General features: G+C 40.4%; 1 protein-coding gene across 4 annotated transcripts; it reads right to left on the minus strand.

Moving 5' to 3' along the window:
* Positions 1 to 237: 237 nt before the first annotated feature.
* LOC122885483 (neuropilin-2-like) lies at positions 238 to 101,444 on the minus strand. Of its 4 annotated transcripts, XM_044216598.1 has the most exons (18): positions 100,304 to 101,434; positions 88,037 to 88,217; positions 75,349 to 75,530; positions 66,942 to 67,169; positions 64,199 to 64,354; positions 63,928 to 64,097; positions 59,253 to 59,408; positions 50,343 to 50,487; positions 42,667 to 42,842; positions 41,860 to 42,033; positions 40,248 to 40,392; positions 27,674 to 27,748; positions 26,597 to 26,761; positions 21,486 to 21,754; positions 21,059 to 21,155; positions 17,875 to 17,907; positions 6,161 to 6,223; positions 238 to 4,706 (listed from the first exon to the last, which is right to left on the minus strand). In XM_044216598.1, the coding sequence occupies exons 1-18, from the start codon at positions 100,377 to 100,379 to the stop codon at positions 4,378 to 4,380; spliced, it is 2,820 nt and encodes a 939-aa protein (XP_044072533.1). In that variant the 5' UTR covers positions 100,380 to 101,434; the 3' UTR covers positions 238 to 4,377. The 4 variants fall into 4 exon arrangements, with proteins under 4 accessions (XP_044072533.1, XP_044072535.1, XP_044072536.1 ...); XM_044216600.1 differs by lacking the exon at positions 17,875 to 17,907 and having other exon boundaries at positions 100,304 to 101,436; XM_044216601.1 differs by lacking the exon at positions 6,161 to 6,223 and having other exon boundaries at positions 100,304 to 101,436.
* Between the last annotated feature and the right edge of the window lie 35,507 nt (positions 101,445 to 136,951).

The following is a 136,951-nucleotide window of genomic DNA, read 5'->3' on the forward strand; positions in this document are numbered from 1 at the left end:
TTGTACTTCACACTTTTTTATACTTATATCCACTTGGTACTTAATTTATCTTACCTGTATTATAGTGTATTATATTTTCTTGCTTAGTACTTCTATTCCTGTGTGCACTGACGTGATAGTGAGCAGCTGTAACGAAAGAGTTTCCACTCGGGGGATCAATAAAGTATTTCTGATTCTGATATACAAATAAACACACACAAGCTTACACACTTAACAATAAAAACACCCAGAACCAAATCAATTGTTATTTAGCCTTTATTAAATAATAATAATAACATTAAAAAAGAAATTTTTCTGTACAAAGTGTACAAACAACGGTTTGAGTTATCTGGCCAGTGCCGTATCTCTGTGTGTCTTAATGGAGTATGCATTTGTCTGTATGAGCATTTGTGTATGTGTGTCAGTGTGTATATGTGTGTATCCATCGAGACAGAAGAGGTAATACTATCTGGACTTCCAGAAGGAACGTGTATGTGTGTGTGTTTCTATATGATTGTGTGTTAATTTGTAGCCATTGGCACACATAGTCTCACAATATACTCACTGATCACTACTTACTGTTACGTGTGTGTGTGTGTTTGTGTGAGAGAGAAAGAAAGAGAGTCAGAGTAAGATAGCAGGAGGTGGAGAGAAAGAGAGAGAGAAAGAAAGAGACATAATAAGAGAGCTCCAAGGCACTTGGAAAACAGTCCAATGAAAATGCAGTTAGATGGACAGAAAACCCTCCATCTCTCTCTCCATTGTTCCCTCCCTCCATCTCTTCTTCTCTGACCATCTTTCAACACCTTTTTATAATTCCCTTATTTTCTTTGTTTATTTCATCTCAATATGCCTCCTGGCTACATCCATGTATGCCCTTGAACGGGGACAGATGAGAGAGAAAGACAAAAAGAGAGACTGGGGGCAAAGATACAACAAGTGTTACATGTTTGAGTCCCCTTTCCTCACACTCTTTTGCTCTTTCACTTTACCCCCCAGAGGACAACAACTCGACCCGGATATTTCACAGATTCAGAAAACATGAAAAGAGAACTTTCTGGGATTGAACTTCATCTGCTGCGGCTGAGCAGAGTGAGAACTTAAAATACAAAGAAGACAGGGAGAGGTCAGCGCCTGGTCTTGCAATTAAAAATTTGCAATTTTTTTAAAATTTCAGTCTGGGCCACTAACTTACCCTCCCGGTCTGTTTTTTGTTTTGTTGTTCTCTCTGTGTTGTGATTGTGTCTCTCTCTCTCACCTTTCACCTGTCCTGCTGACAGTCTCATTTTATGTTTCATTTTGTTCATCTTATTGGCTGTCTGTCCCCTTCTTCTGTCAGCTGGGTATATGGATATGGATATGTTACCATGCAGAGAATCACCTGCCTAGCCCTACTCCAATCGTTTAGATAAAGCTTTCCATATGAATCTTTCATAGACTCTCATCGACTATGTTGACAAGTTAATCAAATGTTCCCGACCACAGCTTGAGCAGTCTGCAAGCCAAAAAGTACCATCTTTAACTGCAGATAGTTTACTTCAAAAGCAAGGAAATTAAATGTTGATGAATGCATTTACTGTCTGCTGCCATGGTTTATGATGCCATTAGAAATGTACCCATAATGCAAAAGTCTCCCATGATTTCCATTCATATGCAGCTTTTTGCAATAGTTATTTATGTTTACTAGTAACATCTGCTTCTAATGTAGGAAGTAGTGTGGCATATTTAAAGCACAGGCAAAAGTAACAGTGTGGAGGTCAGGAGAGACCACCAGACGTACAAAATGCTTGAGTATTACACCAGAGATTCAAGTTTGTGCTTCAAGTCAGTGTTGACTTTTTCATTTTTTAACTATGACTACAACCTTTCCCAAACCTTTACAAATTGGTTTTAGTTGTCTAACCATAACCAGAAAAACGGAAATTATGCTTTAGTTTCCACAATTGTACATTGAAGGAAAAACACATGAAACATGTTGCCGATATGTTTAACATAAGCATTTTGTCGATATGTTAATTAAAACAAAGCATTCTGGGAGGCATTAAAGGTATCCTGTGGCGTTTTCTTGTAAACATACAAAGTTATATTTACATTCAGTGTTTCTCACTAATATCTTAGAGGTCTAACAAACATGTTGAACGTAGTTCCTTCCTCATAAAACATTTGCAAAGCCTTTTTTCCCTAACAATTTTAAATCCTGCATTGTTTACATCTATGTTTGCTAGCAGTCTTCCTTACCTTGAAAATTAGCTTTGTTTCGTGGCATGTTACCATGTTGCTGCATGCTTGTGCGTGCATGAGATACAAACAAAATTGTAAAAACATTGCTCCATAGCTCTACTAGTGGTCAAAAACTCCACAGGGTACCGTTAAGTTTCCACTAAAATGTATTTAGTTGAAGCCAAATAGTGGCATATGAATGTAATTCTTGGGAGAATCAGCTGCATAATGCTGGCCACATGCAACCTGAACATTTTTGTAGGTCCAGTATCCTCACCAGGCTTTTGAGAATAAACTTCACTAGTTTTACTTATGACATTCAGACATCAACAGGTTACTTTGATTGATAATGAGACTTCTCCTGCATGTAAACATAACCACCATATTTTTTTTTACCTTTCTGTCTCTTTCTTCCTGTCTGTCTATCTTTCTGCGTGTGTGTATGTGTGTCCTCCTGTACATTAGTCTCTCCAGCAGCACTGGCCCTCCTCGATGGCTGTCCTCCGATACAGCGTATACTGTAGTTAGCTTAAGGCTCGATTGTGTGTCCAAGAAAGTCGACGGTGCGATTTCCATTCTCCTCCTTTAGTCATTCCTTCTCCTTTTTGAGCGTCCTTCATACAGGGGGTGACGCTAAGAGCGGTGGATAAAAGGCAGGATGATCTATCACTCTCAGTCCGTTCTCCACCTAGCTTCTTTTAACACTTGTTAAGACCCCCTGTGCACATACACAGCTCTTTGGCAATCCATAGGTTGCAATAAAACAATCAATAACATTTTGTTCACACAGTGTCTGTCCATCATTTGGGCATCATACAGTCTGAAAAGCAAAAAAAAATATAGATATATACCAAAGACAAACCCTAGAATACTGAATCTAAAGCACGACTCCATAACAGCATGTTAGATTTAGATAAACCTCTGATTTTCTATCTTTCATCTTCCTTTACCTTTCCTCTACTCTTTGTAAAGACTGATACTCTGTAATGGAACATGTGCCAAAATAGAAAAGGACTGAAGTAACAGTTAAGACCATGGAGTCCAACACAATGCTAAAGAAAGTCTAAAAATGGCTTAAGAGCTCTACAGGGCGGCTACGAACTGAAGCTGGCTTTTCTTTACCTTTTTTTTCTCCAAACAGACACAAGTCTAAAACAAAACAAAAACAGTCACCATTACTCTTCTATGCCACTGGTTTCACAAAGCGCAGACCGAGGGCAGACAAAGGAGCAAGCGAGCACCATATTGCGGGCTAGCGGACGTTTGAATATCACAGAACTCATATCTAAAACTTTCAGAAACAAACAAAAAAAAAGTCCTTTTTCATCCTCTTTTCCTCCTTCGCCTTTAGAAATCTAGATTCATTTGAGTTTTGCGGTTTGATATCTTTTAAACTTCTTTAGGGGGATAGGCATTCGCTTGATATGTGTTGATTTCAGTCAAAAGTACCCACATTAAATGGTCCACTGGTGCTGAAGTCTTCACAAACTGTCAGAAGCTGGAACTTTTTGATTTCTGCATGCCATCTCTATTGACCACATTCTAATCCAAGCTAATGAGGACAAATTTGACATTGCCCTTCTGCAAAGTACCATTCATGGATACGTGTTAATGAAATTCTCTTCTTCATTAAGAATCTCATTACAAACAATTCAACCAAACACCCCAGACTGTGCTGTCATTTGTGGTCCAAATGTCCAAATTGTCATGGGTGCTGTTGTCCATTCTAGCTTCATTCCAGTGGCTTGTGGGATATATTCTATGGTAGTTCTGTCATTCATATTCATGTATTCATTCCTTCATTCATTCCCAGGCTTTTAGAATCGAGCAGGCTCTCTCCTGCAGGCGGAGGAGATATGGTACTGTAGGTAGGGGAGACTGGGGTCAGGTGTTCCCCCAGTTTAGGCCTCATAGCATGTAGGGGAGATCAAGGTCACAAGTTCCCACTGGCACGCAAATAGGTGGGGAAACTCTGGGTTGAATGTTACCCCTTTAGACATCAGAGCAGGATATTAGGTAGGGTACACTGGGGATTGAAATAACAAATAGTGCTTTGTTTTCGTGTTTTCTTTGTCCACACTGAGAACAAAATTACTTTTGCAGGGGATCACAGGACATGTCTTTCCCCATAGTTCTCCAGAGTTCTCCTCCTTGTCCTCCTCCTCGTCCTCCTCCTCTTCACGCCTCTGAGCAGCACCTCTGCTGGTTTATCTTCACTTTATGCTTAATCCCGTCGTACAACTCAAAGTTGTAGTTCTCCAGCGTCGTGGAGGAGCGTGAGGAAAGGCCGCTGTAGGAGCATGTGCAGTAGAGGAGCAGTCCTGCGCAAACCGCACCCATCAGGACGCCTAAAGAGCTCATCACGATGATGGTGAGGAGGATGGGGTCCAGCGTGTACAGCCAGGCGTTGTCCTTGTCTTTCTCTGACACCAGGGTGACAGAGGGGGGGTCCACATCAGAGGAGGAGGGGGTGGAGAAGGATGACGGCCACCCTGGGAAGACATACTCTGGAAAGAAAACAGTAAACTTTAGAAAAAACTTCTATACTTAATTACAAATAGCTTAAGTTAATGAAGCATACAATACCAGTGGTTTTGCATGTGTTAGCCCATTTACTGCAAATCACATGTACTTCACTCTACTTCCACACTGTGCAATTTACATGTATTTTCCCTGTTATTCCAGGCAACCACTGGTTTCCATTGACTTCTTTATCATATGAGAATAATCATGCTGGAGTTGTGAAATCCATTCGCAGTGAACATCAAGTCTGCATATAGTTTTGTTACTTATTATTGTTGTGCGTCACTACAGTTGAGGTGCAGATTGATTTGAAAAGTTTACTGGAAAAGGAGTCTAAAACTTTAAAATATAAATGATTTGAAGCTAATGTGCAAAAACACTCGTATATTCCTCTAAAGTGAGACAGTGTAACTTGCTTAACAGCGCCACTGTGGCCACATGTTAAAATGTAGTGTAATGCTAGCACAAGCTGAGAAGAGTCATAAAGACAGAACTGACTCAGTAATGTCATTTACATAGCAATAAAGGTAGCTATCATTAGCCACCATAAGCTAGTGATCATAGCAGACCTAGTCAGGCTGTAGCAGCAAAACCCTTGAGTGTATTGAACTGAGAAAGGGTGTGTTTTGTTGCTTATGGATTACATTTTTCTTATATAAGAAAAGAAGTGTGGTCTTCCTTCTTTCAAAAGTCACACAGTCTCGCATTAAGGACATTAATTTAACTGTTTCAGAGGCAAATGCCCCACATCATGGCTGATATATGCAAGAACAGTAAATTCTGTTAACCACAACCCCAGTTTTTATTGACTTCAAAAATTTGTTAATATAATGAAATTAATTATTGTAAAGGTGCTCTCTAGAGTGGCTTGTGTGTGTTGAAGTGCGCACAAGCAATCATGCTAATCCACTTAATGAATGTATACACATGAACAAACCAATCCACAATTAATTACTGCATTTAGAGTGTTTTATGAACACACTGATACACAAGCAGACACACACACACACACACACACAGGAAGTAAACCGTGATTTTAACAGACAGATGTTTTCTAGGTGCCCAGGAGGAAGCTGTCTGTCTCACTTTGTCTGCCATGGAACATGAAAGAGGAGGAGAGGAAACACACGCTAACATGCCCACATGCACACACTTTTGAATGAATGCTCTCTCACACTCTGCCCCTCGCGACACACACACACACACACACACACACACACACACATACACACACACACACCAGAGATTGTCTGTCACTGTTGCCACAGGCTTTTTCCTTGTGGAACCACAAGTAAAATGAAGAGCCATGGGCATGCCTCTACTTAAAGAGCTATTTCACTCTTCTTTGGGTGAGACTTGTAAAACAGCCAGTATAGCCTCAGGCTGAGAGGAGAAGAGAAGAGATGAGAAGATAAGAGAAGAAGACTTCAAACCTCACCTCCATCGATGGGGGGCTTGTGGTTGAAAACAGGATCTTTTCCGAAATCCATAGGTCTAGGATCTGTTAAAAAGCCAGAAAGAATAACTATGAATCTCAACCATCCAGTCAAGCCAGAGCTACTCTAGAGTCCACAACATGTTGTGATAACATCACTCCATCTCTTATGTTGTCAGCACACAAGCTACGTTTGTAGATAGAAATCAAACTACACAAACAGCTCAAAGAGTGAGTGATACTCTTTAAACTTTGTGAAGAGATCAGGCCAGAGATCTACTATAAACCGTTTTGTGCTGTGCTCAGTCTGTCAAGGGAAAATAACATCCGGGGTTACTAAACATTTCAGAGAGACTACCTGCATAAAGCCAACAAGTTTCATTATGTGATAAGCATCATTGCTCTTTTTTTATTGGCTTAGAAATGAAAACAGAGTCAAGAGGTTGAGAAAATGAGTAGAAAGATAGCAAGGAGAGAGAGAGAGAGAAAGAGCGAGAGAGAGAAAGGGAGACTTAACTGTGAAAAAAGACACACAAAACTGTTCATAGAAAAATATCACTTTTATTACCTTCACATTCCCCACAATATATTTTCTCTTCTATTCCAAGACCATGAAATTCAACAAGCTAAAATACCACATTATATTTCTGAGGGAGGCCGAAGTGCAAGGCTTTGAAGGGTTTGGAAGCTCAATTCTGCTTCAATTCAGCTCTGTTCAAGGAAATTGATATTACAATCCTCAGAAGAAAATAAAGCAGTATCTGGGCAACTGATAATCATTTATTGCTGGGGCAAAGGAACCAAAAACACATTATAAAGTGAAACCGTAATAGATATTCAAAAGACAAGAGGTGAAAAACTAATTTAGTAGATATGAAAAAAAGATACAGAGCCTCATTTCCTCTGTTAGATAAGGTCATTTTTCTATCAGACAATTTTAACATGTGGCATCCAGATTATGCCTTCTAAAAACAGCCTTTACGAACTTCCATTACTCTTCAGTCTGTAAATAATAGCAAGAGATTAATACTTTTAACTGAGACCTGCTTTCTGTGAAATGAAAATATTTGCTCATGGATTAAATATGAGGTAATTTCCAGATAATTAAAGAAGTGACTCAATCACATCTTTAATTGTTTAAAATTGACCCAAAATTGACTTCCAAACCCAATTACAGAATAAACAAAAGAAACTGACTCAATTCAAATATTACAGCAACCAACAAATCCTATGCTAAATGGAGTGTATTCATTCTCAGATGTTTGGTTGTTGAGTATTTGCTTATTTAATTATTTGATTGTGAGTATGGGTGCCTCTATTGGCTTTATATGTTTCTCTGTAGTTCAATATTTAATTTGCTTGAAGTGCAAGAGAGTGAAATCCAGCGCAAGACAAAAAGACAATCATAAAGTCGAGGTCTTTCCTTCACAGAGGCAGAGAAAGTGCACAGGAGTAAATATAACAGTGATGTGGCTGAAGCCAGGGATGAATATTTAAGCAGTTTACCACTTCAAGGCTGGTTTTATTCAGTCTAAGTGAGTCTAAACTAGCCACAGTGTGAATTAAAACTAATTCAAATTCGTCCCTTGCTGAGGCCACGTGTCAGAAAGATCAGTCTTTGCTGCTTCCAACAGATTTACATCGAGAAAAATCTTTCTGACTAATAAAAACCCCCTCAATTATTAGAACAAGAAATCAAAGAATAACAACATCATCATTTGATAAAAATGACATCATCAAGGTAGATTTTCCAAAAACATACTTTACCCCTCAAATGTGTGATTTCACATCACCGAAAATGAGGGCGAAAAGTGACAAATGACAACAAAGGAAATACAAAAAATATCTGACCAACCGGACAGACATGTCAAAGCATGCAAGTTTGGAAAACTCCAGAATGGTCTGCAGATTATGAACATGACTTCAAATAATGTTGGCAAAAGTCTCAACCATCCTACTAAATAAAATAATGCTGTCATGTTATTCAATGAAAAAAAAAAAAAAAAGCTGCTAATGTGCCGAATAGGCAGTTAGCCCCGAAACAATGGAAACCTGCTGAGCTAAATATGGCTAATCCCAGTAGTCACGCTGTAAATTATAATATTTTATGGAGGTCTTAATGAAATGTACTCTTCATGTAAGACCACGCTTAGTACATGCACATAAAAGTGTCTAATCAGTCTTCCCTTCTGTCTTCTGATTGTGTAAATGTACAGACCCTCCAGGCTCTAAATTCTCCTTTCTCACAGTCAACTGAAATCACTACGGGCCATGACAAAACATTAAATCACTAACTGAGAGATAGTAAAAGAAGAAGGATAAAAAAGAGAGATGCTCGGACACTCTTTGGACGACTGTTGAACACTTTCTAATGATCCTGGCTTAAAGCCCTCAGGCTAGGATCCTGAGAAGAATCATCACACGGATCTGAAAGGAGATTAAAACTCCCTGTAGTCCCATTTTATCTCCACTCTCCAATTAGTAAAGAGAAGAATAAAAAGGGGGCTTCTTTTATTATTCAGGCAAAGACATGGATGGCTCTTTGGCACCATACACTGTTCCAGTGGGGGCTTGAGGACCTGTTAGAGTGCTTTCACTCGTAATATTTCTCCAGGAAACAGAGGAGGAGGAGGCAGAAAGAAAAAAAAAACAGAGATGGCCTGAGGGCTAGAAATGCTTACCACAGGGTTTTATGAATGCAATCAGCTCCATTACCTAATTAGAAATATTAAAGGGCTTCAAAGTAGTTTGTGATGGAGAAGGGAGAGGGGAGTGAGGGAAGGTTGATTTAAAAGCGCTGCATGACAAGATGCCAGCACATTTTCAAAATCTTGCAAAAAGTTTGATAAAGAGAGAGAGAGAGAGAGAGAGAGAGAGAATGAGAGAAAAGTGCATGGGAAGCACAACATAAATATAGTTATATATTATTCCTCTGTTTGAATTTCGGACCCACATTGATTGGGTTACAGCACAGGGCTGCTAGAATGAGTCATATAATGTGTAAATCATATACAAGTCGATTGAAATGGAAAGGAAAGGGGATGGATATGCAAGCATAAAATCACTAAAATACTCGTTGACTAAAACACAAAAACACATTTTATGAGACACAATTTGATGAAATAAGTCAATATGGAGAGCTGCAGGTAGATGCATAAAACAATGATTTAAAGGACTGCATTTGTTGGAAATCTGGATTCTTTGCTAACACAGGTTTTGTGTTTGTTAGATGGTGTGTGCGTGCCGTGCTTATAATGTGTGTCTCCACCACACTGTCTATTCTGCCAAAAGACTTCTTTCATCTGCTTTTGTGTTTGAAACAACCTGCCCTCCTCCTTCAATTCTCTCCCTCCTTCAATCCAAACCCCAACCTGCCTCCCTGTTAGCCATCCTCTTGGAGTAAGAGAAAAATCTATCTTTAGAAAGTATAGAGTGCAGGTTTGTTTTTTGTTTTTTTTTACTTCTTTCATCTTCCTCCATCTCTGGGCGCATTCTTTGGAGGGAAAGGGGGCTCGCTTAATGGGCCCTTCTCCTCTGAGAGATTTTGCTCTCCTCCATTTCTGCCTCTCATTTTGTCTCCTGTGTTTTTTACTGGGAGGATTTGCGATGAAGGGAAGGAGTAGAATAGGAACAAGCGGGTTTTGATAAAAAGGCTGGGCGATTTGAGCATGACCAAAATGATGTAGGGGGGTAGCACACAATACAAGATTTTGAGCTGCTGATAATTCCAGAAAATAAGTACCAAAGTGGTGCGCCCAATTTCACAGACGTGAATCTGAACAGAAGTTGATACTGGGCTTCTCAATCCAAAACCAAACATATCATTTTGTTTTTTTGTTTTTACATCATCTGAACACTTTTCACATAACATATTGATTTGCATCCGTTTCATGTCCCTATCTGATTTAAGCTTGAAGCTGGGTGCCGTAAATAAGGGACACACATTTGCTGTTGCAAAATGGCTTCAACTTGAGGATCTGACATCAAATGAAAGTCAAGAAAAGTTGTTAAGATCATCTCAGTGAACACAATCCACGTAACTGTTACCTTAAAACAATAGTCAGTGAGTACAAGAAATAAACATTGTATAACTATATAATTATACATCAGAAGCACATGTAGGCCTACTGTAACGTGATTACAAAGGGAAAAAAGGTTCTTAATTCACAACCAGTACACTTCTCAACTTATTTTTATATTAAGATATAAATGTAAATAATAATAATAATAAATGTAAGAAATTGTCATAAATCATCAGAGCCATCAATAAATAATTGTTAAGAAGCAGAAAAGTGCTAATGTGTAACCAAACTTCATCATGTCACACTTGTCTGGTTCATTTTTATGCAAACTCTGTACTCTATCAACATGGGAAAATTTAAAAAAGTGAATGCTAGCACACATACAGTTAAGCAGATGATTAAGAAAACATCAAGAAAGGTGTGTGAGGGCTGCGCCAGTAGTGCTGCACTGGAATCAGTCTTTTTTGACAGATTGACTGTGAATGAAATGATCAAAGGAACTGACCAGTGATCCTGGATCAATGGTTTTCTAAAAGGCTTCATAGGTAAGAAGCTCTTTCTCACAGCATACATTTGGTCTCACCTGTAGAATAGAAGCAAAACTAACAATTATGTAGCCAAGTGGACCACATTCTCAGGTTACCAGGCTAATATGCAAAACATTCTGAATTTCACAAATGATTCATTTGTCATCTAGGATAACACACAAAGATTTAACAGATGTTAAGATTTTAACTTGCACAGACTTCAAAGAAAAGTTTAATCGCAGCTTTAGATACTCAATACATATAATTTTGGATTTGTTTCATTCACACAGTCTAATGTGTGCAGGACATACAAAGATGTTTAGTTTGAACATTAACAGACACAGGCATTGGATTACGAGATCCAGGCAAAAAAAAACTGTCTTTTCACACTCTGAGGCACAACCTCGTTCTCGAGGTGAAGAGGTAATAGTTTTAAAGCACATTTAAAAAAAGGCATATCAGTAATGAAAAATGCACTCAGGGTAACACATGAGACTCAGTTATTAGCCAGTGAAAAGTTTTGAAGTGTCCGTGCATATGAGACTTTTGAGCCTTTGTGTGTTTTTATGCCGAGAGTGTTTTTTTCTAAGTCTGCAGGATGCGGTGTAAACTGTCACATCCTATCTTTCCCTCGTGTAAACCAGACAGAGAAGAGCACAACACTGATTCCTTGTTCACAGACCAAAGGAGCCACCCATAGTGGATGTGTAGCTGTCTATCTGTCACGGCTGGATGGGCAGCACTAATTCCTCCTATACCTCTTCCTTCTCTGTTACTTAATCTGTCTCTGTCACTCTCAGTTTCTCAAAAGGCTAGTGGACAAATAAACAGCAGCTTCATTCAGACCCAAAGAAATAGCCTTCTCTCTTTATGCAGCGCACATCGTGACTTCTATCTCCCTGTACCTGTGTGTAAATCCCTTCTCTGTAGGACAGGGTATTTGGAGGCAGACAGTGTCTGATCTGCAGATCAGAGCATGGAAAACAGACATATCCTGCTCTGACATTTATAGAAGAGGAACATTTGCTGTTACAACACTGACATTGCACACTGCATGTACATATGTTTGTCCACACTCTGTTAGGCAGTCTACCTGTGATTTACTTGTCATTCTGATCATACTGCATTTCATTTTCAGGTTGGGGTGCAGCTGTAGAAGCCAGTACGCTCTTCAGTACATCAAAAAAGTTGCACTCTAATGTTATCAGGCCCTCATCAGCCATCAGAATTGTCTATTTAAGTGCTTCCATCTACTCTCCCAAGTGAGGGATATTGGCAAAATGTTATGTCAGGAGTACATTCTGCCAGTTCCAGCAAACAAGGAAGTTTAGCAAAGATGCATCCTGATGAGTGAATTAGATCAGTCATCAGCAACAGGAACTGCAGTGTCTCTTCTGTGTAGATTCTCATCAGTGAAGAGTGGCGATTATGAATACTGTTGTTGATCATTTATTTCAGGGAGTTTTCACACCCTTTGATCGCTTCATTCGAACAAAGCATTCTAATAAAATTATATCATTCACATGTAGTTCAGTTGTTTTCAACACTGGGAATCATGGCTGTCATCTTTCTCCAGTCTGATGGTGAGCATGGGTTCAAGACTCGGCCCAGTACCTGGGTACAGGTGGTTTTGGTTGGGGCTGTGGATCAGATTATAGCAGAGGTTTTGGTTCTGGTAGCAGTTTTGGTGACCTTGCTGATTTGGTTGCTGGCTGTTGTGGTACATCACTGAATGATGATGACTACTGCCGGTCTTCTTGGTCGCCCAGTGGTACCGATGGCAGCACAGTATCACCACCACGGTTACAGTGACCAGCAGCAAGAGGGCACCGCCTCCCGCCAACACATAGTACCAGTAGGCAGGGACATGCTGCACAGCCACTGTGTCTACTGTGGGCTCCATCCCAGACATGGCGCCCCCTGGAGGGCAGGAGGACACATTACTGGTTGGCACTATGGACGAGGGAGGCAGGCATGCAGACCTCATTGGAGAATTAAAAGCTGTTAACTGACCATTCGCTAAACCCCTCCCCCCATACAGTCATTGTCAAATCATAGCTTAGAAACCGTAACTAGGCATGGCAAGTCTGTCAAGCTTTGGATTTCTCCACATGCTGAATCGTGTGTGTGGGGCTGTAGTAAGAGCAATACTAAGCCTTTAAAGAGTTTGGAGGGTAATTGTTGTTTTTTAGCCCAAAAACACAAAAGCAAATGTGTAAGGAATGGATTAAACAAAGTGTTTATCTGCTCTAAACTGCAATGGTTAGCATGTCCAGCAACGAGCATTACTTCCAGGGCCAAGGAGCACATCATTAATTAATTAATACATTTTTCCTTATACTTATAAAATTGTCTTTGACACAGAACTGGTTAGGATGCTGACTTTTTGCCTGAGAAATGCAGCTTTAGCCTACGTTTTTTAGCAAAACATCATGTATGTTGCCATGAGTGCATATTTAAGACCCCCTTTAGGCCTATAGGGTTCTCATTTTAAAATGAGTCAGCTGGAAACATTAAAAGTCAGGGATAACGTTTTCAACCAACTCTAGCTAACATTAGCTTAATATAGCTAACAAGCAACAGCTGATAAAATCTGCCATTTCAGCTGGCAAAATTGATGAGAGCTGGCTAAAAATGAGAAGCCTGCTATTGTCTACCTCTGTCTAAAATCAAGGATCTATTGTGCCAGAAATTACCATGAATTTCAAGTGTTAATTCTGCCACCGTTATCAATGTATATGACATACATGACATACATGCTGCGCGAGAATGGAAAGCTTGACAGGCCTAGTAACAGTAACTAAACAGGGTGGAAGCAAATGGTCATTTACTGTAGTAGTGAGCTGAAATTATTGTGCCTTGCTGGTATTCATAGAAACATAATATGTAAGGTCGACAGCAGACAAAGCTTCCAGATTTAGCACACTTTGCCAATATCCAGTTGCATACTCAAAGTAATTTAAAGTCTTCATTCTTAAAAAAAAAATGCTGATGCATATATCTTTGATGCTGTTTTACTCACAGTATTTTTGGTTGATGCAAATGTCACAAACATAAGCTGCACATTGACACGCAAAGGCTCATGCCATGCGTTCGTTTCGAACAGAGAATGCGAAGCCTTGATTATGCAGTGACTGGCTGATTTGGACAAAGGGTGGGGAGTGTTAAGTGGTTGTATTTGGTAGGATGCAGCTGCTTTTGTCAGGGCAAGATCACATTGAAGGGAGTCGAGTGGAGGGAGAAAGAGATGAAGAGGGAAATCAGAGAGAAATTACAGGGGTAGCGAAAGGATAAGAGAGAAGGCATTATTGGAAGAAAGAATGGAGTGGAATAGAGAGGGGTTGTAGAAAGCGAGGAGAGAGGGTGGGAGGGAGGGGAAGTGAAGGGAGAGAGCTAATCCTGCCATGATATCTTTAATCCTGCATTAGAGGGTTTGTGTGAAACTTCAATACTCTGTCAACTAACTGTGAAAGAAACCCACTGAGAGAAACGTTGTGGAAGAAAGAGAGACAGAGAAAAAGAATGGGAGAGAATGAAAAAAAGGAAAAATCGGAGCAAGAAAGAAAGGAAGAAAGAAAGAGGAAATAGAAGCAGGGCAAGCAAGAACTTGATAGAAATAATGAATGGACAGAGGAAAGAGATGCAGAGAAAGACAGAACCTCAAGGAAACCAGTGAGCTTAATTTTATCTTCTTTTTTTTAAGTTCAGACGTACTCTGTAAGGGTTTAAAATTGGCTTTGATTGTAAAGCTGTGCTCTAAGCAGCCTGCACAGAGAGCCTTCCCACCAGTGGATTAAGACACAGATGATTTCTAGGGCTGCAAAAATTGACCGTCACTTTGCTTTTTGGGGGGGGGATCTAGGGGGGGAAAAGGGGAAAGTTTCTCAAGAGCACCACACCTAAAGTGAGCTAAAAAGTGTGGCTGTCAAGGAACTTTGGTTACTAGAATTTCTGAATCACTGAATTACTATCTTTCTCATTCCAGGTCCTACGCTTCACACATCAACAATCTTGCCTTATCTGAATGAGATACTTTGAAAGTGTCAGTCCAAATTGAAGCCAGAATTATCCTCTTTCTCTCTCTCTCTCTCTCTCTGTGTGTGTGTGTGTGTGTGTGTGTGTGTGTGTGTGTGTGTGTGTGTGTGTGTGTGTGTGTGTGTAACATGATCTCTTTCCAGAAGCCAAATGCTTCCTTGGTTGCCATGGATACAAAAACCCAACATTGTGGCACACTGATTCACGTCACAACACAATGAAGCTGCACTGTTAACTAAGGATCATGTCATTAGGCTATAATTAAGGAGGAACATTTGAAAATTATTTCATTTTATCTCCATTTATCCTGAAGTTTCTCCATAATGTGAGATTTTGGGTCAGTGGATTAATTTGATTTAATATATTTTGATTAGTTTTTCTCCACTGGGCACTTGTCATTTTATAGATAGAAGAAGATTATAAGTAGGATACAATTAAAATTCAAATTGCAAAAGCATCAGTTGAGACATCCTTTGATTGCCCTGATCCCTGATCAGTTACTGAGGATATCTTCACTGTCAGGACCAAGTCAGTCACTGTATTCCTCCTCACACTTCCTTATAGGGATGAAGTCAACTTGACTTTTGACTGATTCAAATGAATTAAATTTAAATTCTCCTCCAACTAATTTCCTGTTTATGCCTCAATCACTAAAAATCCAGTTTCAACCTCCTTTTCACTTGCAGGATGTTGGCAGAAGCCGCAGTTAACTGACCAGTGATGACCAGTTCTTACTGTACTTAATTATCGATCATGGTGGATTTTAAAAGTTTCAAAAAACCCTGCTGTCCACACACTAACTCTTCAATTATCCACATCAAGACACACAAAAATAAATAACAACTGAGGAATTTATAGATGTATATATTCATGATATATGCCGTAAGTCTGGAATAGCGTTCAATTACAGCTGCTCACCCAAAGAGAAACACTTTAGTTCTTATCTCACTTTTCAACAGGAGTCCCAAAGGAGAAATTTCATCTTTCTTTCTGGGGCTAAGTCTCATGAAAACACACGTATGTTAGACCTGACACTTTTGTCATGCTGGGAGTCATATGACATCGCTCAGGGTCCAATAGTCTAAGAAACCAGCAAGCATTGGGTCAAATACTTAGCATATGAGTCAGGTAACTAGAGTTTTCTGAGTTTGCCTCTTGGCTTTTGGCTGGTTTTAGGAATGGTATTTATGTTTTTAATTGAACTGAATTGTGGTGAACAAAACTAAGTGCTCCTCAAGTATCTGACAGTATTCAAAGAATGTTTTTGATCTATTCACACACTAGGAACATGTGTACACACACACACACACACACACACACACACACACACACACACACTGAACAGACTAAATCAAGCACACAGTATCAGTAATACTGATGCAAAACAACTGAATGGTTGGCAATTATTCCTGTTCAAAAACATTCCACACAAACACAGTCCTTACACCTACACTGACTAATAGATGTGTGCTCCAGTTTTAACCTAGCCTCAACCATCCATGATCAATGTGGACACTAATCACCAAATGCAAAAAACATCTACAGTACATATAATAAAAGTCTTGGTGTACTACTCAGAGTGATCAAATACAGTATATTTTTTAATACGAAGTCCAACTTCAGTGTCAATGAGGCCCATGCTCTTCATATTTTGTGGGTCTCTAAACAAAAGCAGTCCTGCAGCCAGCGATTTAGGTCCCAACCCAGACTTTAAAAACAAGAGATCCAGTAGCATAGTAGCATAATCTGTCTAAGCCCTTTTTATCTGCTTTCTGGCTGGCCTATTTGAGGATGAAGCAGAGAAAAAGAAAAAGGAAAAAGAGAAAAGGGAAGTTGGATGGTGATCAGTTCTGCATTTTATTCAGGTGGGAGCAGCAGTTTGCTGGGCAGAGTAATAAAGTGAGAAATGGAGAAAAGGACAGGAGAGGAGAGGAGAAAAAGGCAAGGCAAGGAAGGGAATGAAAAGAATAGCTGAGATGAAAGTAGAGAAGCAGAGAGGAGGGAGGAGCACTATATAGAAAAGGGCAGAAGAGGAGAACAAGAAGAAGTAAAGAGATTGAAGAAGAGATGGTCCTTGTATGGTGTTGAATGCAGAGAGAGAGCGAGAGACAGAGAGAGGGAGAGAGCTTACATGATGACAACAAATCAGGATGGAGGAATGGATGAGAAGTGAGTGTGCTCTTCTTTCCGATTAGAAAGTTTTGAGGGTTGGACTGATAGAGTAAAAGTTAAGGACAGGAGAAGCGAGTTCTGCTTTGTTCTTTTAATTAAATCGATAACCAGACAGAGAAAAAGACCAGATGGAGACTGTTTCACTTTGTCTGAGCGGTTCAACCATGACCTCGTGATATGTCACCTTTGAAATTGTTTACAACACAAGCAATACAAAAATGAACACTGTTTCAGTATATATGTCACTGTGGGACTGTGCACTCTATAGGCACATGCATGCACAGAGACTTAACAACTGTGTTGCATATGTGAATACCAGTGACACCTCACACAACATGGTGCACACCATTAGTCTGTGGAATGTGCAAATACACCCCGATGTTACTCCATTGCAATTGCACATGTTGCTATTGCAGTCTGACAATGTTGCTGTTGTTGGATATAATCATGTGTTGCTATTTATCTACATAGTGGAAAATGTCATTTTCTCACAGCGGAACATACCAAACTACATAACCATGAGTATCAGCCCAGCATGCAGGGAGTCATGCTGGAACAATGCAGTGGATCCATTCCATCAGGCTGCAATGTTATCAAGATAATTTTCTTAAATGTGGATAAAGTCCACATATCAAAATCTATCAATGAAGTATATACCCTGAGAAAGTCTTACACACTGTTTAAAAATTCTGAAATTCATAGTTATGTGGACGTATTACACAAAGTACTACACATGTAAGAAACCATGGTTAGATTTGTTTGGAAATTATGTAATAGCTCAAGGGTAGAATTTTCAGTCAGAATAAGTTTGGTTTATGTCCATTTAGCTGTATGTAACACACGTTGTGCACTAACAAGGTTACTCAGCGCCAGTGCAGTGCTGCAAGCTGAGCTTAGCAACAAGCAGAAAGCACAGACATTTGGCACAGGAAGTACAAATGGAACAGGAAGTAGAACTTACTGGTTATGCCAGGAGTTAAGGCAGGGAAAGGCTCTGGAAAAGAGAGAAAAAAAGAAATGTTATTGATGATGGTTAGTGACTGATATGTTTGATAAAGCAATGAAAGGATAAGAGCCACTCTTATAAGAGCACTGATAGAACTACAGTGATATAAATCTCATTTGGTGATCAAAGTTCAGATGACTCATACTCGGTGTGAGTTCACAAATTTGATCTTCTGTTCACTGGAGCTGCTCCTGAATAGGACTTGGATTTCACCATCAGTTGTAGTTTAAGTTTTCTACTGTCTGCTTTAAGATAGAGTTGTTGTTTTTTTAACATTGTGATTAATATTATGCTATATGGTCAATCACTTTAATCTTAAGAGTTTCAAAATTGGTGCTTACACCATTATACAGTATATGAGAGGATAGTAAGCATCCACTAGCCTCTACAGGCTTCGGTGTCAGCGTCATTCCATAAAGAATGAGTTAAAATATGAGCATGATTAATACATATTTGTCTAGCTGGGAATTTGATTAAATATATTTATTGTATTCTAAAGTAGCCCTTTGCAATATGAAATACAGTTCCAAATATATCATCTTTGGGATTTTCTCAGTCTCAGTGTACTGTGGCATATTTTCATGATTAAATTGTTATGATACAACTATATTTCTGATGATTTTGAACAGAAATGCATTTTAATATAGCTGAATTGCAAAATTGTAGGACGCAGCACTTTTTGCTAAGGCAGTTGTTACTCCTTTTTGAGAAAATCAATAAAGATTTGTCGAGTTCTAAGATGGTGTAGGAGTCTAAAGGCTCATAAATCTTCCTGGATGACAGTCATTTTTACAAAATGGAGAGAAAATAAAGAGAGGAAGACAAAAGAGTGGGCTGACAGGGTTGGAAGAGGGGAAGTGTTCCTCCCCTGTCTCTCTCTTTGTATTTGTCATTTCTTTTTTTGCTTTGTCATTCTCTCTTTCCTGTCATTACTCTCTAACTCTCTTTTCCTAAGGTGAGACGCAAGGTGTTAATAGCAGCAGACATGCTAGGTCGAGAAGAAGAAAGAAGGGAACGGATGGAAGATGGGGGTGAATAGAGTGAGGGAAGGGTGAAGAGAAGGGAAATAGAAGAATGGGAAGGAAGGGTGGAGGTAAGTTAAAGGGTCATGGGAACAGCAACTGAAATTTACTGCTATTTATTATTTGCCAGAGGATATGACATCTGTTATGAAAGTGAGAGGGAGAGAGAAGATGGAAAAAAGAGAGAATGGCAGCACAAGTAAAGAAGTTGCAGCAGTGTGCTGAGAGAAGATGGACGAAAGAAAAAAATCATAAGATAAGGAATGAGGGAGCGGTTGATGGAATAATAAAAAAAATATGAAAAGAGGATGGTGGAAACACATTGGCAAGAAAAGTGAAAGAGGTAAGAGTAAACATGTCGTGCCAGATAAAAGCCCTCTCCGCCAGACAGTAAATAATAGTCGTGTTCTGACCTGCGATTGTAGCATCTCTCCTACTGGATGATCAGTGTAATATGTTACAGGGCTGTATGCAATAGTGAGAAGCTTACAAATCTGGTAAAAAAAAGGCTTCTGAGATATCATACTTGACCCACAGAAAGAGTTACAACAATGAAAATGCAGGAGCGCACAGTTAGTGGTGTGCCAAACATGAAATATTAATACTCTATAAAACAATAATCAGTTATAGCTATTGACACAGAGTCATTCCAAACGTATGCCAAGTTTGAGCGCAAAACACCATATCACTTAAAGATTATTAAAGGGCTACTCCAGATATTTAGTATTGCATTTCCATAAAGTTGTGGGAGAAAATAATCAAAATAATCGAAGTCACAATTGAAGCAGCAGAGGACATGACATGCTGATTTTTAGTTTCTAGAGTGAGTCAGTCAAAAAAAACTTGGATCCTATGATTCCCATAATGCAACCCGATAGCATCTTTCATTAATCCACATCTTTCAAACTCTGAAACCTGATGAAATCATCAGTGTTACTCCTCATGACTAGTATACTGATCTTTACATGTTAAATCGTTAGAATTCCCACTTAACAAATCTGCACAAATTTACTCTGGGTCTCATTAAAACATACCTTCAGCCCATGAGGTGACCAAAAGAACAATTATAGGCATCCCCATGATTTTATTGTGTTGGATACGAATTTAAATGAAAAAGAATTTGGACAGAGATGAGACAGATTAACCCCAGGCTAAATTAAAAAGGGTTGAGAGAGAAGCAGCTTGCAATGTGGGAAGCCAGTTTACAAGAGTGTGAGTGTCTTCATGTGTCATGGATATTAATGTAAAACAACTGTGGTAGTTTTTATATGTCATGATACATTAGTGTGTGTATTTGTGTGTGTGTGTGTGTGTGTGTGTGTGTGTGTGTGTGTGTGTGTATGTATGTGTGGGTGGAAATGATGTTTGTCAAACAAGGAAATGTGAAGAACTTAAAACTTAATCCTGTGTCTAGTCTGTGTGTTTCAAGTAAGTCTGCATTTTTCTGTTACAGTAATAACAAAGCATCCATAATTGAAGCCAATAGTTATTAATAATAATCTCATTGGCCAGCTTGTGTGTGTGTGTGTGTGTGTGTGTGTGTGAGTGAGTGTAAGGAAGAGAGAGAGACAAACAGACAAGCATTTTATTCACAGAATAACTACATGTTGCTCTCTCATGTAATCATGAACAAGCACACACATTTCATTTTGGTGCTCTATGGCCCAGCGACGGTCCAGAAAAAAGGCTAGTGATAGAAAGAGAATGAGGGAGAGATAGAGAGAAAGAATGAGAAGAATCATAAAACGGTGGGGTGGGGTGGTTTAGGAAAAGACTGAAGGAGATCGAGAGAGGGAGATATGAAAGATAGATTAGAATCCATGCCCAAAGGCCGTTTGTGGCCTACTTTCTTTTTTTTTAATATATTTTTTTTTTTTTTTGTGTGTGTGTGTGTGTGTGTGTGTGTGTCTGTCTGTCTATGTGTGTAAATGAGAAACATTCTGAGTTTTTTTCCCCTTCTCTCTCTCTTAACCAGCCAGTGAAAACATAGCATAAACGGTGAAGACGTGAGAGAGTCAGACAGATAGATAGTTAGATAGACAGACTGACTGAATAAAGCCTATACTGACATATTGACAAATGGACAGACAGGTAGACATACAGGTTATGGGACTTACGTGTACACTGCTCCAGCTCGATGCTGTTGCTCATGTGGATGTTGTCTATTCTGATGTGGCCTCTGGTTGGGTGATCAAAAAAACCCTCGAACACCACCTACATGATAGAAAAAGAGAGAGATTTTACAATAGGCTCTTTCTTTATTAAACACAGTGGTTAATGAACAGTTACAAAGTAGTGGTCAGTAAATAAATGGGTAAACCACCAGTAGGTAATTAAGAGATATTACAACTACCAATAGATTCAAATATTTCAATAGGAGTGTTTATCATTTTTGGCATTTAAAGTGTTCCTTAATCATACACCTTGCATCACCTTAACTACAGCCTGTGTATTTCTGTCCCTGGTTATGTGCGGCGAAGATCAGTGATAGCACAGAGCAGTAAATGACTGTTTCCCTGCCGTCAGTCAGGAAAAAACACTTACCTGATACTCCTTGGGGCTTTGGGGCAGGATGGTGCGGCCCTCTCTCCAGTGAGACCCTTGGTCTCCTTTTAGAGCCCATAGCAATGTCTCCTCCTGGTCACTGTCCCTCAGCAGGACCCTCAGGCTCCCCTGTGCCTCTCCCTGGAGCTGGTAGTAGAAGAGGAGGCAGAGCGGGCCTCGCTCCGGCCCCACCTCAGGGCTCAGCAGCCGGGCTCGCTTGCGCTGGGTGTGGGAGCCTGCATCCAGGTGGAGGTAGTTCCCTGAAAAATCTGGAGGAAAGGAAGAGACAGAGAGGTAGCATATGCTGCATTATTATGTACAGTATTGTATTACTGTAAGATCAGTGATGTATTTCAGATTAATGAGTTGTAACAAATGATAAATTAGTGGCCTTTAAATTGATACATCGCCACTCTTTTTAGCATAGGGTTGTAAATATGAAGCCACATATATGGTTTTCTCTGTGGTATTTGCATTTTATTCATTTAATGGATTACATTTTTTCATGGTGTATGACAGTGTTGCTGCAGAAAGCAGATTCACTTTTTGCTGGTCAAACAGGCCAACGTACAGTATGATGTAGTAATGCAGTGGGATGTGGTTGCTTAGAGTTTAAGGCATTACCACTATAATTCTGTGGTACGAGGCTTAACCGCAAATGAGACTGCCATTTCATCATGGCCGCTAATGGCTATAGATACAAATGAACACACACGTATACACACACACACACACACACACACACACACACACACACAGCCCTCAGCCCTAATCATTCTGAATGTTGACAACTCGATCTCTTGCTCTCCTCGTTTTTGCTACTTTGTCAGCACAGCCATCATACCAACACAGTCACAATGTTTGTGCACGAGTAGTGTGTGTGTGTGTGTGTGCATATTCTTGCTCTACACACACTCACTCTATCAACTTTAAAAAAAATCTAATTCACTTCCTTTTGCTCCTCTCAGCTCAAAGAATTGATGGGCAGAGAGCGTAGGAGGTAAAGGGAAAGAGGGGGTGAGTGAGTGAAAGAGTGAGTAAACATGACATGAGAGAGAGAGAGAAAGGCAGAGCTGTAGTGTTTTGCCCACCCAAAACAGGACCATTATCATTAGCCTGCTGCTGTGTTTGGCTGGTTGTCTAGTTTGTCTATTATGGCCGGAGAGTAAAAGCTTCGCTGGAGCTGCAAATAGTCTTTTTATCGACAGACAGACACTGTGTTACACCTTATAAGGATAGAGAGAGAAGAAAGAGGACAGACAAATGAAAAATCTATCAATCAATCAATCAATCTATCTATCTATCTATCTATCTATCTATCTATCTATCTATCTATCTATCTATCTATCTATCTATCTATCTATCTATCTATCTATCTATCTATCTATCTATCTATCTATCTATCTATCTATCTATCTATCTATCTATCTATCTATCTATCTATCTATACCACTGTTCTCCCTCAGCTCAGCTAAGACAAAAAAAAAAAAACCTTTGCCGTATTTTGCAGCACATCACACTTAATGAATAATGGATTTGGGTTGAGGTAACTCTGTTTCTTCACTTGGAGGCAATGAAAAAGGGGGCCTAAATTACCGTTGCTCATTAAGTACAGTTAGAGAAAGTTGCTGTGTTTTTCTGTCTCTCTGTGTTTGATCTTGGCGAACGTACAAAGGGAGGGAATTAATTAACAACTCTCCATGGGAGAGATAGGCAGGGATGTAGAATTGGCTCTGATGGAGGGAGGGAAATGTGTGTATGCGCGTGTGTTTTGGCGTCTGTTTCCATGAGTGTTAGTTTGTTTATGTTTATATCTGTATGTGTGTGTGTGAGTTCATCTGTCAGTCATTGTGTGTGTGTGTGTGTGTGTGTACCTGCAAGTGCCTTGCGTGTGAGTATAAGGTCATTATTTTGCATTCACTTAGATATGTGCAGTATCTATGTGTGTGTATTTTCTCTAAGTTTGAAAGTGGAGATATACTGTACAGGGCTGAGTGCCAAAGGTGAACATGGCCAAAGAAGTAGTGTATGGTGAACTACAGTGCAATGTCAACTTTTTTTCACATAGAAAAGATAAAGCGATGAGATAACTGCACTTAAAGTATGACTATGCCATTTCTTTTAATATGTCACACTGATTCCTAACTTTCCAGTTCTTTCCAAAATCACATATTTACTAAGTTCACATGGAGACAATGAGACGCACCTTTTCAAGAAGTGTCAGCCACACCAGAGTTCAAATGAGCGTTCACACCAGCATTAAGGAAATGAACCACTGGCAAACTGACTGTTTGAACTAGTTAGTGTGAAAGCACCATTAAATTGGGCCAGAATTAATATAGTTTACATAATTAAATATTAACTTCATTATATTGCATTATACTATTATTTCAGCATAAATCTTTGAAAACTGGCAAAAGCTTTGGGTTAGGGTCATTAAGAGAAGCTCACAGAAAAAGCTGTTTGTTTTATAATTTGTATCTCAGTGACACCTTTTGGAAATCAAAACAACTCAAAGTGATATCATCAGGTGTTAGAAACTTATATTATGCTGTCAATTTTTAGATTCTTTTTACCTTCTTTGAACCCTCCCTAATCCTCTCCTTATCAATTACTAAACCACTTCCAACAACGAGTAGTGTGAAGGGTTTCTTTCGATGAAAATCTCCACAGGGTATAGAGTTTCCGTCTTGCCCTATCTGAGATCAAAAGAATAACTTATGAGCTCCGTTCAGGTCGGATTTTCTCTTTTAAAACCCTAAAAGGGTTTTCAATGATAAGGATTGGGGATTTGATTTGCATATCGAGACAGCTTCCAGACAGGGCGCTGCGCTAATGTTGCTGTAGAACAAGACTTAATGTCATGTTGCTGTCTAACATGGAGACAGGGACGCTGCTATATCAATTACACGCACTCATACACGCACAGAAGCACACTCATAACTGCACATACACTTGCGTACGTTTGCAGGCGCACACACATACGCACACACATCGAACACACAGCATGGCGTGATGTAGAGCCTTGCCTTATGTCACGGCCCTGTCTCTTTATGAAGGAGCTGCTCAGTCAACCATAAACTGGATGGCTTCAACAGATACAGAGAAAACCTTGGTGGATGGCAAGGTCGTGTGTGTTTGTGTGTGGGAAACAAACCCACACACCTTGAGTGTTTAATACGTGGACAGTCCCACCTTGAGTGTGTGTGTGTGTGTGTGTGTGTGTGTGTGGAGCCTCCGGGGGAGCTGGAGAGCTAAGGCAGCACTTCTGTCAAAGCCATCATCTGACTTATCTGACCGCTCTGGGCGATGTGTGTGTGCCTTATAGGTGTGGAAGTACAGTATGTGTGTTTGTGTGAGAGAGAGAGAGGTACGTGAAGCAATGAATGTGTGTGTGTGTGAGTGTGTGTGATGGATAAAACAGTCTTGGTTATCCTCATGCTGTCTTATTAAAGGTGGACAGATGTGGAAAAAGGCAAGAACCACTGAGGGAAATGGGGGAGAGGTCAGTGAGGAGAGAAAGAGGTGATCACAGTGAAGGAATGAGAGGGCTGGAAGTGGAAAGCGACATGAAAATACAGAAATGATATACTGTAGTATGAGTTAGAACTGAAAAAGAGATGGATGACTTGTAGAGGAAGGATGGAATGAAAGATGGTAAGGTTAACATGGAGAAATTAGATGCGATTCAAATAAGGAGGCTGACGTAAGGTCATTACACTATACGAAAGGAGAAAGCAAAATATGCTACAAGAGAGAATAAAATCTGGAGATAAAGTGAAAAATAAGAAAATGTAGGGAAGGAGTAAAACTCCAAGAAGAGACAAAGAAAGTTGTGGATTAAAAAGGAGGCTGGAAAAGAGAAAAAGAAGAAAAACTGAGATAAAAACTAGGTTAGGGAAAGTGAAACTGTTAAAACTCCAATTAAGTCGTCGTACACACTGTTAGCAAATCAGAGTGAAATCCTTGCATCACAGTTGCTGTCAGTGGTTCCTCCCAGCACTGAGATCTGTAATATTCCACCACAGGACAACCAACCACTTAGCTCTTAATTAGCTACAGAAGTCTTTGTGCTGAGGAAGGTCAAACATCTCAACATGACAATGCTTTCTTTTCTGTGTTTAAAAAATGAGAAATGTCCAGAAGAATACCCAGAAAAATGAGAATTGAATGTAGTTCTAACGGGAACACAACGTTTTCAGAAAGTTTGAATGTTTAATGAGAGGAGAAAACCTGCCCAGAAATATTCTTACGGGTTCTCACCCTGTGGAGTTTTTAAAAGATCGAAAGAATTGTTGGCGACAGAGTTTGGATTGGGAAGTTTGTACAGTATGTCTGTGTGAGAAAGCTTGATGGTCATTAATCAGATACATGTAAGTATCTGATTAAAGATCAGAATAATTGGAAACTTGTAAGTATTCCTATTTAAGAATAAATACAGCAAGAGAAAAAATAAAGCCAGGTTACTTCGTATAAAAATTAGTAGTTTCCTTCCTTCCTTTCCTCCAAAAACACAATATTATATTTATTAATATTAGTATTTATTTACAATTGCACTAAACAGTAATAAAACAGATCAGACATAACCTACAAGAATTTAATGTAAGCCTTCCTAAATTGCTGCAGCATAATTGAGTGTTGTCAGTGACATATGCCATTACCCATTGCTGTTCTACTGGCACACCATTATGTACCGTTATGTTTTCATAGTTATGTCTTTCTGGTAGTTTTTCTGGAGTGTTCCTTTAAATGTCAGTAAGCTGGCATGTACATGTACATGTCTTTTTGGTAATGTTATTTGGATTTGAGTGCTGGAAACAGCAAAGATTAAAATGCTATATTGCAGTAATCCAGAAAAACATGCTACATTTGTGTTAATGATGACACAATCTGGGGAGTGACTGACCTGAAACTCTAGTAATATGGTGTAAAACAAACAATATATTTTAACAAATAATATATATAATAATAATATATAAACAAACAAGATATTTTAAACTTATACTTACTTTATTACTTAGAAAGGGTCTTGTTATAAAATGTAACTGTATGTGATTGCATGATGTATGTGATTGTAATGTGTTATTGATTACCAACAAATCAGTACTCACTGTCTGATCCCAGCGCCAAATCCTGCCTCGTTCCATGCGTGCCGTGTCCAGTTGAACTGCTGCTGGCTGTGTGCAGGGACCAGCTCACACCTGATTGGGGATCAGCCGACCAGCCACACAAGCTCTGCTCAAAGTCACATACAGCCGACAGGGACGGAGTGGTGGCTGTGGGTCGTGAAAGAGACGCACAGATAGTGAATAAAGACGTTTGATAGTGCATCTGTTTTGTGTAACAGTAAATATAACTGATTATTAAGTCGCCTTTCAGAGGCGTATCAAATTGTATTTTTTTCTCAGTTTCTTATCATCCTATTATGAGACTTAACTGGCTGGCTCCTCCTAGTGCTTTGAGAGAGATTCCCATTGTGTTTAGATGTTTTGGCAATAGTGCTCATGCAATATGACAATAAATCATGCTGAATACAAATATTAGTGTAAAAGAGAGATTAAGTGGAGAGAGAATGGGCTAGTCAGAAGAATCAGTGGGGAGGATAAAAGAAAGCGAGCATAGACAGAAAATGGACAGAAAGAAATCAGTGCAGAAAAGGGGTTGTAGATACAAATCAAAAGGAGAGACCTGAGAGAAAAAGAGCATAAATAAGAAAGCATGGGAAATTATTAACAATGCACTTGGTATTCCTGATGCTGTATTCAGTTTATGTCACTGCATTCAGTTAAGTAGCAACCAAATGGATCAAGACGGACCTTCTTAAACTACATCATACATTTACCCCAGTAAGGCTACTTTCCCGACAGTTGCTGATCTATAGCTGTGAAATCAGATTCCCAATATGTGTGTGTGTATGTGTGTAAGAGGAGGTGAGATCCTCTGGCTGTGAGAGCTTATTTTCACTCAAACAGAGCTTCCTGTGGGACTCTTGAATCTAACAGACTTCAACGCCCAGAGGCCCTGTGGTGCGCAATGACATCATGAGTTTGACCTTAAGAGTGTGAGTGTGTGTGGATGAGCGACAGAGACAAAACTAATGCATGTGTGCTTGCAAGAAATCTGCATGAGTAAGCGTGGAGATACTGTGTGCGAGAGTGCTTGAACTACGTGTGTGTGTGTGTGTTTACCGGGTCTCATTGCAGCAGTCGTCTGTTCCTCTCTGGGCAGGGTGGGGGTCACAGTGTCAGGTACAGTGGTGGTTTCTGTCAACAGGAAAAAACACTAAAGGTTAGAAGAGAATAGAAGAGAATGAGATGACATGACATGACAGAAGATATTAATACATAGTAAAATATGTGTATGTAATGTAAAAAGTTTGGTGAGCATTCCTATGGATGCCCAGCATTCATGTTAATTGATGTTTTGATGTTTCCAGTCATTAGGCCCTGCAGTGGCCCTCCGTAGAAAGATATGTTAACTTTGTCAACAACATCACCAGCTGTCATTATCAGCTAACAGCATGTTAGCTAACAACAACCAGCTAACAATATGTCAAGCTAACTAGCAAGTTGCTATTACTGGCATCAATCCTCCTCAGCTACCACATTAGCATGCTAATTAGGAGTAACACATATATTACATCACACTTTACTGTATATTTAGTGCAGGCATTGGCATGAGTTAATTATGTTTAACTTCCAACACACTCAGACTGTCTTATAAGTGGAGACAATACTGGTCTTACAATAACCAAATCTAAGATCTTCTTTTTAAATATTCACGATTTGTTCTACAGCTGCTTCACCGCACACTGGAAAACAGTAATATTTTAACAGTGCTGCAGTGAAGTCTGAGCAAAGCAAGATTTAGATTTTAAACAGTAGCTAATGATGTTTGCGCACACTTCACTGTTGTTTTTAAGGCTGAAGTTTGTCATGATCCAGGCAGTGACAGAGTGAGCTGAGGCAGCGAGCTGGCACTCAGCTTAAGACACAGCCACAACTCTCATTTTACCCACTGCAGGTTGGCGTGCACACACATACACCTGCAACGCTATGATGATAGATGCCGCACTCAAACTGACCTTGGTGCACAGCAGCATGCGACCAGTGTATGATAGATCAAACAGAGGCACACACACACACACATATACACACACACACACACACACACACACACAAACACAGACACACATGCACACATCAGCAGTGAGGTATGTCAGTGTAACCCCAAGACCTTCTGGTCTTAATAAGCAGTGTTCTACTGTTGGTTAAGATTCCTTAAACAGCCCTGAATGCTTTACCAGCTCTCTCTCTCCTGCCCACACACACACACACACTGGCGTAAGTACTGTAAGTCTATACGTTGACGTAAGGGAACAGAAGATTGTCTGGCTTGTGTGGCACAAGGCTGACACCACAAACCTCTCACCAAATTATTCTTAGAAATTACTCTTTGTTTTTTCATTCTTTCCTTCCATCTATCATTCTGCTCTGCAAATCCCTTCCTTCTTTCTGTCTTCTCTCTGTCATTTGTCACAATAAATCTGACCACTTTCAGTTCTGCTTTGCAATACCACCATCAACACCACAAAAGCTCTTTCTATACACACACACACAGACACACACACACACACACACACAACAAAGTCAATCTCTCTTTTCCTCTGCCTCTCCGGCATAGATGTGAAACCCTATCTACTGTTGTTTCTGTTTTACCACAACTGCAATTTTCTTCTCCATAGCTCTTTCTCTCGCTCCCTTTCTGTCATCTCTCCCTGAGGCATATTTTGATTTCCACTTGTCCTTTGCTTGTGTCTGCCCGCAGATTTTCTCTCTCTTTATTAAGATTGTGTCTCTTTCTTTTGCCCTTTCCCTACGATCTCTTACTCTCCTATCAACCTTCTTCTCTATGTGCTGTTGTTATTTTATGTTGGTTCTAACCACCAGCTCAGTAAATCTGAGACCACTGTTGATTTACTGCTTGTTTGGTTGTTCTAGATGTTTCCATGACTCACTTGGTGATCTGTATGTGTGTGTGTGTGTCTTCTCTAGTGTGAACTCTTAACCTAGCATTTGCTAATAGCTTTGAGTTCACTGCAGCATCCATTCCTCTAATGTGTACTGTGTGTGTGCATAACTTTATTGAATTGTTAACACAGTCTGCTCACAGTGAAAGTATGCAGGAGTATTATGTCAACCCAAACATAGTGGCCTCATATTGCCGCCCAACACACACATATAGCAAGCGCATGCACACACGTACACACATAGAATTAGATATTAACATTGGATAAGTAGCTCCCAGCTGCTGACATTAAACTGTTTTAATTTGGTGCCCTTTACCACTGTAATTAGCCCCCCATATGGAGGAGAGAGACGGAGGGATAGAGATGAGAGAGGGAGAGTGAGACACAGAGATAGATAGATAGATAGATAGATAGATAGATAGATAGATAGATAGATAGATAGATAGATAGATAGATAGATAGATAGATAGATAGATAGATAGATAGATAGATAGATAGATAGATAGATAGATAGAGCGAGAGAGAGAGAGAGAGAGAGAGAGAGAGAGAGATGGAGAAGAGAACATAACCCTCTCCACCTCTCACCACCATTTTCCTAATTAGTGACCACACACAGCTCCTGTCAGCTTCCCATTTCTAACTCCAGCTCCTCCCTACCCGCCTAATCCAATTATGCTCTCTGTCTGTCGTCTCCTCTCCTGGCATTCCTCCCTTTCCTCATCCTCTTCATCATCTTCCTTTCCCCTCTTATTTCTATCCATCAGGGGCCACTCTGTAGCTACTGTAAAGGTCAGTAAAATAATTGAAATTAATTACATTATCATTAAATTCATTTTGAATTGTAGTTATTATGTAAGAAAAGCTGTAATTTTAAACTTGCTTTTGCAGGAAGTTTTTCTTTTATCTGCTGAACTAAAATATTTGCAAGGCAGAAGTATGTTTAGTCACTTGTTTGGGGAAAGTGAGGATGATAACACAGTCAGTCATGTTTTAAACATAAGGATTTAAACTGGAATGTAAAAGAAACACCAATCTTTACATCTGTATTCTGCAGATGGGTCATCCCGAACACCACTGAGTTACAGCAACCTGCCATGACTCTTTCTCACACACGCACCTCAAACTGAGAAACTGAAAAGGTGTTCGGTTCGGTTAACCACACACACACACACACACACACACAGTCATAGGCCCCAGGGCTCATTGTAAAGCTGCTGACTGAGCAGGGCGAGGCGGAAACAGAGAGTCGAAAACTGTTCAATTATGGAAAGAGCTCTGGGTATAAATCTACCTCTGTCAGCCTAAATAATGACTACTGACACAGTATGTGTGTGTGTATGTGTATGTGTATGTGTATGTGTATGTGTCTGTGTGTGTGTGTGTGTGTGTGTGTCTGTCTGAGGAAGAGAAAAAATGTTGTCCCTACTCAAATTATTGTTGACATGGTGTGTGTGTGTGTGTGTGGGGTCCCTTTACTTAATGACTATGTGATTGACTAAATGATTGGCAGACACTATGTGTGTGTGTAGCTGGAAACATGTCTTCTTTATAACTGGGACCTACACTGATAGTTAACTACTATTAGCTGCTACCCTTGGCTAACCTGTCTGTGCTGTAGATATTTGTTCACTGTAAGTAGAATTTCCTTTGAAAAAGGCATTTTTCTATCCACCATATTCTGTTCACTTAGTGCAAAAGCTCCTTAACAACTGTATCCAGCAGCTTTGTACAGTACAGCGATGTGTATAACAAGAACTGCCAGAAACATTATTGCTACAAACAATTTCCATCAAAATTTGAGAAATATATGCAATGCTAAAACTGTATGCTACACTTGGAAGGAGTAGAAAATGAGTTCTTAGTGAAAGGAAACTAGCACTAGCAGTTATGGCACTACCAAGAATGGGGATGTTAAATGTTAAGGTATGACATCAAATGAGAAGTGATGGTGGAAAACATGAGTGCTTTTGGATGAAAATCATTGCCAGTAATCTGAATGGCAAATCAGACAACTGTACTTAAAAACCAAAAGTGCAGATATGTAGCTTAAAGTGCTGGACTAATTATGCTGCCTCTTCTGTTGAACGAGTGGGTGGGAAAATGAGTTCTTTACAGCAGGAAACTCTTTTGAGACTAAATGCCTAATTAGCCCATTGTACAGCAAGCTACCAATAATATCTTGTTTTATGGTAAGTACTGCACTGGACCACAAGCTTTAATGCCTGGTAGACGAGAAGGAGAATCTCTGTAACCCAGTCAAATGTATTAGTGGTACAAGATCAAGCACATGACTGTAGTCCACCAATAATAGAGCTTAAAGTGAAGCTAAAAAAGCACAGCCATGCACTACACAGCTGACACACTAAAAGCAGTATGTCAGGAAACTACAGATAGTGAATTGCTCATTAGCCGATTGTGCAACAAAGCACCACAAGGTATGTGACTGTAATTGTAGCCTTAAGTGTGAAGCTAAGTACGACAACAACTGAGATGATAAAAAGAAGCTGCTGGCAATGAATGGCTAACTACATCAGTGAACAGTAGTCCGCTACAAAGGAAATGAGTTTAAGTGTGGCAAAAAGCATTAAGCTAAGTATGCCATTAACTGCTTTGGAGAAAAGAAAGACAGCTTTCTAGATCACCAAGCAGCAATATGTTAACAAGGATATGGTTTAAACAATTTCCAAGGCCCACTAGTTTTGGCCATACTAAATTACAGGTCGACTGACAGGCTGTATGTAAATTTTGGGTCATGGATAAAAAAATTGCATATTGTGTGTTTCTCTGAATATCACTGAAAATATAAGCCTATTTTATCTCTGTAGTTTCACAAAACTTCAACATCACAGAAGCTAATCAACATCAGAAAATATTAAATACATAGTTAGTCATTGTCTTCTGCTAGGCTGTGTATTACAGTAAAAGACTCAACTTGAGAGTAATTGCAGGTTCTTATTCTGTGTTTTGAATTTTGGCTGGTGGACTGCCCACTAAGCTTTAAATCACAGATGAATTTTTAACACTTAAAGATCAGAGAGAGGAGGAAACAACAGTGGATATATGACCAGTTACAGTTGAATTTTTGCATAAGCTCTAACAAGGGATGGATGGATAAATAGATAGATAAGGAAGCACAGAAAAAAAGAGGCAGGCATATCTGGGAAATACCGCAAAGAGGTGGCCAGCCAAACCTAAATATTTATAATAGAAAAACACAAGCTTCTTTTGCACCCGCAATGAACCAGTGCCCAATCCTAAGTGTTGCCATGTGTGATATCTCAAGGAGAAGGAGAAGGAAGACTTCACTGTCCTCCTGAAGTGAACAGAGCATGGTTGTATATGGTTTAAAATAACTTTAGAACTTCTTTGGGTGTGTGTTTAACTTTCAGGCACTTTGTAACAAGTCCTACTGCAAACAAGGCCTATTGTGTTTGTCTTGTGTATTATGGATGCTCTTGACTACTTATCAACTAGAGGTTGACTGATTGCACTTATAATACATTATTACTACCTATACTCATCTATACACACCTCAACAATCAAATGTAGTAAGGACTCATAGTATGCTATAATAGTCCATGCAATATCATAAGTTATCTTTGTAGGTGTTAAGTAAAGTGAGCTATGCTTTGTGTAGGAAGTGCTGTATCGCTCCTGATGAGCAGTTGGCACCTTGCATGGCAGCTTCTGCCATCAGTGTATGAATGTGTGTGTGAATGGGTGAATGTGACAAGTGTTGTAAAGTGCTTTGAGTGGTCGATAGACCAGAAAAGCGCTGTCTCAATACAAGTCCAATCCAAGTAGCTACATATTGATGCGTCTATAATAATGCATGCTTCATCATAATGTTTTGTTGTTAGTGGAAAGTAAAGTGTAATTCATTTTCATGCATTTTAAAAAAATCAATGCTGCATCATAAGTCATTATTATGTAAGACGCCAGAATACAGAGAATTACAAGTAAACTTTGTCTGCTTTAGGAATGGAATATGATATATTCAAAGTAAGAAATAGACAAAATACATTTTGTCAAGCTTTATTTTCACTATGGGATGAAAGCAATGAGTTGGGGTGTTCTAACAAATGATCAACAACTGTATACCCACATGTTATACCCATTACAACCCCCCTTCACACATACACACACACACACAAAATAAAGAATCATGTATGTTTATGAGTGCGGTCATAAAGCATTATGAATACATTATAATTCAATATGAATGCCCCTATAACTATAGATGTGATCTTCATAGAAAATGTTACCAAAAACTCCAAACAGTTATCCCTTCAGGAACTAAGATTTTAAAAACAGTGTCAGTTTTCCTTTTTACAACGCTGTGTTTGGAAATTGTACAATATCTGATCTGTGGCTTGGCTTGGCTGTGGAGTCATGAAACATTTACTGCTTGTGGGAGATAATATTGGCTTTCAAAAACTATAAAGTAAAGGTAGCACTTGCAACAGGTTTGTTTTGCCTTGAATTCTACAGGTTGACAGGTGAGGGATAAAATTAAAATAAAGATGGGTCTGTAGAAACAATGTGAGAAGAGTGGGAGCAAGAAGAAGAGAGGGAAATAAATCCATGAGGGGAATGAGGTCAGGGGAAAAGGGAAGGTTAGGACGTAGGATAGATGTAGTATGTGTGTGTGTGTGTGTGTGTGTGTGTGTGTGTGTGTGTGTGTGTGTGTGTGTGTGTGTGTGTGTGTGTGTGTGTAATGGTGGGGTTGTTACAGGAGCCCTTGACAGGAGAAAGGAGTGATTAAATTCTTCTAATGGGGAGAGAGTCAAAGGGGCGGGGACGGAGTGGGTACTGCAGAAGCCACAAACATTGGCACCTCTACTTCCCTCTCTAACATTATTTTACATTCATTCTAATGTGTTTATACCTGTTGGTATAAAAGAGTAGGATTAGGTCTGTAACTTTATGAATTGAAATAATGGAATCAGCTGCAGGCCTCTTGTTGTATGCTGTAAAGTCTTATCGTTTTATTATTAAAGCAAGCTGTTGTTACCCAGCAATAAATTATGGTTTATTTCAGTTAATTTTAAATAACTTTGGCTACAACATTAATTTAAAAAAGAAAGAATAATTAATAATAATGATTTAATAATATATCTACCCATTGCTTGCTTTTTGAATACTATTAGAACTAGGCTACCTATTACCAGTATAAAATTATTTGCTTGGATATATAATCACAAAAATAAAATCCCATTTACAGCATACTTCGGTGCAAAGTAATACATGCATTCATTACTTTTTAAGATTTTTTTGCAATCTGATTGTTGTCATTATTAGTAAATGTAGAGTTTTTATAATGACATTACTGTAATCTCTGCGGTGAGAGGAGGAGTGAGAAAAGACAGGAGGAGGAGGAGGAGCAGAGGAGGAAGATGAGTGGGTGTATGTAAAGACACATCCCACCAATCACATGAAAGTATCTGGACTGGAGCCACAGCTCACATGTGAAAGTGATCAGCAATCTTGGACCTGGAAAACACACACAAACACACACACACACACTTGGCTAAACCTGAACGACTGGCTGGAAACCTGGAACAGCGGAACACCTCTACAATGTTCTAGAACAAGAACTCTAAACAACATTCCCTCCAGGGTGCCACTGTAACTATGGATGTGTGTGTGTGTTTTCCAGGTCCAACATCAACAAAATGTGAAAGACACTGTGGTGGTTCTTGGCTATTAGTCGCCCCGCATATTAAAACGGTAGTTACAAGCTCACTTTTATTGTAACCTTTATTTAGGCTTCCTACATGGAAATTTGACCCAGTAACATCTCTTTTCTAGGACTGGCCACTGTCTGTTTTGCTCAAAGACTCCTTGAGAGTAGTTATTCCCAGGTCATCCAGAGATTCAAACTGCTACACTGCCAGTCACAGGGCCAACCTCTTTGCTGTAACTGGCCCAACTTCACATGCCAAATCTTTTAGTGAAAGGCAACTGAAACCAGCCATCAGCCATGAATGATGTAGACTACCAAATGTAGCGCCCCAATTGGGCTAAACACTGTGGTTTTGTTGGAACACAGAGGTAAGAAGCATAATTTGTGTCAGAATCTGGTAGGCAGGTGTCTAAGGTTTTGTGACAAGTGAAGATCAACAATCCAAAGAACAGCAACAACAGCAGATGAAAAAGAAAGAAAGAAAAAGCAGCTATTAACCACTCTGAGACAACGGACACAAAGCGGCTTTCTCTCTCTGTGTTTTTCAGTGTCTCGCTGTTATTTTCCCTAGTACCCCACCCATAACCCTGCAGTTTTCAATGGAGATGAGAACCTAAGCATGTATTTACACAACTAAGAACAAACCTTTGTCTTCATGCCAAACAGGTGGTGTGTGTGTGTATGTGTACATATGTGCCTGCCTGCCTGCCAACAACTAGGTGTGGAGTGAAAGAGATGAGAGCATAGCAGATGTTCTGATAGCTCAGTCATTTAAAACATGAACAAAACTGGCAGCATGGCAGCTTTCAGTTCACATCCAATAGTAAGGGTTACAAGACCTAAATTACATGTTGCCTCCATAGCTAGTGAGCTAGCGTGAATGATCAGAATGAGTTCTGCAATAATATTTTGGCTTTTGTTTCTGTTTTCCCACCAAGGGTTTGGCGCAATAATGAGATGCTAAACTACATTATTGTGTGCCCCCTAAGAACCCTGTATCCGTAATTTCGGATTTCTTCTTTGTAATTGGGTGCTGAGATTGTCTCTCTCATGTGAGGAAATTGTTTTACAGCCCTGAAGCTAGGTCAGTGCACTTCATTGTAAAATATGAAAACAATAAAGGGGCAGTAATGGAAAAGCAATTTCTTTGTGAGTTTGTTAAAGCTGATGTTTAGATGATATGAGGTTTGGGATTGACATGGCATCATATTGCCTTTGCTTCTACTTTTGAACAATGAATAAACTAGTCTTAAAGCAAAACAACATGCTGCCTACCCACATACAGAACATGTAGTACTTTTGTGAACTGTCAATGAGTTGATGAGGATGCTTTTGTTCTTATTTTCAGTAAATTATGTATGAAAGAAGATCAGTAATTTGCAATGCTAAATATGGATGTTAATTATATTATATAAATCATTTCATGACGTGAAACATTTTAAACAGGTCCAGGTTTGTTATTTATGTCGACAGGGAACAGAGGTCTGAAACCAACAACTGAATAATAGAAAGGCCACTCTGATTGCTGCATCCACTGCAGGCTGGCCTTTGTGTGTATGTTTGTGAGTGCGTCAGTGAACATGTGATTGCCTTACACTGCTGATGTCTCCTTTTATTTATTCATCACTTCATTAATTCACTCCTTTACTTCCTTAGCAGTGCTGAGACAGGCGGGGCTGTCGCTCAACTGTGTGCTGAAGCTGTGGGAAAATAAAAGAATTCTTACACTTTTAAAGGGTCATTTTAATGTGGGGTAACCTCATGGATATCATGCTTGCTGAAAAGAAAAATCAGGGCTTGAACCATTTTGAATGCTGCCTGTTTAGAGAAATGGAAAGTATTAGATGGAGGAAGGAAGACGACCTCATAGGATTTAATCTGAACGGAGATGGAAAGGTGCTGTTAGGCCTTTTCCTGTATGACTTTATATCTTCCATACTATCTGTAGCCCTGTGTGTGTATCTGTGTGTGTGTGTGTGTGTCTGAATTTATAGGAGAGGTCCACTAGAGTTGAATGTGTGTGCGTTTTTGTGACTTATGTGTAAACAGCTGTGTTCAGTGGACTGAAGCTGATGCACTCTGTTGAATATTTTATCTCCCGTTACAACTCAACACTTTTAAGCCCACACACGCACACACACACACACACACACACACACAAGCCTGAAGAGAAACAAAGCCTATTTTGTCTTCAGTCAGATGTGCTTTTCTGTTTTATTGTTTTCATTTATAGCACTAGCAAAATGATTGTGACTGCATGACTGGTGAGATCATGTGTTTTTCAGTGTTACTATCCGAATGTCACTTAGCGTGGTGACAATTAAAAGCTAGACAAAGTGAAATTCAACAAAATCAACTTACTCTAAGCTACTAAGATGTGGAATTATCTTAGTGTGTGATTGTGTGTTGTATTTAGGATGGTAGCAGGAGCAGTTGCTGTGGTGTTCATGTAAAGTGGGAATGGTCCGTTATCATGTCTACTGCACGAATTGCATCTAGAAGGCAAACATCTGGCATGCAGACATAGACAGCCAGACCAGCAGACAATCTCTGAAACTGCAATAGCCAAGAGGTTGATCTGTACTGTGATCATGGAGATGATGGCTGCAGATATGATGCATGATGTCATTAGGCGCAATAACAAGCAATGTGTATAGCTAGGATAAAACACTGCCGGTGCAATCACATAGGTTGCAGTCAGCATGATTGGACATCTTAGGTCACATTTATCTCCATTAGAAAGAAATCATTCGCTGCCATTCATGATATACATTTTGTGCAAGTTAGATTATCAGTCCAGTACAAAGATCAAATTTTTTACTTACTTTGTTGTGTTTGAGGGTTTTTATATCAGTGTGTCACCTGAAACTCAAAATGAAAACCGGGAAGTTTCCACCAGGAATAAACTTCCAAACACACCACCTCTTGTGTCCTCTCATTAAGGACGCTGTTAACTGCGGGAGGAGTTAAATTACAACTACGTTTGAAACCACACAAGTTTAATTGGTCAAACTGTAAAATAGATTTAAACAGAAGTAAATGGGCTACAATTGCATATAATACAGTAGGCCTGTTTTCTTTTCAATCAAGTAAAGTCATAATTTCACACTAAATGATAATGGATGAAATATGTTGCTAAAAGTTTCACTACATTTTTCCACTGAGTGGTATATTTTTCTATTAGATGCATCATAATAGATACTCCTCCATGTTATCGCAATGGTAATCACAGTACTCACTTGTCCTACAAAGTAAAATCGTTCCCTGAGGTTGATGTTATAGCTGTGTTATGCCTGAATTTTATTTTTAATATAGTCACAGTAACCTGTTCAAACCTGCGTTAACAGTAGAGGCTGTCCCTTCTCTTCCCATCATCACCAACCTCTTGGTTAGTCCTGACACATCTAGGATGTATTGTTCCCTTTGGGCTCTCTCTCTCTCTCTCTCTCTCTCTCACACACACACACACACACACACACACACACACACACACACACACAAGTTCAGAAATACAGAATTCTAGCAGCAGGCCATCGGTTGAAGCCAACAGCCCACTTCATGTCCACTGGGAACAGATACGTGACATGTCCTGTTCTTGTCTTGCCCTCTTACATGTCACAACCTGACTCAAGCAGTAAGATCTGATGGCCCATGAGGGAAGAGAGGAGAGGAGAGGAGAGGAGAGGAGAGGAGAGGAGAGGAGAGGAGAGGAGAGGAGAGGAGAGGAGAGGAGACCATTTGCAATTAAGTAGAGAGGTTTCGTTAAGAAAACATTTGAGTACATCGTAGAAAAGGTTTCAGTCATAGTCATCTGGACACTGTTTTCAGAATCAAGACGTTGTCCGGAAGTCACAATTGAGAATGACTTCAGGATGGGAGCCGACGAATGAGGGACTACAGTGTCTCATTTGAGTACAGTTACTGTTTTTAGGTGTGTCATTATTGGGACTCTATCTGGGCTCTGAGTTCTTCATAACATAAGATAGGACATTAAGAAAAATATCCCAACTTCAGAGACAAACTCTATATTGCTGCCAAATGTATGCAGCACATCATTATTGCTCAAGTTAAGTAATAAATGTGGGGAGATTTGTACAATGGCCTGCTTTATTACTGAAGTTATTGTGCAGCTGAGAATAATTTGCTTGCCACAGCTAACAAGCTCCATACAACAGTAATATATTGTAATAAATTGTACTCACACAGCCCAGTAAAGTAACATATAGACTAACGGTCTGCATTCATCAACTTTTACACAAAATCATCACTCTTTCTAAACAACTGTTTATACCAATCCTTGAGTAGAGAAATATATCAAATGGAACATTGAAAAAGCAAAGCTGTTTTTTTAACAGAATAGATTATGCATCGATCATGAATACCACAATTCAGCAGACCATGTACTGCACCTAATCCTTCACTACACACTAGCTACATGTTATTTACATAATAGACTGTGAACACAATACAGTACAACTACACAACTGGCCACTATTAGTAAAAGTCCCATGACCTAGACATGTTAATCCCTGTCCAGACATGATGCAATACCTCCTATAAAGCAAGATGATTAACGTCAACCACTATGCGGAATGCACGCAAGTATATGCCCACACGCACTCAAGTGCACATATACTATAATATACATACAGAAACAGGGATACACAAAGCCACACATACAAAAGAAAGAAAACACACATCCAACCCTGCACACAAATACACACTAATTACAGATGTCAGAGATATTAATGGTGTGATTTACACAGCACATTTCAGTCACTAATGTGTTGTTTGTAATTATGTTAATGGATCATGTAATATACATATATGCATAAGTATCATAATAATTATGATGATATATGTATGATTTGGAAAATTTTGCTCAGCTAATTTGTCTTAATAGTACTTTTTCAAGGCTTTGTGGTATTTTATGTATGGGCTATAAACAAAGGAGAGTACTGACGCTGTGAAAATGACAGTGTGTGTGTTGCATGTGCATGTGTGTGTAGCCTTCTGTTATTTTACATATGCACGTGTGTGTTCTTACCAGGCAGGTCACAGCCGAGGACCTCCATCCTCATGCCGATCCCAGCAGGCGACCACCTCTCCGGAAAGACTCTGATGTACTGGGCCACTATCTCATCAAACCTCCGCACCTCTGGAGTATCGTAGTGGCCGTTCCCCTCGAAAATCTAAGAGGAGGGAGGCAAAGACATGTTGATACTGATGTTATTAGTGTTTAGAGAGTTGTTAGAGAGTGCTTTCCTATTTTCATTTTACAACAAGGAATATTTAAGGATAAAACATATCCCCTCCAGTGTAAACGTTTTGTTTTGCTGCCAATTTTGACATTCCTAAGTTCAATTTGTGCACTCAACAGGAAAATATGACAAAGTTCTATAGCCTGCTCCACTGATGGCAGCTGCTTTTTTGACTTTAGCTCAGTACAGTATGATCCTTCTGTGTCTGCACAGTGCTGATTTAAAGGAAAATGTGTTACAAGTATCATTGCTTGTCATAGAGTTTTTCTTTAAGCCAAAGCTGTCTGAGCTGTGTCTAAGATACAAAATGATGAGTGATAAGCTTTACTCCATGTTTGTTTGATATATGTGGCATCTGTCAGAGTGGGTGTGCTGATACATTGTTCTGTGGTGAAGACAGCATTGAGGATGAGTATCCTGAAACAATAGAGAAAGATGTAAATGCTGCAGAGGTAGTTCAATTTGTCATTTCACCACTCCACCATTCACGTCTCATTGAAAAACAACAGCAAAATGGTAAGCCTGTCTCTCCAAAGTCATATAACACTTCTAATCAGCATTGTTTCCAAGCACAGTATGACATGTGTCATAAAAATAACAACAGAGACTGTGTTTCTTTGATTTTCTACTAATTTTTTGAGGCGGCTTGCAGCAGCCTCTGGCAAAAAAAAGATTTATTACAAGCTGAAAACTGAATAGACTGCACCAATCCTCTCAAAATGTGAGCTGTGAAAGTTGTAATATTGGTTTCATTAATTGAATTGTATCTGCTGTCATCCCCATTTCTGGAACTTAAAAAAATGTATGATGAATTTCCCAGGACGCTCATTTAAAAAGACAGGCAGATGAGAGAGAACAGGATTTTAGCATCAGGAGAAAAGCCAGGCACTCAGTAGTGCTATTAAAACATTTTAAGACAGAGTCTCTGAAAGGAGAACAAAGTTTAAAGTGCCCTGTCTCACAATGCGTTGCAGTGCCAGCAGTGTTGAGTGGTGATGCAGGAAAGACATTTTTAATTAACACCCATGAGAGACAAATAGAGGATGAGTGAAAGAGAGGATGAGACACAGAGAAAAGCAGAGAGAGAGTACAGAGGACTTAGAGAGAGGCAAAGACAGTAGCAGGGAGAATGAGAAGTGAGGTGATTAAATTGAATTATTATCAGAGCTGAGGCTGTAATAAAATGGGTTTTTTTCCCCTGAAAATGACAAAGCTGAGAGAGAAAGAAAGATAGAGAGACAGTGAGAGCGAAGAGAGATTGAGTTGAAAGACAGCTATAAATAAACTACAAATGAGGGAGAACTGACATTAACAATCAGAGAGAGGAGAGTACAAATGTATGTGTCAGACAGACAGAGATTATGTGTGTGTGTGTGTGTGTGTGTTCCCCTCCTTTACCTTAGCAAACCCAGTCTTGCTGTCAGTGATGTAAGTCCAGTCTTTCCCGGTCAAGCTGTGGGCCAGTTTGTACTTCCTGACAAACGCTCTGTTCTCTGCGCTGGTGCTGCCCTCCAGCCCTCTTGCACCCTGGGTAATAATGCCACGCACCATCTTGGGCACACCAAGGTCCGCCTACAACACAGACAAACATATATATTCTTATTAGCTGACTCTCTGCAGCACAGAAGCCAGTCACTTTCCAGATCCCCTGCCCATTGTGGCAACTGTGACTTTCCTTATAGCCTACATCGATCAACGCTGGTTTTCCATTACAGACATTTAACAAGTTGCCAGGCTTAAGAACTAGGTTTTTCGTTGCATTTAGAAATTCTCCCCAAAAGGGCTTCATTAGTGACTCCAGTGATTTTGTTCAACAGTTGTTGCCATTGCAGATGCTGTAGTAAATGATGGTTATTGCTTTGGGTTTGTTCTATTAGTCTTTGTTTTGATGGGATGATGCATTTCTGACACAATTTAGTTCCAGGAACTTCTCCCCAAAGAAAATAATCAAAATTAAAGCAGAACCAGTGACTTTGACTACATGTTACATTACATTTTGTTCCTGTAGTGAGAAGGGGCAAAAAGATGCTAAGTGAGATATGAAGAGGCTCCAACTAGCAATGTTTACTTTCTGATGCAGTAAAATGAAAAACCTGTGGTCCCTCATCTCCAGCTCCAGTCTCTTTTGTACTGGGAAACCAGTTCTGTAGGACATATACTGTAATGTAAAAAAACAAGATTACTCATAAGGATAAGGTGATGTACCTGTAGCCACTCTTCTCCAGCTATGGGCTGTGTCGGGTTGGGAAACCAGCCTGATCGACTGGCCACCAGTCGGGCTGCCCCCATGGAGCCGTGGATGTCTCTCATGGACGATGCAGAGATCTGGGAGTCGGGTAGCAGCCCTGACAACATGCCTTGCAGCTCTGAACAGGGCGCATCTGAACAGGAGACAGAGCCAGTATGGAATAAGAATACTTTATGTTACTGCTGGGCATTTTCTAAAGCATAAAATAAACATTTTGATTGTTTTCTTAAGTTACAGGTGGGAAAGGTTATTTCTGCTAATTTTTCTATTAAAATCAGCTCGCAACAGGAATGTTAATGCCTATAGTTTTTTTTTTTTCACAGAGCATGGTAATGCAGTTGAAAGCAGAGTTTGGAAAACTTTCCTCTGCTGTTTCTTAGTGTTTCACAGATCAGTACAGCATCCAAGATTTGACAGATAGCTGCCAAAAAACATTTTATTCATGAGTTGTCTGAAAACCAAACCTACAGGACAAACAACAAGAAAACTAAATTGATGTGAAATCATTAGATCATATGAATTGGTCATTTCTCACGTAAAAAGGTTGATGTTGGAGGTTTGTTGAATGAACAGATTTTTTTTGTCAAAATGGTCTCTGCATGCAATTGCATAACAGCACAGTAATAAAAATAAAACTGAGAGAAAAGTGTTTAATGTGATGGATTTTATTTCTCAAGTTTGTGAAATGAAAATGTGAAATGAAATTAAGTGGGTGCCAGGAAGGTAGATATTCCATTGGAAAAGTATTTGGAAATGGTCAGGAAATTTAAAGTAATTTGAAGTTAACGGGCATATACATGGTATTATTATTATCCTTTAAAGGCTATTGGATTTTCGCTAAATGTGAGGAAAATGTTTTTTCTCTGTTCTGTAAATCCAGTCTGGCAAAATAAGGTTGGTGCATTGCTAAACATCTTATAAATCAATATCTCTTTATGAATGAATGTGACTTTAAGGTCAGGAATAATTTGGTGTCACTGTTTGATCTCCTCTTGGAGCAAAACTCTTGTGTGATTGTAACATGAATTGTTAAAACAACGACTGCTGTGTTGCACTCCGCTGCTTTCCATCAACCCATTTCATTATCTTTCCTTCCTGCAGCTGCAAAGTTGATGCATAACTTTAACCAAGATACCAAAGGGGATTCTTCATGGGGAATTGAGCCAGAGAACTCCCAAATGGAAGATCTAAATGAAAGCATGTTGCAGATCAAAGGGATACTGTTTATTACACTGACAAATGTGTTTTAGTCTAACAGGCATCAGAATATGTTATTGCCATGAATAATGACAAAAAGCAAAGGGAACAAAACAAAGTGACCATTTCTATTTGAAAATTAAGCAGGTGAAAAAATTATGGGATAAAAGAGGAGATGAAAACAGAAGATGTGAGGGAGGAAAAGAGGAAGAGGAATGAAGGGAAGAAGAAGAAGCAGGATAAAAGGTGAGGAAGAGGAGTTAAAGGACAAGGAGGAGATAAAGAGATACACAAAAGGTCAAACAGAAAGATGGACTGTAGAGAGAGCAAGTAAATAGAAAGGGTGAGAAAGACAGAGAGAGATGCTAATGAAAAGTAAGCGAGAAAGAGAGAGAGAGAGAGAAGATTGACAGAGAAGGGTGACGGTGATTGATGGTGACATTCTTCGCGTCTACATGGAGATGAATGTTTAATGCTGTGACGTTTGCAACTGTGCCTCATTATGGTAAATAATGAATCAACAATAAACAACAACAGCTAAGTCATTCTAGATGAGCTCCCTCAAACTCTATAACAGAGGGGAAAACTGATTAGCAAGAAGAACATTCTATTATTGTTTTGTTTATTCTATGTTTCTTATTTTTGCATCTATCTATTTAAGCAGCTGCAGGCTTTTTTAACACAGGAGTGCAGTGGGAGTGGATGAGAATATCATCTCTGGAGATCACTGTAGCAGAAATAGCTAAATATCACACACGAGCATGAAAGCTCACACACACACACACACACACAAGGTCTCTCACACAGGTTGAGACATACTTCCACTCATACATACTCTGATGTTTAGCCAACACATGGGCGCGCACACACTCCCATTGTGCTTTTCCTGATAACAGGGTTGTACAAAAGCTGTAAAGTACATCATTCACTCTGATGAACAGTTAACCGTGTGACACAAACTTCCACTGTACCTGTTAATTATATTTTATCATTGTTTAAAGGCAGAATGAGTAGGATTTTACTAAAAAAAAAAAAAAACAATCTACAGACTCATACAAAAATAATCCCTCTCAATCATTATTTATGACCCCCTAGAAATGTGTGGCGGTGTCTATATCTGCAGAGACCCTGCCCTCTGCCTGTATTTTCTTATTTTGTTGTGTTTGGGACTGTTGATGGTGGCGCCGGCCCAACCAGAGGAGGAGGTGGCTGCGATCTAGTAGAGAGTTCAGTGGAGTGCTGCGATCCAACCGGGAAAGGAGGCGGTTGTATTCCAGCGGCAACTAGAGATGGCTGCTGCTGCGATCCAACCGGGAAAGGAGGCGGTTGCGATGCAGCGGCAACAGGACATGCCTGCTTCTGTGATCCAGTGGCGACAGGAAATCTGTGGTCCTGCTGCGATCCAGCGGTGACAGGATATCTGTGGTGCTGCTGCGATTCAACAGAGAGTCCAGGGGGCTGTTGCGACGCAGGAACTGGAGACCGCTGCAGCACAGGAACTGGAGACGAGGCCGGACTGCTGACAGCTCTGGGGCGCTGGGCAGCTGAGTCTCTGGGGCGCTGGGCGGTTGAGTCTCTGGGGCGCTGGGTAGCGGTGAAGGCGAGCATCGGCGGGAGCCGGCTGGTGGTTAGCAGGCCGGGAATCAGGCTGGTGGCTAGCAGGCCGGGAATCAGGCTGGTGGCTAGCAGGCCGGGGAATCAGGCTGAGGACGGGGGAGCTTCATGAAGTCCATGACAAACGCAGGTATCATAGTATACAGAAGCAATGGCTGTCTGTTTGTGCTGCTCATTGCTGGCTCTCCTCTAACACTCACAAGCTTATCAGGTCCAAGATTAGTTCGTTGGACATTGTGTCTGCTGGGTCCATGTTGTGGTTGGGTCGTTCTGTCATGTGGTGGTCCCGCAAGGGAGCTGGGAACACAAGGAATAGGACCCAAATGCAGGCAACGGAGGCAGGCTGGTAAGTGCAATAATTTAATGGAGAATAAAGGCTTATACGGGTTTCAAGCAGGCAGTGGTCAAAACCAGGGAATCAGTCCAACCCAGCAAACAAAGCTGACAGGGAGCAGGCAAAGTTCAATAGTCCATAATCCAGGCAAGGTCCAAGGGAACAAAGAATCAGTCCAACAGAACTCACAGGTAAGAAATGCCTGACACGGGAACAAAGCACAACCAAAATGCACATGACAAGGAACAACGACCAGATAATGAACAAAGGAAAAACCCTGGACTAAATACACTGAGGTAGGGGAGACAACGAGACACAGGTGCAATCAATCAAGGCGGAGGCAACAATCTAAACTGAAGGGAAAGCAAACAAAGACAGGAAGTAAAACCACAAGACACACGAGGAGAGGAGAACACTACAAAATAAAATAGGAAACAGGACAAGACCCCAAACCATGACAGGCGAGCACTGAAGGAGAGGATGGGGATGAACTGCGACACAGAGTTGGCCTGTTTTCTTTTGGACAGGTAGGTGCCGGTGGTTAGCTTAGTTAGCTTGCTTGGCTTTTCCATTCCAACAAATGTAAAATTCCAAAAATAGTAGCTAGCAGTGTGCGCACAAGCAGTGTTTGTACACACTAAGTCCTACTATCAACCAATGAAAATAACTTTATGTTTTGCAAAAATAACCCTTGAGGGCTGTAGTGCTTAGTTTGAGCTTTGAATCCTTTTCTGTCTAACACACACGGTTACCACGGCAGTCCCAAACCAACATAGTAAGTTGATCTTTGGAGACTCAGTGCTAGTGTCTTTAATGAGCTGGTATATAGCTGACGCTAGCTAACATTACTGTAGGCAGTGTATTTTTTTTCTAACATTGAAGAACTGATAGAGCAATGTCATATACAGCATTGGGCATGCGCTTCAGGTGCTGTTGAGCCAGGGAGGAGGGGCCAACTTTGAATGTTGTGTTTACAAACTGCAACTGACAAATCCTACTCATTCTGCCTTTAAATACACATTTTTTTAACGTGTAAATATCATCACTCAAACACAAATTTACACACTGTGCATACTGTATATACTGTCATATCCACCTACCTCATGTATATAAAGCAACCTTAGAATAATCATATTTATTTCAGCACCCTTTGCACTCTGCACCATTGCACTATTGTCTTACAGTCTACAAATGTTACTGTTGTTTTTTTTATAAATATCTATATCTGCACATAGTAGTTTAATGTTTGTTTAATTGTCTAGCTTGTTGTCTTTGTTTTTAGCTGTATGCCTATTTCTGTGTATGTTCATTGAGAGCAGCAAAAAACTGGAGTCAAATTCATATAACTGGCCAATAAAGCTGATTCTGATTCTAAATGAGGCTCTACCATAGCTGATACACATGCTCACGGCTGCACTTCTTCTTTTCCTTTCGGCTGTTCCCTTTCAGGGGACGCCACAGCGAATCATGTACCTCCATCTAACCCTGTCCTCTGCATCCTCTTCACTCACGCCAATTAACTTCATGTCCTCTCTCACTACATCCATAAATGTCCTCTTTGGTCTTCCTCTAGATCTCCTGCCTGGCAGCTCCAACCTCAGCATCCTTCTACCAATATATTCACAGTCTCTCCTCTGAACATGTCCAAACCACCTCAATCTGGCCTCTCTGATGTACTCATTCCTGATCCTGTCCCTCCTCGTCACTCCCAAAGAGAACCTCAACATCTTAAGCTCTGCTACCTCTAGCTCTGCCTCTTGTCTTTTCTTCACAGTCTCCATTGCTCTGAACCGTTGACCCTAAGTACTTAAAGTCCTGCACCTTCTTCACCTCTGCTCCCTGTAACCTCACCGTTCCACCTGGGTCCCTCTCATTGACGCACATGTATTCTGTCTTACTGCAGCTAAGCTTCATTCCTCTGTTTTCCAGAGCAGACCTCCATCTCTCTAGATTTTCCTCCACCTGCTCCCTGCTCTCACTACAAATCACAATGTCATCCGCAAACATCATAGTCCATGGAGATTCCTGTCTAACCTCATCTGTCAGCCTGTCCATCACCAGAGCAAACAAGAAGGGGCTCAGAGCCGATCCTTGATGCAAACCCACCTCCACCTTGAACTCCTCTGTCACACCTACAGCACACCTCACCACGGTCTTACAGCTCTCATACATGTCCTGCACCACTCTAACATACTTCTCTGCCACTCCAGACTTCCTCATACAATACCACAGCTCCTCTCTCGGCACCCTTACACATGCTCACGGCTGCACGCACACGACAAAAGCCTGGTGAGAAAAACGATGAAGGTGCTAAAAATAAATGATTGATAGGTGCTGCAGGGCTAAAATAAAATGAGATTAAGGAAGGAGAGAAGGAGGTATGGGGGAACGAAGAGTTGAATGAGGCAAGGACAGGGAAGATTTAAGGGAAGGGATAGGGAGGAGAAAATGAGAGACAAAAAGAGAAAAGTGGGAATAGAAGCTGTCAGCAAAGGGAATGGAAGGACAGAGGAAAAAGAAGAATGAGAAGGAAGAAAAAACAGAGCAACATTGAAGAGGGATGGGTAGAAAGTGGGAAAAAAGTAGAGAAGGAGACATAAAAGTGTGATTTAAGTTAATGACATGTCACTGACTGACTGCTTTATGTCTGCCTTTATAGGCCTGTGTAGGGCATTATCACATTCCCCCTGGCAGTGTGTTCGGGTGTGTGCTTGTCAATATGTGCAGGGAAGGAAAGAGGAAAGATACTGCATTGCTATTAGCGGGTATGTTTGGTTTTAATGTTTTCTTTGCAGGTTATAGACATATCTTACTGAAACTGTGGCAGAGCAGCGTGTTTTCTCTCTGCTTACCTCTAAAGTAACAAACTCTGTCATCCTTCTCAACAAAAGGCAAACTAGTCGGAAACTGTCAAGATTCTGCATATAAAGTCAGTGTTTTCCTCTGGCCTGTGATGGATTGCAAACATACTAAGGCACCAGAGATGGGCAATACAAAGGGAAACGGAAATAACCAAAAGATGAGTGGAATTGGTTCGCACTGTGAGAGTAAAGTGAGAAAAGTAGGGTGAAAAATAATTCAATTTCAGGAGTTAAAATAGGGTAAAAAATAGCCAATTGGTAGACAAGAACACAGGTAAAGACACCTGATATATGCCACCTCCCTGTCTCTTTTGCATGCTTTCTCTCTCTTTCTATCATACACACAGACACCGCACACAGGGACACACAAACAAGCAGTATCATATTGTTTTGGAGTGATTGTGATTTGTGTGGGTGCTGAAATAGCCCTCCTAGATAAGAGCATATCTGTCCCTCTCAATGGCCACCACAATGGCAGCAGAGAGAGGCTCTAACCTAATAATGATACAGTCACGCTGGGACACACACACACACACACACACACACACACACACACACACACACACACACACACACACACACACACTCAAATGGATTGAAAGTCTCTCTCTCTTTTACCATTTCTATAACACAGACACACACAAACACAGACAGTCTAATTAAGTTTTATCTATTTATAGTATTGAGCTGATTATGCTGGTTGAAATCGTGTTTGTTTGCCAGGGCTACAGATGAAAGCTGAGAGCCTGTTACTCTCTGATGTTATCACCCACACATCACACTCTAGTATTATTCTATTAGGACTGAGTGTGTGTGTGTGTGCGTGCGTGTGCATGTGTGCGTGTGTGTGTGTGATGTGTGAGTGGGAGACAGAGAGAGAGGATATGTATATGAAAGAGCGAGGGCAAGAGTGCACATGAGAGTGGGTGTGTTGTGTGCATGTGAAAGAAAGAGATAGATGACAGAAAGGAGAGGAAAGTATGAATAGGAGCATTGGGTGGATTGATGGATGGACAAATTAAAGGACTAGTGTGTAACATTTAGGAGGATCTATTGGCATAAATTAAATATAATATTCAAGTATGTTTTCATTAGTGTATAATCACCTGAAAATAAGAATCGTTGTGTTTTCATTACCTTAGAATAAGCTATTTATAGCTACAGAGCTGGCAGGTCCATGTTTCTACAGTAGCCCAGACTGGACAAACCAAACGCTGGCTCTAGATAGGTCATGCTTTTTATGAGTTCCGCGGCCACAATAGTTTTTCCTTCACGCTTGGAAGGGGAGTTTGAGGCGAGCGGTATTCAAATGGTTGCCAACTGCAATTTCACCACTAGATGCCATTAAATCCTACACACTAGACCTTTAAGGAATTATTTATCATTAGGTTATATGAATATAGAGAAAAAAAGACCCTTTCACATTTCCTTGTTCTTTTCCAGGAAATGTTTTCTAAGGGAGTTATTTTTGCTATGACCCTTCTGATCCAGTGTAAAAAGCCAGTATATCACTGGTATAAAATTTGGAAAGACCACTATTGTGTTTTCATAAGCGTGAGTCCCATGAGGAGATAGGCCAGAAAAAGTCTGAGAAACTCTACAGAAGAAGACGCTTCATCTTTCTTACCCGTAATCTGACAGCCGTAAAGTTCGAACCGCAGTGCAATACCGTTCTTCCACGTCTGAGGTTTGATTCGTACGAAGCGGGCAAGGACCGGCTGTGGGATCCGATTGAGAACCACCTCTGTGGCGTCAGCGTTGGCATGGAAAACCTATATAGAGAGAGGAACAGATGGAATTTAAAGATTCTACCAATGGCTGTAGGGATTTTCTGTCTTTCCCTTGTTACTCTCTACAGGAAGGGAAGAGGGCAGAGTGAGAGACACATAGGAACTCAGTCTCAGGGTCTTCTTAAGGACACTTTGTGATAACACAGGAGCCTGCATTGAGCCAACAGGACAAAGGATAAGGTCTGATATTGCAGAGTCATAAAGCATTAAAATTTGTTTTGCTTTGATATATGCATATAACTGTTTTCTGCAGAAAGAGTTTTCAGTGAAAAGGTGAGGACAGTGGAGCAAGCTTATTAACCCTGATATAATTCCTGGAGAGACATTTTGTTCACATGTTGAGATTTTAGCCACACTGTCAGTCTGATTGTCACTGTCAGTTGGTCTGTTGGTCGGTCAGTTTGTTGGTCCATCACTTTGGTCCTGACTGAAATTTTTTGACATTCATGGTTTCCAGATGATGACTTCTAATGGTGTTGGTGATCCCCATCCTGCTAAAGTTCCCTAACTTTTCTTCTAACATGCTAACAAGTTTAACTAAGATGGTGAACATATAAACCTGCTAAACATCAGCATGTTATCTTCGTCATTGTAGGAATGTTAGTGTGTTGATGTTAGCATTTTTGCTCAAGCACCGCTGTGCCTAAGTGCAACCTCACAGAGCTGCTAGCATGGCTGTAAACTCATACAGTCATGCTCCAATGTCATTTCTTCCACAAACAAAATTATGTTCACTTCCAATGCATTGGGGTTTTTGGCAGTTAAGTTTTAGCAGCTGATATCGCAAACAAACCCCCAATCATTTGCATTTGTAGATTCCACTAAGGCTAAGTGGGAAAATATAACCCTTTAAAGAAATAGTTCAACATTTTTGAATGACAAGGATGACATGATAGGATCGATATCAATCTCATGTCTGTGGGCTAAGTGTGGAGCCGGAGTTCAAATGTGTTTTGCCTAGCCTAGCATAAAATCATGAGTCAGTGAGAAACAGCTAGCATGGCTCTGTCTACAGTTAAAAAAACGCCTACCTGACTTATTTACACAGTGTATTTGTATATTTGTTTAACCTTGGCATATACAGAAATGCAATAACGACAATTTGTGATTTAAGGAGGAGCAACATGGACAACTCTAACATAACAGAACAGCCAACAATTAAACAGTCTAAATCAGTGTACAGGGCATAGACTATTAAACAACAGGTATCCATAGCAACAATATTTATGGTTCACACTGGACAGTTTTATTATTAAACTGACTCAGAACAACATAATTTAACATGAGTTAAAATTACAACAGAATAATTTTCTATGTGTATACATGCATAAACACACACACACACTGAATATATTGTTTCTGTTCACAAAGGAAGAAATGAGTGCAAAGGTTTTCCAACACACTCACATACACAATCTGAGGGCATGCAGTGTGTAATAAATCAAGGGGGTAAGTATGTGGGAGAGCATCCTCTTCTCACGTCCTCTTGACTTAACCACACAGACACACACAGGAAAACATCATCTTTACTCCTTCACGCACAGAGAGCAAAGAAAAACACACCCTGTCGTTCCTCAATGCACAGATATACACAATATGATATTCACAAATAGTCACAACTGTCTCAAACACACACACACATCAAAGAACACACCCTGTCTTTCCACTGCCTTACAAAATGCCCTCCGAGCTCCCACACTCCCCACCATGTGCACACACAACACACACCCAAATAATTTCCTCTGAAACACACACAAACACAGATAAAAAGGAAATTGAATGCAAGCACACATGGCCAGAAGCACTCTTTTTTTCTCTTGACACCATGACTTTATATCTCTGTCTATCTGGCAGTGTTGTGTCTCTCTCTCTCTTTCTATGACTGTCATCTCTGTTGGGCTCACTACATAAAACACAGCTGGGCCTCTGCTCCTCTCCCTATCATTTCACTTTCTATCCTCCTTTCTGTCTTTCTTTTCGACATCTCTTTCTCCGCCTCTCTCCCCCGCTGCCATGATGATATACTGCTGTAAATTTAAGAAAAAAATCAATCCTGTTGTTTCATTAGAGAACCTCAATGGCTGTTTTCCCTCTGTGTCTCTTTCTACAATGTTACATCAGTACTGAAAACAGAACATAGTGTGTTTATCATAGAGAGCAGTAAACCTCATTCACCAGAGCCAAAGGCTTTGCAATTACTTGCTTGGGTACTCATTTATAGATGTTTGGTTTGTTTTAGGAGTGTGTGTCTGCGTGTATGTGTTAATTCATTATTTTCCTCCTGTTCCCAACCCATTAAACAGCAAGACCCATCATGGGTGACAAAATATGGATGAAAGGGGTTTCTGCCTTACAGGAACAGTAGCAGGCTACTAGGCCAGCTGGGAATTGAACCCATGACCCACTGGTTGCACAATACAAAGTCAGACCCAGTGAACTCATGCCCTTACAAAATGGCATTAATACCAGAAACTGTGACCAGTTAAATTATGGGAAAATGCCTAAAGGCCCCAAAAGACTTAATGGGATTGTGGTAGTGGACTGTAATTACAAGTGTGTGTGTGTGTGTGTGTGTGTGTGTGTGTGTGTGTGTGTGTGTTGGAGTGTGTGTTGGAGTGTCAGTGTGTAAAAGTGTAATTATGAAGTCTTGCTCTAAGGAGTTGGGAGCTGGCGGGTGCTTTCTGATTTCCCTTGGTGCACACTGAAACATTTCCTCAGCAAATGTGTGCACACACACACACTCACACACTTGTATGTATCTGCTTTTAAGTATGTGTATGTAAGAGTGTGCATACTGTATGAGTCTTGAGTCACCAATCTGGTGTCCATTTGTTTCTCTATTATTAGGTTTGTTCAGGGTCACCAAACAGAGCAGCAACTCTATTTCAGCTTCTGCTTGATGCAAACCTTTCACTGTTACAACTGCTGTTTTACAATCACTTCAGTTAACTGAAATCCCTTCAGTACCAGGTTGAAAACATGATAGGAAAATGCCAGCAATGATCGTTGTCAGAGCTGACCACTACCACACACACTGATTATCTTTATGAGAGCTGTCAAGAAATTGTTAAATATTCTGACTCAATGCTAATTGTCAAAATGTGTTTTTCTACATAGTGCATGTTTTACACTGCTTGATGACTTTATCTTGCGTTTTAACCTCCCCGTTTGGTCTTATCAACCCACGTTGGAGCGATCACTCACAGCAAGTGTAATGTGTGTAACTGTTATTTGTTAATGTGTATTAAACAGCCAGTAGTGAAAGGTAAACCTACCTAAACTCAGGGTTTTCCTCTTTTAATTCACAGAATATTGCTTGCCCACCTGTTTAGGTTGGCATACATTATGATGTACTTCAATAGTAAGTTCAATTAAATTATTGACAAATATTTTTTTTGTGATAATATATTAAACAGAAGCCTCCTGTCCAGATACTAGCTCTGCAGTGAGATTCCACAGTGAGGAGGTGTAAGGGGATAGGTGGCATCTCTGAGGTCTTAAACTCCTAAATTCACGGTTAACAGGCTTTTTCTAAAAGGCTTCTGCAACAATCAGCTAATGGACATCACCCACATCCCAGCTCAGGTTATTTTATGTGTGTGTGTGTGTGTGTGAGAGAGAGAGAGAGAGAGAGAGAGAGAGAGAGAGAGAAGAAGAAGACAGAGAGAAGAGGTGTAAAGTTAAGCATCTGTTCACCCCAGTGTTTGTGGTGTCAGTTTGCCTCGTCTCTTAACACAGTTGGCAACATCTGACCATTAATGAACCTACACAAAACACACACAGACAGACTCACAAACACACACACACAAACATGCACACACACGCACACACATGCACACATACACATATATAGGCCAAAACAACATTGGTTTAACACCAATACCATAAGAACAATTCCAAGCAAGAGAAATCTTCCCAATTCAAATGGTACCTTCATCTCTCAGTGAAGGTCAAAGGTGATAGACATAGAGTGAATACTGTTTTCTCCTTCATTTGCACACACACCTACTCTACTGAATAACAATAGTGTGTGCAGGGGAGAAGGACACATATTGTGTAGCTGCTTCTGGTTTGTAGTCAAAAGGCGACTAACCAGGTCTAACGTGTAACTACAGGATAGAAAAAGAGCATGACGGGAAATATGTTCACCTGATGGGAAAGAAAAAAACAGGTGTGTGTGTGTGTGTGTGTGTGTGTGTGTGTGTGTGTGTGTGTGTGTGTGCGTGTGCATGTGTGTGTGTGTGTGTGTGTTGTGAGCCTGTAGGGCCACAGTCAGTCAGCCAGAGAGGACCAGCGCAGACATGCTGAATTATTCAAATGTCCGTGCTGTGTGTGTTTTGTGTGTAGGTGGATAGAGTTATAAAATAGTAAAACACCCCCCATCTCCTCTCATTTCATCACACTAGGACAAATACACACACACACACACACACACACACACACACACACACACACACACACACACACACACACACACACTTCGGGGAGGTAACCTGTCTTTGACAGCTGAGTCCTGTTAAGTGTGACAGTACAGTCCACAAATCTCGCAAACCAAATGACACATAGCACCCTTATAATATCCCCCTTTGTCCCTTTCCTCTCTTTTTTTCTCTCAGCTTTCCTTTCTTCATTTGTCACAATTTCTCCCTGTCTCCTTTGACCTCTCCCTCCCTCCTGCCTTTCCTTCACCTCGTCCCCCCACCCTCCTTCCACTACTCTGTCGTTTTATTTAATTTCCCCTCTTCTGACATCCTTCCAGGCTATGTTGCAGAGACCTCTGATCTATCCAGAGGGAACTGTGGTCAACCTTGTCTGTTATTCTCATTATTCCTCCTCTCCTCCTTGCCTCTGTTCATCCGTCCATCCCTCTTTCTTTTGTTCCGTGGTTCCCCTGTGAACACTTTCTGCCTCTTTCCTTCACTCACTTGTTCCCCTATGAACCTCGCTTTTCTAACTTTGGTTTCCACCTCTCTTCCTCCCTCTGCACAGCTCAATTCCGCCCCTCTCTATCAGTTCAATGTTTGACTGGTTGACCTCTTGCTTGTGTTTTCTTTCTTCTTTCATTCTTTGCTAATTTTTTCAACTTTCCTACACTTTCCTCCCATCACAATCCCTCGCCATCCCTCTTATTCCACCCAGGTCTGCCTCCTCCATCCCTCTCTCTCTATCCATCCTCCCTCCCACAGATTAAGGTGGGAATAGGAGGTTTTGGTCTTGGCCGAGGTCCAGTGCTGTAATGGCCACAGACAACTTTGCCTGTAGCAATTCGGGGAGGCTACATAATGACATTTGTACCACGTTAAGCTTAAATCTACCTCTACCAGCAAAAGGTTGCAGACTCCTCCAGACAAAACCTCTAATTGAGACAACATAATTTCTCAACTCGAGACCTCAGGTCACTGAAAATCGCTGCTTTTCTCTTGTCATGTGGGCAACCTCCCATAGCCAGGCCTACAACCAATTTTGCACACTGAATCATAGAACACTTTAAGGTATACTGATAGTGTCATTATTTTTTTCCAGGTTCTGTATAATGCAAATGAGCAGTCAAATGATCTGACATGACCTGGTCATCAAGACGGGATATGAAAAATGGCTGCCGTAAAAACAGGAACAGAGGAATACAGAAACTTTTATGGATAAAAAGACAGAGGAAACAAAGAAAACTTAAAATACAAACTGACTATAGAGAAGCAGCATATTGGTTCTGCAATGATGATTTCAAATATAATCTTGTTTGCCCAGTATTCCCGCCTGTGTCTTATACTTGTGCTTTGCCCATCTGCTTCTTTCCCCTCTTTCTCTGGTGCATGTCTTGAGTCAGTATCTGCCATTTGTGAGCCTGTCATTACAATGTAGGAACAAATGCTGTATGAATATTACTTCTCCTTCTCTCCAAAACGTTTCTGCAAGTTAACAAGTATTCCATATGTCCCATCTGGTTCACAACAGGCCTTTAATGACATTATCAAATACATTACAGATCACACAAATCATCATGATGTTGTGTGACTGGCTCCGCCCCTATGGGCTGGCTCCCAGATGTTTAAAACCAGAGTGTGTGCATGTGTCTATGTGCACAGTGGCTGCTTCATTAGGAGTTACTCATCTGAGACAAATGTTAACATAGAACACGAAAGAGGTTGTAAACATACATTTGTCCACACGCATGCATGTGTTTGTGTGTGTCTTTGCTGTTATGTAGATACGTAGTTGTGTGTTAGCATGAGCAGACAGTATGCTATGCTCATACTTTTCTTTTCTTTCTATCCATGTGGCTCCCATTAATTTTTGTCCTCCTTTAATGCCTCTTGCTCATAAAACACAAATTCAATAATTCTTCCAGATTAACATACACACACACACACACACACACACACACACACACCATCACTGTAGCCAAGCACAAAAAGTCATTTGTTCAAGCAGCATAAACTTGCCTGTCTATTTTATGATGACTTTCTCAGAAACATGTGGGGGGAGGGAGAACGAATGATGGAGTGTCAAGGCAGAAAAAAAGAGGAGAGATGGAAAAGAGTGCAAGAGTGGAAGGATGAATGTAGAAGTGCAGACAGTGAGAGTGTAGACAAGGAGGGAAGATTTGATGGATGAAGAGATTTTGAGAGAACTGGTGAAGGTGTGAGTGAATGAAAATGTCAAATGAGAGATGGATGGATAAATGGACAGTTCGGAGCAGGTTCAAAAAGTTAAACAGAAAGGAGTTGGGGAACTTCTACATATCCCTTGCATTGGCTGAAAAGTCATTTTATCTTGAAAGAAAGTAATAAATAAATGATTCTATGTAGCTTTCATGTACATTTAAGTTCAGAAAAAGAAAAATATTACATGCTTACAATTGATACCTGCATGAAATGATCCAGAATCTGTTCTCAATTATAAAAACCATTTCCTCAAATTATCTTGTGAATGCAGACACAGCATTTTACACACCCAAACTATAAAACACTCTGCCAAAAGATCTTCTTGGCCATTGCTATTGAGTTATTTATATATCTTTCTAACATAAAACCCACACTCTCACTTACACCCCAAAAGTTGCCAGAGACAGTTGGAATGGCAAGGCAGATGCTGACTGGCCGTCTGAGGTATGTCAACTGAGAAGGGACATTAGGCTCCAAAATGCTGACACCATCGTTTTATCATCAGATAAATGACCACTCTCTTCACTCCACTTCCTCTTTCATCTCTCCCTCTCAGGACAGAGGAAGCACCGTAACATGAAGACCAATTTGTAAGTCTGTATGTATATTCATACATCTTGTTAATGTCCATAATGTACAGATGGGATGATGATATACAGTAGTGGATCAAATGAAATGACTGACAACCATGAGCTGAACCACCTTATTACTCACTCACCAGGGGGCCGAAAGGCTGAAAAGACCCTTACCAGTTGGTTGGAGGTTGTGTGTGCGTGTGTGTGTGTACTTGGAAGATAAGGGGGGGATATTCTACCAGAAGCTGCTGCTGATTAATTCTAAACCCCTCCTCCTCAAAGACACACACACACACACACACACACACACACACACACACACACACACACACACACACACACACACATGCACGCACACAGACCCCTCTGTGTCTCCCTAGGCATTCAGCTCTGAAGCAGCTTTCCAGGGTTATGGGGGAATCAAGGGGGATTATGGGTGGTGACACCAACAACTAACCTCAAAACATCATCATTAATCCGTTTTGCACATTGGATTTGTATTGTTTCATCGCCTGGTGTCAGCAGCATATCGCTTTTTGACTGACAACACAACTGACTGAATAGTGAACTGATTGATTGATTAGTTGAGCGATTTCCCAATTCTTAAAATTTATTTGCACATACTGCACCAATTAAATGACCAAAATTATAATTTTTCTATTTAACTTAACCGTAAACTAAGCTTAATAGCCGTAAACCTGATTTTGAAAAAACTTGCTTTACACTCCTCCTTCTATCATCCCTCAGTATATTTATTTATTTTCTCCCTTACTGCCTTTTTCCACAACTCACTGTGTTTTATCCATCAATCACTTCTCTGGGAGTTAGCTACAGCTATAAGCCTTATGGGATCTGCAGTCCACAGAGGAACCACAGCCAGTTAGACTGAATCTCCTGTTTCCCTCTCACAGCAAAAGAAGCATTTGTATGTATGCATCTGTGAGTGTGTGTGTGCATGTATTAGTGTTCATGAATGAATAAGGGTTTATAGCACAAAGCTAGACGTGGTGTTGACTACAGGACAAACATATGTGACCACTATAGCAGGGGGAGAACGGCTGTGATGGAAAAAACAGCCACAACCACTGGAACACTCCTCTACCTTAATTGCACTTGCAACCATTTTAAAGTGTAGCAGATGGGGTGTGAAAAGCAGACTGTGCAGTGTAAGTGTAGCTGCATTCAATGATGTAAGGTATCACTCGGAGCTTGGAGAAGTGTGGCGATTCTGGCTTGGTCATAAACCCTTTTTAATGAAGCCAACTGAGCGGCGGTGGGATGGCTGTAATTGCAGACACTGATTGAATTTTGGGCTTGTGGTCAGCTCTTGCTGCATTTATTCCATCTCATATTTTTCTCTGCCTCTTCCATGTGTGTGCATGTCGGGGCATGTGTGTCACCTAAGAGCATCCAGACATTCTCTAGTCACCCTGGACTACTTTGCAGTCCATCCCATGGCAGGAATATGTGTGTGTATGTGCTCTGTGTGTGTGTTTGTGCATGAGCCTACCTTATGATTCTTGCCATGTCTGTAGACCATCCAGTCCTCTCCATTGGTGCTGACCTCCAACTTGAAGGTGGTGACATGGTAAGCCTTTTGAGTTTCCTTCGAAATGGCGCCCTGGGTGGCGATGCCTGTAAGCACCTTCAAAGTATGGAGGTCCACCTGTTGGTGGGGAAGAGAGAAGACGTTTTAATAAAAACTAAAAACATCATTAAAAAAAGCATTGAAGAATGCGAACAAGCTGAGAACTCATCAATCAGCTGAAGGAGTGTCTGGTGTACAAAAAGCTGAAACACAAAGTGACATAGAGGCAGCACTACTGATGAAGCTTTAACAAAAACAACTAAATCAACAATAAAAAATAAAACTGTTAATAACTAAATAAAAATGCAAAAAACCCACTGAAATCCCAACCAAATTCCCTAACCTTCCCTGATCTGAATCTAATCCTATTTCTAATCTTAGTCCCAAACCCAAATCATACACCTGACAAAATGCCCTCATGCTGAAGCTCTTCAAACATTAAATTGGTTAAAGATATACATAAATACATAAATATACACCTGAACTTATCAGCATCCATCTCTTACCTTCACCACTCTCCTTTCCTCATTCTCTCATCTCCTCTGTTCTCTCTCTCTTTCTCTCTCTCTCTCTCTCTCTCTCTCTCTCTCTCTCTCTCTCTCTCTCTCCTGGCAGATCGATAGTAATGACCTGGGGCTCATTTTAATTTCCTCCCATACAATAGCCATAATCACCTCCCCATCCTAATTGTGGATGCTACGCTACGTGTCTGGCATGCTGCTAGCTGTGTTGCATTATACATGGACAACAATGTGTGCTGTATGCAGGCTTCAAACTCCTTCATTTCAAGGTCCCTCAAGTAGATAAACATTTGTTTTGCTCCACAGTGCCCAAAATGAGTAGATCAAGCAGAACACTGTAGCTCTCTAAATCACAATAGAATGTACAAAAAATATATATTTTCATAGATTCTCTTAATTTGTAAGGGACATAAAGAAAGAAGAGATTATATTTTTGGGGGAGTATATTTTAACACTGCTAATACTGCCAACAAGAACCACTGTGCTTCAGTGGCCCCAAATGTTCAGAACTGCATGGCCAAATGTATTAATCCACAAGGAATTATAATCAAGTTTGATGGCAACTAAAAAGATTGGACCTATCAAGACAAGATAATCATTTCCTGTAACTTTCTGCTGCTGTAAAATAATTTTCGACACCACTCACTTAAAAGCTCAGTTCTTCACTAAGTGTAAACTAATTTTATCTGGGGTCTACAATGATTTTGTTGAGGGGTAGAAGTTACATTTGCAGTTTCTGACCTGGAGCACAGCACACCTGAACCTGTTTAACATGAGTATTTCATATTTTTAAACCCACAGTTTACATGAATTATGTTCTCTGCTATGTTGGCACAATGATTGGAAATCCAAGCCTCTACTTTACAAAAAAAGGTTTTATATGGAAGAGAATGGAGAATGCAGACAAAAAGAGGCTGCAGACAAATAAAGAGCAGAAGATGAGAAAGGTTCTAGTGTAGGTTATGACATTTATTCTCCTCCATTGGAGCTGTTGAAACCTGTAGCTTAATCAGAACTTGTTGTGCGTGTGCGCTGTGTATGTGACTGTGTGTGTGCTGTGCGTCCCACTGGGGTATAGTACAAAACACCGGGGGAGGTAAAATGCTGCGTTTGTTATCTGTCAGAGAGACAGGTGTTTTAGATTACTTCCAGCACACACACACACACACGCCTGCACACTTAGGGCTAGACAGAGATCCACCAAGACAACTAATCAATAGTCCAGAACCGAGGAGAGGAATGGAGAGGTGAGGAGTAAGGGAATGAGAGAGCAAGCAAGAAAGAAGAGAAGGAGGTGAAGAATGAGAGAGAGAGAGAGAGAGAGAGAGATGTTAAGTGAGCCTTCCCAGGAAAGGGTTCCCATCAATCACAAAGTTGTTAGAATAACAGAGCCACCAGAGCCCACATCATTAATCTGCACCACACCTCACTGGACCAGACCAGGATAGAATAGAGTAGAACAGAAGAGAATAGAACAGAATAGAACAACACACAGGCTACATCAGAGAAAGTGCCCTAGAGAGAGATTTAAACCACACACGGCTCTTGAGCCAACGTAGCAACACACACATTCCTGAGCTGCATGGATACACATATCAACAAACACACACACTCACACACACATGCATGAACACACACGCACGCACATAGTTATAAGAGACCACGGGGTGCAAGATGCAAGAAGGAGAGGCATGTTGGCATTTATGACAGCTGCTTGTCAAGACAGGAGGTTGCACACACACATACACACACACACACACGCAGGGGCCTTGCTCTCTGCTAGGTGTTAACGCAGGGGAACAGCTGAGAGCCTCTGTGGAACGCAGCGACCCGACCACAACACCAATGACCAGAGAGAGACAGAAAGACAACATGAGAGAAGTAGAAGCTTCATTTCCAGCCAAGCTGTCAAGTCAATTTTATACAAAATTCTGATGAGTCACGAACAATAAAATCCAAATCAGGGGTCTTTCCATGGACTGAGCAGATTATACAGGCAATCTGAATTCAGAAAAAAAAATCCTAAAAAAAGTCTTTTAAGGGATTCATGTTAAGCACATTCTTTAGTGTCAGCTAATTTTGAGAGTGAGCCGGAGAGAGCGAGCTGTCAGCTGCAGTTGAGGTGAGACAGGAAGGATGTGTAAGACTGATGGGACCTTGGCCTCATGCAGCCTCCTGGCCACAGTCCCTTCCTGTGTTTGCTGGCCACAGTGGAGTTCTCAGAACTACCGCTTCTATTCCACATCTGTCTGTGGCTCTCTGTAGCTGTGTCATTGTTCCTACAAATGAATAGATGAGGTGCTTGTCTGGTTCTTGTCTCTTTGAGCAAAACACTGATCTTTCACTCGCTCCTTTACTGTTAACTGAACAAACCTTTTATAATTTCTTAGAAGCAGCAAATCTTGGGCTATCTAATAACAGGCTTTAGAGAGGATGGAATATGTTAGCCATGCAAATCAAACTTAAATCCCAAGAGCTAGTTTGTGGTGTGATTGTGTGGCAACATTTTAGTCAGGAAAACTGAAAATCAAGCAGCTGGCAACCTGACCAGTCAGCAAACTATGAGAACGGCTCTCGAAATGAAGAAGACTGCATCTGACATTGAGTATAGGAAGGGTTCAAACTGATAACTTAATGAAGGAAAGCACTTGTAGTCAATTACAAATCCTACCTGAAAGTACGCCTATTTCAGAAAAGCTTATTGACAAGAGTAAAGCAAAACCTGTGGGCATTCTTTGCAAGGCTACAGGAAGGTGACACCCAACAAGATAATCTGGTGTTTACAGAAGGCGTCTCACTGAAGAGTGCCTTGCGGGCTGGTTTGAATTCATTTCTGTCTCAGGGGTGAGTGAACCTCACACTCCCTTTCCCCTCTCACCCAGACAGCCTCATAACTCAGGCTCGGCACAGGGATGGCACAAAGTTGGCACTGTGATAGAATACAGGAAACAATGCCTTACCCAGCCATCTAGCTGCTAAACTTTGATATCACTACACTTCCCACTCGCTCTCTCTCTCTTGCTCACTCTCTCTCCAACACACACACACAAACACATACATTGACACAAATATAGCTGTGGTGGAGTTATTATGTGTGACATGTCATCACAAGAGAAAAGATGCTATTAAAATAAGAGTGCAATCTGTTTTTAGTTTAGGCTGAGTAAACTTTTTCAAGAATAAGAATCGGTAGGATTCAGGATTAGGATCTTGGATTTGTGCCACATCCTGATAAAAAAGAAAAAACCCTCAAAACTTTAATAAAATTATGTTTATATATTACTAATCTGTTTTACCATTTACATTGTGGTGACAAACAACAAAGTTCAGGATTGTGACACCAGAGACCGGGGTTCGCATCATGAGTCCCGTCTATGGTTAGATTTAGGCAACACAAACACTTTGGTTAAGGTTAGGGAAAGATCGTGGTTTTGGTTAAATGTTAACAAACACGTTGTGTCTCGTGCAAGTCACTGTGAGCTTTTTCTGTAACAAATCAGACCGCAATCTTTCCTTAACCAAGTGCTGCCAGTAAACATAGTAATGCTGCAGTTACTACAAGCGGATATTCTTTTGCAAGATCGGATATTTTGGCTGAAAACTGAAATATGTTATCAGTGAACATTTTACTAATACATTTAGTATCAACAATTTTGTGACTTCCCAGATACGATAATTAGCAACATTTCCTTACTATGTTAATAGAAAACATAATCCAGTTATCATTACCTTTCCTTCAAAACGTATTTGCTGTTGCAAATGAGTTGTATGTAAAAGTAACTTCCAGGGGACAAGGGTGGTGTATCTCACCTTTTGAGCAGTAGGTGTAAGTTCAGTTCATGTTAAACAGAGATAAAGAGATCAGTTGAACTTCTTACATGTGCATGTGTACTGATCAGTTTTAATTTAGGATTTGTGTGGCCATAGAGCATGTGAGCAATTGCAAGTGTCATTAATTCAGGGCTATAAAGCCTTGATGTGGCCATTATCAATGGAACCATAAGACCATTTGTGAATAGAGTCATTTTGAATGAAAGTTTGAGGAACCTGTGAATCCTACTACAAGCCTCAAGTACCTGTATGTACTCCCTGTTACTGTCCTCGTTGGGTGTCCATCCGTTGTCATTGTAATTGAGTCGGGCCTGTCGCGGCAGCCAGTGTTCATCGTAGAAACTTGATGAGGCTGTGATCTGGTCATCTGTGATCTTTCCTGACTCCAGACCGAATGCATTACTACAGTGGAAAGCTACAAGAGGAGAGGAGGACGAGAGGAAAAGATTTAGACCAATATTCTAGCATTATTTTTAAAAATATGAAATAAAAAAGCCAGTACTAACTTAAACTTACTCTCACTGACTTCCTTGTGTGTCATGTTGTATCGAGCTGAGAAGCCATCTTTAGCAACAGCCATGTCAGTGTGGAAGGACAGAGAAAGAATCCCAGTAGATGATTGGATCTCAGGAGGCACCCTGGTCCCACAGTATCGACCAATCAGAGGGCCCACTGTCAGACAGAGAAGACGTATTGGATTAGCCATCAGTCTGTTAAAATTCTGCCAGCAACTTCTGTATGTGATCATTTGTTGGTTTGACTCATGACACAATGCTCTAACAGTGTTGGTTACACGAGACATCACAAGGATCTCACTCATCCAGGTGTCAAGATGGTTTATTAATTTTTCTTTCCTTTATCAATCCCTTTATCCCTTAATTCTTTTCCTTTTTTCCATTAACTTTATCACTCCCTCCTCCACTGACATCTACTCTCTTTCCTTCATCTATCAACTCTATCTCTGGACTGGACATGGTTTTACTATGTGTACTATATATATATATATATATATATATATATATATATATATATATATATATGTGTGTGTGTGTGTGTGTGTGTGTGTTGTGTGTGTAAATCCAAAGATCTAAGTGATCCTTCTACTGTCTTCTTCTCTAATACCACAACTTGTATATGTCAACACAAACAGATGAGAGTGATTTAGAGCCCTGTGGTGTGTGTATGTGTGTGTGTGTGTGTGTGTGTGTGTGTGTGAAGGGATGGGACCACAGATAGTATATTCATCCTGCTACTCCCTGACTCCTGTCTCACACTTACAGATACACACCCGAGGAGGCTTGTGGAGGAGGAGGAGGTGGAAGAAGAGAAAATAGCCACCAATCGATCACTGCTATTGATTTTTTTCCCCTTCCCTTTTGGAATGGGTGGATATTTGAAATAGGGCTCTTGAGCAAACAACGCTAATAACTCTTTTCTTGATGGTGGTGAAGAAAAAGGAAAAAAGAAAAGAGAAGAGAATTTCAAATCCACAGAGACGATTTCTATAAATAAATGACCCATGTTTGCATAAAATTCTGGTCAAACAAATATATATTTTTTAGGATTTAATATTTAATATTTCTGGCATTAGAGACAAAAATCTAATTTCTCTTCCTCCCTCTGTATTTATATATGTAACGATAAGAAGTTTCATAACATTTTATGTGCATAAGTGAACCCCCTTTTGGATGGATGGGATTGAGAGCAACACTTCATATTCTAGTTTTCTCTCTCTTTACTTAATTGATTTCTTGCACTCTAATCAAGTTAGAACTGAGTTCTCTGTTTATCATCTGTTCCTCTTCTCTCTTTCCTTTGAATAAATAGATTTTTTAGCCAGCTCTTCCTCGTTCAACCTCTCCTCCCTTCTTCCAACACCTTTAACCTTAAAAGAAACACTATTGGTCATTCTCTTTCCCTGCTTGTCTTTTTTCTTGTCCTCTCTTCCTGCTTAGGACTCTACACTCATGCGAAGGGTGAAACTAAGTCCTTCACCTCTGGATCTCATCCTATATTTTTCCTTCCCTTTCAACCTTCCTCCCACTTCATTTCACTTTCCTTCCTTTCCTTTCATCTTGCTATCCTTCTTGTAGTCTCTCTCCATCACTCAGAGCAGAAGCCTTTCATCCTCTACTTTCAACTTTGCTTAACCTCTTTTGTCTTCTTTTTAATCTCCTGAAAATAGGGAGTAAAGATGTTGTGGCTTTTTTCTATTCCCCTTTTTACCACCCTCTTTTCTTAGTACCATCTCTCTGACTTTTCTTTCCTCCTCAGGCTAAATTCATAGTTAGAGTACAAGTTATTCGCAAAAAGAAATGCACCACTGTTTGCTCTCTTTTGTTACTAATGCTGTTCAGTCTTTGCAGGGTGATTTCTAAGTACCTCATAAGATTTTGGATTTAAACACTTAGAAATGTCTCCAGTCAAACTGTTCAATTTGTAAAACTAAAAACAATGGATGGTATTTATTATTAATGGCATGGGCATAGTAAGTATCACAACAGACTACAGATAAAATTATCAAAAACTAAAATAAAACAATTTAATATATATTTTCTGAGACGAATCTTCCTTCCTCTTTCCAGTCCCACTTGCTGAACTCCCTTCAAATCCTAATGTTTCTCGTTTCTTCTAGTCCTCTTGTTGAAGGCAGACCAGAGGTCTTCTGGCCTTCATTTATTCATCTCAACATCTCCTTCCTTTGGTCCAGTCTTCCCAACAAAGGGAGACTTTTCGCTGCCCTTCCACTGCTCTTCTTTTTCTCTCTACATCTTCCATCTCTTGAAACTAGATCCAAGGTCTTAGTGCCTTACATTTGTCCTTCTAAACTCTTCCAGTTCTTCTAGCAGCTAGACCAGAAATATCCTAGCCCTCTACTGTTCCTCTTCTCACCTCCCCTCTTTTCTTCCTCCTCTCAGCAACTTCTACTTTATTTTCCCCTTGAAAAGTTATGTTGTTTCTCCACAGTAGGTGCCAACATCCTGCCTGTAAGCTTAGCTTTCATCTACCAACGCATAGCTACTAAAATAGTTGCTACTCCACCTCTGTCAATAATGATGTAGGCAGGGCAGAATACACACCATTTTAACTTTGCTCTGTGTATTGACTTGTGAAATGGCTGAATTATTGTTTAATATCTCCGTCAAGATCATAATCAGCAAAACTTCTATCAAAAATTGTCACCAACAACATCATTGTCATTTGCAGATGATCATCATGATTAAAAAAATAAAACACATCCAACTGATCAATGTCTCACCTCCTGGGAGCCCGTCCCACACTTCCAGCCAGTCGTACTTGCAGTCCCCCTCTCCGCCTGGCAGGGGGTCGTTCTCCAGGTCAAAGGTGAGGAAGGTGAGGGTGACATCCATGCTGGGGGGGACAATGATGATGAAGGAGCATTCCAGGTTGTGGGGGTATTTGTCGGGGAAGCCCGGGGACTCAATGAGACCCGAGGGACTGGTGAAGTTACGGGAACAGTCTGAACCTGGGATGAAGACACAGACGCGAAATGTATATTAAGAGACATATATTAAATAGAAAACATATATTTATAGCAGTTTGTGGTTGGTATAACTCATTAACCGTGACCTTGTCTAAAAAGATAAAAAATGTTAGCAAATAATGTATTTAGAAAAGGGCAGATACTGTGATTAAACTAATTATATTATTTTTGGCAGACACTCAGAAGTGCTGTTTTTATAGGAGAGTGCTTTCAAACTCACTGCAAACTGAATACCTCCATCACAATTTCATAATTCCCAGTATAACTAGCTTTCTTGACCAGAAAGAAGTCTGGCTATGTAAGATTAACTGTGACTCTGCATTATGTACTTTAAATGCAGTTAATGAGATTGTTTTGAAATATTTAGAAGATGAATATCCAGTATTTAGAGCACAGTACTGAAGTAACTGTAGTTTTATGTAGATGTTAATCTTGCGGGTAGACACTTAACCCAAGAGTGATGTAACTTCAAAAAGGCCATGTAGGGAGTAAGATTTATTGATGTGCATAATGCAGCTGATGCAGGTGTAGTGCCTCCAAAAAATATAACAAACATTTTAACCAGTAGGCTTCTGAAGTGGTAAACCAGTAACCTTTTTAAACTGTGTCATCTGCAAAGACAAAGATACAGCAGAGTACGAGCAAAAGAGCAAGACTATAGAAGACTAAGAGACAGTCTTATGGGTGTCCATAAAAGAAAAATGCATCTTGGAAAATGCAGGGGCAACCTCGACCCCAAATGAGACATTGCTCTTTGAGTATTAACAAAGAGATTAAAGAATTCAAGTGAGACTGAAGAAAACAAATAAAGACAGAAAGAGAAGAAGAAAACCAGTGGGAAATAGAAAATATGTAAGTGAAAAAGATGTGTGCGAGAAACACAAAAATAAGAGTGAGAAAGACAGATGTAGAATCTGTTAATGGTATCATGGTTGGGTGGTCTAGCAGTTATGAGGAGCTTTAGATATCATCATACTGTATGTGCACACACACACACACACACACACACACACACAGACACGTGTGTCTGTGGCTCTTCATTTCTGAATAACTGTAATACCCTCTCTATTAATACTCACACACACATTATGGATGTGTATGCGGCCGTACCAACTGGACCATTATTCCAGTCCACCGAGCCATGTATGACTAAACACCCAGACAGACAGACACACACACACACACACACACACACACACACACACACACACACACACACACACACACACACACACACACACTGTCTAAGCCTCTTATGGTAACCCATTTCTCTCTAGACTGTTTGGGTGTCTGCTATTGTGCTTGCATGCTTGCATGAGCAAATGAAAAGAAAGTGAGTAAGAACACATTAAGAGAGATTAAGCATGTGCATTTAAACGTGTGTCCATGTACAGTTATGTGTGTTTGTAACAACCTGTTTACATAAGACGTGTTTCAGCCCCATTTTCAAACAACAGATTGATTTTAATCAATACAGCTATTAACATTGGCTGCTTAATAACTTTGACTTTATACTCATAACTGGCACCCAAAGTGTGTTTTTAGGCTTTAAATGGATAGTTTCGCTGGAGATCTCCATGGAAACTAGGTTGTTACACCAGGATGAGGACGGACTGAGTCAGTCAGTTAGCAGACTGAAAGATGCTGTCAGAAGCAGGCAGACTGTCTGCATGTGTCTGTGTGAGACGCAGTCTTTTAAATTTCTAGTAAGTCTGTAACATTCATAATCAAACAAACTTTCGTAACCAGGAATATTTTTAATGATTTTCCTGTCCCCACCCTTCCTTTTTTTAAACTTTCATTTTAAATCAGCTTAAGTTTATTCTGGAATTTACCTGACCCTGTGGAGCAGCACTTTGAGGAAATACCTGCCAAAATCTGTCATTTGAATGATTTATGGTAACTCTGTTACAATAGAGAAACTGAAATACACGCAAATACTCTTTCCCCATTCTAGTTTGCTTGTTTCTATATGAATGCCTCCCCTGCAAGTCCACTGCAACATCTATTTCAGTGTGATAGAAATTGTCTGTTTGTGTTGATATATCCCTGTTTGTCTGTTTTTTTGTCCCACTTTCCAGTCTGGTTTGCTTGTTATTGTAACCTTCTCCCTCATGCAGTGACCTCAGATAAAAGCAAACACACACTCACACACTCTCTCACGGGGTTCCCCTTGCGTCTGACCCCCCTGCAGAGTTGGTTGCTGGATAGCGCGGGTCTGCGTGACTATGAGCATGTGTGTGTGTCTGTGTGTGTGTGTGTGTGTGTGTGTGTGGGTGGGTGTGTAGAGTGAACGCCTGACCAGTTCTGTTGCCAGCAGCGATTTTATTCCTGTCTCATTACTTCATGTTCATGAACATCGCAAAAACACTTGTGCCCTCCTTTCTCCTGTCCCTTCTCCACGTTCTCTTATAGTGGCAACGCCTGTCTCCACCTTGTCCCTCCTCTTTGCTATTTTTCAAGTATACTCAAATCCACAAAAGAATGTATTTGAACTTTGTTTAAAATATTCCAAACTGCTTGTAGTGTGTTTTGTACTAAATCTATGTACATCTGTTTTCTATGACTTCTCTTTTGTCCCACTAAACTTCTCTCCTCATTCATTTCTCCTTCCTTTTCTTTCCTGATCTTTCTTACTCTCTTCTCTCCTGCTGTTCTTTCTTTATCATCTTCCCATGGATCTTTTCATCCTCAACAGCTCCATCATTCACTTCCCTCCCACTGTCTCATTCCCTATTCTTTTCTCCTCACTTCCCATCTGTTTGAATTGGATAAGTGTGAAAGAAACACGTGTTTCACTATGGGGTAAGGTTAGAGGAAGTGTGTGTGTGTGTGCGCATGTTGCTGGGTAGATCTGGCACTGGTGCTTATGGCTCACTGATCTCTGGGAGACAGGGCAACTGCAAGTTGTATAATATTTATTATTATTATTATTACTATTACTATATTACCTTACTTATCTGTATATATTCTAATAGCACTTTTTTTCTGTTTATGTTTTATTTCACACGTGCTTTGGCAATGTTAACATCTGTTTCCCATGCCAATAAAGCCCAATTAAATTGAATTGAATTGAACAAGGTCTGTCAATGTGTGTGTGTGTGTGTGTGTGTGTGTGTGTGTATCTGGTATGCTGGCATGCAGACATCTACTTTCATTCAAACTTCATGCCAATGGGTTATGGGGTCATTAGTCGGATCAAACCCACAATTATTCCCTCCTTCCCTCCACCAATCTCTAACGCGCACACACACACACACACACACACACACACACACACACACACACTGACAGACACACACACAGCAGGCCCACACACAGCTCAGCAGTTCCTGCAAAACCACAGCTTGGTTTTTCCATATGTATGGTTAGATTCCACCTCAGTGTCATTTAAGTTGGAAAGTTGGAGGCTCCTGTTGCTGAAACTCCTCTGACATTTATACATTTATAACATTATACATAACATAATAACATTTCAGTCTCTTTCACTGAATCACAGCAGGGGTTTCCTTACATAATAAACTCCCTATTCAACCAAATTACCGCTGACATATGAAATCAAACTGTCACAAGACAACCAGCTATCCCAGTGCAATTTGATAAAACCTCCAACCCAGCATTACTTTGATGATGTAATTCAGGAAATATTTTCAGATTTATTCTTGAGTTTGACATGTAGATGAAATTGAGGCATTTCTGAACATTTTCAGTCTGCCATAACTCAAAATGCTGTCTGCTTTATTCTAATATTTACAAACAATCAATGTTAACAAATCTTTTCAACCAGAAGGAAACGTCACATTATTCTTTTATTGTAAAATCAGTAGGTTGCAAAGTGAAAAATAGCTTTTTAGCTAGCTTTCTATTCCAGGTTTAGGTTTGTTGTACATTTCGAAGGTAATCATACCTCTGCTGTTTGTTACATTAGCTCTATCACGGAGCACCTTTTGCTCCTCGCTGGGTCAGATCTGGATCCACTTTCGTCAATGAAAGCCAGAGGGGGGGAGGAGCGAGCAATGTGATTGGTTAGACAGTGTAATAAACTGACGTGATGGGTAGTTGGACAGAGGCAGAGAGGAAGTGCCTAAAGGCATTTGGTAGAACGTAAATAACAGCAGTTATTGGAAGGATTGTCACGATAGCTTCCACATTACACCGCCTGAGGATTACACTGCCTGAGGCGTGTGTGTGTGTGTGTGTGTGTGTGTTTGTGTTTGTGTGTGTACTTGTGTTACTCACAGAAATCTGTTCACACAGTTGCAATATGTGGACTCACTTCTCATTTAAGTTAAAAGCTGGTCCCCACAAGGTAAACCATTAAAATTTAAGGTTAAGATTTGGTTTTTGGCTAAGGTTAGGTTAGAAGAGAAATGGACAACATCCCAAGGATGAAGGTTAAGGGTTGGGGTTAGGCTACACGCCTGGTTATGGTTAAGGTTAGGGTAGGTGTCCAGGGAATTAATGTAAGTCAATTAAATGTCCTCCTAAGCTACAAAAATAAGTGTGTGTGTGTGTAAGTGAGTTAACATTTGCGTGCAGACATGCAAGCTGCCCTGCATTTGTGAGTCACAGTCCCTGCATCAGTGCATTCATATATGTCTGTGTGTGTGTGTGTGTGTGTGTGTGCGTGTGTGTGTGTGTGTGTGTGCGTGTGTGTGTGTGTGTGTGTTTGTGTGTCTGGTGACTTCTGGGTCACAATAACAGCTGGGGGCGCACTGCCTAGACAGTGGATTTTGATTGGTCGCCACATTCTGATGGCTCTGTTTATATTGGCTGGAATTTTACTATAACATCCATAGTAACAGAGCTGTAAACAAAACGTGTGGCATGTGTATTTCTTTTTGTGTTTAAGGATTTTTTGTGTCTGTCCAAACCCTTAATTTCAATGTCTGTTACTAGCATGCATGCATTTGTCTTTGTTCATGTGTATGTATGTATCAGTGCATCATATGTCCAAATATTTACAAGCTGTGTAAATGTGACAGAAATTGGACAGAAAATACATGCATACTTTTGTGTTTTATGTACATGTTTTCCATGGTGGATATGTGTTTCTGTATACGTACAGTATGTGTGCCGTTTTCCAGACTAGACTATTAATCATTGAGGGGTCCAGTAATTAGGACACCCAGAGAGTGGGGGACAATCTCCTATGTATGCACACACATGCAAACCTTTCTCATTACTCCAAAACTCAGACCCCAGTAACAGAAAGGGACTGTGACAGAGATGTCAAATGAAATGCTGAATAAGCACCAGCATCCCACAAAGTGAATATACAAATTAATTTTTCCATTGTTCATACCCAAAAAGAAAAACTGACAAATTCCAATTTTCTGAAAGATAAAACATATGAACAAAGAGCTGTAATTATAAAATACAATAAAAAAGTTTTAGAAGTTTAATAAAAAAATAAAGGACAATATCACAAGAAGTACAGCTGTGTTTGAAACGTCTTAACTCATCTTCCGTCGCAGAATGAAAACTCATCTGTTCAGACTGCACCTTGGCCCATACAAAAAAAAAACCCAACTCTTTCTCTATCTCATGTTGTTTCTAAATAGCACTTGAATCCACATGGTTGAATGCATTCATTCTAAGTTGCTTTGGATGAAAGCGTCAGCTAAATACATGTAATATAATATTTGCTAGCAAGTGGAGGCTGTGGAAATACAGGAGAGGAGAGGAGAGACGTTTTGTCTTCCTTTTAGGTCGAACAGAACAGAATGTGCAGGGGTAGCACAGATAGCTACATATTTAGACAGTTCACCATGAGGCTGTACAGTATGTATAAGTATAACACACACACACACACACACACACACACACACACACACACACACACACACATATACACTCTCATACACACAACATCTAGTCACCCACACAACCAGACGTTCTGCTGCACCTTCCAGGATAACAAGATCTTGTTAGCAGTATGGCAACAGCTTGAATGTTCCAAATGTCTCCATCATTACTGCCAGGGAAGGCTGGACACAAATACACACACAAACACACACAAAAAAAGTTACACAGACAGAGACAAACTACAGGAAGTCCTGTTGTATAGTTTATTGATTAAAGCAGCTGTCCTTAAAAACTGAGATCTTGTTCGTGTAGGCAGCTGATGGTAACCTGGGTAGGATTCCCTCTAAATAAAGACTATCCAACCAAAATGTTTCAGCAAATGCTCCAAAACTACATTAGTTTAAATTCAAGGGACAAATCCCTCTAGTGGCCTCTAGCAGAAGTTAGGGTGGATGAATGGGTCAAAACATCTGACTTCAACATGGGAGACCGCTGTTTGTTTCCTGTTTCATACTGACAGTCACCACGGGTTTCTTGACCATGACCACGATCGTTCCATGAACTTAATCAGGTCCTTATTATTTTAGTAATAAAGTAAAAGTAGTAATTAGTATTCATTTTAGGCTAAACCGCAATGCTTCCTTAATCTTAACCAAGTGTTTATTTTAACCCAACCTATTATCTTTCCCTTAACCTAACCAAGTCGTGTTTGTGACTGAACCCAAGCAAACCTTGACCACAGCGATATCACATCATAAAACTGATTTATTTTTCAACAGTGATTTGTAACAGTTTTGGCAGGCACAGGCAAATGATGTGGTCCTGCTGATAGAGGAGTTACGACGATAGATTAATTAGTATATGATTGTGGAAGTTGAAAGACTGCATGCTCTTCTTTGGGCAGAGAAAATTGTACCACTCTTGCATTTTCGCTTACTTTCTAAAAATGTTACAGATGACATAACTTTTTTTAACCCTTTCTATAAACAACAGTAATGTACTGAAATTGTTAAACTGAATGTACTATATATTTATGAAAAAAACTGGATTTCTAACTATTGTTCCTATAATAGCAGCTGTAAGCATAGAACACCGTGTTTCATCTTTGTTTCATCATGTTTGCTAGGTCATAGAATGTCATAAATCCTAAATCAATTCATTGATTCACCAATCTCTCTCTCTATCTGTCTTTCTCTCCCTAGGGTGCTAGGGTGTGAACACTGACACCCTTGTTGTTTTAAAGTCCATCAGGTGGACTGTGTCAAGCGCAAACGACACATACACAGAAGAAATCCCAACAGGCTGGTGCCAGCAAGTGAGAAACACCGACAACCGCACGTGTTGTGTTAGTAACCTCAGCCCTCTGTGTGTGTGTGTGTGTGTGTGTGTGTGTGTCTCGGGGGAACGGGGCTCAGGACTCAATTAAGCAGGCATGTGTGGAATGCTTTCAGGGGGAACGGCACAAGATGGCTGTGGGGCCGACACTATGCGCCCCTCTGTTTCACTCGCCCTTGATCTCAATTGGTCTCGCTTTGGCTGACCCATGGCAGCGTGAAGGGGAGCCATGTCAGGCACACACACACACAAAGTCCCATGAAGGGGAGAGATGTCTCGCCTGGACAGTCTAAAGGGCTCTCAAGGGTCCTCTGCTGTGTCTCTCATCTCTTTCTCTCTGTCTCCCATGACACCAGTGAGATAAACGAGGCTTGGTCACCTAATGAAGCATGTCGAGTCCTCTATGAGTAGCTTGTAATACAGTTACTAATGGCCTATTTGTAAAGGTGCAATCCTTCTAAAATCCTGTCTTTTGGTATACTATCACTTTATCAAAAGAGAAACATTTTCTAAGCTATACAACACTGTCACATACTGGGACATCCTTGAGTCCTGGGGTTTAAGACGCTGACTATGTAATCACAACATTCCCCGTTCCAGTCTGGCCTGAGACCTCTGCTGCATGTCATCCCCAATTTCTTTCTCCATAGTTTCTGTCTACTCTCTACTGTCTGTCCACAGTATAATAAAAAGGCAAAAACTCCAGTGCCTCATCAACTCTATATTGAGTGAAATATCAAAACCCAAAATGCTCTTCTTCGGCTGCACCGCTATTAAAAATCTAACATGTACTCATGATTGACACACCATTCCTGCATGATATACAATACAGTATTTATTATCTTAGGAATCTTGGGATTTAACTAAAACTTGATTTTTTAAAACTATGCCTGGCTGTGCAACATGTGTTTCCCACCCTGTTTTTTATCACTTTGTCTGATTACCTGTGTCAAAATTAATATTATTTTCTTCGGGCAAGTGCAAGTGCAAGTCAAAAACAACTGTAGCATCCATTTACCGGTTTTGAAGATTTCGTAGCGCAGTGAGAAGCCCGCCCCTTGGTGGGCGTAGTCCGATACAAACTTGATATGGAGCGAGGGCCCTGACGATATTATTGGTGCAGGGGCGATGTTGCTGCAGTGCTTCCCCAGTAGGTCAGCCGACTCCGAGTTCCCATCATGGATCTCTACATAGTCATACCTGTAAAGGACAATCACATATTATTAAATTAAACTTAAACTTCTCTCCTACATACTTGCACATTGTGATTAACTACATTTAACTAAAGTTCTACACTACTGTATTACTATCCTGGGATTTGCAGCTTGTGGAAACTCTGGCAGTGAATGCAAATATCACTTTCAGTGAAATGCAGTACCACAGGGACAATGACAACCTACAGTACAAAATATCTACTACTGTTCATGCTTGTTGTACAGATATTTAATTAATGTACTGATGAGGTGTTTTGTGGAAGAGGGGAGAGGAGACTTTAATTTGAGGAAGAGGAAATTGTTAAATCCTTTCAAGCTGCTTTGACTATGATGTTATTAGTCTTTTTTTTTCCTTTATTAGTTTTTTCATCTGGCAGGCATCACATTGGATTTGGCCACAAAACGGAAGTAATGAGCAAATTGTTTGCATCTCTCAGCGGCTAGAAAGACTTCTGAAAGCACAGTTACTATCAGCAGAAGCATGGGTGTCATTATAATTCAAATGAATGCAGCAGACGACATTGGCAGTTCACAGATGGCGGAGGAGCAAAAGAACCACCTGCATGAGGCAAAATAGGAAGAGAAACCTTTTTAAAATTCTATAACTCCACTGTAATCGAGTGATTATACACTCCAATTGCTACGGGCTTCATGGTCTACAGAACACCATTTTATGGATTATAACTATATTATAATACAAACAAAAGGAGAGTGTGAATGTAAGATGACGTGCTCCCTTTCAACTTGCATAAGGAAACAGTGTGTCACATGTGTACTGCATTTTAGAAATTCAAAAGCAAACTGATTCCCAATCTCACACAACTAATTGACCTCATTTTCTACTTCTTATTCTCAAAGTTAATTGCAAGTTTGATGATAATTTTCAAAGGAAATTATACCCAAACAAGCCTTGCATTGTGCAAGAAAATAAAGCAAGAAAATGTACCTCACATGTCTTTTGCTTTATGTTACACTAGGGTCAGAGTGTGAGAGTGTGTGTAATGGTCAAGCTTTGAACTATGGATGAACCCTACAGCCTTTGATGCTAGAAAAGGATTAATGTGGAACAAGTGACTCTAGTTTACATCTTTTCCCAGGTATAATTCAATAATATTTATAACTCAGCCTGAGGGCCTTCAGTCCTCAGAGAAATTCACATTTTCCACTTTTTAGAGTGGATTTAGGTCACTTCAGCATTTTCCTGGTTCTTCACTCCTTAGAAATATCTCACACTTTTTGCTGACTATTATAAAGGAACTGTGCTGAATTATAACTGATAATGTTGGTACCAAATGAAGGAATAGACGGATTATGATAAAAGAGGATTCACATCATATCATATCACAAGTGCTTGTACTTCATACATACAAAAAGCCATGAAAGATGCACATTCAAATCTGAATGTACCTAACACATCATCAAAAAGGCTGCCTGAGACTTTTTTTCTATCCATAAATAGACAGTTCTGACTTGAAAACTATTTAAATTCCCATTTCTTTCATGTTTTCTGACCACAAATGTTAGGACCTGTCTCCAGACCCACAGCAGGAGTGTTGCCTCTGTGTCTGAATACCAAAGACACACCTGCCCGACTCTAAAATAGCTTCCTAGAAAGAAATTCCTTGAGCAACTCTACATGAAAGAAGACATAAAGTTTGATACTGAGTTAAGTGAATTCAGTTTCAATTGGGGTTTTTCTTACAGTCTAATTTGCACATCTTTGTCCATCATGTCAATCAGTCCTGACCACAGTGCTGTTAATTGATTCAATACTGAGCTTTCTACATTTCTCTAAAGTAATCAAATGAACAACCTTAAAAGAACCCAAAGTATATTGTCTTTTCCATGCAGTTTAATGTTTAAGTACAACATTAATTTACTTTTTAAAAATACCATTAGCTTCTCATTGACTCAACAGATGAAGGCAAGTTTCATGTACTATGGGATGATAAAAGTACCACCCATGGTGTTTTGTTGCTCCTCTACAGACACATTAAAGATGCATGAATATAAAAGGGGTGTTAATCTCATTGTTTGTTTGCATGCATTCATAGTTACATAGACTATGATTCTTGAACCCGGATACCAAAACACACACACACACACACACACACACACACACACATTTGATAACTTTGTCACTGCATAAAATATCCACCACTTATTTAATCTTGTCCATGTCAGCTCATGTCAAGTCATGTGAAACCAGTTCTGTGTATGTGTAACATTTTTGTCTATTTGAGTGTATGAATATAAGCACATGCAGTGTCCCCCTAAGTGACAAAACCAATGTGTGTATGTGTGTGTGTATATGTGTGTGTGCACGATGAGCGCACGCATGTGTATGCATTCGCCTTATTACCTCTTGTCTTGTAACAATGGGACATGAAGAAACCACAGGCAATAGGAGTGGATTAAACACTACAGAACCCTCATAGCTTTATAAAAGGCTGCCAAGTATACAGATGAGAACTCTATTGTGCATAGACACAGTGTAATGTGTCTATGCACACAAAAGAGTGGGTGCTTTTTGCTCTGGCTCTCACTGTGTATGTGCACGCAGTGCATATGCAGTTCATGTCTGTGTGTGTGTGTGTGTGTGTGTGTGTGTGTGTGTGTGTGTGTGTGTGTGTGTGCGCGCGCACATGTGTTTTCTGTGTTTTTCTGACAGGTGAGCAAGCTCCCGACATAATGAGGGTCAAACACCTCCCACTCTCCCATCATACTTTGTGTCTGCTTTATGTGGAACTAACACCACAGTTATGACGCAAGCTGTCACTGCACTGTGAGCATGTGTGTGTGCATCTGTGTGCGTGCGTGTGTGTGCGTGCATGTGTACGTGTCACAGTTCCTGTCATATTTTCCCCAAGAGAACACCTCATCCCAGCAATAGTTTCCTCCTCCTCTTTTCTGAAATGACAACTTTGCTAAAGGGCTAGTTGTATCCAGACAAGATCTCTCTTTCTTTCTCTTCCTGGTTTACTCTTTCCCTAATTATTTTTTACTGTGTCACTTTTCAACACTTTCTTTTTTTCTATCATTCTTTGTCTTCTTCATTTTCTCTCTCTGTCCCCTTTTCCTCTCTAGCTTTCTCTACTGTGCTGTCAGGCACATAACCAGTGGCCAAGAGCCAATGTGTGGGTGAGGCAGAGAAGATAGAGATGGGGGAAAGAGAAGATATTAGAATTTGTGCCTTACATAATTGTTTTCCAAAGCTCAGTTTTCCTCATCCACACTAAAAGGTGAGGATGGCATTTTTTAGATTCGTCCACTGTTTAGAAAAGCTCTTTTTAAGGGTGTGGAAGAACCACCAAAACGAAGAGTAAAAAGATTTCAAATTTAGCCGGCACAGTGTGGATGTAGTCAGAGAGAGAACATGACACTGCATTTACCCTGCCAACTCCTCCCCTCAGACTGACAGAGACAGGTGTCCCTCCTTCCCTTCCTCCCTCCCTACAGCTCTGTGCCTTTAGGAGAAAGCAGAAAGACAAACACAGCTATTTCTAAGTCAGCACAGACACGTACGCAAGAGACCTGCGCAAACTTTCTGTCTCACACATAAACACACTGATGAACACACAGAGCCTGTGGTCATGCACTCAGATGGATCTATAGTAGGGTCTGAGGTTTCCTCCAATCTGTCTCTGTGTAGGAGGTACACAGCTTCTAACAAACTATTTAATCCCATCATCTCTCTATCACTCGCTCTCTTTCCTCTCCCCCAATATATTTCATGGCAGCCAATCAGTGATTTTCTGAGACTTGCCATAGGGAATGACAAGAAGTCTGAATTTGTTTCTCCCACACTTTCCCCTGAAATTCTCTTGTTAACAAGCGTTGGACGAGATGTTTTTTCCTTGCTGACATGAAGGAAATGATGAAAAAACTAATGTAGGTTCCAAAACGTGCAGCACGGGAGGTTATGGCTGTAAAGAAAGAGCATTCGTGATAGATTGAAAGCACAGATTGAGATGTGGAAGTAGACTTAAAACTGACTAAAAGATTTGACTTTAGGGGAGAGTCGTGTGTGCTTGTGTGTGTGTTTTGGGGGTTGGGGTGTTTCATAAGCGAGAAAGCTCTGAAAAGCCTGTCTGACGTGAACCAAGGAAAAGGTTTGGCTACAGATGCACTGCCACCCCTCCTCCCTCGTAATCCTCCCCTCTACCTTGGTCTTAATTGCCTTTCACAAGTTCTCTCTCTCTCTTTAGGTCTTTAGGTAGGGAGTCGTCTTCTTACAGCTGTACATTTCTTTCAAACATCGGGGGTGGGGGAGGGGGGTGGGGGTGGGGGGGTAGCAGTAGACAGAGCTTTACAGACACACACACACACACACACACACACACACACACACACACACACACACACACACTCACACACTCACACAGTAAATAGAGCTGATGAAAGCAGGCCAGACTTGTAGTAATGTGTGATAGCAATGTTGAAGAAAGACTATGAAATGTCATTAAAACAATACCATGTCATAAATTGTTTATTGCTCCAAATTTAAATTTCTTGTATGTGTTTTGTTGTCTATACTTGTTTTATGTTTGTGTGGCAGATGCAAGGAAAGTCTAAACATAATTTGAACTGACCTAAATTAAATTGAACTTGAGTACAAACTCAAGAACTTTGAGAATCAGCTCACTAAGAAGAACACACTATGAAGTTAACTGAAAGAGAAGTGAAATCATCAGTGGCCCCATACATACATTTTTAGAGGAACTGAAACAGTCAGCTATGAGTAGATTCATACATATGCCTACATACACACAGAGACACTCTTTCCTTCTCCAATCACGTGAATGACACAACTCAATTCAAGCTAAATCCCTAAGATTTATTTTAAAGCAGTTCATAGGGAAGTAAAACTGGACTGTTAGGCTCTCTGTCAGGACAAAAACAATTATGTAGATGGTGGACGCAGCCGAGCCCTCGGACTGCTCAAAGATGCCTCCAGCAGCACTGATAATTCCCATAAGGCATGACAGGCTCTAGTTCAGCAGCTGCTACTGATGTTTCTTACTTACTCCTACTTCTTATTCTCATGAATGTACATCCCTGGAGACAAAGAACTTCAAACGCTACACATTCAGAAGCAGCCATTATACTGTATTTGAAACATACAGTAGAGCCAAAAACGGTATTCTTAATGTTTACAGAGAGTGCTAAAACACCAAATCCAAGCTAAGAAGGCCTCTTGCATATTAGTACTGAATTTATACAGGAGACCATTAGATTCTAATACAATTAAAAGCACCGCTTGGCTCCTGATACAAAACCTGTTGAAGCCGGAGTCCATATAGCCATCATTGCCTCAGTCTAGAAATTGGTTTCTGAAAACTCTTAGCAGAGACTCCAAAAATGTACTAATTCTCATTGGTACCCAATTCCATTCACAGTAGGTTAACCATAGTAAAATGTTTTGTTTGCATGGACATGTGGATAAGCCCTGCAACACTAAAGTTGTGTGTTTTAATTCGGTGTGCGTTCAAGTTTATATGACCCACACACTCGCCCTAACAGTATTGTATATACCTGTGTAGAGTAAAAGCAGCCGTAGTCAGTATGTCACTGAAGCAGTTAATAGAGAGTGAGGAGGATGACTGACCTCACTGTTATCAAGTAATAGGCCTATTACTGCAGACAGATGGACAGTGTGTGTGTGTGTGTGTGTGTGTGTGTGTGTGTGTGTGTGTGTGTCCAGCAGTAGTCTCCAGGAAAGCCAATCAATTCCTCATTATGGCTTTAACACGCATTGATCAGGGTCAGTCCTTCAAAGACACACACAGACAGACAGACAGACAGACACACACACACACACACACACACACACACACAGTCATTACAGTAACAGACATTGATCAGGCAGACCTTCAGGGCCTCAGGGAGTGTCTGTAAATTAGACCACTGATATTATCATCCTTACCTGCATTACCTGTGTGTGTGTGTGTGTGTGTGTGTGTGACAGAGAGAGAGAGAGAGAGAGAGCAGAGAGGGAGTGGATTTCCTAAAATCACCACCTTGGAGCTTAACAAATCTTCAAATTTCAGCCATTTTTCTGTAACTGTCCAAAATCACTCCCTATTTGCTGGATAGTGTACTGTGTTTGTTTACCCTCCGCCATTTTATTTGAGTGTCTGAATTCTAAATGTGTAAATGTATCCACTATATCATGCCCTCAAAAATTCCACAATGGCATGAGAAAAGTATTGTCTATGACACACACTGCATTTTATTGATGTCAAAGTTGCCAGTGTGGATGAGGTCTCTAGATAAAGGGGCTGTTGATTACGCTGGACATGTTCTAAGAAGTGGAGGATGCCTTTTTCTAACGTCCTATAGGGTTGAAGTATCTGGAGTTCATGCCTCACACTTCTGAAGAAACAAACTGCTCCTCAAGTTGATAAAAGCTCCTCCTCACTGCTGTTTTTTCTCTGCTGTTGAATTGGAAGAACACAAAGAAGTGCCTACCTGACATAACTATCAACCACAAAAATGGAGGAAAGCCTATTAGTTCTTGTTGCTGACCAGTCGGAGGCATTTAGTCTCACGGACAATAATTACCCCTTAATTACCCCTTAAGCATAAGCTTGAGGTGAACCTCAACATTGTAGTTTCAGGTAAGGTTTTTATTTGTTTGAGTTGTTGATCGCCTGAATGAAATTACTGCTGAAAGTGATAATGTCTGATTTAGGTTTCCTAACAACAGCAAGACACCTAACCCTCCAAAAAATGAGGCAATGCCATCATGATCGCAACTGTAGGAGGTAAAAGCATCACTTTTTAGGCAGCTAGAGTAATCACTGCCTAAAAGTTTGCCTGGTGAGGAATTTGGTGGGACGCATGACTCTCCTGCTGGTAGGGTCACCGTGATGTTAATTCAAACATGCAGGCAGCTGCTGAATGCCCACAGCTGGTAACTGAACATCCACTGTCACTCCAAATGCTGTTCCTCTCTCTTCCTCTCTCTGTCATATAGTCTCTTCATCTCTCCCTCCAACTTTCTCTTTTTTTCCCTCCTGCCCTAAGGCCAGTGTCACATCACATCACTCTACCTATTGCCCTTCTCTTGGTCATGTCCCGAGGACTTTCACCTGCCAGTCAGGTGTGTCTGTATGTGTGCATATGATCAAATATTCCAACCTTTCTATCACAATGCATGTACTTTACAGGTACAGTATGGTTTACAAGGTTCATATTCAAGCAGTTGGTTCAGATTACACTTGATACCTGTGCAAAAGTGGGTTACTGAGAGAAAAGGAGAGAAGAGAAGAGTTTAATACAGAGAACAAACCTAGCCAGCATGAAGTTAAATGATTGACTGAGGCAGAGTACAAAGACAAGGTCTAAATCATTAGTGAAACCATTATCGTTGACTGCAGCTTCGCTGTCATATAAATCACTTCTTAACTCACTGCCTTACTCCATACTTATTGTGTAAGCCACATGATCGTGACGCTGCCTACGTGCCTGTCTGCTTGTTGTGCTTTCACTGTATATGAATTCATTTGAGAGCCCAAAAATGCCTGCACCTCTGTGTGTGCATTTGTGCTCTTGTTTATGCAAGTGTATGTGAACCTTATACTGTATATATATGTGTGTGTGTGTGTTTCTCTTACAGATAGCATCTGACTTGGGTGTGGTGTGAGGTAAAGGAGGACTGGGGGGGGGGTGAAGAGAGGATGAGAATAAGAGACAGACATATAGAAAGGGGATTTAAGTGATGGATAGACATACTGAAGGATAAAAGAGGATGAAGACAGATGAAGGCTGAGGAAAAGTCTATAAATGATAGAGAGAAGAATAGATGATTTCTAAAGAGGGAGATAAGGAGTAGGAGATGAGAAAATAAGAGAGGAAGAGAGAAAAAACAGAAAAGGAGGAGTGTGGCATTTGGCTTGCTGCCGCTGTTTTCTCATATGCAATGCTGAATAATGATTTGGCCTATAAAAGATTGGCACACTGCGAAGGATGAGGGTGAGGAGATGAGAAGGAAAGATGGAGAGAAATTAGATGGAGGTAGAGAGGGGAGATTGAATAAGAGGAAGACTTAAGAAGAGGAGAGGTGATGAAGAAAGAGGCATGCAGGGAGGAGGAGGGAAAAGAAGGTGGGACAGAGGAAGGCACAAGAGCAGATGATAAATGATAGAAGGGGTCCATTGGGCAGTGGTGAGGGGGCGGGAGGGGTGAGGAAGGGTGAGATGAATGGAGGGGAGAGGAGAGGGAGAACACCAGGAGGAAAGAGGAGAGGACAGAGAGAGAGGTAGCTGTCAGGATGATTTGAGCCTGCCCTCAACGGACCCTGACGCTGCACTTTTCCCTAAGCAGCTGTGTGTGTGTGTGTGTGTGTGTGTGCGGGCATGCACGTTCTTTCCAAACACTCCAGATTGAGATTTTGCTTTCAGAGACAGAGCAGTGCAGTGAGCTAAGAGGAAAATGTGCAGTAGACAACCAACTGCTGCCTCAAAAGGCTACACACTGTACACTTTAAAAAAAGGATTTTGTAGCAGTTCTTTGACCTTAACTATCTTAGTAGTTGAAAGGTAGTTTATATGGAGAATATCACTTTCTGTCAGATGAATTTGTATCATAAATATTCATCATTTAAGAGAGGTGCTGTCCTCTATTCTATGAATACAAATACAAGTAAATTAGGTGGCTTTTCTCTCCAAAACATTCGTGGAAAACTCCAAGAGAAAAGGAATACATCTAAAAAATACTGTCACAGAACCGTACTTACTGCTGTGTAGAGACTTAAATTTTGGTTGCTTACTGTCATTTTGGGAAATATGCTCATTTGCTTTCTTGCCGAGAGATAGAGGAGAAGATTGATACCACTCTCTTGTCTGTACGGTGAATAAGAAGGTGGAGCCAGTAGCAGTTAGCTTAGCTTAGCACAAAAGCTGGGGAAATAGCTAGGCTGGCTCTGCCCAAAGGTAATAGAATTCACCTACACCGGCACCCGGACAAAAGCCGACAAGTTGTGGTTTTACTTTGAGTTATGTGTCAGACTATTTCTTGGCTGGTCGTAGTGACTTCCAAGAGTTGTGGACGCTAAGATAAGCTAATCTAACCATCTCCTGGCTGTAGCTTCACATTTAATGTACAGACATGAGAGTAGTAGTATTCTCATCTAACACTACAGATGTTGGGTGATAACTGAAACTGAAACTGGCAATGGACTAATGTGGTACCATGGTGCCCGTCATGTGATGGGAAATGGGAAGTCATGGTGAGTGGTGGTGAGAGGCTCATTGGCCATGGCTATACTGATCTTAGCAGGGGCTCAACCTGTCTGTCAGTCTTCCTGTTTATCTCTTTCACTCCCTCCAGCTGTCTCCCTGCACTTAAATTGCTACTGTATATGAATCTTAATGAAAACATCTCTCTCTGTCTGACCACCTCTCCATCGATTTTGCCTGCAGAGCCAGCAGAGTGCTTGATAAAATGTGATGCATTATAGATTACACATTACCATCTTAAATTGCAATCAGGACCATAGTAGATTAGATTGCTTCAACGTAGTGACATAATAAAACAACCCTTGTCTGACCGGGGCATGTAGATTCATAACAGTGTTGTTTGTGCGAATAAGTGTGTGTGTGTGTGCTGATAAATGTTTTTGTGACTGACGCAACCATATTATGAGTTTTCTTACGTGATAAAGAGAGACAGAGAGGAACCATATTGCCTGTTCATAATGTAGTCTTTGTCTACAAACACAGATGACTCCTTTGTCTTAACAAGTGTGTGTGTCTGTCTGTCTGCCTGTCTGTCTGTGTGTGTGTGTGTATTCACATGGATAATGTTCTTATGACTATATTAAATGAATCTGATTATTCGAGAAAAAAAAATTAAAAGTAACAATTACAGATAAAGCATAAGAGGGGCAAAGGTGTGCTTCAGAAAAAGACAAAATTTGACAGCCACAAATGGAGACAGAGACACTAGTGTGTGTGTGTGTGTGTGTGTGTGTGTGTGTGTGTGTGTGTGTGTGTGTGTCAGGGTTGTGGCTGACAATCACTGGGTGACCACGTACGTCTACCCCCCACAGACACACACCTAACAGCTCAATTTCAGCCTACTCCGGCACACACACACAAACAGAGACACACGCTCCAGGCGTTGGGCGCCTGTAGACTTAAATAGCTCTGCTCTGTAGGACACTTGTAAATAACAGTCTATTCGACTTGAGATGTTACCACCAACACTGCAAATACCTCACTTTTACTGGTATGGTTACACAATTACTTTTCAAAAATTGTAACCTGTCATTACTGGAAGCAAACTGAAATTAAATTAATGTTTAGACACAAACCCAAAGTCTTTCAATATAGAACAACCATAATTACACACATACTGTATGTGTATACCATAATAAATAAATCAGTGCCTGTTGTTCCTAGCAGTTCAACCAGATTTTCTCCTCCTGGGAAACTACTGGACTTTAAATGGATGTAAGAAAGTCAAAGAGAAAGTGGAAAGAAGGGCAGGGGGAGTGGAGGGGAGAGAAATAGGAAGGGAGAAGGGAAAACAGAGAAGGGAAAAAGAGTGGGAGACAGAAAGAGAGAGAGCATCAAATGTGAGGATAAGAACTGTAGGGTTAAACTGAAAAATGACGAGGACAGGGAGACAGACGGAGAAGTATGTTTTTTATTTCCACAGCACAGTGCAAAAGTAAAGCAAAAGAGAGCAGAGCACAGCAGGCCTTTTCAGCCTTTCAACAAACAGCCAGTCGGTGAAATATTGATGCCTCAATTCCAACAAAGAAATGTCTGAATGATTTTGGTACATCTGAGTGGGGAAATTCACCTATCTATAATTGATACGGCTGAAATCTTAATAACTAGATGGGAAAGCACTGGTTGTTTCTCTCCTCTCTCCTTCTGTCGCTTTCAGCAGGTATTTCTGCTTCCGGAGCTGCAGAGTCTGGATCTGTGGTTGTGGTCCACTTGCTGCCCCTGTGTTCCTGCTTGACAACTGCTACTACAGTTGCTGTTATTGGCCTTGTTACTAATATTGTCATTATTTTTCATATGGCTGTCATTCCTATTATTATTTTTTTTTTAATATTACCACTACAATTACATTATTACTATTTTAAAAAATTCTAGGTGTTATTTGCATTGTGCCTCCCTCTCCCCCACACCCTCTCTCCCAAAACCTCTCTCTCTCTCTTCTCTCTCTCTCTCTCTCTCTCTCTCTCTCTCTCTCTAGCTCCACTGTCTCAGAAAGTTTCAACGTTTTTTTAAAATTAATGATTTGCTTTTGCACTGCTTGCAGAATAAAATGTGTCATCCAATTGTTTTTGTTTAACGCATTCAGTTGGTTTTATTATATAAATATTGGACTTGCAATCATATTGTTGTATTTTTGGTATAATTGCCATTTTATGAGCTCCAGCTTCTATTGCACCCACAGCCATCTGTGGAAAGGGGATCTCTTTTTTGATAGCCCGTCCTATAATTTCTCTCAATATTTATAATGTGTTAACTTTTTTACAGTGCTTGAGCTCGTTCACCTTTGCAGATGCTGGCCCCCAAAAGCCTAGTAAGACTTTTGTACTGTATGTAAATTGGGCTCTACAAGTTACCATGACTTCATTTAAATTACTGGAAAAATTATCTGATTGTCTTAAATATTTAAATTTTTTGCTCCATGCCCCTTCTTATCCCATATGTTGTGCTTTTATCTCTTTTTAGCTTTTGATGTTTTAATATTCTTCCATATTCCTCTTTAATTAAAGTACCTTGAAACCTGTAGAATTTTACTATTATTAAGATATATGTTATTTAAACTTTCTGACTTCAGTAAGCTTAAATGTGTGTTTGCTTCTTAACCAGTCTCTTAACTTTCTGCCGGCATTTTTCCATGATTTCCCAGCACGCCTGTTTGTCTTTCTGTCTGCCTTTATCTCTGTGTGCTGTATTTTTATTTCATGCTGCAGAACTGCCTGCCTTTCTTTCAGTCTCACCATGCAACCAAAGCCAAAAAGCCAAAAACAATGAAGGACACCAAAAGCCTCTAATCTGCGTTAATTCTTCCTAAGTGTGAAAACCATCCTGGAACAGTAAATGTGTTGTAATTAGACTTTGATAATTAGAGACAAGGGACCGAGGGAGGTCCCAAAGTGATTATTATGGGATAGCTAAAGCCAGAGAAACAGGAGGAGAGTGGGCTGAAGTTCACCAAATACACCCAAGAACTCTCACGCAGAGACAGGCTGGTGGAGACAGAAACTCCAAAGAGACAGTAAGAGTGAAGAAGTTTTTCACAATATTGTAATCAAAACTCCCCTCACTTCCCATCCCTCCTTAGTTGCAATCTAACCTTTCAAGTACTCTAAATCTTCACGTCTCTTAATTCACTCTTTTTAACTTTTTTGTTTTCAAATCCCTTTGTTTGCCGCCCACCCCATGCCTTTAAAATCCATCCATCCATCCATCCATCCATCCATCCATCCATCCATCCATCCATCCATCCTGTCTTTACCTGCAGTCCAGTTTCTCTATCTCAAAGTGCGGGTTGAAGTTGAGGACGATGCGTTGTGAAGGCTCGGGGGCTGTGATGATCCAGCGACAGTTCTGGTGAGGTGGGTACTCCAGTGGGTAGCCAGGGGTGGTGATGTAGCCAGCATCGCTGGCATCTAAGTAGCCACCGCATGGCTCAGACGCTGGATGGGAAGAGAGAGATAGAAAGTGAAATCATCTTATAAACAAGTTAAGAAAAGTGAAGTGGATACAGAACTTTGTCTATTTTCTGTGGCATTGGTCCACTATCATCTTGTGTAATATATGGAAATCCTTCCTATACAAGTACTGAAAGCCTTGATAAAATCATTGAGTACGCTTAATATTTTTCCATAGGTTAATACTCAAGTTCACACATTGGAATAAGGGCATTGATTAGTGTTTCCAAATGTGATCAAAACAGCTAAGACAAAAGAAAGGGAGAATAAAAGGGCAGACTTTTGAGGGAACTATAGGAGGAAAGGTGAAGAAATAAATTGCTATTGAAAGACTTGAGAGAATATTTTACTGCAAAAAGAGACAATGAAGAAAGAGCGATCAGATAAACCTCCAATAACAATATGTAGCTATAATAATTTCCCTCACAGCAGCAGAGTACCATCAGGGTCAATGTTGTTTGCTTATCATGACTGACCAGGAGGACATCAACATTTCTTTACATATTTGTTCATTAAGCATGATTTCACACAGGGGAAATTGGGCAAAACTAATAAAATGCAGATAAGAGTTGTGTTTGCCGAGACAGGATATGAGAAACAAAGAAGTGTGTGTGGATGTGTCTATGTGGATGTGCTGTCAAAGGTCAACTCAGCATCATGACATACAAAGACTCCATTCTGACCCATGAAGACTGACACACACACACACACACAGTGAACAAGCCCTCCAGATGCCACAGTTACTGTCACAGAGCGGATCCACTTGTCGGCAGTCATATGTCTGTGTCGTGTCATAAACAATGCCACTCATTCACTGCTGCAGATGGACCCTGACATTGATGGGTAACTCATATATATCTGTGACACCCAACGGCATAACACACACAACTCTACTGTATTACATCTATGCTATCTATTGTACTCCATGCTGGCTGCCCTGTTTGAGGGATTGTGCAGACTTTCTAGATGAGCTGAACTTCTTCATTGTTTAAGGTCCACAAAACTTAAGTTAAACCATCATGGTGGATATACTCAGTACCATCTTTGTTAAGGCCATGCACATCCAATATAATGGCACAGTATGAGCCACAATCTGCCAGAAGAGACTCAAGAACGAAGGTTGTGAGTTTGCTCATTTACCACCCCCAAAATAACACCAATCTAAGTACATAATATAAGTAATAATATAATGTATATCAGTGCTTGCAGACAAATTACTTATTTTAGAGTATCTTAAGTGTAGTGTTGGCTAAGGGAGAAAACTAAAAACAAGTGCTTGGTGTTCATTAGTTGGACTGTTATTCTGGAAGAACTACTTTATCTAAGGATATATTCCTGCATAAAACTGTGATTACACTGTACATTTGGATCAAAGCAGATGCATTTTCAACAAATATTTTGGGCAAAACGATGGCCATGATGCACCAGGTTAAGCTAATAAAAACAGCATCTGTGAATGTAGGCTGCTTGCTGGGAAGTGTTTGGCCGGTGAGCAACCCCTTAGATAATTTCCTGTTTATGCGAGAAAAAACAAACTCACAATCAGGATCCTGACAGTCTATATTATTGTTTCAATCAGAGCTAAATGTGCCTCAAGAAACTGGCCTCATAAAGATAAAAACTGTAAATCTGTGTGAAGAAGCTGTGTAACGTCTTGGTCTGGGCCAGCGTCTAGCCCGCTGTGCTATGACGTTTTATTTATTGCCACTGTGCTGAGTGGTGGTGACATAGCCAAGTCAAACTACTCAGCAGAATACAACATGTTTTAACGCTATAAATAGAGTTGCTACTGTAAACCTACTCTGAGAGGAGTCACACATGCAAACATTTACACACACACGCACAGCTTAAACACTTTATCAGACACAATCTTCAAATCAAATTGAAATAGGAGGGTAAAACAAACCACCATCAAAAATCTCACTTTTTTATCATGGCTGCAAATATGGAAACATGGAATGATGCAATACACTCATGCACTCAAGAGTAAGCAAAGGAAGATTAAAGTGGAGGTCAGATCTCAGCACATAGTACGCAAAGTGATTGACACTTTGGCATCTATATCTGGTGTCTACCTCACACTGTCTGCAAACAATTAGTGATCACCCCTCTGTATCTCTCTGCCTCTGTCTGTCTCTCCCTCTTCCATCATGCTGTGAGCCAACAAGTCCTGTCTATCTCCTCCTGTCTGTTTCCAATCTCCCTGGTGACATACAGTAATACAGGAGTATAGTTACAAGGCCTATGCAACCCGGCCAGACGCATTTCATCTCAGCACCACCTGGATTAGTGTTTAACCACTCTGGAATCTCACAGCACCATCAGCCAAACACCACTTTTAGCACACCGCTTAGCTAACTGTCTCTAACGAAAAAATCTGGGATATGCAGAGGCGATGCAAGGGGGAAACATCTAGGGTTGTTAGAGAAATGTAAAGGTTTAATAACATATTGCTTGGGACTTACAAGAGTACAAAAGTGTTTTCAGACAGTGAAGGTTTATTCTTTTTTATAGACAATGCTTTACTTTGCTTCACCTTTCAACCTACTTTCAGCCATCTCCTCAACCATATACAGTAGAGGGGGTAGACACAATAACATGAACACCTGTAAAATCAGTCCAGTACAGTAACACATTCCTTTATGAAGCTTATGTTTTTGTTTTTGTTTAGACTATGTCAAAAAGCTCATGTATACATTTATATACATTATTCTCATATTTTCTGTTGGTGGGATGTCAATAGCATGCTTTTCTTTATCTGTTTATCGATTTTTTTTAGATTTTTACACAGAATAAGTACCCTCTCATCTCCTCTCCTCTCACCTCTGGCGTGCAGCCGATAAAGACAGCACCTCCAAGTGTCTGATGAATAAGGCTGGTGTGATAGAGAGGCAGACGCTGTGTGTGCGTGAAGTATTATGTCTGCTCTGCTTTAAGGGTCTATCAATCTCCGGACACACACACACACACACACACACACACACACAAAGTCATTCAACGATTATCACATCCAAACAGGGCAGGAAGTGACACACATTGAGGTGATGGGTGCGTGGATGACATCACATCATTTTGTATGAGGTGCCACTAAACATGTTTTATACATATAAGTGAATTTAATATTGTTTATTTGGTGCATAGATATACATACATTAAAAGTTTGCTGATCAGTCGTTATAATGAGTTCCTGCAGTGAGAGACCAGTAAACTGAACTGGAGGATTGAAATATTTTTCTTTTAGGAGGGACAGCTAACAGGCATCTTTATGTCTATTTACCAAGAAACTGTATAAATACAGCTTCCAAAAGTAAATCTATAGCAATGCTAATTTGTATTCCACACTACAGCACCCTGTCCTGCATGCTGGAAAGAAAGTCTGTGTGTGTGTGTGTGTGTGTGTGTGTGTGTGTGTGTGTGTGTGTCAGAACAGAGGAGATGCTGAGTTGGAAAAAAACCTGAGTTCATGTCAAGAATTATCAAACAGGCAAAGGACAGAAAGAGAGAGAGAGAGAGAGAGAGAGAGAGAGAGAGAGAGAGAGAGAGAGAGAGAGGGAGAGAGAGAGAGAGAGATGGAGAGACTTCAAAGAGAGAGAGAGAAAAGGAACAAAAGAGATGTGAGGCAGAAAAGATGAAGATGTAGGTGTTGAGGAAAAAGAGGAAGAAGGAAAAAGCATTGCAGCTTTGAGTCTTAAAACATTATTTTCCCCATTGGACTTCGTTTCAGAGATGTCGCTGTCGCTGTTCCCAGATACCAGCTAATTGTCGGTGAGTACAAATGTTATCATAACCAGTGATGGCCAAACCTACAGACATGAAATCAAAATTTTAATAGACCAAAACCATCCTTTAGTGCAGCATCATACTGGACTCTGCTCTAAACTTCTGTGGTGAGTTGGTACGTCACGTTTATAAGACAATATCAGCTTAGGATGAAACAGAAGTGTCACATCAAAACATCACCAATTTTCTCTGTCTCAGTTTGTTTGTCCCTCACAGAAGACACAAACACTTCCCTCCTCTTGACCCCAGACTTCACACAAGACTGCTTCTCTCTCAACCACATCAGCATGCCTGATCTTCAGGGAGGGGTTGTATTTAGACCACAGATTCACAACAAATGCACTAACACAAACCGCTGAACATCGCTTATCCCCCTCTGGCTTAGACATCACTGAATTCAAACCACACTCACGTACACACACAGAATAAGCAGCAGTAAACGGTGCTAAGCAGTCAAGCAGGGATATAAGACAGGTCACTGCATTATTTATAGCTCTCCGCCACTTTTAGTATTGCATCCTGATAACACCTATTCAGCAACTTTTCCCCACATGCGCATACCTCAACACACACACAGATGCATCCATACAGAAATGTAATAAAAACATGTACAGAAATGCATGCACAGCAACATGCACACAAACTATCGCAGAAAGTCCCAAACATGTAGAAAAGCACACGCTTCCAAATGGAGCTGCTTTGCAAAATGGAACTAGATCCTTGTTTGTTGGCCCCAAATACAAATTTTCTGACCTTGTTTCTAAGCTCGCTTACAGATTCATTTTCCCTCAGAGTAGGGAATCTGATTTGACTCTAAAGACACACTCAACCTGTCGCGATCGATTTGCTAGTGTGCAAGAACTGTGCTAATATGTTGGACCATAGTCTGCATTAATTTTAATTGGCCAGAGCCCATAATGAAAGCATTAGTGGTTTCGTAAGTGTGTATGAAATGGAGAAAGTGTGTCTCACCCAGCTAACCACAATGCTTGTTAAGAGCGAGGCTATTATTTGGCAGATCAACTTATTATCCACCAACACTGGCCCCAATACTCAAAACAGTAAAGTGAGTCTCACATTCTTATTATTGTGACCATGTCCGATTGATTTCCATGCATTTTTAATGTTTACAATGCATTTTCAGTAGGCTGGCTTGGTTCCAGCATCATGAAGCACTCACAAAATGCTTTGTTACCTTAAACGGTAACAATACAGATAGATTTGTAGTAAAAAGCTTTTGTGTGACTCTGTGAGTTTGAGAAACACTGAAAATAACAGGCTGAAATGTCTTCTTTGGATCAAAACCAAGGAGCTTTTAGTCATCAAAACCTGGGAAACCTCAGGAATGGACAGAAAGAGAGAGGAGAGAGAAAGAAAGGGAGAAGGAGGCAGAGTAGGATGAAAGAAAGGAAGAGAGCGTAATGCCAGCAACATCTGTCTCTCATCATCTGAAAAGAGAAAGTCAGCAGCTCAGAAAAAAGCTCACTGGACAGAAAATACAACTCACACAGACACACATACACACAAACAGGTGGGGTTGTGCTTTTCTCCAGGTGCCCTGCATTAAGCCACAGTGGAAAACTACAGAGAGAAAAGAGTGTGTGTGTAAAATAGAGAGAGGGGTGGTGGAGGACTACAAAGGACCTGAGAAACAAAAAGAGTGATGGGAAAATGGAGAGACGAGAGACAAGGACTCATAAAAAAGAAGGATGAGTGTGTGATACAGAAAAAGAACTGACATGAGAACAACTCAGGAGCAAAGACACTACCTGATCTGTGGGCTTTAGAATGTAGAGCGAGAATATGAGGGTAGAAAAAGGAAGATACAGAGAAAGATTTAAGATCAATAACAGAGAGAGTAGCAATGAGTAATTGAAAAGCTAACTGAAGGAGAGCAGTTTGAGAAAGAGAAGTGGGGGGGATGTTTAACAGAAAAAGGATGACTAGAGAGGAAGTCATGCTCCCATGGCTGGATTACTCACCAGCCAAAGTGGACAATTTAACTACCAAGAGCCTCGATGTTCACAGGTTTGCTGTGAGAAATGATTTGTGGTAATCAGAATAAATGGACATTTGTGTAGACAATGCACCATTTACGTAAACTATCCAACAAGTCCTCCAAATCAAACGTCAAAATACATTGTGCGTCCATGCCTTCTAGAACGACACATAGTGTTTTCTGATCTGATGGCACTATCGGCAGTACGACATAATTTGTAGAGCCAAAAGGGCCCCATTGTGTTTATGCAATCCTGTTCAAGTTTACCTTTAATCATACCACTGAACATGAAGTGCTTTATTAATCCTGAAGATAATTCAGATTCAGATTCAGGACTTTCTTGTGAAAGTGTGTTGATCAGTGGAACCTAAATCTGTTGTATTCCTTTAAGCAACTGTAAAAAAAAAAAAAAAAAAAATATAGTAAAAGCAGCCTACTTACTGCTATACATCAGCCTTTGAAGATGTGTATGAATGAAGTCATACACAACTCTAACAAGCCATTCACATGGCTTGTTAGAGTTGTTCCAACTGTTGAACTTTATTCTTTTCCCGGCAGAGAGAACAAGGACGAGAAAACAAAGCTTGGCATAGACTGACAGAGTCAGAGAGAAGAGACAAGAGTAAAAAAAGAATAAGTGGATGAAAGAGTAAAAAGATTTCCCACTGTGGCAAAGTGGGGCGAAAAGAAGGTGAGGGAGGTTTCTTAATCGGAGCGAGGGAAAACACTGACAGAGGGAGGTGTGGAGAAAGAGACAGAGTGCGCTATTAAAGGAGAGGTGAAGTGCCATGAAAAGAGGAAAACAACAGGATGATTCAGCGTGAAGGGAGAGAGAAAAAGGAAAACAACCTGTGGCCTTGCACGACACTGCTCTGGAGGGACTACTGAGGACACAGAAGGCTTAGCTTACACACACACACACACACACACATACATACATTTTTCGTGGTATGTGAAGGTTTTAAAAGAAGCAAGCACAGACAAATGTCCTCATTTGAAGGATTCCCATGATCTCCCCTTCCCTCTGAGGACATTTGTTCTTCACAAGTGTACAAATACAAGAACACACATTCACACACAAACTGATCCCCCCATCCTCTCTAATGACTCCAATCATTACCAATGGCCAATGAAGACACTAGAATACTAACAGTTTACTAATGACATGATAACTGTAATTAGAACATCCTGCTGGACCCACTAATTGTCCTTTCCCTTTTACAGACGAGAGAGAGGGAGAGAGACAAAGAGAGAGAAACTGTGCCAGAGGTTAATTAGCTTAATGTTGAAATTCGCTCACTGCAAACTAGGTTGTTGATGTCGGTGGACCAGCCCCTCTGTGGTTAAACTGCTATTATTCTAATGATGGGAAGACTAAGGCCGTCTCGTTTGATTCCCAAATTTCTTTTCTTAAAAGTTCTGTCGCTAATTTCAATGTATTTTCTGGAGATGTATGCTCTAAAAAGAAAAAAGGAAATGAAAAATACAGCAGTCTGAATCACTAGATGAATGAGGATAACCCTTTATCCTGAAACCTGGTGGAAAACACCTGCTACCTGCAGGATAATTAAAATGAAATGTATTTTGAAGAAAGTCTCCAGCAAAGTGTCAGCTGCCACAGATTATCATACTCAGTTGTCACACACAAAGATTTAAATCTAACCATCACAGAAGAGGGATTTATTAATCTCTTTTAATTTGAGTTGGCTACTATTCTTAAATAAATTTCATGACCTCTTTGTGTACAAAACTGTTTGGTTTGTCCTACGGTTTCAATAAAATGGCCTCTGTTTCTAACTATTAAGCCAGTGGAAGCTGAAATTGAATCCGATATATCTATCTAGTATATTCCAAATCATCCCTTCAATTATAATGTCATTTCATTCTTCTCAAGATAATAACTTAGAAAAGTATATATTTTGCCTATATTATTATCAGAGTATTTATTAATAATATGCTTTACCTTGGCCAGAAACCCTCCTGTGCTTGACAGAGGAGAGGAATAAATCTGGGTTGGTTTACTGCAGGTGGCTCCACTCAACTACTGCTTCACACTCTGCAGCCTTCCTCTTATTTCACTAATGCCCTCTCATGCTCGCTCCCTCCCTGTTTCTCCCTTTCCCTCTCTCTTTTGCACTACCTAATGCTCACAATTTCCTTGCTCTCTCCATCTCTTTCTCCCTTACTACCCATCTCTGCTCACTCTTTCTCTTTTTAATGCGCCATTGTCTCAGTGTGCTTTACAAGCCATATTGTTAGAACAAATCCTGGCCTTTTGTATCAGCGAATCATCTATCACATCTGATGAAACAGTAGTAATGAAGAACGACTCACATAAGGGAGAAAAACAATCATAGAAATTTACAAGAAATACACATAAAAACATGTATGCATGAGTTAATTTCAGAGGCACTAATTGCCCCTTCTTTGTATAGCTGGTTGCAATATGTTTTACTCCTAATATTGAGCATTCACTCACTCTTTTCACTTTATTTGACTTCCCATAATATGCTGATGTATTTCTAAACTTTCTGTAGGCTACGCTTGCCATTCTTCATATGCACTAAGTAATTATCCACAGAAACACAAAATTACAATGGGAGGAACAAATATAGTTAATTTCCTATTTATAGAATATAATATCTGTAATATTTCAGGCAAACAACTGATCTTTTCGAACCAAAGTAATTACACAGAATGACTGTATTAGTGGCAGCAAGTCATTTTATTATGTAGTGAGCTAAAACAGGGTATAACCCTATTGTGTGAACAAATGACATGGATTGTTTGTTTTATTGATGGCCAATTGGAGCTTACAAAGCATTATGACCCACACCAATGTAACATTTAATTATTACAAGCCGGCCCCACGGGCAACACAACACCTAGTTGTGTTAGATGTGGGGCTAAAGCCTGATGGTGGTAAATAACTTATGCATTAGGAAGCCCAGTCACACAGGATGCTTGGTGTACATAGTTATACAATAGCAAAAGTATTTAAAATCTGTAGTACAGTGACCTAACAATTAAAAGCAAGTGAATGCATGCTGCTGCCAGCTCTGGGTCATTCAGCCACACTGTAGCATACACTACCTAAATGCAATCATTTGCAGAATTAATGGACTTAATATCAAACTTATTTATTTCCCAATATGTAGGTGGACTTGTTGACTTTTTCTCTCCAAATGCTGAACAAGAAAAAAGACTTTTAAAATCACACTGGATTGGTTGAAGCCATCATCAAAAAAGCCTCATAAACCAATCCTTAGCGCATACCTGTGGGCAAATCACCCTACTGCTAGCTTACGTCTCACACTGTGCATCACAGTGAGCCTGTTTCATCATCCAGCATATTTCAGGAGATACACTATAGAAGCAGACAGCTGGTCTTGAGTGGCCAATTATGTCCGTTTATCTCCCTTCCAGGCACAGCTGTGATCAAACAGAATGAAGAAACAGGATCAAACAGTGAGGCTAAAAATCATTCTTCCGTTTCGTTCACTTCTTTTTGCAGCTTCCCTCTGCCTGTTTCTATCTCTGTTACTTCCTCCCCCTGTACTTCCAACCCTCCCTCCTATCTCTCTCTATAGATATATATACACTTCTTAGTCTCACTATGCTTTCCTTGCTCATCTCTCCGGAGACAACGGAGCAGAGGCATCTGTAAAAGTTTACTGCTGATAAAGCTTCATCCTGCATAGCCTACTGCTGAGCATGTGTGTGTGTGCTCCAGTGGCTCTCAGTGTACCAGCGGAGAGATCTCAAAGGGAGCTTGAGAGGGTCTCCAGAAAAATGGCAGTTCCTCTATTGTCAACAGAGTATTATAACAGAATATCAACAAGTCCTCGTGTCAAAATAGGTAGTTTGTCAGTGCCTTTCAAAAGGACACATATTAGCATTTTATGGTGGTAAGACGTGGTTATTTTTAGGAAACTGATCATGGGCATGGTTAAAAGAAGAACTACTTGGTTACAGTTGGGAAAAGATTGTGGTCATGGTAAAAAAAAAAAAAAACTGCTGGTAGGAGAAGGAAGTGAAACCCCAGTCTCTGGAGTCCATGTTTACATTTACCCCGAACGCCACAACTTCCCTTTGAAATTGTGATGTGCAATAGAACCTCACTCTATATTTCCTGCTTTGGCTTTGAATGTAAACATGGGCCATTTTCAGCTGTTGATCAAATGACCAGTTGTCATATGTGTGTGGATAGGACAGTCTTGGAAATACTGTAAATGTTACACACAGCGTCAGCAGTTATCAATAATTTGTGAAAATCTAAACATTTAGAGATGACGTCAGCCCAACCGGCTGTTCTCAGTGGCCTGAACTGACTTACAGATTTCAGTTGACATGGAAATCTCCACACATAGCCTAGCAGTTCCTTCCATGGCACATATCGTCTCACATCAGAGGTGAAATGTGATGTAAAGAATGCCTCCACTGTGCTCTATGTACACTGTTTTTCTCCAAAACAACATTTGGCAGAGGGGCCACTCAATCCAAGTCATGAGATCTGCAAAAGCCTCGCTCGCCTCCTAAATAAGCCCTAAATCAATAAAACCTAGAATGAAACCAACTTCTGAGCAGCTACCTTTTCTCAATTCCCTCTGTTGTAAATACACACAAAATGTGTCTCAAAGCAGAAAGTGGGCCTCAGGGGGAGATTATAAAAAATGATTCTGCTTAGACAGCTATGAAAAACCGTTAAAGGTAATGAGAGTGTGTCTAGCTGTTTGTAATGAAAGGTTGGTCATAAGCCCCGGTTTAAGCCGTCAGTCTCTTTGAAAGCAGACAAAAGCAGTTTTTGCATCTAAATCCATGCTATGAGTTCCAGGGTAAAATCTTATGTTAATGGCCGTTTCTTAAAGCACTTCAGGACACTTAAACGCGCACCTGTGGCCGCTTAACAGCGACTTTAAGTGTTGATGCCTTGACCTGGAGTCACCACAGGTAGGTAAAAAAAAAAAGAGTTTTCCAGTGTCCGCCTTGTGCGTAAAGATTGTTGATATACGCACAAAAAACCTACACGTAGGTAACGCGCTTAACGGAGGTCTTTGCCTCGCCACCTTTAATCGAGTGTAACTCGCAGGGCTTGTACCGTTTCTCACATCAGAGCCTGTGCGTATGTACAACGGTAAACTGCTGATGGGTGTTAATGCAGCAACAAACCCCATCGCGCACACGGACTGGGGAGGTGACAGACCTCCGCTGCTTTGGTAGTTGGAGGCAGAATGGACCTCCGTGCGTCTGGAGCGCCGTTGCTGGCCTCCGGTAGTCGGAGACAGCAGCCCGGTCAGATTCACCGCCACCTCTTCCCACAACCGACAATAACATTTAGTCGAGTAGTCCTGCTGCATGCAGCTGCCAGCCTTGGGGTAAAAGTCTTACAAGGAATGTTAAAAGACTACATCATAGTCACACATAAAACAAGTGCGATAAAGTCACTATAAACTCTATTGAGCAGCTCCTCACAGACCGCTGGCACTCACATTAGTCCCGATAGGAATAATGAAGGAACATTATAGTGGTTTTTCATTATTCAACAGCTCTCCTGAGGACAGTCATTGATTAAGCTGCAGATTAAAATCCACTGTATATGATTAAGATGTTTTTCAAGACAACAAAAATCAATATTGATACCAAGCCAATATCCCAACATCCTTCAGTTATTCTAGGACGGAGTGAAGCCAGCAGTGGAGTGGGACGATGAAAACGTTGCCGGTGATGATGATAACCTACTTGTAAAATCACATTGTTAGAAAGTTGTACGCCTATACAAACGGGCGACATCAAACATTAACACTAACGCAAATGACTATCAGGAAATTCTTTTAGGCTTTCGTTAGAGAAAAAGTTGCTGATTTTGTTTAAGTGGATCACTCATTGCAAGTTGTGTACTCACTTTTTTCATTTTACCTTTCCGCCTCTGGTGCTGACCGAGTGAGGACAGGACGTAGCAGGGATCTCCCTCTGAATTGTTCTGAATCTGAACTAATCAATGGCCCTCGGCACTATGATTACCAACAATTATTTGAAAGGTTGTGTAGGACGGTAGCCCCTTTTGTCACAAAATGCGTGATGGTTTTGGTTTCCCTAAAATGTTAATTTTTACAATCATTACGCATTTTGGGTTGACGGGGAAACACCACGTTCCCCCATCTCTGCGTTTTATAGACCCCGTACTTGTGATGTGGATTAGAAAAATTTTCTCTCAAAAAAAGAGGCTTGATTTCTATTTAACACCTACGTGTGACAGTGTGATTTGAGCGGGCAGAAAAAGTGTCAAACTTACCTCCTTCCTCTGCTTTGACTGCTGAAGGCAAAAGAAAAGCCAGTAAACATCCACAAAGCCATATGAATAAATCCATCTTTTTCCCTCGGATGTGGAGAAAAGCCACCTCTTCTCTTCCTCTGTGATTTTATTCTGTATATCTGAGACAAAGCTGCAGTCAAAAGTCCCCCTTTTCTCTCCTTTTCCACAGTTCTTTATTTCTTTAAAGCGCAACACAAGCGGTGCCCAAAATCCACCACAAATGCCGGGTTGCGTTCGCTGGGCTCTCCAAGAATATCGCGCTTGTTGAACACTATTTGTACACTATTTGTACGAGCTTTGTTAGTGTGTGCTCTTTCTTTTGGGGAAACGAATCTGTGCAGACTGATCTGAAATCAGCGCAATTTCTACTGTAAACACATTTTTAAAGCCTCACAATCCATTGCGGTGCGCACAGTCGGCAGCACTGTGTAGCCCTGTCAGTCACAACGCCCGTGGGAATAACAACCTCGTCGACACACTCGTTGACAGACCAAATCATAAATTTCAAATAAAGTAGAAATCACTGGTTGAAACCAGCAGGAGCCAACAGAAACAAATCCCGACAACCATTAAGTTTGACAAAACCTGAAAAAGTAACACGGGTGTTTCCTCCTCGTCTCTATAAAATACCCCAAAGTCTTTTGCTCTGGTTCTCTTTTCCCAATGGCGCATTAACTTGATAAAATGATTAAGAAAGAAAAAAAAGTTCCCATTGATTTTGCTCTTAAGATGCTGTCCCGATAACAGTCCGTTCTTGCGCAAAAGATAACACAAGATCTCCTGCAAGAGGCAGCTCCGGTGTGCGTGCGTAAAACTGATCGGGAGAAAATAAACGTGCAGCCTCTCCTCTCTCCTCCTGCAAACTGTGCGTTTCTTCGCTGAAACACGCTTCTCTATGCCCGCTCCCTTTCAATCTCTCTCTCTCCTTGACGCTCAGTGTATGTCTCTCTCTCTTTCTCTCTCTCGTTCCCTCTCTCGGCAGCTCCGGCAGTGCGCTCCTTCCCCTCCGATCTCAGCCGGGTTTGTGGCAGCGAGCATGACTGCTCACTCAGTCCCCTGTCCCGGTGTGCGTGCACGCCGTGCGCGCGAGCGTGTATCGGATTACAGTAGGCACCTCGGCCCGCCTCCATATAGCCCCTCGCTGATTAAAGAGCAGTTTCATCTCCCTCGCACTCCCTTCTCTCTCTCTTTTTGCCTCACCCTCTCTTACCTTCCTATATCTCTCCCACTCTCTCCCTCATTCATTTATACCAAATTTCTCCCCGCTTCCTTTCCTTTCTCTATACTCCCTCCTTTCCTCTTTTATGTCCTCCCCATCTCTGCTTTTCTCCTTCCACCTTTCTCTCTCTCTGTATGTCTCTAGTATAAAAAGAGAATAGAGGGAGGTGGAAAGAAGAAAGGCAGAACACAGGGAAAGAAGAGGCCCGCAGCACAGCTTTATGAGCTTTGTAGTAGTGCTGGGAGCTTTAAAAGGAACCTAACAGCATTAAAGCAGAATGTATGAACTAATGAAAATGGAATGGAATCTGATGAGTAACTTAGTAATCAATTACCAAAAATATTTTACTAATAATCTTTGACTCATAAGATTAACAGCAGAATTTTCGTTTCTGTGAAAAAGACAGATTTACTTGTCATGCAGAGCAGCCACTGTGATAATAATGGTTGAGCTCTTGAATGCAAAAATTCACACACACACACACACACACACACACACACAGACACACTTGTCTGCAGACCAGGGCAAAAAGCTGTTTACCAAGGGCACATGGGTCAGTGGCGAACAGAATCTAAACAAAGGGAGGAAGATATAGACAGCAATACGATGCTGACACACACAAGCACACACACGCGCTCACATACAAATAAACATGTTCACAGGCATGGCCATGTTGACACACACACACACACACACACACACACACACACACACACACAAATGGGTTTGAATGGCAAATAGCCAGGGGATAATTTCAAATTAAATTAATTAATTGAATGAATTTCTGTACACTTACTGTTTAAAACGTGCTACTATTTCGCTCTCTTTCTTTTCTGGTTCTCTCTCTCTCTCGCTCTTTCTCAGTAGTATAATACAGGGAGGATGGCAGTGGGAGGTGTGTTTAAGGCCCTGTAGCAACACCAAAGCTTGTGGTCTGAAAAACGAACCAAATCTTGGCTCTCACACTGCCTTCCCAGGACACACCCTGCACGCATTCACACACAGATGCACACACATACAGGCCATAATGACACAGCTGAACTCACCATTGACCGCTCAGTAAAAATTACGTTGTGCACTGAGTTATCTCGTGGGAAGAAAATCCCTTTTAAATCACCACAGAGAAGAAAATCACACAATTGCTGATGCTTTTTTTTAAATATCACGTCACAATTATTTGACTGACACGGGCGCTTCTGAGAACAAGCAATCTTAAACAGTCACAGTTCTGGCCGAGGGAGGTAGGAGGGTAAATCAGATGTATTATAATTTCCTGATCAGTTTTACTTTTACTGTAATAGGCCTACAATTACCAGTAGGCGGGTGAATCACTGGCCTCAGTTCAGGACAGTGACATGTGACACACATGCAGGCGCACATACATCATCAAACTGTCACTCAGATGTTTGCCAAAATCTCTGGAGTTCTGAAGATATTAAGTTCTTTTTTCATGACAGGTGTGTGTGTGTGTGTGTGTGTGTGTGTGTGTGTGTGTGTGTGTGTGTGTGTGTGTGTGAAATAGAGAGAGTAAAAGTCACACTACTCATCCCTTGGGTATCCTAGTCGTATGACCTCTGTAACCTGTCCCCCTCTCCCCTCTTGCTCCCCTCGTCCTGTGTCTTTCCACTGAAACTAATCCCACCCTGGCCAACTGGAATCTGTCAAGTGTTGAGAGCACAGAGAAATCACATGCTAATTTCAATATAACATTCCACTGAGCTGTTAGAAATGTCTTATTTTGACCACTAGAGAACATAGATTCTGTTAGGAATTACCTGAGATGCTGAGCTGGTACTGTTAAATCCTTTAATCTTGAAATTGTCAACTTTTTAGGAACGAAAAACAGCTAACTTAAATTTTTGCAGTGGTGTTTAAAGATTTTTTTTTACATTTTTTTTATCCTCAGTGAGGCAGTCCTTCAGTTGAAGTTAAATAATGAAAATAGTGTGAAATTATAGTTTTGGTTTCACATGGAAATAGAGCATGCTGAATGCACAAAGATCTTAAATCTTAGTATCCACAAGTTGGCAGGGAGACTTTGGACAGGAAAAGTAATCAATAATTTCTGCGAATCATTCTGAATTCACACCAATCCAACACATGGACCTAAGCCTTCTGGACTTTCCCTTCACATATTCTTCCGAATAACTTGCAACAGTATGTTGTGAAACTAGGATATGCTAATACATGACACCTTTTCTGCTTGCCAAGCTGTGGACAGGGTTTCCCATAAGTCACCACTGACATCACTGAGAGTCTATTTTAGATAAATGGACAGAAATGCTGCTTGTGCTCACAGAAAGTCCCAGTGTTTCTCCCTCACAGAAAACTACCTGCAAAGTTCTCAGGTCATAGCATAAGATTAATTTGTAGGGCTATGGTTCTGTGATGCCACTCTTGTTAAATATCTTAACTTGGCATTACAGTGAAGAAATACAATTTGAATAATTATGAAATCCAGTTTGAGTAACATTTCCATTTTTTGAAGGTTTACCAGTCACCAAAGCACTGTACGCCGGTTTACAATACTCTAAGGCAGGATTTTACAACTCTTGAAAGTTATCATGGAGGCAACTATTTTATCTTTTGTCAGATCAATTGCGAGGTAAGCAGCAGAAAGATACCATTCACGTTGCAAAGCAATCTACCGGGTATGCGCTTGCATGTATTTGATTGGCCACTGCAGCGTTTTGCTGGATGACGACATGTTGCAGTCTAGCAAAAGTTGAGCCTGGTTCAACTTTTTTGCAGAATTTCATCTGGACCACCAATAGTGCTGAACGCTCTGAATTTGCTTGTACAGTATTTGCAATAAATACTTGACCCTCACACACATCTGCATTCTATCTTGGCTACCTACAATAGTGGCATTTAAAGCTATTTTTGTTTTTTTTTACCTGTAAAGCTTCAGCGGCCGTGTCTGACCATTTCATTTCTCTCCAAAACCGAAAAATCTGACATTCACTCCCACTTCACGCTGTGACTGGCCAGCTGTGCGGAGGTGAGAAAGGAGCCAGGGTCTGAACTTCTCTCTCTAGATGTCTTTTTTTTCTGTCTATTGTTTCCGTCACTTTTCATGTGAACAAACTAGCGCAACATTATCAATGCCTTCCAGGAAAGACTGAAACTGTGCGTTGTTATCTTCATTCAAACGATATCGTTTTTGACAGGTTACACCCCCTGACCTCCTGTGTAGCAAAGTTGGTTTTATTTCTTCAGTTAAGCCTTACCAGTGAGAGAAGTATAACCCAAATGCATGTATATAAAAACATTTTTTGAGTGTGTGTTGCAACAGAGCTGTGAAACCAGTAGAGGGTAAGGTGATCCTTGCTTTGCGTCAGGGGAAGAACCTGTCTGCTGGCCTGTCAACAAGTACTGCTGGCCTTGTCCACACCTTGCCAACACACTGCATCCTCCATCACTCTCTCTTGTTCAGTTGATTTGATGAATGATTTTATGCCTTCATGTCTTTCATTTCATTGCTTTCTAAATTTGTTGTTTGTTTTATCAGCACTGTCTCTGGTGTGTATCTCTCATTTTTGCCACCTGTTCATTTTTAAGTTTTCCTTCCTTGTTACCAAATTTTCAATTTTTTTCCTTTTACCTTTTATTTGTCCTTCTCTCTTCTCATTGTATTTCATCTCTTCTTCATTTCCTTTCCTCTCTTCTTTCCACACATTGCCACTCTCCCCCCTCTTTTCCCCCTTCCCTCCCAAGTGGGATTCACTTTCGGGAGTTAAGCGATGCAGACCAACTGCCTTGAGACCCCCCACGCATGAAGCTGTTTTTTCTTTTTATTTCTTTTCTGAATCAGCAATATCAGTGTTTTTGTAAAAGCCCCCAAAAGCAAATCTCCTTGAAAGGCCCCTGAAAAAATAAGGTCAGCCCTGGCCATTGGAAACTAACCACAAACCAATAAAAGCCTCTGTCTGACCTAATTCCAAAACAACATGTGTTGTTTTGGAATTGAAAATCAACTTAAAACTACTCTGGTCCACTCTGAACTCCTAATCTTGACAAATAGAAACTGTGTTATTTAAAACATGAGGAGTCTTTGCAATAAGTTACTTCTCTCCTTCACCCTGTTCACCACCATAGCAGTTTGTAATTATTCCTGTAATTTAATGTAAGTAATGTGGAATGATGGCTCAGCAACCAACAAGGACAAAAGTAAAATGACAGAAAACCTGAATATGAAATGTGACATAATAATATCATTACCATATTTGCAACATTGCAACAAAATTGCGCTGCCCTCTGCAAACTTAACACCTTTAGAATATTACTAAACTACACTTTGTTTCGATGTTAATAAAGTGTGTGTGTGTGTGTGTGTGTGTGTCTGTGTGTGTGTGTGTGTGTGTGTGTGTGTGTGTGTGCGCGTGTGTCTGTGTGTGTGTGTGTGTGTTTATGTGCACACATATAATTTCAGACTGCAGTGAGGCTCAGTAATGTTGGCACATTCAAAGTAATCCAAATTAACTACCAAAATGTTACCAGCCCACCAAGATTTCTCCTGATCCTCCTGATTACCACTTTAGCACTGCTTCCCTTCTTCCATCCATCTCTCAGGTTAATGGCACATGGAGAATGTGGTGATCTCAGAGAGACCAGCAGCTCTGTGTCCATTAACCTCTCCTCACTTCTGTGCATATGTGTGTGTGAGTGTGCGTGCCTATGAATAAATGTTTGTGTATGCGTCTGCATGTTGGAGAGTTAAAAGATGTCTGTCTGAGTGCATAGTTGGAAGCTCTCTTTGGTGTATTAGATCTTTTTTACCTGTGTATGAGAGTGTGTAGTGTCAACATGTTGACACCTCCAGACTCCAGGGACACTGCAGCAGCGGCTGTATTGTGTCCAGTTTTTCACCCACTGTCCAATTTCCTGTTTAAGATCTCTCCCAGCTCACCGATCATGTTTCCTCTTCTCCTCGCTTCTCTTTTCTTTACAAAAAAGTAATATCATAAATTTAGAGCAAATGCAGAATCAGAAAAATATTGGGAAATCTTTGGGAAAAAATAGTCTACATTATAGCACACTCCATATGCACATACAAAATAAAAACACTCACACATTTCACTCTTCACCTGACCCACAGCCATCAACATGCCTCACAAACAGACACATTCGCACTCAGAGAGTGTGCATACATCACCTATGGACTGACTATATTTATCTGTAGCGCGGCAGATATTTCATCTCCGGTGTGGGTACACAAGCACTGAAAACACTCAGTAATGCAAAACACACACACACACAACACACAGACACATGCACACTCCCTGTGGCCTCATCAACAAGCCATATTACTGAGCAGGTCTTACGGGAAGCCACAGTAAATTAGTGTGTCAACAGTTAACATGGGCTGCACTGACATACTCATTTACTGCAGAAGCAGAGCTGAGACATGCTACATTGACACACACACACACACACACACACACACACACACACACACACAGCAGAGTACAGATATAGACACATATATCTGTGAAGATTTACACACATGCAGAGATGCACACTTGCGCAGACACACAGCCACATAGATGAATGTGAAAAGACAGGCGCACATACACACATGGAACTGACAAGTACAAGAATCAACATACATAAACTTGTTCATATACTTTCCACATTTACCTGTATATTATATGTACACATTTCTGAAGGAATCTATGTGTATTGTCCTGATGTGTGTTTTGAGTGTGTATGTGTGCATGAGTGTGGACGTTTGTGTCTATCATACTATGTCCATGTGCATGTGTGTGTTTCTGTGTGGGTGCACAACTACGTTGAGATAATCACAGTACAGCCTGTGGAGACTGCAGGGAGTCCACTCAGCTATTAGCAAGGACACAGAGGTGATAGAGACAAATATACACACAGCCACACACGGACACACACACACACACACACAAACAAGCACAGACATTCACTGATACATAGACACATACAAACAAGCAATGCCCAGGGATCACAGTAGGCTGTCAGAGCTGAGCATAGTCGGTGAAAAATGTCTGCTCTTTCTAATAACTTTACTGTCCAGCTTTGTCTCTTATCTTTCCATATCTTCTGTCTATCTCTTTTCCCCTTTTGTTCTCTCTAACCTTTAACTATCCTTTACCCTCTCTTTCCTCTTTATTTCCGTCTATTTTACACTTTTTCTGCTTTCTTCCTGCATTTTCTCTCTCTGCCTCTTTCATCCTGTACTGTTTTCTTGTCTCCCCTCTGTCTGACTTTCTTATTTACTGCTCTCTCTTACCATATTTTTCCCCTTGCCCCCCTCTCTGTTTCTTCTCTCTCTTTCTCTCTGCATGGTTGTAGATAAGGATGTCCTCTGTGGATGTTTGACTCAGCTGGTAGCGCAGCAGCAGCTTCAGTTAGCAGCTTAGTGTTGCTAACTGCTGAGGAAATGACAGGCAATGCAAAGATGTCAAGCTGACTTTGTAACTATCTATTAGAGTCTTGTAATTGAAATATTACTGTGCGTTTGGAGCAGGTATCAAATTCATATAAAAAAAAAGTCTTTTTCAAATGGACTGCAATTAAACTGCAGTAGTCCAAGTATGGATTGCAAGAATCTTGGGCTCATAACTAAGACTAGACATTGAATTTAATGTATGCTCTCACAGCTGTTGTGTAATACATTTAGGAATGAAAGGGTGCCCTGTATAAATAGACCTTTAGCTGAACAGTGATTATAAGTCTATAAGATGAAAGGCCATTGAGTTGGAATTTACTTTTCTTGTAAGTCTAGTTACAAATTAATATTATTGTGCTTTTATACTGAATGTTTTTCATGCTAAGTGGTCACTACCAGTCTTTTTCTATTCTAGTTTCTAGTATAAATATAAGACATATAAAGGTCTATGTATACTTTAAAAAAAGAATCTGTTCAAACAGCCTGAGAGTGGTGAAAAGCTTCTTCCAATGTCAAAATGTCAACTGTCAAAATAATCAGTTATGACTACTTTCGTTAGCGATTGCCCAGATGTGTAGAGGTGTGAAAAGCTTTCATGAACTGGGTACAGCTTTAATGATTTAAGGTTTTTATGATCCTAGCAGAACAAAAATCTTTGTGCACTTTGGAAATACACAGGGATTTGTTTTCCCTGTTCCTCTAAAGTTGACATTTTACTGTTACATGGTTTTGGTGTGACAGATGAGGTACTGTGGTTAGCACCATCAGTCACTGTCTGACAAGACATTGTAGCTTAAAGTGTAAAGAAAGGGGGGGAAGGAGATACAACCCCCTTTACACTTCTCCCTTCACACCCATCCAGCTCTCTCCCCCTTTCATCTCCCTCTATTGTTGTCTTCACTCTTTTATTATTCTAACTTCAGATCAGTTCATTAGTCGCCCCATTCTTCTCTATTTAAGGCACCACCAATAGAACTTCAGTAATTGGAACTAACTGTACTTTAGTGTATGGGAAACACACACACGCACACACAGTTTTCACGATCCACTACCTTTCAATTGCAGACAGTACAGTCATATGTATGCTGGTATTGTTAAAGGGAAACAAAAGACAGAGCTATTTATGGGCAAGTTGCTCAACTGTAACGCTGGGAGTACAGAGAAACATGGGTCACTGGTCACTAGTATGTAGTACACACACACACACACACACATACTTTCAATTACAGGATGCAGAGCATCTTCACATCCTTCTCTGTCTAATGACAGTATCAATAATAAGAGCATCAGTGAGATGTGTGAGTGTGTCTGACTGTGTTTGAGGAGTGGATCCCTTGGGCTGTGGAAAGCACAATAACATCGTTTTTCTTTGCGGGGGGAATCCCTTGCTGACACAATCTGATAGGATTATCAGTAATGGCTTAATCACACACACCACCACCAACACACACAAACACACACAAATGCAGAGACAGAGTCATCTCTGATCATTGATAAGATGATGGGTCAGGAAACCTAACACTGATAAAAATGGCCTCTAACCCCTTAGAGGGCTGATTACACAGACTGCGTCTGTGTGTGTGTATGTGTGTGTCATGTTATAGCAGAAAGCTTTCCCCTCTGTTCTCCACTTGTCTTCACTTAACTTTTTTCCTCCATTCATACCCTCTTCATCCCCCTTTCCAACTCTCCCTCACCCCACTTTCGTATAGGAGGCATAGTTACTATTTTCTCTTCCTCCCCTCTTTCCTTATTTCCTTCCTTCCTTCCTTCCTTCCTTCCTTCCTTCATGTACTGTATGGAAGAGAGAGACAGTTTGTGTCCCCCTTCCTCAATACCCTCTGTATGCTAATGTTGACCGTAACACCTTGAAGTGATCTGGCTGTTGTCTTAACTTGTAATTAAGGGAAACAATACTCAATTACACACAAGCAAACACACACACACAGAATCAGGTTTACCGCAGAGTAAGGTTTCAATAAGGGAATTTAACACAGATAATTCAAGACTGTTTTAAGCTTGTTTTATTTACCGCCAGACTATTAGTTGCAAACCATGACCATTACAGAAAGCGAGAAATGAAACAGTCAGCTACACACACACAAACACTGAGAACTTCCATTGAGCCTGCACTGTTCATACAGCTCATTTCTGAAGCTCATATACAGTACGGGTGACATTTCCATCTCCTATAGGGGACTAAAATGGAAAATATTTTGACCTTTATGCAGCCATTCTTATAGGATTGGAGGGAAGGACTGACAGTAGGAGGAGTGAGACAGAGGAGGGAAGGTTGACAGAACCGAGGGATGAAGAAATGGCTTGGCTGCGCAGTATCTGCACACAGAAATTTAAGGTTCAGGGGTGAAGGAGACTTAGAGGAATATTGGACTCAGCCATGTTAAGATTGACAATAGCAATGCGTTAGAAAAAAAGAGGCTATGTTGGTGTGGGAGTTACAGGCTACAGGTACCAGTGACAAGATGAAATAAAAACGAGGAAGTCGAGTTTAGTAATGCATCCATGAGGTTAAAGGAAGCCAAAACACAGCACAGCAGAGAAGCAATTTTACAACTCAGGCAAGGTTTCACGGCTGCAATCATTTAATCCTTCGCTCACATTTTGCAAGGTAAAAAGTATTACACCATTCACATTACAAGATTTTCTACCAGGAATGTGTGCTTGCATTGTGCAGCCAAAGTTGAGCCAGATTGAAGTTTTTTTGTTGCTGAAACCAGGTCCAGCGGAAGAGTGCGTTTACATGCACCGTAGTAACCTGGTTACTGTAAATCTGCCCACGATTTCTCCCCTACCTACCTGATTTTGGAAGCATGGCTTTCTTGTTTTAACTGTATTAGTGATAGAAGACTCTTAAGATCTCATGATGCTCCCATGGCTCCAGACCCGCGCTCCTCTGCAAGTTATTGTGTACATATTCAGGCAAGTGGCTCTCTTGTGCGTGCGGGAGTTGCCATTGCTTTACAACACCATGGTCCATGTGCCATGATTACATTATTGCAGAGGTTTGTGTGCGTGCACATGCTTGCAGAGACCGCCACAAGAAGCATGCAATGGCCCATAGTCGGTCGTGACTTCTATTTGTTTTTCCTTTTTTGGTGAGTTTTTGTTGAAGCAGACTGTAGTGAGAAGACAGACAAACAGAGCAGAGCTTTTCCTCTCAGAGTGAAAGTGTCTGGATTTTTTAGTCAACAGTCAAACATTCAGTGGTCGAAGCAGACTTTTTAGACTTCTAGAGGTTAGCTTCAGTATTTGTTGTACTTAAGATTGAATTACCTTAAATATGAGGATGCATCGCTACGTGTAATGATGTTTTCTTTCATTCACCCACTCTGCTGTTACAGCAACACTCTCTGAAGTCTTTGTCCTTGCACATGCAAACTTGTAGAAGCAAAGTAGGGATTTACTACTTCAAAGGTGCATGGAGATGGGAAAAAGTTTGAAGATGTCAAACCTCCAGCAACACTTGCAGTATACAGAACAACATTCATGTCAGAGCAACACGTTTCAGCATGTGATAAATACAATAAAGTCTGACAATAAAGTTGTTCTGTACACTACAAGTGTTGTTGGAGTTTTGACCTCTACATGTGTACTTGTAAAAATCTGATTAGAAATATACATGACCAACAGTGCATATACATGACCAAGAAATCAAGGTTTCTCTAATCCCTTACCCGGATTACAGAAACCAGATTTGTCATTTACATGATGTTTAAGAAATAACTTACTGGAGAAAGCTGACTGTAACACCCATCACTTAAGTGCATGTAAACAAACTAAACAAGATTTTTAATACAGTGCTATTGTTGGTCTGAACATGACCTAAAAGGTAAGTAAAAAAAAAGAGAAAAGTAAACAGCCTGCATGAAGCAGGAAAGGCATGGAGTGTTGGTAGTAGTCCTATTTTGCTGTCATCTGTGAATATTTACATGAATGAAAGTCCATATTTCTTTTTTCATTGTGGTATAAGACAATAATGATGCACCCTGTGGCATACAGGAAGTTATGTGTTTGTTTGGAATAAATACAAGCAGAAGTGGGAAGTAAGCACGAGCTATAATTGCAGACACTGAAAATAACTCCACCTACAGAAACCAAAATTTGAAAATGTGAATTTGAATTAAGGAGGGAGTTACCGGGGAACAAATGTACAGTTGTAGTTACACGTCTATTTATAGAAAAGAGGGAGGAAGAGGGAGCGAGGACCAGAAGGGGGGGAGTGATATAATAATTGGAGTTACTTCCAGGGAAAATCCTATTTTTGCTGTCTGGCAGAGATAGAGGAACATGAGAATGGATGGAGGATTGAGGGAAAGGGAGGAATACACAGTTGCTTTCTGGAGAAAATCCTATTTTCTCAGTCTGGTTCTGAGGAAAGGATAGACAGATGGATCTCTGGCTGGCTGGCTGGCTGGCTGGCTGGCTGGCTGGCTGGCTGGATGGCTGGATGGATGGATGGATGGATGGCTGGCTGGCTAGATGGATGGACAGATGGATGTACAAAACTGTGATGTGGGAAGGGTTGATGAACACAGATAAAGTGAATAAATAGAAGACAGTGAAAGGGTGTGTAAAGAGAAAATCGCTGGCTAGGTACGGATGGATGGATGGATGGATGGATGGATGGATGGATGGATGGATGGATGGATGGATGGATGGATGGAGAATGGAATTGCTTCCAGTAAAATCCTATTTCCTGCAGCTGGTAGATTTAGCACCTGGAGTCTTTAGATTACCATAATAATCTACAATGAGGAAATAACCAGATTCTGGACTCAGCGTGTGCGTGTGTGTCTGCTTGTATGATATTTTTGTGAGTCTGTGTAAGTGTGTGAATGTGTATGCACATGTGTACCTGTATGTCTGTGTGTGTGTGTGTGTGTGTGTGTGTGTGTGTGTGTACTGAGCAAGGAAAGATGAGAAAGGGAAATGAGGGGTTGCTACTCGGGCCGCAAATTTGATTTGGAGCTGCCACTTCAATGAGATTGAGGTTGACCACATCCACCCCCCCCCCTCCTCAACACACACCACACACAGACACACACACACGAATATATTAGTGGACGCTAATTGATTGAGGAGCGTTGGCTGATGGACAGCATCTGAGATGGGTGGAAGAGATGAGGGGGTCAACAGCTGTTTCATTTCCCAGACCTACTAAAGTGTGTTAACAGACACGAACACACACACAGTGACACACACTCACACACACACACACACACACACACACACACACACACGCATACATAAATACTACTGTGTAATGTTGTCATGTGGCATTGAATGGCTTGATGACACAGAAAGTAGAAGGCAGATACAAGCACACACACAAACATAAGGACACTCTTATGGTCTTATAATGCTATGATACAAGCTTGACTGAGCACATTACAGAGAACATGTGCACTGTCTTTGAGCGCATCAAAAAAAGGAAAACACAAATGTGCACATGCACACACATACACTCACACACATACACCCAACCATGGGAGTGTAACATGCGCTGGTGTCAGGTCACCTTTAGATCGCTAACAGGGGACATGAGTGATCATGTCTGATCATTAATCCATCAAGCTGAAATCTGGGTCAAAGACTCAAAGACTCATCAAATATTGCTGACAGGCCGCAGGCGCAGTGACTGAACAACAAAAACATATATGAACAAAACCACTAATGTTGTCTTGATATTATTATTTTACTATATTTATTTTTAAGATTTATGAAGAACAGGCCAAGGGCTGAATGAGCTCGCTGTCAACAACAGTCTACCCAACTGATTGACTGTCTTTCATTACATACTGTATGACACAACAAAGTTATTTCTTTGTCCACAAGAGCAGGAATGAATCTACTCACAAAAAAAAATCAAGGCTGGATGGTTTTCTTTTACTGTAATAACAGCAATGATAATTGAGTTTTGGATTAAGTAGATATTGTTATGACTGAGTGTGTTTCTGTTGAGGAAAAAAAACAATATATGAACGCCTTTTGCTAAATGGCCAATACATATAATCTCTCTCTCATTCTCTCTCTCTCTCTCTCTCTCTCTCTCTCACACACACACACACACATACAGACATATCCTCTCTAACTACTCCCTCAGTCTTTCTCCTTCCTTCTGATCATTACTCTATTCTGTTCTTTTTTTTATCATCTCACCTCCTTCTCATTTTGTTTTCATCCTCCTGTAATTCTCCTCCTTTACCACTTCCTCTCCACTGTTTCCCCATGTTCTCCCTATTATTTTTGTCTTCCCCTTCAACCTCTGATATAAAGACACAGAGTCCTGAAGCTTTAAACATCTTTCATCCTCTCTAATTTGTCCATGTTCATTTTATGTGTGAGTGTATGTGCATACATTGATGTGCATATCAGTATTTTTGAACATGTGGCATCTTGAAGACTTTGTTAATGTATGTCATATATTGCGTTATGACTTCTATTATGAGTCACCTTGGAGCCCTGTTTGGAATTGTCTCATCACAGGGACTGCTCATTATTGGAGGTACAGTAAGGAGGTTAACCAATTACTCAGTCCTCATCCTTAAAGTCTTCTCTCTTTTAATAGCCAAATATACTCACTTAAAACACTTCCAGTAAAGCAAAAATTACACTTTTTTTTAGCCTTGTCCAAATTTGTTTTTGAGTGCCACTGTAATGGGCTCATTGCTGCCCTTTGTGGCCAATGGGGGAATAATGCAGTTCTCAGCGATTACCAGAGCCAACCACAGCTGAAGTGGGTGTTTTTGCCCCATCGACAACAAGGTGTAATATGGTGCAAACAGTATGTTTCACTTTTACTAGAGAAGAGCCTTCAATGATGAGATCTAACTGAATGGTTTCCCAAAGATATCTGCAGGTTCAGGATTTTTGAGACAATTTTTTTATCACTGCCTGAACTTGTGTTCCAGACCATTTAACCAAAACAGAGGAACAAAACAAATTAGTATTTTGGATGTAACACAGCTAATACAAAGGTCTCAAATGATAAATGAGCTGTATAAAAAAAATCCCCTTTTGGGGCTCCCTGGTAGCTCACCTGGTAGGGCACATACCATGTATCAAGGCTGAGTCCTTACTGCAGCGTCCAATTCCAACCCGGCCACCTTGCTGCATGTCATTCTCTCTCTCCTCAGCTGTAACTATCTAAATAAAGCAGAAGAATCTTAAAAAAAACAATTCCACTTTTATTTTAGTTTTTTCTATGCCTAACAAGTAATGCAATTTTTTCTGAAATAAGGGTAGATTTTGCAGATTTATTGACAAGAGAAAGGAGTGGAGATGGGGAGGCGAAGATGGAGGGAGTCGATGAGAATGGAAAAGACCACTGTAGCTAAATCTTTTATGTTTTCGTCTTTTCCATCTGCCTCTCTCTCTCTTCTTTATAGCTCTAGATGGCCTTAGAACAAGGCACAGGATGAAATACAAAGGATTTAATGAAGCATCTCTCTCACTCTCTCTATCTGTCTCTCTAACACGCGTGCACACACACACACACAGCTTCTCTATTTACAGCTCCGTCTCTTTAGGGTTCTTCTCTCACTCCAGAGTTTTATGGTGCTGTAATAAAACAGACAAAAGACAAATGGTCAGTGAAGAATTGCTTCTGCAAGGGGCGTTTAGTAGTCACTTAGTCATTCAGCTGGTCAGTCAGCCAGTCAATAAGTCGACCATATAGTCAGTCAGTGATCAAACCAGTTGGCTAGTCCAGTGACGGTGCCATTTAAAAAGCAAGTCTAGTTGTAAGACTCTGTGAAGCAGTTTTACCATTACAGAAAGGACAAACAAACATACATACACAGCACTATAGATAACTCGTTTCTCCTGCTAAAACAATAGCTAAACCCGGCTCCTAATAAACACAGTTGGTCTCTTGGTGTGACCCCCTACTGCTGCCCCACTCCATCAAAACTAATGGGTTGTGACTCCTAAACGCGCACGCTCTCACACACACACACGCCATTGTAGTGGGAAAACACTAAAACCCTGAGCCTATCTATCTGTCGCTACAATCTATGTGACCCCTATTACCCTTATATTTGGGTGAGCACTGGCCGAGCAGAAGCAATGAAACCCAGACCCAGAACTTAAATAAAGAGAAAATCCATTCATCTCCACCCATTCTTCTATTTTGCCATTTGTCATGAGTGGCAATATGGGAAGCAGAGCATCCTAGCAACTTCTTTGCCACCTGAGTGGGAGCATGAGTATGGATTATCAAAGTGTTGCTTGCCGAGGAAACAGTCTTGATTGCTACACAGACCGTCTATGAGTGAAGGATAGACCCAGAACTATGAGTGTAATGCTAATTGGAGAACTTGGATTTGTGGTAAAGCTCTCTCTTCACCAACACAGTCCAACACAGCACTCACATTACGGCACTTAACAGGCAAAGAACCCTTTTACCTTCACTTGTGAATAAAACCCATAGATTCTTGAATTCCCCTAACCATTCACATGGATAGAATGCAACTGTTAGAGAAACACTGTTAAGTTAGAGAAAGAGGGACTCACAGTGTCAAGCCATGATGAAATGTGTGTGTGAGTGAGAAAGAGTTGTATATTTTATACATATCAATGCTAATTCATAGAATTACAAGGCATCTTGTATAAATATCTGTACTTAACAATGTTGTCATATTTGTTATTTATTTAACACTGAAGCTTTAAGAACATGGCAGTTGGTGCAGGTGTGTAATTTTACAAGATTTATTTTCTTTAATCAGCCATCTTGTGAAGATTAACACAGTGATGGTGGTAATCAATAAGTCCAAGTGTTCTGACTTTGTATCCAGCTCATTTAATAGTGTGTGGTGGGGGGGCTGCCGGTCCAGCACAGCGAGGATCCCAGGTGTGGCAAAGGAGAGCCGCTGGTACACACGTCTGCTTTACACGCAGAAGGTCCTGGGTTCAATCCCCAATGGTTAATTTCTGTGGTGTGCAATCAAAATGGACAAATTTGTGCCAGAAGCAAAGGAGAGCTTCTTCCTCATGCTGAAAAGCAGCCAAACACACCCAGCCTCATTTAAAGAACCTCACTCTGCAACCAACTTCTTCCAGCATGCAAACGGCACCCACCCCTCAGAAATGAGTGCACAATAACCCTGTAATGTTTACCAATCCTCTCCCCAGAGCTCCCATCATAGGAAACAGTTCCTCCAATAAAGTAGGTTTTGGAAAATGGTCAGCAGCCATGTTAAGTGCATGTCATGAAAATTATTAGAATGTGTTAAAAAAACCTTGCATAGTGTAATAACCTTAAGGTCAACAGTTTGCTTGGCAACGTATTATTCATCTATGGAGCATGATGTGCGTGCACTATTTGTGTGTGTGTGTCTGTGTGTTTTCAACAACAGTGTGCAGTACATGTAGAGTATATGCACAATCAATTTTTAAAATATGCCATCAAGAAGAGTGGAGTTTATGTCTGACAAGTTTACAAATCACCATCAATATTGTTTATCATTCCAATAAGTTTAGGTTACAATCCTGTTGAGTAAACCCTGACACACACCAAAGCATATTGATTACATCTAAAAATGTTTTTTTTAATCATGTTGTCTTGATGTTTTGTCAATGCAGAAAAAAATACTGTCAGTACAGCACACTTAACTGAGTTGAATTGAAATATATTTAACATGATTGAATTGATTTGAACGGAATTGAAGTTAAATGAATTGGCTGAATTGGGAGAGAGGGGGAAACAAGCCCTCCACAGGTGATGAAAAGCGAGTGTGTGTGTGTGTGTGTGTGAGTTAATGTATTGTTAGGCTAATTTCTCCACAGCCTCCTGCAGAGACACATTGTTTCATTTCAATATCAAACGGCTGTGAAGGAAAGCTTTTTAAATGGCACACTAATTGATGTAATGGTCTGTTCTTTTGCACCTCTCCTGCGCTCTCTCTCTCTCCGCTCCCCTTTTACAACCTCTCTCTTCTCCTTTCACACTGCATTATAATGACCTGCTCCCATCTTGCTTTATTTCTTTTGTTCCACGCACACATGAACACAGATTTGTGAGTGACAGTTTAATGAGAAGTGCTTTTCCATTAAAGAGACAAAAGGAGAGAATGCATCAATTAACACCCACTTACAAACAACACACACACATTTCTAGATGGGTAAGATTTTATGAGTTTGGCTCAGACATACAAACACACACAACAAAGACTGATGTCCAGACGCATTAATTAAATCAGTCACAAGTAACTAATGTATTCATCCCACTCATACACTTTTTGTGGATGAATGAATCTCTATTTCTCTCACTCTCTCTTTCAAACGCATACAGTAGGTATAGAAAAAAATGTCTGTTATTCTTTTGTCTTCTTGTCTAGTCTCCTTGCACACAGTACACACACATGTACACGCACACTATGTACATGTGGATTGTAAGAATGTGAAAAGCCACAAGTCAGCCTTGTAGATACATACTGGTAAATCAAAAACTGGCTACATTATGACATCAGTGATTCTCACAGCAAAGCATAAGAAACCAACCAACATAAAGTCTATATTCAAAGAAAAACACCAATTTATGGCTTTTTCCCCTGTGTCCTTCAATTCCAATCTTCACTTTTTAAAAAAAATTTTTTTAACCTGTTCTACTTCCTCTGAGAATATGCAGAAGAATTAGAACAAACAGACACTTTTCCACATAATAATTCTGTGGACTTTGAAGACAGACAGCAGAAGCAGAGAGAAAGAAGTAGAGAGAAAGCCGGAGTAATAAGAGTCAGTTCAAAAGAGCATGAGACAGAAAACAGTTCTAGCTCAGTTTCAAAGTTCATTTCCGTCTTCCTCAGAGAAACGTTGTTCACATACGTCCACATGCATACACACCGATACAGGCAGCAGGAGAGGGATTGGACTCCACCACCGGTTTATATCTCAATAAATTAATATAAACAAACAAATGAGCACCAGAGATCTTTGCTCATGGACTCCACGTTCTCCATCTTTTTTCTCCACTAAGAGGGAGGGAGAATGAGGATGGAAAATGAGAAAGCAGAGAGGGAGAGCGAGTCCATAATAGAAGAGATAGAAAACACCAAAAAACACATAAAGAACAGAGGCAGGAGGCCAGACAGAAAACAAAGAAAAGGAGAATAAAATGATCAAACATCAAACAAAAACCAGAGGAGAAAAAGAGACAGATAAAAGGAATTAGTTCAAAATATACAACACTCACATGCGCATATAAAGTTATTAATTAATAACTTTTCTTCTTGTACACACTGGCAGTGAAGCAGTCTCTTCCACGACTATAGACAACAAAATCCACAGTCCTTGTTCTGTGCAAAAATGCACTTGAATGTTCAGCTGAAGCTAATTTGAGGCTTCAGCAGTATTAGCCAAATCAAATGGGTAACTTCCAAGGATTTGTGTTACTATCTTTCCACTGCATTCAGCAAGGAACTCGAAATGGGACTTTTGACTAAAAAAACTGTAATTCTGGAACTTTGATACAGTTACAAATGCTACCTGCTAGCCAAGGCTAACATTAATTCCTCAGCAGCTGCATTGAGACCCTCAGTCGAATCACTATTCAGTACCTGTGTAGTCACCAGACAACAGAAACAAAAACAATGACAAACTGTAATGTGTGATTGACTGTACTGAAACACAAAATAAGTGATCACAAAGAGAAGTGACAGTAAAGAACTATATTCTGTAGGTCATCTATAATATGTGTCTATCTGTTCAACACTCCTGACCAGATGGTGGCAGCAACCATTGTTGTTATCGAGCCAATAATAAATCTAAAAATGTAAGTTTCAGCAGTAAAATGCAACATATACATTAATGCAGCAGTAATATTAATCCAGAAACATCATTTATAATAGTAAAACACTGACAGACTTGCAGAACTTTTATTTGTAGTGGAGTATTTTCACAGTGGGGTTGGTATTAAGTTAGTACTTTTGCTTAAGTAATGGATCTGAATACTTCTTCCACCTCTGGTCAGCACACCCACAGCCCAACTGCACATGTGTGTTACCAGCCGAGCCTCCCCCTTTAAGGAAGGTGGCCGCGTGGGTAACCAGCGGTGTTGTTGTGAAAGGAGCTGCGGAGCTAGAACCACAGGTAGAGTAATCAGAGCGATCAGATGACTGATCGTGTTTTCTCTTGTGATTCTCGTTTCTGTGCTAGCAAACACAACACACAGCCTTTCACTAACGATTATACTGCAACCTGAGCTCATCTACACACTTCATGACTAAAGTAAAGTAACTACCCCTTATGACAATATGGTCATATGCTATATCACACATTAATTAATATTCAAATATATCGAATATATCTGCTATATTCCGCAGCCCTAATGGCCGCCCACGCTGAATATGGTTCTGCTCGAGGTTTCTGCATCTTAAAAGGAAGTTTTTCCTTGCCACTGTTGCCAAGTGCTTGCAGGGAATTGTTGGGTCTCAGTCTAGACCTGCTCCATAGGACACAAGTGCAATGAGATAACTTCTGTTATGAATTGGAGCTATATAAATAAATTGAACGAGTGGGAGAGACACAGCCTGGTTACTCTGCTGAGAGTCAGCCTGTTAAACCTGTGTTCAGTCCCATCCTGTTCTCTGTGATCACCTGTACTGTGTTTTCCTACAGCCAAATACACAATTTAGTTGTTCTCATTTACATATTTTTCTGTTTCTGTTTTCCTTAGAATGTAGTATGAAATAGTGATTTAATTGCAGCTAGCAGTCATTCTCAAGCTGCTGCGCTGTGGTGATAAAATCATTATTTCATGATTGCAATAATGATAACAGAATATCAGAAGACACCCAGCAGGCATTTTGAGATTTATCCCCTCTGGAGACTGGCTTTGGAGAAGCTAATTTTTTAGATGAGAAGAACAATAACTTAGTGATGATGGAAGGCTGAAACAGAAAATTCATTTTTAAATTTAACTGGCTTCATGTAAACTTGCTCACAGAGAGAACACCAACACTGATGGATGCAGCACAATGCCCCACCAACAAAGAGGTGCTAGTAGTCTAAAAGAGTAGCAATATACTTGTAGAGTAGCAACAGGATCCTACCTGGACCCGAGTTGAGTCTCAGTTACTAAGAACCAAGTGGATCCATCAAAACCTCTAGCTTATGACTAATTATCCACTGTGCCAGTCAACTCTTTGAAAACTTTTCAACTTGTAGCACACTGACTTCTGAATATAATGTAATGAATGTATAATGTAAATGTAAACTTTTCTTTCTACAATTCAATTAAATTTTTCATAAATATTTATAACAGAAATTATCTCATTGCACTTTTCCTATAAAGCAGGTCTAGACTGTACTCCATAATATTATTTATAGAGACCCAACAAATCCCACCAACAAACACTTGGCGCAGGGGGGAAGGAAAAACTTCCTTTCAAGAGGCAGAAACCTCAAGGTTGATAGAGAGAGAGCGAACGAGAGAGAGAGAGAGAGCAGGAGGAAAGATAACATACAGTAGCGCAATGCAAATTCCACATAGAAATTTAAAATAATGGTAAAAGTAATGGTAGTGGTAATAATATTAATATTAATAAAATAATAATAGGAATAACAATGATAATAATAAGACTAATAATAATTGTTGGTTGTCAAGCAGGAACAGGGGGGCAGCAGGTGGCCCGCAATCATCTCTACAGCTCCACAGGTAAGAATACCTGCAAGAAGCGACAGAAGGAAAGGGACGAGAGACGAGAAAGCACAAAACTAGAGAGAAGTTGTAGAGTTAGTAACATGCATTAATGGGATAAAAATGCATAGATGGAGAGGGAGAGGAGGAGAGAGGAGCTCAGTGCATCATGGGAAGTCTCCTGACAGTCTAGGTATAACCAACCAAGCTTTATCAAAGAGGAAAGCCTACTCCTAAATGTGGAGATGGTGTCTGCCTCCTGAACCCAAACTGGTACCTGATTCCAATTTACCTTCATATATAGACAGTTAGTGTGCATGTCTGCACATATGTGCGTGTTTGAGGAACCGAGACTACTGTTAGGGTTCTTTCATTAAGCCACTTCACAGAACAGCTGGTCCATGTTGGTGGATGGAGTGTGTAACTGAGCTGTGTGTGTGTGTCAGGAGGGTGAATGACTCTCAAAGACGACATTCAGACTTCAACTGAGGCAGTTCAGTGTTCTTTCTTGTGTGTGTGTTGAGAGGAAGCAAGATAAGAGGCGTCACTAAAAGCTTCCTTACTCTCACACACTCTGTTGCTTGTTTATTAAACAGGGTCCCATTTTTTTGTGTTTGTGGTGTCGGACTTTGTGTGCGTGCAGCTCCGAGTGTATGACATCCTGAAACAGAGTGGGAGGACAGACAGAGAGCGAGGAAAGTGATGGAGAGGGGAGGTGTAGAAGTCACTTGGGTGACAAAATGACAGAAGGGAGGAAGAGGAAGAGAAGAGAGAGACAGAGAGAGCAGCAGATTAAAAGAGAGATGAGCAAAGGTCAAGTATTTGAAAGAAGAAGGAAGTGTGTGACAAACAATCCCTGATCTCTCTCTGTATTTCCCAACTTCCCTAAGAAACTGTTTGTTTTCTTTCCTCTATCATGTTGACTGCTGGGACAGTCCCTGCTCGTCCAGCCCTCTGACCCAACCTTTTTATTTGACTTGGAAAGAGACAAAGACAGAGACACGCACACACACAGACACACCACAACAACCAGTTGAACATAGATTTTGGGAGGAAGTAGCTCGGCCCAAACACACAACGAAGATAAAACAATTATTTACTGTTGAGCTTTACTTTGGAGAGTTACTGGATTGAAAAGGAAGGAGAGAGTTACTGTGGAAGTGGGGAAAGGAGGACAGAGATATTCAACATATTTTTACAGAAAATTATAAGTAAAAATCTAAGATCAGCCATTTAAAACATTAAACAATAAGAGTTGTCCACAGCTTTAATACTGGGTACTATTTGTTCTGGCAGAAACAGATGCTGAACTTTACAACTGCAGCTGCTGGTTTAACTTCTTCTGAAATAGATGATTTTTTATGTGTTGGCTTCTTTCAAAGTGTGTTTACAGGCTTTGGCAGAAAACCAAACAGATAGGCAGTGAGGTCAATAAAAGAACACTTTTCATTCAACTACTATTTTCCTTCCAAAATACACACACACTCTTAAGAGCACAGTTAAATTGCTATTTTCACCAGTGTTGGACTGATTGAAACACTGTAAACAGAGTGTGTGCTGCTTCACTGGCTTTTGTCAGTACTGTCCAACTGTCCAGAGTTTTATTGACTTCCATTTGACCACTGTTGAAGAGAACAGCAATGTGCCTTACATTTCTGAGTCCATTTTGTTGTTGGTACTGTTCTTGTATCCAGAAACAGCAAAAATGATGCCTTCAGCACATATTTGCAGACCATAGTGCAATGTAGCGACAATACATGTTTAAAAAGGGGGGTTGACTATTGCTTTTTCTCAACAGGAACCTCACTGTCACCACTACAATTTATAGTGCCCTAACCCATATAACCACAGTGATTAAAAAAAGAATCAAAGATGTTCTCCAGGCAGCTGTCACATGGCATTGTGGGAAATGTATGTAATTCACAAATTTATTTTTTACTGTTTACTGTTTCTTTCCTTTAATACTTGGTCTACAGTTGTAGATTTTATATCACACATGTGCATATGTTTCCTGTCTTGCCTCAAGAACAAACAAACAAACATTCACTCTCAAAACACAAGCTTCATTGCAACCAATTGTTGACTTCTGCATTGACCTTTGTTTGATTTCTGGTTGCCATGGTTGTTGTCTGTAGTTCTGTGCTCCCAAAGAGCATCTTGACTAAAACCAAACCGGTCAATATCACCTTTTTTTCACTGATACCTCTGGAAACTGTTCAAATTGAAGTCTTTAAAGGGGTACTCCAGCAATTAAGTATTGCACTTCCATAAAGTTAGGGGACTTACTAAGGACAGATTAAGAATTAAATCAGCAGAGGCCAAGATATCTTGACTGTAGGGGCCGGGTTATGCCAGAGAAGAACTATGTAGTCTGTATGATGTGTTGTCCGACCATGTCGAAGATATTCTACCATCCGTCAAGCACTTCTGACGGAGTAGACTGGCAGCTTAACTGAACTAGTAAAGTGACCTTTATGTGTGAAATTGGAGGAGCTCACTTTAAGTGTCTGGTTGTAATCTTGACGATACAAACACATTTGCTAATAAATTCAATGCTGCATTTGGACAAATAATCAATATATATATTATCTAATTGATTACTGAGTGTGAGCACAGGTGGATAGGACATAATAAATGTACTGTTGTATAATCTTCATTAAAAGAACCACTTGAGCACAGGGAGAAAAAATACACTATTGTTTAAAATTGGGTTTTTTTGTGACAACAGAACAGGCAACTTTCTGTTACTCAACTCATTAAGCCTAAAATGCCAAAATAATTTAAAATCTAAATCATCATTAGGGTTTAGCTGAACTAAATGAATGCTTACTGTAAACTGGATCTCAGTGTAGAGTAGAAACAGCTGAGTGAGATTAACCAGAGTAGCTGGCTCATTACTGTGTATGTGTTTGTTTGTGTGTGTGTGTGTGTGTGTGTGTGTGTGTTTATGATTATTATTCATGTGGAGTTGCTATGATACAACGAAGCCAGCTGGGGAGCAAGCGCTGCGCTCAACCTTTGTTGCCCTTCCTCATTTATTAAACACACACAGAAATGCATGCAAGCAAGAAACACACACAAATCAGACAAATCAGTAATCTACCCGAGCAACGCACACACAGACACACAACCCCTCGTACCCTCACTCATGTTAACATTCAGTTTATAGTAGCAAGCTTACTGAGTGGCTTCCTCTCCGCCTACACACAGCTCATGAGGGCTGAGAGCATCTAAACACAGGTACACAACGTAAAGCAATGCCAACTACAAAAACAGCACATGAAGGAATGCATATGTGGTCATTCATGTGATACAACACCTTCCTTTACTAACTTGCAGATGTTTTTACCATCGCTGGCCAATTAAAACAGAGCAAACTGCACATACAAATACAAACATCAACTGTTGGTGTCCAAAATGTGCAGCATTAAGTGATCTCTCAATAATGTAGAACAACTGAGTTTAATCAGGTGAAGCTGTCTCATTGATTTTCTCTGTGCAGAACAGAGACGAAAGAGATGCTAAAAGAAAAAGAACGTGGCAGAGAGACAAGGTTGTTTTTGAAAGATTTGGACCCTAATCTTATAAAATAGGAAAACACAGCCACAGTGCTTAACCATACCTCTCTGTGGTAAATCTGACCTGTGGTGTTTGGTTTATGGCGATCTGTTTGTATCTTTGAAATGTAAACTTTCCAGGAATTAAGGAAAACAGCTTTGTTTTAGACTTTACCACTGTGGATTATTAAATTATCCAGCAGGTTTCTAAAAGGCTTCATTGGACCAAGGACTGTAGAATCCTTTGAGTGAGGTTGAAATGTGAGAATGCCTAAAGTTCTGACTTTTTAATATGAAAAACAAGAATAAGAGAGCAAGTCCTCTTACCTAAATGGAAAAATAGGTTGTTTGTCAGTTACTTCTAACGCAACTCATGCAAACATTTTCTGATCTGCCTCTATTGTTACGGACAGAAGGGCAGGAGACACCGAGGTGGAGACAGAGGTGGTTTTATTCAACACAGCAATGAGAACACAGTAAGATGAGGAGTGATGGATGATGGAGTACTGATACCGTCCTTTCTAGAATGTTGCTGGAGCTTGGGAGCTGGAGCCACACACACTGGAGATGGGACAACACTCGACTGGGGGAAGGAACACAGGAGTTGTTGCACGCTGGAACAGGAAAGGGTTGGAATCCAAATGCCGTGTTTTCATCGTGGGTTAGACTCCTTGGTATAAACGAGACTGGACAACTGGCTGAGGTGAGTAGGGTGCTCTTATACTGGTGGTGATGAGGTGCTGATGGGGATCAGGTGTGTGTGATATGGAACACGTGTGTGATTAAAACTCTGGTGAGGGAGTGCGCTGTGATTGGGTGATTGTGGAGCCTAGTGTGTCCGTGACATCTATAGCTATAGTATGGATATGTTAAGGAAACTAAAACTACTTGGTTAAAGTTAGGAGAGCATCACCTTCTGCTGCTGATGTCACCAAACCATCCAAGACTTTTTGCAGTGGTATAACAACATCTCGCTCATTCTACCTTTGCTAATGAGAGTCATTACTCCAACCGTCACAAGAAGCATGTAAACATGGAAAGTTTAAGTGATTTAAGTGACGACAGTTTTAAGAAAAATAGCGAGGATAAGACAGTATGGAAATAAAGAAGTATCAGTATTTTTGTATATATAGTTAAAGTGTGTGCCTGCATCTGCATATTCATCAATTCATTGTGTTACTCAACATTCACATGTGCCTTCATGTAAGTTTAAATATGTGATATGATGTTTAAATATGATCCAGTGTCTGTATTTGTGCATACTGTATGTTACTACAAGTGTGTGTCTGTGTTTGTTTTACACGTGTGTTCAGAGTAAGATGGTTAGTCAGGAGGCAGCAAGCATGAAGAAGGTCAGGGCATTGCTACAGTATATGTAAACAGAGGATTGAATGTCACTTTGTGTCAGTTACCAAACAACTATTGGGTTACTCATCAAACTGTTGTTTGTCCTGCTGTCTACAGATTCTAATGTGCCCTGTGTTTCTGTCTCACAGGCTTTCACATCAGCCACTTTACACCTAAATTAAACTGAATGGATGCTGTAAAATGGATGGTCTTTACATTAAAGCTATAGGAAACCTAAAATCATGAATTTGTAACTAAAAAGATGTCAACTGTGTTGTTTTTTTCATTTTGTTCAAATGTTTAAAAAGTGTACATTTATTCCCTAAGTCATGAATACAGTCCTAACCCCACTTCAGCCAACACCTGCTGTGAAAGTATCTCACTAAATATTATATAACTTTAATAACTTTAGAGGTCATGCATACAAAAAAAAGAATATCAGGAGTACAAACACACGTTCAGACATGGACACACTGAGCTGAGTGAAAGCAAAACAATGGAGAGAGACAGACCCTCCACTGGTGATGACGACTGTCTGTGGAGCAGCACGGGGTTCAGGAAAGAGCAACAGTCCATGACCTGTCTGGACAAACACACATTCACACACACACACATATATAAAAACCCTGCAGTGACATGGTAGTGCGGTCAACTAGGACCTCATTATCACTTGGCTCTGAAATGTACCGTTGACCATCCAGGAAATACACACACACACCTGGTTCAGGCGCGGGTATCGGTTAAGGGTCACTGGGCAGGATTTGAACCACATCTCTAGCGACCACAGGGGTGTGAGTGTGTGAGCCTGTGTGCATATATTTGCAAGCGAGCCTGTGTGTGTGTGCTTGTCCTTGTGGCCGTCAGAGTCCGTGGGTGTGTGTGTGTGTCTCAGAGGGCTAGCAAAACCTGCCCCTGCTATCGATACTCTCAGAGTGTCACACACGCCTGACTGACCAGCTACAGGAAAGAGGAAATGAGAGGATTTGGAGTGTGACATTTGCGCCTGCATTTAGAGCGTGTAAGGCTCTGTGTTTGCGTGTGTTTGCGTTTGAGTGTTGGCCGTATTTCCTTGTCAGTCTGTGAGGTTGCATGGGTCAACGAGTTGGTCTGTGTATAGTATAAGCGAGCAATCGAGCATTCACTCTTGTATCTTTGCTTCACTGCAAGTGTTTGTGTCAGACAGAGAAGGTTCAGTGTATGTCGGAGCAGTAGCAAGTAACTCTAGTAGGTGAAATAAACTGAGAGGAAGTGGAAAGGGATGAGGGTGGATGAAAGGGAAGAAAGGGGGAGGAAAGGTGGACGGAGTTAAAAAGAGGAGATGGGGAGATGAGCGTAAAGAAGGTAAAGAAAATGCAGAGAATGCAGAGCTTTAAACAAAATATGGATGGATGGATGCTCTGAAGCCTTATCATTAAGTTTTAAAAGCATTCATATGTTAAAAGTTTTGAGTGCAGCGGATAAATGCACTCATACTGAATTTTTATTCTTATTATTTTGATCATTTTATGCCTTCATCAGGTAGCAAACAGTAGAAAGATGATGGGAAATAAGATGCAACAAAGGTTCCTGGCTGGACTCGAACCAGGGATGTTGTGGTTCATGATCACAGCCTGAATCCCTTGGTCACCTGGGTGTCCTTCAAGGTGAGAAATTTTAACTCAGGACTGAAACTGGATTGGAAGTAATTGGAATTGGGACTTGGATAGGAAGCAATCAGAGGAAATAAAATAGGACAAGGCAGAGTTCCAAGATGAAAACCACTGCTGAGCAAAAAGAACATTAAGGCTCGTCTCATTTTTGCCAGAAAACATCTTGAAGATCCCCAAGACTTTGGGAAAATACTGGACTGTGGACTGACAAGACAAAAGTTGAACTTTTTGGAAGGTGTGTGTCCCATTACATCTGGCGTAATAGTAACACCGCATTTCAGAAAAAGAACATCATACCAACAGTAAAAGATGTTGGTGGTAGTGTGATGGTGTGGGGCTGTTTTTCTGCTTCTGGACCTGGAAGACTTGCTGTGATAAATGGAATGAATGGATGAATTCTGCTGTCTACCAAAAACTCCTGAAGGAGACTGTCCGGCCATCTGTTTGTGACCTCAAGCTGAAGCGAACTTGGGTTCTGCAGCAGGACAATGATCCAAAACACACCAGCAAGTCCACCTCTGAATGGCTGAAGAAGAACAAAATGAAGACTTTGGAGTGGCCTAGTCAAAGTCCTGACCTGAATCCTACTGAGATGCTGTGGCATGACCTTAAAAAGGCAGTTCATGCTCGAAAACCCTCCAATGTGGCTGAATTACAACAATTCTGCAAAGGTGAGTGGGCCAAAATTCCTCCACAGCGCTGTAAAAGACTCATTGCAAGTTATCATAAAGGGTGGCCCAACCAGTTATTAGGTTTAGGGGGCAATCACTATTTCATACAGGGCCATGTAGGTTTGGATTTTGTTTTCTCTAAATAATAACAACCTTCATTTAAAAACTGCATTTTGTGTTTACTTGTGTTTTCTTTAACTAATATTTAAATTTGTTTGATGATCTGAATCCTTTAAGTGTGACATTCAAAAAAAAGAAATCAGGAAGGGGGCAAACACTTTTTTATACCACTGTAGCTGCAGTTGAACAAGGGCCTAATACAAATCTTTGTGATTTCATTGAATAAACATTGTTCTTAAAGTAAAAAAATCTTATTTCATTAGTTCTTAAATGTGATTAAATCATTCTTACACACTTTTCCTGATGACAACCTTCATAATAGGGGTTTTATTATTATATTAAAACTTGTTTTTTGCTAGATACAAGCCTGTAGCCCCAGTTTGTGCCTCTCATGTAATGTACATGTACATTTGAGACGTTTATGATTCTAGTCACAGATGTAAGCCTCTATGGTTTGATATACAGTATTTTCCTTGAAATGACAATAAATACTGCACATGGCAAACTTTATAAAGCACAGCAGGTCATTTGACAACACTTAACAATGTTGGGAAAATATGAAATATATCCTATTTCTTCAACCAAACAAAGATGGCAACGGGAAGAAGCACATCTGTCGTTTTCTCTGTGTCTGGAAATGTCTTCAGAACAGCAGCAAGTGTAGTGAGACATCCTGCAATGTTTTTGGAAAGTTTGCCCTGTGGCTTAAATCTGTGATTTATCGATACAAAGGCTAAAAGAAGTTACACAATGCTTTTAAAATGATTATATGAGAGTCATGAACTGGGGCTTATACAAACCTAAAGAAACATTTTCTTGCTCTAAATAAGAGTATTGAAATTATCAGAAAGTATGGGTGCCAGAGACAAATCTTGAACCTGCTATACAGAGTTGTGAGTGGGTGCTTTTAGAGCTATTTCAATTCTTGTGTAACTTTTCACTTTTGACATTTTAAGGATAGTTTGTGTAGGCGGGATCTGACCACACAGCCAAAATGTAAAGTTAGAGAAGATGGTTATTAAAATTAAGAAATTATGTATTACCTCTTTCCCAATAGTTACAGCCATTTACTATTTTCAGGGCATTTTGTCTAAAGGAAAGCTAAGAATCAGTCCAGTTAGTGCTGTAACATTCAGATTTTTGTCCTCAGTGAGAGGGCAAATAAGGGAGAAGACATTGCAAATTAAGAGTGAAAAAGAAAAGGTGGCAATGAAAAAAAGGACTGAAGGCAAAAGATAGAAAAAAAGAGAAAAAGAAAGAAATAAAGAAAGCCGAGAGAGTGAAGGGTTCTTTGATGAATTGGTCTGGAATGAGAGCAGAGTGCTGGAGAGACCAGCGAAAACAAACTGGACTAAAGCATTTATTTACACTCTGCTTCTCAATTAAGTCAAATAGGCCACTTTAACGAGACTGACATTTCAACAGTATAATGAGATACAGAAAGCTGAGGGTCCTTCTGCAGGATGTACGGTAACTGTGGGTGAGTGTGTGTGTGTGTTTGGATATACGCGCACGCAAATGTGCACATGAAAACACACCCATGGTACAGAGTTTTGTGTATTACTCTATGTGTGTATAGGGATGCACATGTATTTCTTTGCATGTCAGTTCGTGCACACTTGCACACGTGTTTATTCCTATTTTGCCGTGCGGTCTCAATCCTCCATCTCTTACCTCCTCTGCCTCCACCGCTCCTCTGTGACAGCGTTTGTATAAACAGGACAATCTGGAAAGCTTCAGCCGCCGTCCCGGGAATGTTAACAGGCTGCATCGTAACATTACACCTACAGGAGTGTGTGGGTGTCTGCAAGTGTGAGTGAGGGAGTGAAAGAGGCACAAAGAGAGAGAGAAAAAAGAGCGGATGAGGGAGAGATAGGAAGGTGGAGTGTGCATGCTGGTGTAATAGAGCAAAAGAGAGAGATTGGCTTGATGGAGACAGAATGATGGAAAGTGAAGGTTTGGTTTCCCCCCTGTGTGTATGTGTGTGCATAGCCTACTGTGAGGAATGCAGCACTTTGGAGCGTAGGGAAACTCCCTCTCTGGTAATGTTTTAAGCAGCTAATAAACTCTCGTGGCTGAAAGGATGAAACTCTATCCACACCAGGTGAAAACCATTTCTGGCGCTTTAGTGTTTAGATGTGAGTGAACGCACAGATTCCTCCGTGTGTGTTTGTGTGTGTGTGTGTGCCTGTCTGTTCCCATGTGCGCTTGTGCCTGTGTATAAATATATGCATACATGTTCTGTTTATGTGTCTTCGTGCGAAAAACGCTTGTGTGAAGGATAAAAGCTTAATTCTCGGGGGATCTTTGTGCGCATGTAGGCTGTATGTTTTATGTTTTAACACAGAGCAGAACTCCTGTTGAAAAGATCCATTAAATGTACATCGCCACACCTTCACCAAAATATAAGAGGCTATGAAAAATAAGCTTCCATAATTGGTCACATGGCATACTTTCTCCTCAGCTTGCAGAGTGTAAATTCATGGATATAAAAATGAGTTTTTATGTGTGTAAGTAGAAGGTGAGTTGGCTTAGGGGTCCTCTGGTAAAAGTTTTAACCCTACAATGGTAATTACAAGTTACGCTCAAATGTCATCTATTAGAGAATCACACTTTCCTGCTTGGAATTGTACTCCTACCTCCGAAATCCATAATTTCTGATATGTAACAGACACTTTAATTTGAAAAACATTATCATCATCCACAAGCAGCATTCAGTTATTATGGCAAGTTGATTGAAGGGGCATTTGCATCTGTAATTTGACAAACAGAAGACCTTTTTTCCATTTAAACATTTGCATGTTCCAATAAGCAATCACTGTAAAAAAAAAAAAAAAAATCAGTTTATTGTGTTTATTCCAGCAATTGTGAATGTTTCCGTTCCCACAAGCCATAATCTGACTATGTTTGCACGAGTTAGTAAAAAAAAAGTATTTCAGGAGCTCTGGATAAAAACATGTCAAGTGTTTACATTTTTTTCCCCAGTGCACAGAAGTAAGAGTGACTACGGAGTGACATATATAAGAGACATCTAGTTTTAACTGGACAAGTTGTTGTTAACGTACCTGTCAGTCTTGTTTATGTTCCCCCTGTCTCTCGCCCTCTGGACTCTGTCTTTGCTCTGCATGTGTGTAAAGGTGTTTGTGATGAAAGCGTGTAAGAAGTCTTACAAATGTGTATGCATAACCACAAACTTGCACGCACACACTTGTGCAAGTCGTGTGCCCTGCAGAAGACGGATGGCTCTCCATTCAGACCACAGTGATTGATCATTCCTTCCAGCCCCTACACAGACATTATGTACAAGTGTGTCATCAGCATGAAGAAGGCAACATTAGTCCTTCATCAAACACACATACATGCAGGATTTACAAAATATGCCCCAAACATGCACATTTAAAAACTAATTTTTCTGTTAAATTGTGCACATTTCAATATATTGCAAAAAAGTATGATAAATATATAAGATTAAGGCTCTTCTTTTAGGCTTGCCACTGCGTCTCTTTCTATAATTTGGTCAGTCAGACCATTATTACATTATAACATTCATTCAAGTGAATAATCAAAATTGCTTCAGAGCTTAAAATGAAATGACACAGAGAATAATGTCACACTTTGCCTGTTAGCTTATTTGCATTTCAGAATCAGCTGACAAAGCAGAGCTGCGATGGACGCTGCATTCTGGAAAATTAATTAAGTCCCTGTTGACTATAAAAAATGTTTCTCAGTATCATCAGTGCTCTTAAATGCTTGTTGCAAATCTAGCACTCTAAATTCTCTCATGACTGTGGAGTGTAAAATGTTTCTCCATGGAGGCAATGTTCTGTAAGAGTATATGTGTGTGTGTGTGTGTGTGTGTGCGTGTGTGTATGTATGTGTGGTTGAACACTGATGAATATTATTTAAAAAGCTTTCTGGAGCACACTCCATTTCAAATTGGGCTCTGTGGATTAGTTCTGTATCAGTTTCCATGAGAAAAGGTTGTGTCCACTGCCAGCGGCCTTTCATCACAGCACACACCAAAACGTGGTTTGGCACAAGTAAAGAGGCTTTGTCACCGGTTTCACCCAAATTCACCAAACACCCCTCATCACAAAGTCTTTTCAAACCAAAGCACACACTCAGAGCTTATAGTTGATCCACATTAAGATTGTCAACAAAAGCGATATCCTGACCTCAAACACACTCTTATCTTTTCTCTACAACTTCATTGTTCTTCCTCTTCAGTGGATTATTTTTCCCTTAATTTGTTGTTTGTCATAGTTACATGTTCCAACACGGCAACAGCTTCTCCTGATCTCTCTTTCACTTGTTCATACAAATGGACACACACAGAAACACAATAAATATGCCAAAATCTCTTTCATACAACACCAAAACCACAAATCTGGCTTGGTACTATTCTCTATTCCCAGTAGTAATTTACCATTGCCATCCCCTCTGACTATTGATTACAATGGAAGAAAATGGGATTTCACACCATCCACATTAACTCTACAACCTTGGAGAACACTGACTGGTTTAAAATAAAGATGATTTTTATGCTATAGTATGAAAATTTGGTAACAATTTTTAATTTAATGTGAAGTAAAACTGGCAAAACTGCTCAAAAAATGAAAGCTTTGCTTTTGAGGTAATGTTAATTCATAAGGCCCTGTTTACAAAACATGCTCTTCACAATGATTCACAGAATAACAAAAGGACACGAGGACCTTGTACGCTGTAATTTTCTTCTTAATTGAGCTGTCCATGTTTCTCTCTCTTCATATTCTGCCACGAAAACACTGAAATTATAAGAGTTTCACCTTGTCCTATTTCTGCCATCACTACAACAGACAAAATGACATTAACAAACACAAGCACACAGTTTGACAAAAAACCCATCTTTCTATGACAGTGTTTGGAAATGGTACGATATAATCTATGTGATGTATGTCACACACCCACTAGGATTTTCTCTAGTCATTACAAACTGTACCCAGATATGCAACACTACTTTTCTTAAATCCACAATATCAAATTCAATTTTAAAAATAATTTTTTATCCAAAAACATATGTTATGGCTAACAAATGACTTACTGTCTTACTATTAGTGCTCATTGTGCAAGACTCCAATAACATTAGTCATTAAGGTGTTTGCATGCATGCTTCTAAGAAGTCGCTATGATGCAAAAAAATGCAAACACTGAGGAAATGGAGGCTGCCAAAAGGACAGCAGAGTGTGTGTTATTGTGTGCCAGCAGAAACATCTGAGAACCAAGCTAATGAAGTCAGTGGAGGCAGCAGGAGCGTCTTAAACGTTAACGCCCAATGTGGAGCGAAATGTTAATAACCTCCACTTAAATCATGCTGAGTAAATTTTGTACCAAATGATGAAATATTGTTGCTATTACATGTACTCCCATGGATGAATCATTTTATGGCTTTTAGGAAAATAACTACAAACATCTACAGTCATGTACAAGTCTGGGAACAAACCAAATCGGCCATGGAGACAACGACAGCTAATCCTCATCCTGTCGCACTCTTTATTCTTTTTAACTCTCTTATCCATGTTTAACTCATCCCTCACTCGCTCTCCAAACTGTCACTTGTCATGTGACCCTAATACATGCCGGATATAAGACAGATCATCCATGTCTCTCCAAAACCACAGGTTTTAACTTCAACAGTTGTGTTTGTTTGACATTTTGGAGATTGTTTCACAAATGTTACTGTTCTGAACTAACATGAACGGATACAGAGAAGATAGCTACAGTGAGACAGATGGGGAGAAGAAAGTGGATGACATTTGGAGGGTCCTGACCTGATAAAACCCCTCTCCCACTCTCTATATCTCATCCCCTCTGCCCTTCCTGCTCAATCCCAGCCTTCCAGAGGATAAAATGGGCTTTAGGAGAGAATCTGTCCACCAGTTCTCCATGCCAGCACATGGCACTCAGTCATGAGAAGATCAACTTATGGCACTACCAACAAACTCGTACCAAGTGAATCAGACCAGAGCCGGGCTGGCCATCTGGAGTATCGGCAGCATTAGAGTGATGGCACGGGGGCCTGTTCAAGAAAGCGGGTTTAACAAACTCTGAACCTAAACCTGAACTCTGAGTTTACTAACAATGAGATGGCAAACTCAAAGTCTCTGGCCTCTATCGGAAGGACGACATTATTTGTCTGTGGCTTCAAAAACAGTTACAAATATGTTTTATGATGTGACAAAGGTTTGGTTAGGTTTAGGGAAGATCATGGTTTGGGTTAAAATGACTACTTCATTAAGGTTAGTGGACCTTTGTCATCACGGTTACAATAATGAACATGTGGTTAAGGTTACGGAATGATCGTGGTCTTGCTTAAAAAACCCAGTGTTGACTGTCCATTTCAACTGTATCTAGAAGGTCCAACATTTGTTGAGTAAGTATCAAAGCAAAACCTCCACCATAGAGATAAAGGAACACTCCAAGCAACTCCACAAAAAGGTAATTGAAAAGCACAAGTCAGGTGAAATCTAGCACAAATAAAACCTCCAACATATCTCTGCTGGAAATGCGTATATTTATCTTTAATAATACTGACACCAGATCTTCAGTACAGCTAATGTTGTATGTTATAAAACTTGCAAAAAGAAAAAAGGAAAACGTAGACTGGAAGTAAGCGCCACTTAAAGAAGCAAAGACACCTCATAATTTCAGAACTGGCATCAAATTAAATCCACTCTATGATTCATTATTGCTTATCGCGTGAATGCCTTAATAAAATAAATAAAAGCAGAAGCGATGATAGATCGGTGGTCTAACTGCATGACACAAAGAAACATAAACAAGTGTGCAATATCCTCTTCTTGCCACTTATCTTCATCTTTCATTCTCCTGTCATCCTTGAGCTCCCTCCTCTCTGTCCTTGTGTGTCCCTCTGCTGAAAAAAGCCCTCTCTCTCCTTTCTCTTCTTTTCTTTCTTAAAGTCTCCCTTTGTGTCTCTTGAGTGCTTTGTTGTGAAATGTTTGGGCACAATCATTTCTCATATTTCACACATATTTATCTGTTTTTTTCAGTGTCTTGTCTCGCGACAAAACAAGGCATGGCTGTTAGTCTGTCGTTCCCTCTCTAACTTATTGCCCTGCACAGAAATGAACTCAGTGGCTCAGCAACCTCTTTAAATTCACTGAATTTAAGAGAGATAGAGGGACAGAGACTGGATGAGAATTTTGGTGTTCACTGGCTCAGGATTAGAAACTAAACTAGGCATATATTTGTGCATGTGCATTTATACCCCCTCTCTCTTTCACTGTTCCCTCTCTTGCTTCTTTCCCTCAAGCGATTTGAACACAAATCCTCAACTACAGAGTCTATTAGCTCGGACAGGGATTGTGTAAAGAGGGAGATGTATTTTGGGAAGATTATAATTGCTCATGTCATGCTGGTCCCCTCCCTGTGACTGACTGTAACTGACTGTGTGATTTGGGTGTGTGTGTGTGTGTGTGTGTATAGGCTGAAAGCTCCCCATGGCTGTATGAACAATGTGTGTGTGTGTGTGTGTGTGTGTGTGTGTGTGTGTGAGAGAAAAAGACAGAAATACACAGTGGTGACCAGAGCTGGAATTTCATCGGCAGCCCTTCGTCTGGCCTTGATGCCCTCCTGAAAATCGTATGCCCATCGGCCACTGTGGCCTTAGTGCCCCGCTCTCTGCCTGGTTTGTTTTTTTTTCTTTCCCTGCCCTGCCTCTCTGCCCTCTCCTGTCAAGTCTGCCCCGGCAACGGTAACACCACGGTGTGACCAATAAAAATGCTCGTTTTGAAGCCGTAGATCCTGCCCGATCGGTAGTCTACTGTGCAACTCTCAGCAGAGATGAGAAGAAAGCGAGATGGCTCACTCGTTAGCTACACCTTTAATTTAAACATTTGATTGGTGGACCTTACTGAGGTCTGTACACAGTCTTAGAAGCAAAACTCAAAGTCCTCAAACCTTGTTTGGTGGTGCATAAAGGGCCATAAA

The sequence above is a fragment of the Siniperca chuatsi genome, linkage group LG12 (genome assembly GCF_020085105.1).
Source record: "Siniperca chuatsi isolate FFG_IHB_CAS linkage group LG12, ASM2008510v1, whole genome shotgun sequence".
In the NCBI taxonomy this organism is placed as follows: Eukaryota; Metazoa; Chordata; class Actinopteri; order Centrarchiformes; family Sinipercidae; genus Siniperca; species Siniperca chuatsi.

Bases quoted from the DNA above. Each gene is read 5' to 3' on its own strand.
- LOC122885483 (XM_044216598.1), bottom strand. From the start codon at position 100,379: ATGGATTTATTCATATGGCTTTGTGGATGTTTACTGGCTTTTCTTTTG. The intron at 21,156-21,485 runs GTAAGTGTTTTT...TCTATCATGTAG, and splicing joins AAAGCCCCAAGGAGTATCAG to GTGGTGTTCGAGGGTTTTTT. The intron at 4,707-6,160 runs GTGAGGTTTGAA...TTTTCTTTCCAG, and splicing joins CAAGCCCCCCATCGATGGAG to AGTATGTCTTCCCAGGGTGG.